Source organism: Elgaria multicarinata, chromosome 3, assembly GCF_023053635.1.
Source record: "Elgaria multicarinata webbii isolate HBS135686 ecotype San Diego chromosome 3, rElgMul1.1.pri, whole genome shotgun sequence".
NCBI classification, from domain to species: domain Eukaryota; kingdom Metazoa; phylum Chordata; class Lepidosauria; order Squamata; family Anguidae; genus Elgaria; species Elgaria multicarinata.
In genome coordinates, this window is record NC_086173.1 from 14,886,300 (window position 1) to 15,008,269 (window position 121,970).

General features: G+C 45.9%; 3 protein-coding genes and 1 long non-coding RNA gene across 6 annotated transcripts; 2 read left to right on the plus strand and 2 right to left on the minus strand.

The window, feature by feature from the left end:
- Positions 1–5,246: 5,246 nt before the first annotated feature.
- On the minus strand, positions 5,247–19,744 carry TMEM205 (transmembrane protein 205). 2 transcript variants are annotated; one of them, XM_063119370.1, is made up of 4 exons: positions 19,660–19,744; positions 15,060–15,175; positions 14,467–14,630; positions 5,247–9,195 (listed from the first exon to the last, which is right to left on the minus strand). In XM_063119370.1, exons 2-4 carry the CDS (start codon positions 15,157–15,159, stop codon positions 8,893–8,895), a joined length of 567 nt encoding a protein of 188 aa, XP_062975440.1. In that variant the 5' UTR covers positions 15,160–15,175; positions 19,660–19,744; the 3' UTR covers positions 5,247–8,892. The 2 variants fall into 2 exon arrangements, with proteins under 2 accessions (XP_062975440.1, XP_062975441.1); XM_063119371.1 differs by having other exon boundaries at positions 19,656–19,734.
- A 132-nt stretch (positions 19,745–19,876) lies between these two features.
- On the plus strand, positions 19,877–42,888 carry CCDC159 (coiled-coil domain containing 159). 2 transcript variants are annotated; one of them, XM_063119367.1, is made up of 12 exons: positions 19,877–19,966; positions 26,337–26,429; positions 30,180–30,213; positions 32,958–33,034; positions 33,135–33,216; positions 34,760–34,931; positions 36,240–36,307; positions 38,783–38,859; positions 40,031–40,119; positions 40,458–40,537; positions 41,942–42,051; positions 42,828–42,888. In XM_063119367.1, the coding sequence occupies exons 1-11, from the start codon at positions 19,931–19,933 to the stop codon at positions 42,040–42,042; spliced, it is 909 nt and encodes a 302-aa protein (XP_062975437.1). In that variant the 5' UTR covers positions 19,877–19,930; the 3' UTR covers positions 42,043–42,051; positions 42,828–42,888. The 2 variants fall into 2 exon arrangements, with proteins under 2 accessions (XP_062975437.1, XP_062975438.1); XM_063119368.1 differs by having other exon boundaries at positions 36,240–36,277.
- A 13,353-nt stretch (positions 42,889–56,241) lies between these two features.
- On the plus strand, positions 56,242–93,936 carry PLPPR2 (phospholipid phosphatase related 2). Its single transcript, XM_063123067.1, has 9 exons — positions 56,242–56,326; positions 60,606–60,711; positions 67,000–67,188; positions 80,034–80,154; positions 80,327–80,583; positions 83,567–83,743; positions 85,709–85,846; positions 89,386–89,510; positions 93,521–93,936. Exons 2-9 carry the CDS (start codon positions 60,646–60,648, stop codon positions 93,624–93,626), a joined length of 1,179 nt encoding a protein of 392 aa, XP_062979137.1. The 5' UTR covers positions 56,242–56,326; positions 60,606–60,645; the 3' UTR covers positions 93,627–93,936.
- LOC134396550 (uncharacterized) lies at positions 93,288–103,120 on the minus strand. The gene is made up of 3 exons (XR_010025281.1): positions 103,045–103,120; positions 102,507–102,699; positions 93,288–93,401 (listed from the first exon to the last, which is right to left on the minus strand). It is a non-coding gene; the product is annotated as an uncharacterized LOC134396550 (long non-coding RNA).
- Between the last annotated feature and the right edge of the window lie 18,850 nt (positions 103,121–121,970).

Consider the following 121,970-nt stretch of genomic DNA (forward strand, 5'->3'; position numbering starts at 1 on the left):
ACAACTGAAGCTAGGTTATCCCTGTCCAGATAGGGGCGTAGCTGGGCCACCAGCCGGAGTTGGTAGAAAGCACTCCGTGCCACCGAGGCCACCTGAGCCTCAAGTGACAAAGATGGTTCTAGGAGAACTCCCAAGCTATGAACCTCCTCCTTCAGGGGGAGTGCAACCCCATCCAGAACCGGTTGAACGCCCCCCATCCGATCAGAAGAACCAGCCACTAGCAGCATTTCAGTCTTGTCTGGATTGAGTTTCAGTTTAATAGCCCTCATCCGGTCCATTGTCGCAGCCAGGCACCAGTTCAACACATCCACAGCCACACCTGATGGAAGACGAAAAGGAGAAGTAGAGCTGCGTGTCCTGAGCGTACTGATGACAGCGCACTCCAAAACTCCAGATGACCGCACCCAACTAGATTTTTCTGGGCTAAAATAGAGAATACAATGTATTTTGAACACCAACTGATAACATACAAAAGAAATGCTGATTGTAAGTAACAGCAGGTTCAGCACCTGAGCTCAAATAGGGCGTAGTCTAATTAGGAACCATAATTCCTATGGCTAATTAGGAACCATAATACATAAGACACACCAAAGGTTTGTTTTCTGCTATGAGCTCAAAAAACAGTGTTTACAGCACTCGAAAAAGAAGGAAATACTTTTATTCTTAGAGACCAGGTAATTCAAAAAGAACATAAAACAGGTCCACTTATGCTTATGTACCGGCTTATTTTTATTTTTGTGGGTAGTGGGAGAATAATGATTCGTGTTGAAAGCGAAACAAAAGGAAATGTTTTCACTACTGCTAAGAAATTTGATAGAAGAAACATGGGACATTGTATAAAAACTGGGAAAGCATGATTATTATTTTTAAAATTAAATTCTTTTTAAGGAAAAAGTAGTATTCTTTCGTTGAAAAGCCCCTTAAAACTTTGTTTTAAAGGAATGAAAGTGTTGTCCACAAGATACTACTTTTATGGTTAATTTTGTTTGTTTTCTAGCTCCTGAAGGAGGCGGCAATCCCTCCGAAATGCATAGAGCATAATAAACGTATTTCTGCCTGGATCACTGGAGTTTGCCTCCTCCTTTGCCTTCCCCAGGTTTGCTACAGGGGTGCACATACCAGCAAAGGAAGCTGAGAACTTCCTCATAACCCTTTCATTATAACTGCCAGCCTCTGCTGCCAGGAAGGAAGGGTTTTGACAGAGCTGATGTTACGTTACGTGAGATTTTGAGCAGACGACAAGCAGATGGAAGCTTTCAAAGGTGGGAACAGCTTGTGCTGAGAGTGTTACTGAGGGGGGAAAGGGATTATGTACATGGGAGGAAGCACTAGATCTTGCCCAACAGGTGGCAGAAAAGACTTACTGCTTCCCTTTCCCATGAAAAGGACAGAAAACCAACGCTGAAAAGAATCAGCTCCTTCCAAAACAGGGGGTGCTGTAGAAGGAGGCACTGGTGAGGAACATGTGGCCCTTAGTTAGTTGATTTGGTAATGTACACCATTAGCTGATCTTAATCAAGGAAGACACTCTGGGCGGTTTAGCCATCTCACCTGCTCTCTGTGTGAACTAGCCCTCAGTCCAAAAGAAGAACGTATCATTATATGAGTAAGTGCTGATAACGCTGATCAAGAACCTTGTTGCCACGATCCATTTGTTTTGTACACCCAGAGAGAAAACATTTCCTTCTGGTAAAGCACCCCTTGAGTCCAAAGCCAGGTTCCATGCCTGTGAGCTAGCTACACCCATTTTTGATGACTTGTGGGGATCGTGACCCAAGCGTGTTGTCGTTTTTGAGTCTAAGGTAAGGAGGTCAAGTAGGGAGCCTACAATGCCAAACATAACCATTTGAACATATAAGACCAATTCTGGCCCACTTGCATTGGCTGTCTATACGCTTCTGAGCCCAATTAAAGGTGCTGGTTTTAACCTATAAAGCCTTACACGGCTTGGGACCGCAATAACTGATGGAACGCCTCTCCTGACATGAACCTACCCGTACACTGCACTCAACATCTAAGGTCTTCTTCCGAGTGCCTACTCCGAGGGAAACTCAGAGGATGGCAACAAGGGAGAGGGCATTCTCAGTGGTGGCCCCCCGACTGTGGAATGATCTCCCCAATGAGGCTCACCTGGCGCCAACATTGTTATCTTTTTGATGCCAGGTCAAGACTTTTCTCTTCTCCCAGGCATTTAACAACGCTAAGGTGTTGTTGTTTTTTAACAGACCCCAGAACTGTTGTTTTTAAATGGATACCGTTGTTTTTATGGTTTTGATGGTTTTAACTTTTGTTTACTTTTTAATGTTCACTGTTTTTAACTTTTGTAAACCACCCAGAGAGCTTCGGCTATGGGGTAGTATATAAATGTAATAAACAGATAAATAAAATAAATCTAACTGGAAATTCTAAGAAGATGTCCCATTTTTAAGGCTTGCCATTCAGATTGCTTTTAATCAAATTGTGGTAGCTCTAGGACCCCTAACAACAGCTAAGCCTCCATTTGGTCTTCCCATCACTGTTCATCTAAGAGCCTTTCTTTTGGATGTTTGTAGAAAACGTGGAGTCGCTCATTGCTTATTGTCATGTCCAAACCAGGTCCTGGCTGAGCTTGAGACGTTTGCTGCAGTTTTGAATTCACTAAAGCTGAGAAACTTGAGAGTAGTTTCTGCCCACAGCATTTTTCTATTTGCCAATCAACCAGTGAAATCTCCTTATTCTGAAGCCAGGTAATTATATCTACCTATGTTCTATTTCTTCTGCTTTCCTCCTAAATCTATCCATTTCCAACCCCATGGCTAACCATTGTCGCCAGCACTTGAGCTCCCCTGGTCATAGAATAGCAGAGTTGGAAGGGGCCTACAAGGCCATTGAGTCCAACCCCCTGCTCGATGCAGGAATCCCTGACAGGTGGCTGTCCAGCTGCCTCTTGAAGGCCTCTAGTGTGGAAGAGCCCACAACCTCCCTAGGTAACAGAGGGCTCCTCTAAACAAGGAATTTATTGCATGCTCATGAAGTTTTTGGTTCGATTTCATGACATCAACTATCTGGACATCTCCCACTGAAGCCTCTGGAAATACCAGGATAAAAAGAACCACTTTTAAAGTGGTAATAGCTGGAACACAGCAGTATCTTCTGCCTCAGGATGGTGCTGTCTTGCTAGAATCGGACAGAGGGATGTATTAAATTTAAACCCCTTGTTGCCTCCCTCCTCCCATGTAATTCAGCCCATAGCAATCACACCAAACAACCAGGAAGCACAAAAACCCTGGATAAACAACACAATTTCCCTTAATGTGCTCATAGTCTCCCAAAAGTCTGCTGTGCCATTTCCATAGTACCACTTTCGACTTTTTATTTTGGCAAACGCTAACTTACCCATTCTGTGTCTTTCTCTATCCTTACATTGATTAGTTTCTGGGCAAAGTACAAAGTGTTGGTCATTACCTTTAAAGCCCTAAATGGTTTGGGTCCAGGTTACCTGCGGGATCGCCTTCTCTCATACAGTCCGCCCCACACACTCCGGTCCTCTGGGGAGAACTTACTTCAGTCAGCCAAGTCTAGGCTGACATCAGTTTCCCAGAGGACCTTTTCTTCTGTCGCCCCTGGATTATGGAACGGCCTGCCGGAGGCAATTTGTAATATTAACTCTCTCTGTGATTTTAAGGCAGCTTTGAAGACTAGCCTTTTCCGGCAGGCCTACCCAGATTAATGTAAAATCAAGAATTTTAAAGATGTGTTGATTCCTGCACTAATGTTGTTCCCTGCCTCGATCCAAAGGGAGAGGCGGGTAAGAAATAAATAAATAAATAAATAAATAATTATTATATTGAGCCTGCTAAAACTAGTAGACTGGTCCAAGTGCTAGGGAGTTAGTATATTAACCAAGCTGTTTTCCTCATGGTGTGTGTGTGTGTGTGTGTGTGTGTGTGTATATATATATATATATATATATATATATATATATATATATATGTATGTGTGTGTGTGTGTGTGTGTGTGTGTGTGTGTGTATATATGCGATAAGATCAAAATAGCTGTTCCCCATAGTGTTATAGCATAGTGCATAAATCTGCTGCGTACACTTCTCTCTCTGGAAAAGATTGCCTTAGTTCTTTGTCATTACACAACTACATGCCGTGGGCATGGAAGCAAGGATGTGCAGCACCAGCAGGTGAAGTTATCATGAAACATGGCTTGCCTGAGACATTTGGTCAGAATGGAATATTCTCTCACTGGTTAATGGGGCCTACTGAGGGTCATTTGCTCAGCATCTATACACACACACACAATTCTGAGCTGGCCTGCCGCTGCCTATCCTCACTGTCTGCTACAGTGGCTTGCAGTTCAAAAGCAGCAGGCTTACATTCTTGAAAAAGACAAAACTTAGGCAAACCTAAAATGTATAAAATCCCTCCCTACACCCGATTGATGATTTCCTGGATTTATAATCTGGTTGTGATCATTATGTGTACCATCACCTCAGCTTTTTAAAAACTGAACCCTTGTCTGAATTAGTAACCTAGAATGCTTGTTCTTGGTTCTTTGTTTCAACAGAGGGCCTTCGAAGACTTGTTTAGGTTATGTTCTGGTTTGTGGGAAGAGAAAGGGTCCAATTCCATTTTCCATTCGGGTTAAGATTAACTCAGTGAGTGAAGCTACCTTGACAATGTTGCTACAAGTCTTCTAGCACCAGAAGTCCTTTAGTCTTTGTAGCACAATGAGGAGGAAGAAGCCAAGTGTGAATGATGTGTGAGCCTAGTGTGGCGCAGAGTGGTAAGCGGCAGTTACGGCAGCCGAAACTCTCCCCGTGGCCTGAGTTCGATCCCAGCGGAAGCTGGTTCTCAGGCAGCTGGCTCAGGTCGACTCAGACTTCCATCCTTCCGAGGTCGGTAAAATGAGTACCCAGCTAGCTGGGGGAAAGGTAACCGTGACTGGGGAAGGCAATGGCAAACCACCCCGCTACAAAGTCTGCCAAGAAAACATCAGCGAAAGCAAGTGCTTGCACAAGAGGAGGAATGATGTGTAACTGATGTGTCCCTTTCTTGCTAGATGTGGACAAGTTTGGCATGAAGCTGGTACTGCACAAGTATAGCCATAGAAAGTGCACTCAACTTCACATAAAACTTTCTAGCCTTTTGAGTTAGCACAGCAAACTTTGCACATGTGGAACATGGAGAGAAGCAGCAGCAAAACCAGTGGTCTTGGCATAAGAGCACCAAGTAAAAATTCCAAAGCATGCCACGAAGTTCAATTAGAGTTGGTTTAATCACATTGCCTGGCTGGTGGAAAGTCACAACATTGAGCTCCATAGCTCATGCCTATGCTGTACATGAATATGGGACAGAGCTGCCTGGCTTTCTTGCCCCTCCTGCTACTGTAAAAAATCTCATTTAGGTATCTGGAATTTGATACTCAGCCTCTCAGCAGTATATTCCACTTGGGGTGGACTGGAATTTTGGAGTCTGTCTTTGCACTTTAAAAACTCTCTCAATTAACAAATGCACAGTTGATCTAGTTCAGCCTTTGACAATGGCTGAGAGATGATGGGAATTGTAGTCCAACACATCTGGAGGGAACGAGGTTGGGAGCACCTGATCTAGATACATCCTGAAACAGGAAGGGGCCTTTTTGCAGGCCGCACAAAGAAGAGCCTAGGCTGTCTTGTTCTACCATCACTGCATGTTACGAAAGATCAGAACAGAAGCACAGGCTTGCCTGTCCCAGAGCCACAAGCCAGTCTCTCTGTTCAAGCCACATACCGCCTGATTCTGCCCGATACATTTATATCTAGAAAACTGCTGACTGTTCTTATCATTTCCAGAGAGGAAGGGAAGAAGATGGACCAAAGTATCCATGGATTGCAGCATATACACTTAGGACTCATTTATCATTAAAAACAGGACAGGAGAAGAGGACGGCAGTCTCCCATCCAGGCAAGACAAGAAATTGGAGAGCAGCTGAAGTGAAGGTGGGTCCAGGGCTGAAATTGGGACATGTATCCAGCAGACCTGGCTGCAGTTCCCGCCTCTTCCATCACCTCAGTTGTCCGGATGTAGGAAGTCACTCTCAGTCTGAGTTTCTACTCTAAAAATGGGCACGAATGGCCCACATCCAAGGCACTTGCAAAGGTGGAAAAAAGCTGCAGGAAGGACGGTTCTGTTGGACTGAATGACATAGTGATTTATTTCGAGCGGTTTCGCTAAGGTGTGTGGGCTTAAACTGCCAGTTGTGCAGCTTAAAGGCAGCAAGAGATACTTAGGGTGAAATCCTATGCAAGTTCAGGCAGAAAAAGGTTCTATAACTTTCAGTATTCCTCAGCCAACCATGCTGGCTAGGGAATGATGGGAGCTACAGGACTTTTTCCCACCTAGATTCTAAGGAGCACCCACACAAACAGCACAATCCTAGAGCCGTGTCTACTCAGAGGTAAGTCCCAATGGGACTTACTCCTAGGTAAATGGATTAGGATTCTTGCCAAGAGGCCTAAGTAGCACTGTGCCAAATTTTTTGATATATTTATTTTCGACCATTCATTGGGAGGAGGGATGAAAAAAATGGCACCTGAAAATTTTGGAAGGGGTGAACACTTTGGAGTAATTTGTCAGGGTGCTTCCCTTACTGTAAGGGGGTTGTGCGTGCTCTTTCCTTCAGTATTTTCATCCCACTGTTCTTGGGGGTCTCTCCAGCTGCTTGTGCTTCCTGGAAAGTCCCCTTATAGGACTTAGCCAGGCGTCCCTCCCTGGGGCATTTCCTGTGTGGCTGTGGGCCCAGAAACTGAGCAAGGAAGTTTTGGTTTTGTTCTGCTGTTGTTAAAAGTCCTTTTAACAACAGCAATGACATCAAGAACTCCTCGCTCAGCTTTCAGGCACTCAGCAGGCAGGAGCACTGGGAAGGCCCAAGGGAGGAAGCCCTGGTTAAGTCATCTAGGGCAGGGCTCTTCATCTGGTCCAGACCCGAGACCCACCTTGGACTCGCAACATGGGACCCACTTTCACAATTGCCCAACATGGCAGCAACAGCTTTGCCGTGACCCCCCTGGGCTGCTCTCGGGACCCACTTTTGGGTTGTGACCCACCAGTTGAAGACCATTGATCTAGGGGGCTTCCCAGGAAGCTCAAGCAGATGAAGAGGCTGCAAGGACAAAAAGGAAGAGCGGACATGATCCCTCAGCCATCTCCTTACAGCAAGGTAAGCACTGAAGCTAATCTCTTAACCTGAGAAAGTTAACCAAAATTCTCAACATCCCTGCGAAAGAAGCAGAAAAGTGACTCTGCACTGCACTAGGATTAAGCATCCGGACTGTTCTCATTAAAAACAAAGTCCCTATTAACAAAAAATAGCAAAACACTGCTACATTAATAATAATAATAATAATAATAATAATAATAATAATAATAATAATGGTTTTGCAGTTGGAATGAAAATTTACTTAAACTGGCAGTACTCCCACCAATAATAAATGGGTACGTTTGCATGGAATGTAAATAAATCAACTGAGGGGCAGGCCAGCGCGTCAAATGAAAACATGTCAGGCCTGTGGGGAGATGTTCACACTAGCTGATCTGGGTCTCCAGGCTTTCCCCATTTTGGAGGCCTGAAAAAGATTGAACCTAGGCATTTTGCAGAAGCAGTGCGGACCCTTTTCAGCTAATGGAGGAGCTCAGTTGCTACAGCAGGGATGGACAACTTGTGGTCCTTTAAATGTTTTAGCCTCAGGGTGGATAAAAATCAATGATTTTTTAAAAATAATAATAATTTTTTTTTATTTAAATTGATTTTTTTTATTTAAATTGGATTTTTTTAATAAAATGCTTTTTGAGGAAAAATCTATCTAAAGATAGTTTTCTATTTAAGATACATTATAGTCCAAAGGTGATTCGTCATGAAATAAGGATTAGTGTTTAATTATGTAGCATGAGGCTGTTTAAATTTTTTGGTAAATGAATTCCTTTAATCCATTCACAATGTCATGCTCTTCCAGAGGTTTCTGTAAGATTATTTTTCTCCTTCCAATAAAGTACAGCAGAAAAGTTGTCCAGATATGAATGATTAACCTATTAAACTGGAGATAGTTCACCTCGCAATAATTTCATAATTATCTATAATGTGTTTCTAATAGTATAACCAAATCAGTATTTTTTTTATATAACTGTAAAACTAATCTGAAAAGTTGCTATCCTAAAAATGAAACCTTCATCTGGTTGTAAATATTAAGATTATACCAGCAAGAACGAGTCTTTGGTAACTCTGAGTTGTGTAAAATATAGCAAGGAAGAGTACACCTTTTTTTGGGGGGGGGGGAAGTCACATGATTAAATCGAGTCTTTCTGAGTAGTGATTTAAATCAAATCCACCCTGTTTAGCCTACAACTCCCATCATCCCTCACCATTAGTTACACTGGCTACGGCTGAAAGGAGTTGTATGCCAAAACTTCTGGAGAGCCATAAGTTGCCCATCTGTGGGCTGGAGCAAGGATGGGGTGACGTTTTAGTTGTCCCTTCATAGCCATACTAAATTGAAGATGTAAAAACAGAAATGTTAGAAGAGTATCCAAAGCAGGATATTCCTGAGCAACAGGGAATATGGCCAAAGGGCCTTTAGGCTAGGTCTCAATGCACCATCCCTTGCTGCTTCACAGATTACCCAATCTTATTCTTCAGCGGTGATGGGGAGAAATCTGGCTCTTTCAAGTGTCGGCAGCAGCTCCCATAACTAATTCACTCCAAAAGGCATTGATTTCAAGCCACTGCCAAGCTCCTTCTCCGCGCCATCGAGCAACACAGCCCAGAATACAGGCTGCAATCAGGGCTTCAGGCGAAATCGCATCGTTTCTTAGAAAATAAATCCTGTAAGGAAAGATGGGAGCAGAGGGGAAGAGCGCCCCCTGCAGTCTACAGGCTGTCCAGGTGCAGTGCTAGGCATGCTAAATTCACACCAGTGCAGATCACAGAAGCCAGATTGCAGAGAGAGGACAGGCCATGAAACGTGAAGAACTTCTGACGCAGGTTCTGATACTTGGCATCCTTCTCCTTCAAAAGCTTGTAAGCGTCCTGCTGGCCTGACGGACCCACTTCTTTCCCGAGCCCATGCTCCCTTTCAATCTCCTGCATCTTGAACATGATCTTGGTGGTGACTGGGGAGAACCAGGAGGCATTAGTTGCAGTCAAGATGAGGCTGATGAAAAAGAGCAAAATCTGCAAAGGAGACACCAGGTATCAGGTCCATTTCTAGAATTCGGGTGCAAAAAGGCAAAATGTTCCTTTTGGGGATATTTATTTCGGGTTATGCTTGTGGGGAGGAGGGAATTTGGTATTCCAAATCAAATCTTTCCCAGGTTTCAATTAGATGCTTACTCCAACCAGTTTTAAAAGATGTAGGAAATAGCATATAACGTAGTGCACCAAGAGACAGTGCAACATGAAAACTACCGTATTTCTTCAATTCTAAGACGCACTTTTTTTCCCTAAAGTAACAGCTCTAAAAATTGGGTGCGCCTTAGATTCGATGGCGCCTTAGAATCGAAGAAATACGGTAATTACATTTGTCGAGTCTGCAGCGGGACAGGCGGGGAAAGAGGGTAGGGGGTGAAGAGCGAGAGAGAGAGAAGGGAGTGGAGAGAGAAGCGGGGGGGAGGGGCAACGTCTCGGAGCATCTCAAACGTTACCGCCGGGAGCCGGCTGGGAGGGACCCCACCTCCGGCAGGCCAGGGAGCTTCCAAAGAGCTCGGCCTCGCCTCTGTTAAGGAGATGGGAAGCGGAAGAATCACCTGAGCAGCACTGGTTGGGCTCGCCCGCCCGCCCGCCCACCCCCTCCCGTCCGTGTGAATGGTGCAGACCAGCTTTTGAATGCATGTGTGGCTATCCGTTCCCAGGCAGGGGACGATTGGTTCCTGCTTCCCATTCATGTAACCTGCCTCTATGCGTATGCGTGTGGGTGCGCGCGCGCGTGTCTGTGTCTCGCTCGCTCCCTGTTCCTCTCCCCCTCCGCTGCGTGTCTGTACCGTAAAATTGCTTTGCTGGCTGATTGGAGAAATTTATTTTTTCTTCGAATGAAAGCTTTTTTTCCCTGTTGGTGGCACTGAAATTAGTGCGCGCCTTAGATTCGATGGCGTCTTACAATCGAAGAAATACGGTAACTTCCGTCTGCCCAGCTTAAATCCAACCCAAGCAGAATATCTTGTCAGCTGCAGAATGTGCTAGAGCAACGGGGTGCATAGTGTCATCAGCACAAAAATCCTTGCCCGTGTGTCAACGGCCTCTGTGCTTGTCACACAAATAACCTCTCAGCTAATCTGAGAGATTGTGAAAGAAGGTTGTGGGAAGAAAGGAAGATTTGAGCTTTCAAGTATGTTGAAACCGTGCCATTAAGGACTTCATTGGTAAAAACCAGTTTGAATATGCTACACTAAGCTTGCAATCTTATACACACTTCCCTGAGAGTAAACCCCACTGAATTCAGCAGGGCTTATTTCTGAGCAAACACATTATTTATTTACTAACAACGTTTATATACTGCTTACATCACACCAGTCCTTTTACAACTTCACTGGCTGCCAGTTCAGGTCCGGGCCCGATTCAAAGTGCTGGTACTAACATTCAAAGTCCTAAACGGCTTGGAGGGCAGGCTGTCTGAAGGAACGCCTCCTCCCATATGTACCTGCCCAGACCCTAAGGTCATTCACAGGGGTCCTTCTCTGTGAGCCCCTGCCAAAGGAAGTGAGGCAGGTGGCTACTAGGAGGAGGGCTTTCTCTGCTGTGGCACCCCGGCTGTGGAACGAGCAACCCAGAGAGGTTCGCCTGGTGCCTACACTCTATTCCTTCTGTCACCAGCTGAAGACCTTTTTATTTTCTCAGTATTTTAACACCTAATTTAACTTAAATTTAAACTTTGCTGTTTTAATTCTGTATTTTAATCTATATCAATTTCTGCTGTGTGGTTTTATCCTCGTTGTGCTTTTTATATTGTATTTTGTATTTGTGTTTTTAGACCGTTGGTTGTTGTATTATGCTTTTCATGGTTTTAATTTCTGTGAACCGCTCAGAGAGCTTCGGCTACTGGGTGGTATAAAAATGTAATAAATAAAAATAAATAAATATTTATTTATTGCATTTTTATACTGCCCAATAGCCAAAGCTCTCTGGGCAGTTTACAAAAATTAAAACCATACAAAGTATAAAACATGGACAACAATTTAAAACACTAAAAATGAAAAACATGTAAACGTTTAAATCTACCCATTTTTAAAGGCTATATTGAAAAGATGCATCTTTCTTCCCAGCAGTACACCAACTGTGTCACCTGAACTCCACACATATTTAAATCCTCTCTTCACTCACCCAAGAACACAGAGACTACGGAGGGCTAAGAGAGGGGATATATGCCAGTCATAATGCTTGAGGGGAATGCATTTCATAGTTTGGGGGAACACAGGGCAAAGCCCTTGCATAAGTGTCTGACAAAGAGGCCTCTGCAGGTAATGGTGTCATCACAAAGGCCTCTGCTGCGGATCGGGCAGGTTGAGACAGGTGGTCCCTTAAATATTTATTTATTTATTTATTTATTTACATTTCTATACCGCCCAATAGCCGGAGCTCTCTATAAGGTAGCCAGGACCTAAGCTGTTTAGGGCTTTAAAAGTTAAGAACACCTTGCATTGAGCCCAGAAAGCAAATGGAAATCAGAGTACATTTTTTAGGACAGGTCTAATATAGTTGATACATAGGATTGCGCTGTAAGATGACAAAACATGCTATGACATATGCAGAATAGACCTCAGAGAATGCTTTTTCTATTATTATTATTTTTGGGCGGGGGGGATGTATCTTGTTTGAGGCACAAACACACATACAGCTGCTGGGTGTTGAAAATTGGCAAAGTTTTTCTAAACAAACTTTGTAAAGTGAGGCTTACAAGAAATTTAGTATTGCCCAGACTTTTTCAGCCACCATGGATCCTATTGGGTAGATCAACTGAAAAATCCTACCACCTGTGCCAGAACAAAATAGCCTGTACTTAGGTGCCTGATCAGCTGCCAATAAAATGATTCCATAACCACTCTGAACAAGTTTTTCCAGTGCTCACTCAAGTTTAAGAAACCAGGAGGGAGATTAAGGTAAAACTGACTCTGTCTTGTCTACCCTTTTGAAAACAAAGTGAAAAGTGCCATTTCTGGGAGAAGACGGTCAACTAAAAACCAGCCCTTTCGAGGTAGCACGAACTTGAATCCTTCCCAATTACTCAGCACCGATGGCATCAAGAACTGCAACACTGTCCCTTGGACTTGAACCCCTGCTTCTCTTTATTTCTGACAACTAAGGCTGATTTATGAGTAGTGCAATCATTTATTTATTTGAAGAGCTTTTATTCCACTTTCCAGTCAAAAAAGGCTCCCAGAGTGGCATACAAAGACCCATAATAATTCAGGTCTGCCCTCGTGTTTCTGCCTATGGTAGACCTTAAATCCACTTAACTAGCTCTCCTAGAGCAAAGGAATGCTGAAAGACGACTGTGGGCCAATTAATTGAAGGCATAAAAGAAGTAACACACACAGTGAGTGGGACTGGTGATAAAAACAGAAACCAGAGAAACCTAAACATATATATAGAATACCTTTCTATGGTTACATATGCCTCTGAATACCAGTCGCTGGGGAACGGAGGTGTGAGGGTGCTGCTGCACTCATGTCCTATTTGACTGTCAAGAAATACTTTTGTAAGCCGCCGTGAGAGCCTTTTTTGGCTGAATGGCGGCATAAAAATCCTTAAATAAATAAATAAATAAATAATACTTGTGGGTTTCCTGTGGAGAGCTAGTTGGCCAATCTGTGAACAGAATGTGAACCATCCAGAGAGCTTTAGCTATGGGGCGGTATAAAGGAAAGGAAAGGAACCTCTCGTGCAAGTACTTGAGTCATTGCTGACTCCTAGAGGGACGCCTGCTTTTGCCGACGTTTTCTTGGCAGACTTTGAAGCGGGGTGGTTTGCCATTGCCTTCCCCAATGGGGTGGTAGACAAATGCAAATAATAATAATGGACTTGTTCTGATCCAACATGGCTCTTCTCATTACACCTAAATATTATAGAACATATTCTATTATAGTGTAATTGTCTGTTACTTTATAATGTACTATATATTGTGTATCTGTTTACGGTATTCTTTCCGTATTTCTCTGCAGGTGAAAGCCAAAGGAGGCAGTGGAGAGGTGGTGATTCTTTAGCAAACAAGGTTTCACAGCTAGGAAAGTGCGGAAGATATAGAGAATTTATGAAGTGGGAAGGGCAGGGGAATTGCAGAGCGGTCCTATGGGTGTGTACTGAGAAATAAGCCCCATTGGACAAACTCTCAGCATTGCAGGCAAAATTTTATAAGGGTTCAAAAACACTAATCTTGGCCAGCATGACTCGTGAGCCAGCTGTTTCAAGCCTTAACATTTACCTCAGAGAGAAGGGATCCAACTGGACTCTACCCAGTTGGACATATTTGATTATCTCTCACCATTCTCCATGGATGCCTCCATGTTGGGGGCCTTGGAGTTATGGCAGTAAAGACTCAATTCCATCCAGTGGAGGCCACCAACCATCTTTTCTGATGTGGACCTGGCATGTATCATATGTGCTTGCATAGAAAGCCTTACAGTAGCTAAATTTCAAGGCTAGCCCTTCTTGACCCGAAGACATTATACAGCAAGCATGGAGAACCTTTGGATTTTTTGCGGTAAGAAAAAATGCTGGAAGAAGCAGTGGAAAAACATGGAAAGATCATGCCATCCGGACCCCATAGTAAAATCCTTGTCTGGACTCCTGCAGTCAGGAAGGAGTTTTCCAAGGGTCAGATGGACTGATCAGGAGACTGGAAACAAAGCCCTATGAGGAGAGGCTGAAAGAACTGGGCATGTTTAGCCTGGAGAAGAGGAGATTGAAGGGAGACATGATAGCACTCTTCAAATACTTGAAAGGTTGTCACACAGAGGAGGGCCAGGATCTCTTCTCGATCCTCCCAGAGTGCAGGACACGGAATAACGGGCTCAAGTTAAAGGAAGCCAGATTCCAACTGGACATCAGGAAAAACTTCCTGACTGTTAGAGCAGTACGACAATGGAATCAGTTCCCTAGGGAGGTTGTGGGCTCTCCCACACTAGAGGCCTTCAAGAGGCAGCTGGACAGCCATCTGCAAGGGGTTGGACTTGATGGCCTTATACGCCCCTTCCAACTCTACTATTCTGATTCTCTCGTGTTTTCCCACTGTTTCTTCATTATTTTTCTCAGAGTGCAGAAAATTCATTGAGGAGCAAAGTGCAGAACAGCTGCACAATGCTGGAAACGCTCCACCTGGAAGCGCCCTTGAACTTTTTAATCGTAACAAGCTCAAGAAGCTCTGAGGATGCCCATGTAAAGGAGTACTTCCTGTCCAAAGAGCGGTCCCAAACAAAAAAGCTGCAAGAGTTTACATCATCGCTTGGTACTCACCTGGATGGTTTCCGTGGTATTAAGTAGCTCCCGTGGGTGGTACGAAGCAAAGATGGCAAGGTTCAGGAAAGTGCAGCCCAGCAGGGTGTAGAAATAGAAAGGGAACAGTTTGCTTTGTACCAGGCCAAAGGTATGGCGGCTCACACTTCGGAAAAGAACAAACCCTAAGATAGAGAACAGGTAGGTGGAGTTATAGCAGACCGGCTGGGTTCTGTTCCTCTTTGAGCCACAGAAGAGAAGCAGTTTATGGAGTATGGCCCGCTTCTTGAAACTGGAACCCTCAGTGATTGGGAGCCAGGCTTTCTAACAGCCAACTGCAGTGGTGCAGGCAGAAAAGGTAGGCAACTTGATTCCCCCCAGATGTTTTGGAGTACAACTCCCATCAGCCCCAGCCAACATGTCCAATGACTAGGGATTATTGGGGCTGTAGTCTAGAAAATCTAGAAGACAACAGACTGCAAACCCTCGATTCACCACACAAAGTTCTTTCTCACCCCTCCCTGTCACTCCTCTAAATATAACCAAGTCTTTGGATAAGGGTAGGCTAAAAAAAATAAACAAGCTTTCTCCCCCACCTCCCACCACAAACACACCTGCAATAAAGGTCACCCATATCTGCATCCCCCAGGCTGTGGAGAGGATAAAAAGCTGGATGATTCGGATAAGGGCACTTGGTTCTCCTTCTGTTGACATCTTTGTACCAATGGACCTAGAAATGGGTGGAGAGAAACCGAAAGTGAGGAGGAAGTGGTTAAAGTCATCCCAGTGAACTGTTTCTATTACTACTGTCAAACATGTATCACACTGAATGCAGCAGAGAATGAAGAGGGCATATGGACCATCCTGGGAGCCCTGCAGAGAGTGCCAGAAATCCACAAGGTCATAAAGACTCAGAAAAAAACTAGAACAAGGCAGCCCAAGCAACTTCTGGAAGGGAATTCTAGGCAAGTCGCAAGCATTGCCGTGAACAGAAACAAGGAAGGAAGCTAGGAACAGTTCAGTTCAAATGGGCAGCATCTTGAAACCCTCTGCAAAATATTAACATGGTGTCTTTCTGCTAACTAATAATATGGTTATCTTTCACCTTTTTCCTCACCCCCCTACTACAAAACCTGGAGCAGTAAACTGTTACCCATTCTCCTTTGACCTACAGGATCAGCCATAAAAGCATTTGTTGTGCAACATGAAGATATTGATCTTCATACTATGACATTCCAAAATATGGGATATAGTTGTAGTAGAATAAGTGCCCCACCAAATAACAAGCACTTAAAAAGAAGAAGAAGAAAAGAGTACCACTACTGATACAGGCAAAAGTGGATGATGAATGAATCCCACTACAGGTACATAAAGGTGAGGTATTATATACCAAGACTAGCTCAGGAATCAGATTTGTTTGATGGATGCCTCCAAGTCATTTTCAGTTGCAATCCTGGAAGTAAGTCGCACTGAACTCAGTGGAACTTCCTTCTGAGTAGTCCAGGATTGCATTGTTAATAACTTTTAATAAAGGAATGATTGCATTGTTAATAACTTTTAATAAAGGAATGATTGCATTGTTGATAACTTTTAATAAAGGAATGATTGCATTGTTGATAACTTTTAATAAAGGAATGATTGCATTGTTGATAACTTTTAATAAAGGAATGATTGCATTGTTGATAACTTTTAATAAAGGAATGATTGCATTGTTGATAACTTTTAATAAAAGAATGATTGCATTGTTGATAACTTTTAATAAAGGAATGATTGCATTGTTGATAACTTTTAATAAAGGAATGATTGCATTGTTGATAACTTTTAATAAAGGAATGATTGCATTGTTGATAACTTTTAATAAAGGAATGATTGCATTGTTGATAACTTTTAATAAAGGAATGATTGCATTGTTGATAACTTTTAATAAAAAATGATTGCATTGTTAATAACTTTTAATAAAGGAACGATTGCATTGTTAATAACTTTAATAAAACAAGTTATTTTGGTTAATTATTGGAACTTTTTTCTCTTTGTTTAAGAATAGATATTACTGCTTTTTTGTATTCATAGAATCGTAGAGTTGGAAGGGGGCCTATAAGGCCATCGAGTCCAACCCCCCTGTTCAATGCAGGAAACCACCCTAATCCTACTAAGATGTGAACTATCTTGCTATTGGACATAAAAAATAATTTCATAAAATATTTTAAGGGTGCAATCCTATGCATGTTTAGACAGGGGGGGGGAGTCCTACAACTCCCAGCATCCCCACAGCCAACTCTACAGCACCCTAACAGTATCAAAATTATAAATATTACAAAAAAGTACTTGGGAACCTCGACTGCACTCCCCACATAGTTGAGATCAACAGCTGGCAGGAGGAGATAAGAGGAGGTGGGGCAGGCAGGCAGGCAGGCTCAACCCAGGCTGATTGCTATGCATGTTTACTCAAAGCAGCTGCACATCTGGAGGGTACAAGATTGGGGGAAGTTGCATTAGCTGGTTTTAGGCAAGCTCCCTTCTCCAATACGGAGACAATAAGATTGGCCTGCTTCACAAGATGGGACATGTGAAGCACAGGGCCGTCCCCGCTGGGGTGGGATGGGGCGGCTTCGCAACGGCACACCTGTCCGGAAGCCGCTCTGGGAAAGCAACTTCCAGGCGCGATGTTCCGAAGCTGCCCACCCGCCCCAGTGTCCTGGCTTCACTTCAGCCCAGCCGAAGCGAAGCCAGGACGCTGGAGTGGGGGGCGGGCGGGGGGGCTTCCCAAAACTATCCCCTCAACCCCCCCCCCCAGTCTGTGGAAAAATTGTCTTCCACGAAACCGGTCCCTGGTGCCAAAAAGGTTGGGGACTGCTGCTTTAAAGCACTAAAAAAAATAAAAAACTAAGCATTCAGTAAGCCCCACAGAGTTTGGTGTGACTCACTCCGAACTGTAAATGTGCACCCCATGCTGGCTGCCAAAAGTCTTGTTCCTGGAGATGCAGCCAATGCCAGTATCACTGGGCCACGTGCTTTTGTTCTTTCCTCTTAAGGGAGGAGAGGGCGGTGCCAAATATGCTGCTTGGCAACGTCCCCGGATTATTCCGCAATCGCTTTCCCAAGGCTGTTCAGTTCCCAGCAGAAAGGAAGCCTTTGCAAGTTGACCCCAGGAGCCAACCCCGCTGCTGGGATGGCAGCCCGAGGGGTAAGTGACGGCAGAGTCCTTGGGCAGACCCCCCGCCAACTTCTCTCCCCCTTTAGACCCCAGTCGCTTACCAGAGACAAGCCGGAGGTATTTATTTATTTATTTATTACATTTTTATACCACCCAATAGGTGAAGCTCTCTGGGTGGTTCACAAAAATTAAAACCATCATAAAACTACCAACAGGTTAAAAACACAAATACAAAATACAGTATCAAAAGCACAACCAGGATAAAACCACGCAGCAGAAATTGATATAAGATTAAAATACAGAGTTAGAACTGTAAAATTTAAATTTAAGTTAAAATTAAGTGTTAAAATACTGAGAGAATAAAAAGGTCTTCAGCTGGCGATGAAAAAGAGCACAGTGTAGGTGCCAGGCGGACCTCTCTGGGGAGCTCGTTCCACAGCCGGGGTGCCACAGCGGAGAAAGCCCTGCTCCTAGTAGCCACCTGCCTCACTTCCTTTGGCAGGGGCTCATGGAGAAGGGTCCCTGTGGATGATCTTAAGGTCCGGGGCAGGTACACATGGGAGGAGGCATTCCCAGGGCTGGTGCTACCATAGAGGCCACTCAGGTGGCCGCCTAGAGCGCCAAGCTAAGAGGGGCGCCGGGCACAGCGCAGCACTCACGAGCGTTGGCTGTGAGCCGGCTCGGTCCGAGGATTCAGCTGGGCCTGGGCGGGCAAGATGGCGCCCTGCGCTGCCCAGCAGAAACAAAGCCAGGGACGCTGGGGTGGGGCGGCTCCACATTTGGACTTCCGGAACGCGCCCGGGAGAGAGAGAGAGAGAGAGAGAGAATATATGGGTGAATGGGGTGCAGGGGGTCTTTGAGTGAATGCATGTGTTCATGTGTGTGTTTGTTTGGAGTGAGTGATGCTGTGTGTGTGTGTGTGTGCGTATGTGAGTTGGGGGGGATGATTTGGAGCTGATATTGCTATTAAATAATGCATTTCAGACCCATAGACGTTCCTTTCCAATTTGTTTGCTATAATTGTCATGACGTATTTCTTGCACATTAAAATAAATTCAGCAGTTTCAAGTTTTGTGCTTATTTTTTTCCAGGAAACATCTGTTCTTCAAAATCAAAGTTGGCATTTTTTGGTGTGTGTGTGTGTGTGTGTGTGTGTGTGAAAGTAGCTCACCTTGCTTAGGGCGCAAAATAGTCTGGCACCGGCCCTGGGCGTTCCTTCAAATAACCTGGCCCCAAACCGTTTAGGGCTTTGAATGTCAATACCAGCACTTTGAATGTTTTTATCATGTATGGTATGTTTTAATTCGTTTTAATGTGTATTTTATATCATGTTTGTTTTACACTTTGAATTGTTTTAGTTTTTGTGAACCGCCCAGGGAGCTTCGGCTATTGGGCGGTATAAAAATGCAATAAATAATAATAATAATTTGAATCGGGCCCGGACCTGGACTGGCAGCCAATGAAGTTGTAAAACGACTGGTGTGATGTGATCTCGCAGGTATCCAGGCGGTTCTGTACAGAGCACGGGAGGGCAGGAAGGAAGGAAGGAAGGAGGGGACGGGCAAAGTCCAAGCCCAAAGGCTGCAGATCTCCGGGGTTTGGGGGCGGCACGGGGCGAGGGCGTTTGCTGCCCTGGGTCGGTTCGTGGGATGCTGACACGCCGAAGCGGGGGCTGCCTTTGCCATTAGCAGCTGGGAGCAACAGCGGCCGCCTTCTTCCCTGCGCAACCCCTCCGCAACAAGTTCAGCGCGGCTTACTCCGGGGTAGGGCAGGAGGGCGGCAACGCTGCCCCTTCCGCTGCACTAGCCAGCACCGCAGCGCACGCGTTTCGAGCCTCCGAGGGGAGTCCAGCGGGGCGGCTGCTGCTGGAGGCTGGAGCCACCTTCCAGGCTCTCCCGCAGACAAAGGACGCGTAAGCAGGGAGGAGGGAGCTCGACGGCCCGTTGCCCCGCTGCCTTCCACGCCCGCAAGCCAAGAGGAGGCGCCGGGCTGTCCCCGCCGCGACCCCCGTCCCGACCCCCGTAGCCAGCAAGCAAGCAAGCAAGCACGCACGCACCCACCTCTTCCTGCGCCTCTCAGCTGCGCCTCCGCCAGCAGCTTAACAGCCAGCCAGTCCCTTTGGCTACCGCAGCAACCAAGCTCAACCCCAGCCTGACGCCCGCCCAATGGCGACGGCGTCATGAAGGGAGGCGGGCCCACGCGGGGCCCACGCCCCTTTGTTGCACGTAGACGGGCTGGGGGACGACGACGACCAGCCTCTACCTTCCTTCTGAGCCGGGTCGGGGCAGTGCCGTGGCGCCAGAGCCCCGTGGGTGAACGGGGCGCTGGAGGATGGATGCGCTGGAGGGACAGATGTTGGTCAAAAAGGTAAAGGTAAAGGGGGGGGGAAGAAATCCTTCCCTCTCCCCCTCCGGGCAGCACCTGAAAAGGGGCGCACGAACGGAGCCATGCAGGAGTCAGAGCGCTTCCCACCCCAGCCAGCCAGCCCAGAGGTTTAGGGTAAAATCCAATATAAGTTCTACTTAGAGTATAGGCGCGGATGGAGAGGCTAGCTCTGGTGCCGATAAAAATGATTAAAGTCCGTGTCTGGAATGCTCGACGTTTCGGATTAGAAATTATCCTTCTTCAGGAGCTACAATCAATTAGATTGACACAGTTTTAAAACTTATTTACAAAACCAAACTCACATGGGATACAACACCTATGGTATTCTTAGCATATTGCCTAAACAATCAAATGTAGAGGAGAGATAGATAGATAGATATAATGTAATTTGATTCATAGTTTTATAAGAACTTTTTTAAAAATTTAAAACATTCTCACAAAGTGCAGCAAATGATTTTTACTAAAGCATTAAACATGAACCACAGTCATTAACACAAAAAAAATCTTGCAAAGCCTGCATTGTAAAACCTTTGAATTTCAAAACTTTTAACAGTTTTAACTGTCCTGGGCTGGCAATAGTAATTTGCATAACACATATTGTACGATTCTTAAACACTGACCTGACGCTGAAAACCTTATTCTTATATTTTAAATATTTTCTGGAGCCTTTTTCCTTTCTGAGCATTCTGAGGCAATAAACTGCTATTGAAATGTTAAGAATGCCAAAGGTGTTGTATCCCATATGAGTTTGGTTTTGTAAATAAGTCTTAAAACTGTGTTACTCTGATTGATTGTAGCTCCTGAAGAAGGATTATTTCTAATCTGAAACATCGAGCATTCTAGACACAGACAAGAATTATTAAAGATTTAAATTATTTTTATCGGCACCAGAGCTAGCCTCTCAATCCGTGCCTGCACAGTGGTGCCTTATAGAATCATAGAATAGCAGAGTTGGAAGGGGCCTACAAGGCCATCGAGTCCAACCCCCTGCTCAATGCAGGAATTCACCCTACAGCATCCCTGACAGATGGTTGTTCAGCTGCATCTTGAAGGCCTCTAGTGTGGGAGAGCCCACAACCTCCCTAGGTAGCTGATTCCACCGTCGCACTGCTCTAACAGTCAGGAAGTTTTTCCTGATGTCCAGCCGGAATCTGGCTTCCTTTAACTTGAGCCCGTTATTCTGTGTCCTGCACTCTGGGAGGATCGAGAAGAGATCCTGGCCCTCCTCTGTGTGACAACCTTTTAAGTATTTGAAGAGTGCTATCATGTGTCCCCTCAATCTTCTCTTCTCCAGGCTAAACATGGCCAGTTCTTTCAGTCTCTCTTCATAGGGCTTTGTTTCCAGACCCCTGATCATCCTGGTTGCCCTGCCAACTACACTACTTAGAGTATACCCATTGGAATGAATGGGACTTAAGTCACGACTAACTTAAGGCCTGTTAATTTCCATGGCCCCGCTCTAAGGAGGACTTGTGCTGGATTTTACCCTTAGCACTACAACCACCCAAACGGCTCCTAATAACCATGGAAGTTGCTGGTGCGACCAGAACTCTTCCCTGTTCCTGCCTCTTTCTCTGGCTGGTTTTAGAAGCCAGCCTGAGAGATGCCCCAACTCCAGTCCTCTTCCAAATGCCAGTGTTGGATTAGTGTCTGATTTCTCATGGATAGATTCCTACGCACACCAGTGGGCTGCATACAGGGGGATTCTTGGGCAAAGGAGACCACCAGTTTAGGAGGCTTGACAGGTAGCAGAAGTTTTGAAGGGGGACACCTGCATTTTAACAAAGAAAAGCTTGAGAAATTCTGAAATAGAGGACAGTCTGGTCCAGTGGCAAGCATCTCAGTCTCTTAGACTATTCATTGAGTGGGGCAGCCTCACCTGGACTCACCTCTGCTGTGGATCCATTCAGTTGCTAAGAATGGCAAAGTCCTTTGTTCTGAGTGGAGCTACACCCATCTTAGAGCAGAGGTGGGTAACTGGTGGCCCTCCAAATGTTTTGGCCTGCAACTCCCATCAGCCATAGCCAGCATGGCCAATGGTAAGGGCTGATTGGGTGTTCTAGGTCAAAACTTCTGGAGAGCTATGAGTTCCTGTCAAAGAGTGCCATCAGACAGTGGTGTGGTGTGGGGGGTTAATCGTGGTTCCCTATGGTTGCTTCTCTGTCCCCGCTCCTGTCCCACGATACTTCCTCTTTCCACCCAGAGAAGAAAGAGGAAGTAACCAAAGGGCTGTTCAGGAGCTGTTTTTACCACACTGCTTTCCCGGCACACAGCAGGAAATGGCGGCACATTCCATTTGTTTGTTTGTTTGTTTTTAAAGTCGATTTGAAAGGGGTCCTTTTTGTAACAGAAAACAGGCAAGAAGGGTAGGAGGCGTGTGGGAAGTGGACATCGCTGTCTAAAGGATGTGTGAACATCCGTAAGTGGGTGGTAGCAAGTGTGTGATAAAACACTCATCTGATGATGCTCTTAGAATGTTAATCCTGGGCCCCTGAGACCCTGATGCAAATCCCCCTGCAACCACTCATTGGCGCCGGGTAGCCTTGGACCAGGCCTGCTCTCTGCCTTACCCTGCCCTTTGGCTTATTCTGAGCATAGACAGAATGATAAGCACTCCACTGGCTTGGAGGCGGAAGGATACTCTACACATGTGACAAATACTACAACTCCCAGCATCCCCAACCAACTTGTGCAGTGATATGATTGAGGAAAGCTCTTCTATATATTGCTATTGCTGCCTGTTTATAACTAGGTCCACACACCAGTGAGGGTTAAAGCCACTGGGAGGGGCCTATCTCTGCAGGCCTGAGCGCCCCCACCCCCAGGGATATTCCCTTCTCAGAATATCCCTTAAATAATGGCTTTCCCCATTATTTAAAGCAAGTTTCTCTAACCGTTTTACTTTTGGAGTAGATCTAGATTATTACTCACCAAGAAGCAAACCTTCTCCCACTTTCCAGGGTTCTGATGAAGGAGTGTAAAAGCACTAGGATAATTGTGAGGGACGAGGGGACTTCCTGATTGTTAGAGCAGTAGGACAATGGAACCAGTTACCTAAGGGGGTTGTGGGCTCTCCCACACTAGAGGCCTTCAAGATGCAGCTGAACAGCCACCTGTCAGGGATGCTTTAAGTTGGATTCCTGCATTGAGCATGGGGGTTGGACTCGATGGCCTTATAGGCCCCTTCCAACTCGACTATTGCATGATTCTATGAGACCGTTTAAAATTTTAATCCATGTCAAACTTTATTTTACTAATGCTGAGTGCAATTCAATAACTTTAGAGATATCTGGCTTCCTGTAGTTAGGCTCCATTTATTCTGCATTGATTCCCCCCTTCAATACCTGTACACACACACCCCGCCCCATTTCTGGCTAAGGACTTGCCCACAGTCATGGCCAAGAGTAATTTTTGGAATGGTGAATCAGTGTGACTTGTAGGAAACTATTGCCTTACACCACCATCTAGTGGCATATCTTTGTACCTCGAGACCAGATGCTTGAAACCAAGGAGCCAAGACCCTTTGCAGGGGAGGTTCAACCTCTGCAATTTCCATTCACTAACTACAGCTGTGGTCTAAACAGTATAGAAATCATCAGAGTGACTCGCTTGCATCAGCTGTGCCTATTTCCTCTGTTGGTGCCTTTTCTGCCCCTCATTTCCTCTTGGGGCAGGCCTTGCCCTGAAGGTTTATGGTGCACATCGAGCAGGAAGTCTAGTGTGAGAAGCAGAGAGTAGGGGGGGATCTGGTAGGAGAATGTCATGTATCAGCATTGAGGGATGTTAAGGGAAAGCTACATGGGTTTTCACTCCAGATGAAGGGCGTCCTCTACTCGGAAATTCTACTGGGCGAGCCCACTGAAATAAAAAGGGAGGCTGCTCTTGAATAGTTTCCATTAGGACAGGGGTGGGGAACATGTGGCCCTCCAGATGTTGTATTCCAACTCCCATCAGCCCTAGCCAGCAATGACCGGGTATGTTAGGAGTTGTAATCCAACAACATTTGTGGGGGGGGGGGTCAGGTTCCACACTCCTGCTTTAGGACTTGAGGTTGCTGGATCAGACACAGATGGGTCCATCTAATGCCGTATCCTTTTCCCGATAGCGGTCAGCCACATACTTCTGTGCTACCCATAAGCAGGACATGAAGACCATCATTCTCCTCCACTGTTTGCCCCCCAGTCCTGGCCCATACTCCAGAGCCCACACTGTCCACTCTAATGGGCTGTGGCTCTCCGAGAGCTGAGCCCAGAGATCTTTCCCAGTCCTGCACTCTGAGATTCTTTGCCTGCCTGCCTGCCTTCTTGCCTTCCAGAACAAATAGCTATGACAAGTAGCTATGGTTTTAAAGAAACAAAACACGCTGTACAATACTGAACAATGAATAAATTGTATGACTTAAAATCAATAAAAAATAAGCACAACCAGAGAACAGTGGCATAAGAAACTCTCCTATAAATAAAAGTGCCCCAGAAAGCTTGGCCAAACTCTGATCAAAGAAATATAACTAGACACAACCAGATAAGGAAACCATTTGATTATTTATTTATTTATTGCATTTCTATACCGCCCAATAGCTGAAGCTCTCTGGACGGTTTACAAATTTAAGACAATTCAAAACAAAACAACAGTAGAAAACCATAATATAAAATACAATAGAAAAGCACAACCAAGATAAAAACAGCAGCAATGCAAAAATACAAATTTAAAATACAAATTTAAAACAGCAAAGTTAAAATTAATTTATAGACGGTTAAAATACTGGGAGAATAAAAAGGTCTTCACCTGGCATCTAAAAGCATATAATGTAGGTGCCAAGCGAACCTCCTTGGGGAGCTCATTCCACAGCTGGGGTGCCACAGCAGAGAAGGCCTTCCTCCTGGTAGCCACCTGCCTCACTTCCTTTAGCCTCATATGAGAGAGGAGGGCAACCAGGATGATCAGGGGTCTGGAAACAAAGCCCTATGAAGAGAGACTGAAAGAACTGGCCATGTTTAACATGGAGAAGAGGAGATTGAGGGGAGACATGATAGCACTCTTCAAATACTTGAAAGGTTGTCACACAGAGGAGGGCCAGGATCTCTTCTCAATCCTCCCAGAGTGCAGGACACGGAATAACGGGCTCAAGTTACAGGAAGCCAGATTCTGGCTGGACATCAGGAAAAACCCTGACTGTTAGAGCAGTACAACAATGGAACCAGTTCCCTAGGGAGGTTGTGGCCTCTCCCACACTAGAGGCCTTCAAGAGGCAGCTGGACAACCATCTGTCAGGGATGCTTTAGGGTGAATTCCTGCATTGAGCAGGGGGTTAGAATCAATGGCACTTCCAACTCTACTATTCTATGATTCTATGAGTCTGCAATTTGTTTTGGTGCAACTTCATATATGCTGAAATCTTATAATGGATTGTCAGTACTGAAAACTTTGCTGTGACCAGGCATCAACTGTTGATAAATGTTTAGAGGTCTTCTTGGGTTTTTTTGTGTCTTTTACTCCTATTCCTACCAATGAGGCTTGTGTAGGAAAATTTCCTGGTGGACTCATAAAGCTGGAATGGATCAAAAGGCCATCTAACGATGCAGCTAGCTGCTGTGAGGCTGCAGGTCCACTCACCCACCCATCCTCTCCCACATCATCCTGTGAAACTAAAGCCACTCTATGGTTTTAGTTGTTGCACTCATGTCCTGCTGCTTGTTGGTTCTCTGTGGGCAGTTAGTTGGCCATTATGTGAACAGAATGCGGGACACTTGGTCTGATCCAACATGGCTCTTATGTTCTTATGCTGCAGTCATGGAGCATATATCTGTAGTTGTAAGTCGGCGGTGAGGCGCATGTGACCTTCCAGATGTTGTTGGACTCCAACTCCCATCAGTCCCAGTCAATGGTCAGAGAATATAGGAGTTGGAGTCCAACAACATCTGGAAGGCCGTGGGTTTGAAGCTAGCAAGTGAGCCAAGCTATAGGCAATCTAGTCAACTATGTGCCGCAAGGAGACTTGGAGAACATACAGCTCATCCCTCACCATCGGCTATGGTTGCTAGGCCTGATGGAAGTTGTAGGCTGAAGCATCTGGAAGGCTACAATTTGCCCACCCCTGAAATAGCTGAAGGTGGATCTAACTTATGAGAACAACGTATCTCCAGGGCCTCTAGGCAAGATTCCTTGCTGATGATTGGTCAACTCCTCAACAGGAGCACATTCCATGTATTCCCAAAGGATATGAAGGTGTTGGAGGGGCTGATGTTCTGGTTCCAACCTCCAGTCCCCAGGTTGTTTGTCTGGCTCTCTCTGCTTGGGTTCCACTGCCAAATGAAATTACCGAATTGGTGCCACCTCTGTTTCTGTCTCCCAGGGGTCAACTATGATGACAGTTGCCCAGGATGAGAAGAGTCGAGACATCTCGCCTACCTGGTGCCTGGCTCGGGCAGGCAGCACGACACCAGCAGTAAGTGTCACAAGAGGGCTGTAGCAGAACAGTGTTTGCATTCTGTGAAAGCAAGGATGGGAGAGCGTGGCCCTCCAGATGCTCTTGGACTGCAACATTCCTCACCCTTCACCGGGGCTGATGGGAGTTGCAGCCCAACAACACCTGAAGGGAGACACGTTCCCCACCCCTGCACTAAAGGAAGGTTGGGAGTAGAAATCCTGGATGCTCGGAACCTGGCTGCTTAAATACCCTGGCTGTCATGGGCAGTTCTGGTTGGATGAGGGCTAATAAACTGAAGCTGAAGCCTAATAAGAGAGAGATCCCTCTGGGTGGGCAGTTCCCACATCTGGGAATTAGGGTGTTTTCTGGACAGGGTTGTGTTCCCTCTGAAGGAGCAAGTATGTAGTTTGAGGGTCCTCCTGGATCCATCCTTGTCATTGGAGGCCCAGGTGTCTTAGATGACCCATAGCGCACATTTCCAACTTGTTGGTGTGCCAACTAGATCCGTTCCTCGATAGGGATATCTTAGCTACAGTGATCCATGCACTGGTAATCTCATACTTAGACTACATTAATGTGCTCTATGTGGGGCTCCCCTTGCCCCTGCTTCAGAAGCTGCAGCTAGTGCAGAACGCAGCAGCTAAGGTTGCTCAGTGGAGCACCTAAGTACACACGTATTACACCTGCATTAAACTAGCCAACCACCTTCCCCTATAGGCACCGAATCGACCTCTGATAACTTCTGAGGAAACCTTACTGGTCGTTCCATGACCAACAGAGGCCGGGTTCAGACAACACGCTAAACCATGCTGCTTAACTACAAAACGGTACTGGTCCATGGCCTGTTAGGAAGCGGACCGCGCAGGTGAACTACTTTCACCCACCCACCCCACCCCAGCGTACCTGGGCATGGGGCGCCATCTCGCCTACCCAACCGAAGCGAAGCCAGGATGCTGGGGTGGGGTGGGCGGCTTCGGAACGGTGCACCCAGCCGGAAGCCGCTCTGGGAGAGCGACCTCCGGGCACGCCGTTCCAAAGCCGCCCGCCCACCCCAGCGTCTTGGCTTCACTTCAGCTGGGCGCCCACGCAGCCGAAGCGAAGCCAGGATGCTGGAGTGGGGTGAGTGGGCACGGCTTCCCCAAACCATCCCCTCAAACCCCACCCCCCTCTGGTCTGTGGAAAAATTGTCTTCCACAAAACCGGTCCCTGGTGCCAAAAAGGTTGGGGGCCGCTGGTTTAGCGTGTTGTCTGAACCAGGCCAGCGTGTTGTCAAGTTACAGTATTGGCACCCACCTTTCTACGCACGGCCCGAGAGGCGGAAACTATGTAGAACTTTAGACATTTCTTGAAGACACATTTCCCTCCTCAAGCATTTGACTTCCACTTGCTCTGCTCTGTTTTGCTGTTTGGGTGATGTTTGTCCATGTAGTTATTATTGCTGTGCTGAAGCCCCACCTGGCCTTTTGCAGCTTCTTTGTTCTCCTACGAGACAGTCAATTTTCTGTCTCTTTCACAGGGATGCTGAGAATGTTGAACATCTCTCAGTGCTTCACTTACTGTAAGGAGGTGGCCCAGAGGTGGTTGGTGGTGTGTGTATTCTTTGTTTCACTGTTCTCCCCCACTCCCGGGTCTGTTCTTGCAGCCTCCTTGGCTGCTTGAGCTTTCAGAGAAGCTCCCTAAAAGACTTACCCAGGACTTCCTCCCTTGGGGCTTTCCACCTGCTGAGGGGCTGAAACCTGAGCCAAGGGAGGAAGTTCTGGGGCTTCTCAGAAAGTTCAAGCAGCCAAGGAGGCTGCAAGGACAGAACCGGATAAAAATAGTGAAATGAACGAGTGCGCTCACCACCACCACCACCACCACCACCCTCAGCCACCTCCTTACAGTAAGGGAAGCCCGGAAGCCCCGCACACAGAGATGGGTCTCCGAAACTCTCAGTCCTTCCCACCATTTTCGGGTGCAATTTCTTTTGCCCTTCCCCCTACTGAATATTTGAAAATAAACAGTACAGTGCTAGTATTTATTAACTTGCATTGTTTCTACATTTTTTTTATGTTGTATTTTTATATATAAGATACTCAGCGATCTTAAGATATCAAGCAGTATACCGGTAGTTTTAATTCATAATTGCAGTTCCTGCGAAGACCACAGGTGACAGGGAACGATGGCCCAGCCTCTTGAGTGTCCAGGTGGCCTTTTGTTCCCAAAGCTGAGATGACGTGAATTTGTTCCTTCTCTTGCCTTACCCTCCTGTAATGGAATGGGATCGGGAACTGACATCCCCACACACCCATTTAGGGAGTGTGCGAGGGGATAGCATCTTTAACAGTTGTATTCCAAAGGGAATTTCAGCCAGAGTCATTTGTATGCATGCAGCACCTGGTGAAATCCCCTCTTCATCACAACAGTTCAAGCTGCAGGAGCTATACTAGAGTGACCAGATACAAAAGAGGGCAGGGCTCCTGCAGCTTGAACTGTTGCGATGAAGAGGGGATTTCGCCAGGTGCTGCATGCATACAAATGACACCGGCTGAAATTTATTTATTTTATTTTATTTTTCACTCACTCATCCATGCTCAGATCACTGGGGGCTGTAGTCAGTAGCTCTGTCTGCATTTTGAGGTGGAACCCTCCCCTCCCTAATCATGCATTGTCTCTGGGTGTGTATGTGAGGGAGGGTCTGCAGGAGGGTTCAAATGAATCTTACACCCAATGTATGGAAGGGGCAGCAGGGCTGTGCCCGTTGGTCCTGGCCGTGCTGACTATGTACCTCCCAGGCCTGTCGCCTGACATCCCGTATTCCGAGCCGCGTCTCAAAAGGGAGTGCCTAAGCGCATCCCACTGTGTACATGACTAAGTTCTCCACCTAAGGGCTGTTTAGTCAGTATTCCTGTATGTGTATACCAGGGGTCAGCAACATGGTGCCCTGCAGATGTTTTGGACTACAGCTCCCGTCAGCCCCAGCCAGCATGGACAATGCTCAGGGATTGTAGGCTGAAACATTTGGAGTTGGCTACACTGGGTTGCCTACATGGGTGTAATCTATATGTATGAAAGGGGGAGTCGGACAGGGCCCTCCCTGACATCTGTGGGTTTCAGCAGAATGTGGGAGAGGGGAACCTATCTATGCTCAGACACATGCGCATAGACCCTCCACCCACTGGGAACCTTGAAGGCACGGAGTTCCCAATTTGGTGGAGGCCTTATCCATGTAGCAGGCTTTCCTTTCTCATGTTCCGCTGAATGTGTGGATTTCCAGGGTGTGGGGGGCAAGTGGATGTGGGGGGGGCAAGTGTGGGGGGCAAGTGGGCAGCTAACAACCGGACAGCCTTCCAGTTGGGAATCCTTGCGTGATCAGGGGCTCCCGATTGCATGGAGAGCCCCTGTGCATACAGCTGCATGTGCCCCTTTTCCGTTGCACAGATGTCAAGGTCAATGGTTGGGCCCCAGGCCAGTGGACACGATCCTCCTTGCCCCTCCATGAAACAGCTGTACACACAGAGGGGGGTTTGTTTTAACAGCCTTTGTGGCTTCTGGAATTCTCCCAAGTGAGAGAGAGGAGGATGCTTCCTCTCCTTCGCTGGCAGAGCCTCAGAGAAAATCCTCTGCTCACGTGGGATGCCAGGGCCATCTCATGCTGCCCCCACCCCCCGCCGGTCTCCATCCAGTTCAGTGGAGCCGTGGTAGGCTCGTGTCCCCGGACCTTTGTGAAGGAACTAACCCACTGGAGCAAAACCGACGGGAATTCTCTGCTCCTTTTTTGTGCATCAGGGCCAGCTGGAGATAGCGACTGTGAAGCCGCACGGTAAGTGATGTTCTCTTCTTTGTGATGTCAGTTGTCTGGTGATTGGGATAGGTGTGGGGGTCCTCCTTGTGAAGGAAGCAGGAGAAAGAGCAGCTTTGGACCAACACGTCCTGGCTCCGAGCCCCGGCCCTGCTCCAGCTGCTGTGAGAAGCAAGATTCCTGACCTTCAGTCACACTCCCCTCTGCATTTCCTGTCCTTACAAGGGATGGAGGAGTGCTGGGGCCAAGAGGTCCATTTTCAGTCTTTGCTGCGCTCAACGGGACCCTGTCCTTTCCTGATTCTGGTCCACATTGCTCCTTCACGATGCCTGTAGGGTTCTCTCCCTTACCCTTTCCCACCACCCATTGACAATCCCCAGGGTTCAGTCTTGGGTCTTCTTTTGGGGTCAGTATCCTCCCTCTTGGCTCTGTTACTCATTCTCTTGTCTCCTGTGTCGTCGTTTCTATGCTAACGGCCTTCAGTGGTGCTGTTCTTTGGCCTCGTTTTTTAGCTGAACTTTCTTCTGCTCCCTTTTGAAAGACTTCATTTTCTTGCTCCCACTTTTCTATGAGGGCTCCTCTCTGCCCACGCCCTTTCCCACTCTGGGTCTCCTTGTTATCAGTAAGCCCAAGATTTCATCCTCCATGCCCTGTTTCCACCCACCCTCCCCTGCTGCCCTTGGATCCACCATAGGGTGACCACATGAAAAGGAGAATAAGGCTCTTGCATCTTTAACAGTTGTATTCCAAAGGGAATTTCAGCCAGAGTCATTTGTATGCCTGCAGCACCTGGTGAAATTCCCTCTTCATCACAACAGTTCAAGCTGCAGGAGCTATACTAGAGTGACCAGATACAAAAGAGGGCAGGGCTCCTGCAGCTTGAACTGTTGCAATGAAGAGGGAATTTCACCAGGTGCTGCACAAATGACACCGGCTGAAATTTATTTATTTTATTTTATTTTTATTTAAAACATTTATATCCCGCCCTATATCAATAAGATCTCAGGGCGGCGTACAGGTAAAAGCATACTGTATAAAAACAATAAATATACACAGCTAAAAACAAATTAAACCATAAGCCAAGTTAAAACAATATATAATTTAAAAGCAGTAAAACTATTAAAACAGTTAAAACAATGTGCCTAGTGAATTCAGCCATTAAAAGCTTTGTTAAAAAGCCATGTTTTCACTCAGCGCCGGAATAAAATCAGCGTTGGCGCCAGTCGGGCCTCCAAGGGGAGGGCATTCCACAGTCACTTTTCTGTTCAACTGTTAAAGTTACATGAGCCCTGTCCTCCTTTCCATATGGTCACCCTAATCCACCGGAGCTCTTTACTTCCTGACATCTGCCTTTTTCTTTCCATTCCTGCTTGTTACCCCTGCTGATGGAACACACCAGCAGGGGTAACTCTGAGCCAGGTCAGCTGTTTTCCATGTCAGGATTTAACACTGGAACATGTGCAGCAATAATAAACGGTAGTGCTTTTTTTGCAGTCATTATAGCAGTAACGGAATAAAATGTAGAGGATGCAAACCCTAGTGCCTCTAGTTTTCCGAATTAAGCACTGGCCACTGACAATGTACACAAGGGCTTCACTCAGAAGCACTTCCCAGTCTCACCTGAGGGCTGGGCTTTGTCAGGAAGCTGGTATTCTGTGCCTCCTTTTTACATCCTTGGTGCCGTGTGTGCTATAAAAGAGATCCAGAAGTCAAACTTCCGCACAAAGAAAAGCTAAGTTCTCTTATTAAGCAAGTGAAGGATTTTTGCATTATGCAACCAGGATGATCAGGGGTCTGGAAACAAAGCCCTATGAAGAGAGACTGAAAGAACTGGGCATGTTTAGCCTGGAGAAGAGAAGATGGAGGGGAGACATGAGAGCACTCTTCAAATACTTAAGAGGTTGTCACACAGAGGAGGGCCAGGATCTCTTCTCGATCCTCCCAGAGTGCAGGATACGGAATAACGGGCTCAAGTTACAGGAAGCCAGATTCCAGCTGGACATCAGGAAAAACTTCTTGACTGTTAGAGCAGTACAACAATGGAATCAGTTACCTAGGAAGGTTGTGGGCTCTCCCACACTACAGTCATTCAAGAGGCAGCTGGACAACCATCTGTCAGGGATGCTTTAGGGTGGATTCCTGCATTGAGCAGGGGGTTGGACTCGATGGCCTTGTAGGCCCCTTCCAACTCTGCTATTCTATGATTCTAAGTGGACATGCCTGCACTTGTTTTGCATAATTTGTTCTGCTCTGTGAAGTTGGGCAAGGCAGGAGGGGCTACCCAGAGATCACAGAAGCCCCCCTCTGCCCATTTCTCAGACAGTGTGATGTAGACGCATACTTTAGAACCATTCTTGTGAATGTATAAATACCCTTTGATTTATTTTAGTGCTATTAGCCTTGTAATTGACTATATCATACTTTTTGTGGTCCTAGTGTTCCGGCTTGAGATAACCTAACCAACTCCACATGATCCAAAACCCTGTGCAGCCCCTGAAGCCTGAGAGATATGGTTAGGGGGCTGATGGGATGGGGCGGAGAAACCAAAAAACTTAAAAGGAAAAGTAAGGCCCTTCCTGACTCCAGTAGGCCCACATGTAGTGGACGACCCTGCACAGAAAGTCTCCTGGCTGGAAGGCAGTTGACACGGAGCTCTTGGTAACTGGGAATTGCTCCCCTGCCTGGTTCTGGGTGCCACCTCCCCTGCAACAATGCAGCCCCAGATCTGGCTTTGCTTAGGCATAACTGCTGTGTTCCTCATGCAGTGATGATCCCTGAATCCCCGATGGTCCTGAAAGACGATGTGGAGCTCATCAAAGCTCAGCTCCATGCCCAAACCCAGGTATGGATGATTGAGATACCCTGCTTGTGACCCAGCTCTATCAGATGAACAGGCAGCCGGTGTGTGCATTAACCCTGTCCATGCCATGTCTTTCTGCCAGGCTTTTCAGGCATTGAGCCACTCCATTACGTTGTTGGAGCAGGAGAGCCACCAGCAGCAGGGTAGGATCAAGGAGTTGGAAGGTGAGGAGCGGGGTAATAAGAAAACACCAGCCTAGCTGGCACTTGGCTTTAAAATTCATGTTGCTGCTGCTTGTGGTGTTGCAGGGTGAGGTCTGTCCGAGACACACATGCCCCATAGCAGGAGGGAAATCATTTAAACCCATGCAGGGAAAGGGTGGTGCTTTGCTGAGATGTTCACCTTTTGGAATTCTGTGCATTCAGAATTTTACCTAGAGCCTCACATCTTAATAAACCACATTTCTAACCTTCAGGGCAATGAACGCCCACCTGAAGTATGGTACACTTCCTCCCCTCCCCAAACCTTTCTTCAGACACACCATTGAAATGAACTGGAGGGCTGTTTTTACGCTTTTCAGCGTGGCTCCCTGTTTTACTTTGGGCTCCCAAGCCTGTCATGACTGACACTTGAACAGTTGTAGGAAATCAGCCTTACATAATGCCCATCTTAACAAATCACAGAGAATAATTACATTCCAAATTCCTGTGTGCTATTGACTCATACAGCTTAGGGAACACCTCTCCTTTGCATGCAGAAGGTCCCGGGTTCAACTCCCAGCTTCTCCAGGTACGGCGAGGAAAGAATCCTTTTCTGAATTCCCGGAGCATTGTTGCCAGTTAATGTTGACAAAACTGGGCTAGATGGACTTAGGATCTGACTCAGAATAAGGCCGCTTCCTATGTTTCAGATATACCGTATTTCTTCGATTGTAAGACGCCATCGATTGTAAGACGCACACTAATTTCAGTACCACCAACAGAAAAAAAACCCTAAGACTCACCTGCAATTCTAAGACGCACCCCATTTTTAGAGATGTTTATATGGGAAAAAAGTGCGTCGGAATCAAAGAAATAGGGTACATCACATTTTATTTATTTATTTATTTATTTAAGCATTTTTATGCTGCCATTCAGCCAAAAAAGGCTCTCATGGCGGCTTACAAAAGTATTTCTTGACAGTCCTTGCCCACAGGCTTACAATCTAAAAGACATGACACAAATGGAAAGGGGATTGGGAGGGAGGAGGAGGAGGGGAGAAAGGAAAGCAAATTCAGGCACTACAATCTTAGTTTCATCTGTATGCACTGAATAGATATTAACCATGTAAATGAACCACTTCCTTCAAGGTGTATAGATTCTGTTTTTTAAAAACAACAACACCTTTAATCTTTCACCAAGAAAGGCCAAGTTCATTTATTTTTGCATCCATTGTTCAGTTTCTAGTTGTTTTCCTAGTGTAGCCACGACATTGTCAGACTTATTTCCCCAGCCCTGAGGACTGGAAGTCTATTAATTTAAAATTGCAGGCTGAGAATCTTAGCACTCCTGTAGCATGATGGTGCAGCGTGAGTAGCAAGTCCTGCCTTAGACCAAGAGTTAGATTGGATGATTATTTCAGGGTGCACCTGATACTAAATCCCACACTTGCGCAATCAAAGATCTGCAGTATATAGCCAATTGCCTCCTAGAACTGGTGCAGCCTGTTTTGTGCTGCATTTCCACTGGTGGTCTTGGTGAGCAAACCCATCTGTCTCCTTCTGTCCAGACGAGGTCCAGTTTGCCGCCCGCTCGCCCCACGGGGAGATGCTTGATGGTCTAATGCAGAAAAGAATCCAGGAGGTTTGGAAAGCCATGTCCAAAGAGGTGGAAGGACTCCAGGGTTCCATGATCCAGAAGGAAAGCTCCATAGAGAACCTGTCTCAAGAGGTCCTCAAGAGGTGGGGGAAAAGGCAGAGGAAAGGGGTTTTGGGCAGGAGCACAGCCCTTAAGGCACGGGGCCTCCTCCACCCTGAGGGACAAATTTGGTTTCAGAGAAGCTCTTGGGGGCCACATTCCAGCAATGGGTGGGGCCAGAGGCAAAAGGTGTGAAGTCAAAAAATACCAGCATATTTTAGTTTAAAGCTCTTACCACCAGTAACTAAGCCTTCAGAGAGGTATTTCAATCTTGTGGGATTGGGATTTTGATGGCGTGGGGGCAGGAAAATCACCAAATGGGAGAAGAGCACATGGCCCAAATTGGGACCCCAAGTAAGCCACATTTGGCCCATGGGCCTTAAAGCTTCATCCCACGTACCTTCTTCCCTCGGATTATCCCCGTAGCGCTAAGCTTTCGTTGTGGTTGTTGTTGCTACTGGGCGGCAGCGATCCTTTGCGTATCAGGAAGTGAGTTTAAGGGGGGAAATGTAAAAAAAAATCATTAAAAAATCAACAGATGACCCAATCCAATTCAAATTTGGTATGCTTAAAGCTCTCCCTAATATCTATTACTGTGCCAATTTTGGTGTCTTTCTCTTTAAAGCTTACACAGATGTAAACATTTCTTTAAAATCCTGCTCCTGCGTCCCAGCGGCAGCTCAGAAGATACACTCAAAAAGTAGTGGCTAAATACAGCGAGTCTTTTGGCTTTATAGCACAATTAAGGCTGGATGCATGGGAGTACTTCACAATCAAAGCAGATTATAAGTTGGAAAACTTCTGAGACCTTTTTCACACATTTCGCAATGATTGTACCGTATAACGCGGGTGTGATAAAGCTCTAAGACTCAACACCCCTGCCTCAGGGCAGCTGCGTCGTTCCCATGGATCCTGAGTGATAGGCGTTTCCAAGGAACCCAAGTCCATTCCTGACTGAGCTGGGTCTCCCTGGGCCCTATGAGAAATCCCTCTCTGTTGCTCTCGTGGGAAGCTGAAGCAGACCTTGGGTGTTAGGCTGGAAGGCAAGGAGCGTGGCAAAAGATTTTAAGCAGACCAATGCTAGATCTACACGACTGCTTTGTAATGGTTTATAACGACAATATTGACAACTGTAGGGGCCCGGGACGCATCCCATAGACCGTTTTCAAACCACTTTCGAAGTGCTATATCCTGCTTGGTGTAGATCTGGTCCAGGGACCGGAGGGCAGGGACCGCACACCAAAGGGAGTTCCTGCCCTGCCTAAGAGTTGGTGCTACTTGCAGTGGAGAACTTCTAGTGCTGTATTCTAAAGCTCCTCTTTGCTTTCTCCTCCTCCTCTCCCTGCTGGCAGCAAGAAGTTCCTTTGGGAGGAGCTGGAAGCGGTGCAGGGTGAGCTGCGGCGCATCCATCAGAAACTGAGTATGTAGCTATTTCAGTGGTTTTCTTTGGGGTCGTTTGCTGCAGCTCCCCCCTTTCTCCTATTATTATTATTATTATTATTATTATTATTATTATTATTATTATTATTATTTTATTATTATATACCGCCCTATAGCCGAAGCTCTCTGGGCAGTTCACAAAAGCTAAAAGCAGTAAACATTAAAAGTATACAAAATTTAAAAACCATAAAAGCGACAGTATAAAAACAGCAGCATCCATTTAAAACAACAATTCTGGGGTCCATTAAAAAACAAACTTAGCGTTCAATGCCGTTCAGTGCCTGGGAGAAGAGGAAAGTCTTGACCTGGCGCCTGAAAGATAACGATGTTGGCGCCAGGCGAGCCTCATCGGGGAGATCATTCCACAGTCAGGGGGCCACCACTGAAAAGGCCCTCTCCCTTGTTGCCATCCTCCGAGCTTCCCTTGGAGTAGGCACTCGGAGGAGGACCTTAGATGTTGAGCGCAGGTTCATGTTGGGAGAGGCTCTTCTCGATCCTCCCAGAGTGCAGGACACGGAATAATGGGCTCAAGTTAAAGGAAGCCAGATTCCAGCTGGACATCAGGAAAAACTTCCTGACTGTTAGAGCAGTACGACAATGGAATCAGTTACCTAGGGTGGTTGTGGGCTCTCCCACTCTAGAGGCCTTCAAGAGGCAGCTGGACAACCATCTGTCCGTGATGCTTTAGGGTGGATTCCTGCATTGAGGAGGGAGTTGTACTCGATGGCCTTGTAGGCCCCTTCCAACTCTGCTATTCTATGATTCTATGATCAGGTATTGCTGTCTCAAGCCATGTAGGGCTTTATAGGTTAAAACCAGCACCTTGAATTGGGCTCGGAAACGTATAGGCAGCCAATGCAAGCGGACCAGAGCAGGTGTTATATGCTCAGACCTCCCTGCACCAGCTATCAATCTGGCCGCTGCATTTTGCACAAGCTGCATCTTCCAAACCATCTTCAAAGGCTGCCCCATGTAGAGGGCATTGCAGTAATCTAACTAGGAGGTTACCAGAGCATGGACAACTGAAGCCAGGTTATCCCTGTCCAGATAGGGGCGTAGCTGGGCCACCAACTGGAGTTGGTAGAAAGCACTCTGTGCCATCGAAGCCACCTCAGCCTCGAGACAGTGAATTCCCCAGCAATATTATTTTCCTCCAGAAGCCCCACCACCCTCCTCCTCCTGCGCATTCCATGAGGCTGTGGCTCTCCAAACCTTCAGCACCTGAGCTTAATTCACGTTGTTATACCCTCGGGGGAGCAGAGGGAAAAGGTGTTTGCTCCCCAAATCATGGTCCGCCTGCAATCATAGTTGCCGGCACTTAGCCCAACCCTCCCTCTTACCACTGAATATTTTATTTACCTAAAGCTCCCCTGAGCCTTTCCTTTAAAATCTTGTAAGGGGGAGATCCCAAAGCCTCTCACGAGCTGCTGTTACTAATTAGGAAGATTTCCTTTTAATTTAACATGATTGCTTTCTTGTCTCATCCTCAGAGGAGAACCATTATTCTCCCTCCTTCCGTTTGATTTCAGGCCATCGGCAGCTAACCTTCTGAGTGTGTGTTTTAATTAAAGATTCCCCTTACGAGTTCTACGTTTCATTGGTTTTGCTAGGAGAACATCAGGACTCTAGACACTGTGTCATAATCCCCTCTGTTTTCTAAACCAGGCTTCCCCAACCTGGCACCTTCCAGATGTTTTGGACTGCAAACCCCATCATCCTTGCTACAAACCCCATCATCCATGCTGGCTTGCTCTGATGGGAATTTTTGTCCAAAACATCTGGAGGGGCACCATTTTGGGAAAGACTGTTCTACCTCACCAAATTATGTTGGTGATGACATGAATTAGTGTACTGAAATCCTTGCTGGGTGCTGCAGTTTTCTCCTGTTTGCCTACAGTGTGCAAATGTTAAGTCTTCTTGCTGTTTGGTTTGCTAAGGGTGAATGGCCGGAATTTGCATTAGCCCTTGAAGAAAGTGAGACTAGTCCTGGGGCAGGTGTGGGTGGGAGGTAAAGGTTTGGAAATTGGGGAGGGCAAATTGGGCAGCTTTAGTGCCAGGTAACCAATGCCCCTCATCCCCACAGTCTAGTGCTTGACTGAACACCTGGCTGTTCAAAGCCAGCTTCCTGTGTCTATCGCCTTTCGGCTGGCAGGCCACCCTATCCCTCTGTAGCCTCCCCTCACCCAGAGACTAAAGGAGCTCCTTCTGGACACCCCTCCCCCCCTTTTCATCTACTAGGCAGCCAGCAAGAAGCCATTTCTGCATCAGGCCTCAGAAACCTCAAGGCCTCCACTGGAGATAAGCTGTATTCTCAACCTGGGGCGGTGGCAGCTGTTCTCAAGGCCTGGCTGCACGACAAGGAAGAGCTTGCATGCAGGGTGCTGGCCTCAGGCAGAGGGTTGGAATGTAGCAATAGGAAGAATCCTGACCAGGTGTGTTTGGGCTCTTACCCTAGAGGACCAGGAAGTTGACATCACTAGGAACTTGGTCAGCATTAAGAAAATGCAAGAGAATCAAATAAAGTGCACCAAGGTGAGTGTCTCCACTGCTCTTGAATTTATCCTTGGTATGGTGTAGCAGTTCACATCTTGGGCTAGTGAGTGAAGGAGTGGAGTGGAAAGGCTTGCTGAATTCCAGAAAATGAGCCAAGCTTGCCTGTGTAGCAACTATGAGCTACCCCAGGCTCACAGCAGGACAAGCCAGCTGCTCTCCCAACCAGATGACCCCTTCTAGTGTTCAGGCACACTCCTGAACATGTCCCTCTGGACCACTCCTGTAGCAGGATGGTGCAGCGTGAGTAGCAAGTCCTACCTTAGACCGAGAGTTAGATTGGATTATTATTTCAGGGTAATCCTGAGTTTCTAAGGTGTATCTTCTTTTGCTTTCACAGCAAAGAGCAAAAGAAGATCCCCACTGCTGGAATAGACCAAAGGTCCACCTACTTCAGCATCCTGCTTCCCACGCTGGCCAGCCACCTGCTTCCAAGAAACCCATTGGCAGGGCATAGAAACCAATCTCCCTCCCTGGCTGCCCAACGCCCCCACCCTCCCAACCATCCAGGAACCAGTGTTCACAGACATACCGCCTCTGAATGTGATTGTGCGCGGTCCCTGTCCTCTGGTCATTTAGTCATCATGGTTAGCAGATCTCTGCTACTTCGTTAATTTCTCTGATTCTAAGGGCAGAGGGCAGGTAACGTCTCCTGATCACTGGAAGGGGACACTGGATTGGAAGAGTAACTGGTTTATACTGCTTTGAGCCTGGGGTAGATTATAGCTGCTCCAGGCAAGCTTGGCTGGTTTTCTGGAATTCAACAGGTTCCTGCTTTGGCTTTCTGCTCCACTCCATCACTCACCCCATCCAGCCATTTATATCTGTAATGTTTCAGGGATGCTGGAGAGCTATCAAACTACCTAAGATGAATAAGGGTGAAGAAGGATTAAGAACAAAGTTTTGGGGGAAATTCCACCCCCCCAACCCAAAATCCATATCACCATAATACCTTTATTAAGCCAAATCAAAAGCTATCAAATACTGTGCAAGCTTTCCAGTTTTACACAAGTCTTCATCAGGCAAGATGGTAAACAAAACAAGAAAAGCTGGGCTGGGAGTGGGCTGGGTGGGGAATGGCTGATTCTCAAGCCATGGAGCCTGGCTGGCTGCTTCCCAGTTTAATCACTTTTGCCCCTGGCCCTTCTTGTAGTTCCTGACCCAGATGAGGGTCAGAATCCCAAGTGATGCATCAGAAGCTGTGGATAATAAGCCCACGTCTGAAGAACTGAATGACATCTGGTAAGAGCAGCCCCATGGGAGCCCTTGGAATGGGGGTGGGGCGAATACGCCCTGCCCTCTCCTTACCTTGACCCATTTGGTGGTGCTGTGAGCTGCCTTGTGGGAAGGATCTCTTGAACCCTTCTCCTTCCACTTCTGCGAACTTTGGCACGGGAAACCTTGCTCCGTCTTATAGGACGCTGGGACGTGTCACATGGCCTTCCATCTTGGGCTTTCTGTACTATGAGTGGGGAAGGCCAAGTTGGGAAAGGGCAGGGGGTCGTCCCACCCTTTGATCTCCACAGCAGGTGGGCCACAAAGGAAATCAGAAGGTCTTCTCCTCTCTCCCTCCCATGCAGGTCGGCCGTCAACACTCTACGCAATTCCATCACCAGTTGCAACACCTGGAATGACAGGAGGGGATCTTCGAGAATGAAAGGTGCGTGGTGGCAGTGGGCCTGGGAGACCCACCGCTGATTAGGAAGCGTGACAGTATGGGCCACATTGGACTGTGAGAACACGGCCCACCTTTGCGCTTTCCCAATGGGGGCATCACTCTTTTGGGCTCTGTGTAATTTACTCCTTGGACTTGAATGTTCAGCTGGTGTGAATCAACCATGCCACAGTGCAGGGTAGTCATGTGTCCTCTTTAATAGAGGATTGTCTGCCAGAGGATTGTCCTGTATTTGAAGGAATCCTCTACTTGAATGGCTGTCCTGTTCAATTCTGGTTTAAAGATAAAGAACCTCAAAACTGGAACCAGTTAAATAGGGATGTAGTGGGCTCTCCCACATTAGAGGCCTTCAAGAGGCAGGTGGACAACCATCTGTCAGGGATGCTTTAAAGTGGATTTCTGCATTGAACAGGGGGTTGGACTCGATGGCCTTATAGGACCCTTCCAACTCTACTATTCTATGATACTATGAAAATGTTTGTCTATCACAACTCCGCACCTGTACAGCAGATGAACAGGCAGATGAACAGGTCACCTGGGTCATAGTCTTCCACACTGTGGCCAGATGTACCGTATTCATATGTTAATTATAATAAGTATTGCTCAATTTTCAGCATATGTTATTTTTTATGTAGATTGGTGTCCTCTTTTTTGGTGATGCATTTCCTCTTTTTTGAATTCATAAATGGCTAGCCTGTTGGCAGGCCTTGCTTAATGGCATAAATGGCCAGCCAGTTGGCACGCCTCCTCCCATATGTGCCTGCCTGGACCTTAAGATCATCTACAGGGGCCCTTCTCCGTGAGCCCCTGCCAAAGGAAGTGAGGCAGGTGGCTACTAGGAGCGGCGCCTTCTCTGCTGTGGCACCCCGGTTGTGGAATGAGCTCCCCAGAGAGGTCCGCCTGGCGCCTACACTGTACTCTTTTCGTCGCCAACTGAAGACCTTTTTATTCTCTCAGTATTTTAACACTTAATTTTAACTTAAATTTAAATTTTACTGTTCTAACTCTGTATTTTAATCTTATATCAATTTTGCTGCGTGGTTTTATCCTGGTTGTGCTTTTTATACTGTATTTTGTATTTGTGCTTTTAACCTGTTGGTTGTTTTATTATGGTTTTAATTTTTGTGAACCACCCAGAGAACTTCGGCTATAGGGTGGTATAAAAACATAATAAATAAATAAATAAATAAATAAATAAATAAATAAATAAAATGTTTGTGTTGGGAGCACCAGGGTCTGGTGTGGGGATTCATTTCTTAATGTGTGTGTGGAGGGGGGGCCTTTACGAATGAATTTAATTTATTCATATAGAAATGAAGGAAAGAGACCACTGATCACAAATGGCTGAGGCCTTCTGGAGAAATCTCTCTCGGCTTTTCTTCCCCGCAGGCCGGGCAAACCGAAAACATCGGAAGCTGAGCTCGCCTGGCACCATTCTCTCTGACTCAGCCCTGCACCAGCACTACAGCAGCCCTGAGTACAGCTCATAGAATGAAGAGGTGAGCTCTGGAGTCATTTCCCTCCTCCCCCCCTCCCCCCATCCTCCCCAGGTGTTCCGGTCCACTAGAGCAGTGGTTCCCAAAGTGGGCGGTACTTCCCCCTTGGGGGCGGTGGGATTGCATAGGGGGGTGTTAAGAGGCAAAGGGGGGCGCTAAGAGGCAAAGGGGCAGTGCTTGAGGTGGTCTTTTCCGAGAAGCGCCTCTCCAGAAGGTCTTAAAACCCAGGGACATTTTTATGGGAGAAGGTAGTTTGGTCCCAAACCATATATATAGGGGAAGAATCCACACATGTATTAATACCATTTAAGAAGAGTCCTTTTAACGGTGAATTAAAATGTTTCAAAAGCACCAAAACGCTAACGAAGAGACATACCCTGCTTGGTGTGCCCCGCCACGCTGGCTGCAAAACAGAGGCGTTCGCTCTCTTTTCCCTCCCTCCCTTGGCAAGCCTGCAGTGGGTGCTTCAGATTTTGAATAAATATTCAACTAATTGTTACTGTTTTGAATTTTATTGTTATTATCTTCTTTAGTGGGTCGTTGAAAACTGCTATTCTGAATAATGATTTTTATAGTGTAGGGTAGGGGGAACTGGGCATGAGTTTATGGAACCAAGGGGGTGGTAACCTGAAAAAGTTTGGGAACCACTGCATTAGAGTATTCTCCACTGCCCAACAGGAATAGCATCCGAGTTGTGCAAGCCACCAGCCCCCCTCTCCCTCCCCCCACCTGATTTGGTTTCAGACAAACTAATTGCACCTCCTCTCCTCTCTTCTTAGGAACAGAAAGAGATTTGAGACCGTGGAGAGAAACTGGGCTGAACTTTTGCCTGTGCAGATGAAAAAAAAGCAAACTGCTTGGAAGAGGCTTCTTCTGGGCATCATTGAATTAAAATCCTAGGAAACTGCCTTTATTCCAAGTCAGACCCTTCATCTATCCAGCCCAGTAGTGTTGACACTGACTGGCAGCACCAGTTCTCCAGGGTTTGGGGACCCAGGGTTTCTTTCCCAGCCCTACCTGGCGATACTGTGATCAAACTTGGAACCTTGTGGGTGCAAAATGTGTTGCAGGATCACTGAGCTACAGAGTTTTCTGGCTCCCTGATGCAGATCAACTGGGGTAGCGTGGAGACCCAAGACTCTGTCTCTCCACTTTTGGGACCTGGACCCTGCCTCTCTATCCACTAGATGCTATTTCTATTGTTTTAACTGTGATGTGAACTTTAAGCATGAGTGAGCAAATACCAAAGGGAGAACTGAAGCTGCAGCAAGAGAACTTGAAATTCAAGTAATCTCTGTTCCGGGGTATCTCTTCTGCACTATTAACTTAAAATGAGATGAAATCTGCTGACTATTTTTAGCTTTTACACTACTCTGAACACTGGAAAAGCTGATCTGAATTAAGTCGTTTTCCTTCAGCAGATGAGGGCATCCTTGAAAGGGGGTCATCCTCCCACTTGCTCTGGGAGGCAGGGCTATGCAAATTAGCCTCCTGTCTAGTCCTTCCTGCCTCTTCCAATTCCAGTCAATAGGGCTTCATGGGACCTCCAACACCAATGATTTTTTAGAGCAAAAGCACATTTCCTAGATTGTTGGGAAGGGAAGTCAGCACTGTGCTCCAGCCCTGTTCACAACCCTGGGGTAGATTGGCACGATTGGGGAGGATAAGGTGCCTTGATGAGAATTCTTTGTGTATCATGAGAAATTAGAAGACCATTTCGATTTGGAAAAGGTGATATGATATTCATAAAACGTGTTTGTGGGACATCATAAAAGTGGAGGATTTTAAGAGCCTGAAAGAGAGAGTGCTTCCAGATGTGGCTTTTATTGTGCAATGATATCGTTCCTTGTTAAGGGAATTTTAGGGGGGGGGGGTATTTTATGAGCGTCATCAGAGGGGTGGATTTTCAGGTTTCCCTACCATCACTCTGGCCTCCTGCTGCTGTCCCACAATAGCGACGGTCTCTTTACACAGGGAAAGAAAGAGGAAACAGTAATGACCACGTGGGCCATTCAGGGGCCGTTTTTTTTTTTAAAAAAAATATTAATTTATTTTATAATTCACAAACCGCGTCCATACTTATTCTGTAACGTTTCCCGTTCCCTCCCTATGCTTGGTCAATTACACCAAATCCCAGCACTTAACATGCAAAGTGGAATGATCTCATTAGTTGTGAAGAGTCCAGCAAAATATTTCAAGGAGATTGTTGGTTGTCTGCTTTCTATGAGTCCCATAGATTTCTATAGGCTTCTGCCATAGTTCTTTTTTCATATAGTCTATCTATTTTTGCCAGTCTGTCCTGAAGGTATCTCTTTTCTTTATCCCTGTATGATGTGTTCTTAACTTCTGTGTCAACTTTTCGTTTATTGCTATGTCCCCGGGGGACTATTTTGCACTCTAGGCAAGGTGAGCTACTTTCACACACACCCCAAATGCCAACTTTTATTTTTAAGAACATATGTTTCCTGGAAAAAATAAGAAGCACAGAACTTGAAACTACTAAATTTATTTTGAAGCGCAAGAAATACGTCATGCCAATTATAGCAAACAAATTGGAAAGGAACGTCTATGGGTCTAAAATGCATTATTTAATAGGAATATCACCTCCAAATCATCCCCCCCAACTCACACACACGCACACACACACACACACTCAGCATCACTCACTCCAAACAAACACACGCATGAACACATGCATTCTCTCAAAGACACCATGCACCCCATTCACCCATACATTCTCTCTCTCTCTCTGTTTTCTGGGTGCGTTCCGGAAGTCCGAACGTGGAGCCGCCCCACCCCAGCGCCCCTGGCTTCGCTTCGGCTGGGCGGGCACGGGGCACCATCTCTCCCGCCCAGGCCCAGCTGAATCTTCGGGCCGGGCCAGCTCACAGCCAACACGCATGAGTGCTGCGCTGTGCCCGGTGCTCCTCTCAGCTTAGCGCTCTAGGTGGCCGCCTGAGTGGCCTCTATGGCAGCACCGGCCCTGTATGTCCCAGATTTTCTTTTTCCACAGCGATATTGTCAGCATCCGAGCTGTCTTCCAGTTTCCTGCTATTACTTGCCTCGCGGCTGTTAGCATAAACCCTATTAATATTTTTTTCTTTTAGCTCTCTATTTCATTTAACATACATATTCAATAAGGCTAGTTCTGGTGTTTCACAAACCTCTTGTTCAGTAATTATTATTATTATTTCCTGAAAAACCTTGTCCCAGAACTTTTTGACCTTCCTACATTCCCACCACATATGGATTTGTGTCCCATTAGTTTGACATCCCCTCTAGCACAAAGGTGATATGTTATTATTTTACTGGTGTCCAATACCATTTCTGTACTAATTTTAGTGTACCTTCTCTTATTTTTGTAGATATTGTTTGAAAGGGGAATCTGTCAAAAAATTTCTCCCATTCTCCTTCCTCTATTTCTTCTTTAGTGTCTCTTTCCCATAAATGTTTAACTGTTGCATTCCCCCTTATCTCCTGCTTCATTAATATTGCATAGATTCGTGTTATTGTACCCTTATTTAGGGGGCATTTTTATTAGGGGTGTGCACGGACCCCCCACTCCGCTTCACTTTCAGATCCACCATTTTTGGATCGGGCCGCTCCGCCCCGCCCCCACTCCGCCTATGCCCACTCCGCTCCGCTCGGAGCTCCGGATCCGGATCGGAGCTCCGTTCCCCCCCATAGGGGGGGTTACCGGGCCCTGCCGCCATCACCGCCCATGCGGTGACGGCGGCAGAGCCCGGTAAGGGACCAAGGGAGAGGGGGACCTTACCTGCTTCCGTCCGCGGTCCGTCGCCGTCTTCAATTGAGCCCGCGGTTCCACCAGGAAGTCTGGGCAAGCGGCCCAGACTTCCTGGTGGAACCGCGGGCTCAATTGAAGACGCTGACGGACCGCAGACGGAGGCAGGTAAGGGAGAGGAGGGCGGGGGGGGTTACCGGGCCCTGCCGCTGTCGCCGCATGGGCGACAGCGACAGCGGCAGGGCCCGATAAACCCCACTTACCTTTCCGGTGGAGCTCCGGATCGAGGCGAAGGATCCGCCTTCACCTCGATCCTCTCCGCCACGCTCCGCCGGCCCCCCAATCCTCTTCGCCTCCGCCTTAAGGGCAGGCGAAGCCCCCCGCTCCACTCCTGCTTCTCCGGTCCGATTAGAAGCAGAGCACATCCCTAATTTTTATTGTGTCACTTTCCTGCACACAGCAGAAAATGGCAGCAAATTCCATTTTAGGGTTTTTTTTTGGTTTTTTTTTTAAAAAGACGGATTAAAAGGGGTCTATTTTGCAATGGAAAAACGAGCAGAAGGAGCGGGAGGTGCATGGGAGGCAGACAACATCATCTAAAGGACGTGCAAGCATCCATAAGTGGGCAGTTGCGAGCCGGCGATCAAATGCTCATCTGATGATGCTCTATGTCTTCTACTCAGAGCCGTCCTGCATTTTCTTCCCACTTCTTCCACCATTTTTCTTACAGCAGAAAAGCATTTAAGCACCCAGGGACTTGAGCAGGTGCAGCATGGAATGAGACGCTCTAAATTAAAAATGGGGCAGTGTGGTAGAGCACGACCGGATTTGGAGAAGCAGTTAATTGTTTAGCACTTCACAAGAACTGATAGTTGAATTAATGCAGTGGTGATTAAGAAATTGAGCACACCTAGAGATTCTGTAGTAGTATCAAATAAGCAATTATAAATACTAGTTACATTGGAAAGAAATTGGTTGTAGAAGGTGAAGAGATTCTAAAACGACGGAGGGAGCTGAAATTCTTTTCAGACGATTCTTTACAGCAACACTAAAGCAATCTGGTGCCCTCCAGATGTTTTGGACAAAAACTCCCATCAGCCCCAGCCAACATGACCAATGGTCAAGGATTATGGGTGTTGTAGTACAAAAAAGGTTATGGAAGGATGGTATTGGGTATATGTGAGATATTCCATTCAAATTATTGGTGACGTAGAAAGGAAGCTGGATAATTGTATTTTCATTTTCTTGATTTATTAAACAGGATACAGTGGTTCAGATGTAAGTTAGTGAGTGTAAAAAAATAAATGTAGAAATATTGACTTAGACTGGGTTTTGGGGTGGGTGGGTGGGTGGATTCCACTGTAGTTCAGGGTTAAATCCAAAATGGCAGAATTTAAAAGGGATATTGATCCTGCTTCGCTCACTAAAAATGTTATTGGGGAATGGTCTAATAGATAACTGCTGGAAGTTCAGCGATATGACCATCTTAAAAAATAGAAATTATACCTTCTACTCCTTCATAATTCCTATCATTCCAGGATAATCCATTCTCTTTTTTTCTTTTTGCTCTTACTTGACAATTACTGGAATATTAATGCTGATGTACAACTATGTATTTCCACTTTAGGAAAAAAAAATATATAGTTAAGTATATTTTCAGGGATACTATGAATAAGTCTTATTTTAATGCAGGGATGGGGAAACTCTAATGGAGTGGGCCTAATGGAGCCTGCGTGGTCTTCATACTGGCCCATGGTGCTCTGGAAGGCCACACACCTGGCCAATGGCCATGAGACATAGCCCCATTGAGGCGTGATGGAAATTAGGGGCCCTCCGCTCCTCAGCTGAGCAGTGGGATCAACTAAAGAGTTGAAAGGTCCTGATCTTTATCCCTATTGTGGTGTGCTGGGTGGGGAGGTTAAACTCATGCACAAATTGAGGAAGGGTACTGGGAAAGGTGTCTGTCAGTCTGTCTGTATGCATGGAGTGTGTTTGATAGAGACATGCTCACTTTGGGCTCTGGCCATGACCATTGCTGTTATTTGCCTCCCTGGGACTTCCCAGGAGGCAATCTGGCCCTTGACTAAGAAATGTTCCCCACCTCTGCTCTAATGAGACATAATTTCATAATTTATTTTTTAAAATGGTACAAGAAGTACCTCAAATTTGTAACTGGGTGGCTTTAAATGTGTGGACTATGCTCCAGTTTTGATGGTTATTATCTTTTCCCTTTGCTTTGTCTATTCTGGAAATTGTAGCCAATGATGGATAACTTTATACCAACTGGTGAGCAAGTTGTTTCTGAGATTAGATGAAGAACATCAGAGGTGCAATCGTATGCATGTTCTGACAGAAAGAAGGCCTGCAACTCCTAGCAGTACCCGGCCAGCCATGCTGGGAGCTGAAGGCCTGTTTCTGTCAAAACATGCATAAGCACTCTTCAAATACTTAAAAGGTTGTCACACAGAGGAGGGCCAGGATCTCTTCTCGATCCTCCCAGAGCACAGGCTCAAGTTAAAGGAAGCCAGATTCCAGCTGGACACCAGGAAAAACTTCCTGTTAGAGCAGTACGACAATGGAATCAGTTCCCTAGGGAGGTTGTGGGCTCTCCCACACTAGAGGCCTTCAAGAGGCAGCTGGACAACCATCTGTCAGGGATGCTTTAGGGTGGATTCCTGCACTGAGCAGGGGGTTGGACTCGATGGCCTTGTAGGCCCCTTCCAACTCTGCTATTCTATGATTCTATGATCAGGAAAAACTTCCTGACTGTTAGAGCAGTACAACAATGGAATCAGTTACCTAGGGAGGTTGTGGGCTCTCCCACACTAGAGGCATTCAAGAGGCAGCTGGACAACCATCTGTCAGGGATGCTTTAGGGTGGATTCCTGCATTGAGCAGAGGGTTGGACTCGATGGCCTTGTAGGCCCCTTCCAACTCTGCTATTCTATGATTCTATGATCAGGAAAAACTTCCTGACTGTTAGAGCAGTACGACAATGGAATCAGTTACCTAGGCAGGTTGTGGGCTCTCCCACACTAGAGGCCTTCAAGAGGCAGCTGGACAACCATCTGTCAGGGATGCTTTAGGCTGGATTCCTGCATTGAGCAGGGGGTTGGACTCGATGGTCTTGTAGGCCCCTTCCAACTCTGCTATTCTATGATTCTATGATCGCACAAGAAGTGTTTAGACCAGCCTTCCCCAACCTGGTGTCTTGTACTGCAACTCCCATCATTCCCAGCCAGCATGACCACTGGCAGCACAACACATCTGGAGAGTGCCAAGTTAGGAAAGGCTGAGATAGATAAATTGGAATGTGTTTTGAGGAGGGCAGCAATGATGGCTGGAGGTTTGAAAAACAACCCTGTGAGGACAGATTGAAGGAACTGGGTGTGTTGAGCCTGGAGAAGGGGAGACTGAGGGTGAAGGGCCATGACAGCACTCTCCTCTCACTTCACAGTCCCTGTCAGTGTTCTCTTCAATGGGGTATTTGGTTTCCCCTTGGACTTAGTGCTGGCATCAGCTTATCCTGTCCTCAGCTACAGTCAATTAGCTATGCTTTGCTTCTGATGCTTGGAGCTGTTCACTGGAGCGGACTCTGCAATACCCCTAATATTCTTCCAGCCTTTTGAGTACCCCATAATATCCTAATGAAACCCAATTGACTGATTTCCCCCATCATAGGATAATCCACACTCCTAACCCTTGATGAGCTCTGGGTCGGAATCTACCTCCCACTCACCCAAATATCCTTGGAATATGGCTCTTAACCTTTAAGTCATTATTTCTGCTTCAAAGAGGGATTTTCTGCTCTACTTAAAGCCTGGTTTGATTCTTCTTCTCTTTGGTCATTTTTTTCACACTTCCATCCTCCCCTCCCCATGATTATGTTTCTGAACGTAGCAGTCATAAAGTCTATTCTGATTCTGAATATCTCTTTTGACACCACACCCTAACCTACCCTATGAAGAATTCACCCAGTTATTTGTAACATAAGCCGGGTGGATTCAAAACAGGCTGGAAATTACAGAAAGATCTTGGCAAACGTTCATGTCTTGATTAGATGAAGTTTAGAGGTTTTCCACTTGATCTATTTATTATAGCATGATTAATGTGCATTTTTTCCTCTAAACATGTTACTAATAACCTGTCCATCTCTCCTCAAGACTGTTTCTGCTGTGGAAATAGTGCATTTAGTACCATCTCCCATATTCTGTAATTATTACTGTGATTGCTGCACAACAGTTTTTCTCACCCTTTTGCCCTTCAGATACTTTGGATTTCATAAGAACGTATGAACATAAGAAGAACCCTGATGCTGGATCAGACCAAGGGTCCACCTAGTCCAGCACTCTGTTCACATAGGGGCCCAACTGCCTGCCTGTTGGAAACCCATAAGTGGGTTTCCATGAATGCAACAGCTCCCTTGTTCCCCAGCAACATAGGCATACTAATTCTGATTCTGGAGCTACCATATCACCCTCAGGTCTAGTAGCCATTGATAGCCTCCATGAACCTGTCTTAACCCCCTTTTAAAACCATCCGAAACCATCCCATCACTACATCTTGTGGTCATCAATTCCATATGTGCTGTATGAAGAAGGACTTCATTTTATCTGTCCTGAATCACCCACAAATTAGCCTCATGGGACGACCCCAGGTTCTGGTATTATGAGAAGTGTGTGTGTGTGTGTGTGTGTGTGTGTGTGTGTGTGTGTGTGTGAAGTCTTTCTATCCAGTTTCTCTATGCTGTGCATAGTTTTGTGCACTTCTATCATGTCTCCACTTACTTGCCATTTCTCTAAGCTAAATAGTCCCTAATGTTTCAGTTGCCCTTTTCTGCACATTTTCTAACTCTGCAAAGTTTCTTTTTAGGTGTGGTGACCAGAACTGTACACAGTATTCCAAGTGTGGCTGCACCATGGATTTGTATAACGGCCGTATGATCTTGGCAGGTTTTTTTTAATTTGTTTCCTAATTATCCCTAATGTAGAAGTTGCCTTTTTCACAGGAGCTCCAAATTGGGTTAATATTTCCATCAAGTTTGTCCACCACAACTCCGAGATCTCTTTCTTGATGAATCACCATTCAGATCCTGTCAGTTTATACTTGAAGTTCGGATTTTTTGCCCCAACCTGCATCAGTTCACACTTGTTTACAATGAACAGCACTTGCATTTTGATGCCCATTTTCCCAATTTGGAAAGATCCTTTTTGAGCTCTTCAACAATTCCATTTTTGTTTTAACCATCCTAAAAAAAATGGTGTCATTGGCAAACTTGACCACTTCACTGCTCACTCTTAATTCCAGTTCATTTATGAACAAGTTGGAAAGCATTGATCCAAAAATGTTTCTCCATGAGACCCGACTCTTTACATCTTTGGGAGAATTTGCTACTTCTTCCCACTCTCTGCTTTCAGTTCTTTAACCAGTTAGTGATCCATAAGCGGGCCTCTCCTTTTATTCCATGACAGCTATATTTGCTCAGGAACCTTTGGTGAGGGACTTTGAAAGTCTAGATAGACAATATCTACCAGATCACCCCTGTACACATGTTTATTGATGTTCTCAAAGGATTCTGAATGATTAGTGAAACAGGACTTACTTTTGTGTAAGCCATGTTGATTTATTATTATTATTATTATTATTGGCAGGACTTGTCCTTCTACATGCTTACCATGTTTGGTGAGGCAATAGAGGTGGCTGAGGTTAATGCATGGTTGTGGCTCCTCTTGTTGATGTTTGGCACACACAAAAAGAAGTCTTTTTCTCCCTCAGTGGGTCTTAACCCTGTTGCTGAGTAAGGCTGTGTGTCCTCTCTGCAAACGCCCTCTCAAGAGAGCTAGGTGAGTGCTGTGTTTTCTGACCTGTCTTCCCTTCCCTTTGTGTGTTTTGCTAAAACAGAGACCCCGGGTTTTGTGAGCAGTGAGTGGCATAAGGGGAATCCAGCCTCTGACTGGAGGGCTGCTCAGAGACTCACATGGCTGCCTGTAGCACAGGAGCTCATGAACTGGGGCTACTGGGGGTGTTGTGATGCAGGGAGGTGTCCCGGGGGAGTGTCTGTCATCATGAGGGGTCTGGAAACAAAGCCCTATGAAGAGAGACTGAAAGAACTGGGCATGTTTAGCCTGGAGAAGAGAAGATGGAGGAGAGACATGATAGCACTCTTCAAATACTGAAAAGGTTGTCACACAGAGGAGGGCCAGGATGTCTTCTCGATCCTCCCAGAGTGCAGGACACAGAATAATGGGCTCAAGTTAAAGGAAGCCAGATTCCAGCTGGACATCAGGAAAAAATTCCTGACTGTTAGAGCAGTACGACAGTGGAATCAGTTACCTAGGGAGGTTGTGGCCTCTCCCACACTAGAGGCCTTCAAGAGGCAGCTGGACAACCATTTGTCAGGGATGCTTTAGGGTGGATTCCTGCATTGAGCAGGGGGTTGGACTCGATGGCCTTGTAGGCCCCTTCCAACTCTGCTATTCTATGATTCTATGAGCAGTGATGTAGTGGTAAATGCTGAAGTGCAGGTGCACATGATGACAGTCCCCAGAGCCATGCCCCAAAGAGATTCCCAAAATCCAAGCAGCAAACCAGTTCCAGTGGTTTTCATCTCCATCAGAAGGAGGTTTTTATTAAACTAATGGGCCTGAGTTGCCTATTCAAGGCCAAGCTACCCCCAAACAACATGCAAGGAACAATATATCGTTGCTAGGAAAATTCATTTTCCTTCTGCTATGAAGACGGTAGTGAAGGTCAGGGGCAACATTTATTTATTTATAGAATCATGGAATAGTAGAGTTGGGAAGGGGACTATAAGGCCATCAAGTCCAACCCCCTTGCTCATTTTTAAACTGCCCATCAGCCGAGGCTTTCTGTGCAGTGCAGTTAAAACCATAAAATACAAGTATAGATAAATTGAAAACATTAAAAGTTTAAAAAGGCAATATAAAACCAGCAACATTAAAATCCAGGGAAAGCCTGTGTGAAAAGATATGTTTTCAGGAGGCATTTAAAAGATGTTACCTTTTGTGCCTCCCAAACTGCTCGAGGGAGGTTCCTCCAGAGCAGTGGTTCTCAACCTGGGGCGCTCCAGATGTGTTGGACTGCATCTCCCAGAATGCCCCAGCCAGCAGAGCTGGCTGGGGCATTCTGGGAGTTGTAGTCCAACACATCTGGAGCGCCCCAGGTTGAGAACCACTGCTCCAGAGGGTGGGCGCTGCCACAGAGAAGGCCCACCACCAAGGTTCTTCATGGCGGCATTCTCTTCATTTTGGAATGGCCAGCAGGACCTTCTCTGAAGATTGTAACTGTCATCCAGGTGTATATAAGGGAAGGCAGTCTGCTAGGTGTGCTGGTCCCAAGCTGTTTAGGGCTTTGTAGGATAACAACATCACCTTGTATGTGGCTTGGTAGCTAACAGGCAGCCAGAGCAGTTCTTTTAACACAGGTTTTATATGAGCAGAGCTAGGTGTCCCTGTGAGCACCCTCGCTGCTGTGTCCTGCACTAGCTGCAGCTTCTTAACTACACACATGGGTAGCCACACATAGTGCACGTTACCATAGTCTAATCATAAGGTTATCAGTGCATGAATAGTCTGGCTCTTCTGGGAACGTCTGGTTCTTCTGGGGGCTCTCTGTGCTAAAAGCCAGGGAACTTACACAGCTGATTCTCTCTGGTGGGAGTTTGCTGATTTCAAGGGCACTTACTCCCCATGAAGCGTGCGTAGACCCCAGGAGTGGAGTTACTCCCAAGTAAGCTCGGCTTCTTCAGGGCTGGGAGGGAGAGGAAGGTGGAGGAGTGTGCCGGGGGCCAGCGGGGACATGGCTCCCGGCCGCCGCCACTGCCACGATCGGAAAGGCAGCCCCCCTGGGAAGGAACCAGGAAAGCATCCGCTGCTCCCTTCCTTGCTCCTTCCCAGGGAATCAGACTTCACTGGGGGGGGGGGGCAAGCCCAGGTGCTTTCAGCCTGCCCAGTTACCTGGCTGGTGGCAGCAGCGGCCTTTAGGCTCCTACCTGGGCTGAGACCCTGCGCGGCTGACATCTCCCCCTCTCCCAGGCGAGCGAAGCGACCCCCTCCCATAGCGGAGACCCGAAGTGGGAGGGGGAAGCAGCCCCCCACCCCGCTGCACCCTGTCTGGCTCTTCCATTAAAATACTTAAGTTTTAATGCCATGCCAAAGGAAAAACTGGAGAAAGGGGAGAGAGCTGTCTCGGGGGTGGGGGTGGGGCGCAGCAGGGTGGAGGCTTGTGTGATGGAGCTAACAACAACAACAACAACAACAACAACAGCTTTCATACACTATGGGATAATTCAAGGGGAAACCACCACAAATGGGTAAGTGTGATGAAGCTTACCGTCCTGCAGAGATGCATTCACTACTCCCCTGATCCATCCGGTCAGCCCCCCCAAAGCTAACTCGAAGAAGCCATGATGGGCAAGGGTCAAGAGAATATATGGTGGGTTGAACAGATGCAAGCGTCTTGTCCACATCCCCAGGCTCCAAAAACTGAAATTGATCCCACAAAGCAGGATAAGGCGATGCACCGGACACCTCAAAAGACACCTCAAAATCAATAGTGGCGTTCGAGTCAGCATGAAGGTGAGCGATTTTATCCTCCAGGAGTCTTGCAAACTCCTCACAGCATGGGCATTGGGGTGGGGAGCAGATTGCAACAATGTCCCTGCTAGAAAACACACACCCTGGCACTGCGTCCCTGTGAACCGTGGCTCCATTACACCACTGGGAATTGGCTCCCTCTGTTCGCATGTGGGTGCCGTCTCCACCACAGCCCCTGATTCCAATGGCATTGGGAGGCAGGGCTGCTGGAGGACTTTCCCTCAGCCATTTGTGTTCCCCTCCTCTCTTGGGCTGAGCACATAAAAGATTTGACAGCCATTGAGCCAGCATAGTGGCAGTCTAAAATTGCTCAGACCATCCTAAATATACTACAAGCCTTTGTGTTCTTTTAACAAATAATACATATTGTGCTATATTACCGAATACCCTTTTTTGCTCTACAATAATAATGCCCTACGATATTGTCAACCATTTTTATATCAATATTTGAAATTAATAGGGCTGTGCACGGACCCACCCACCCCGAACCACTTCGTGGCCCGATCTAGAACTTTCGGATCGGGCCGATCCGCTTTGGGTCGATCCAACCCTCTGGGGGCGGATCAAGATTCCCCCCTTCTCTACTTACTTGCTTCCATGGTGGACGACAGAGGCAGGTAATTGGGGAAGGGGGGGCAAAATGAGGGCCGAATAAGCCCCCCGCCCCCTTACCTGGCTCTGCTGCCATCGCTGCATGCATTGCTGCTCCAGGTGAACCCCTCTCCCCCCTTACCTGCGTTCGGAGCTCCAGATGGAGGCGAACCGCTTCACCTCAATCCACAGCTCCCCCAACCTGATTCGGATCTGCCTTTGGCAGAGGCGGCTCAGGTCGCTCCGCTCCGGATTCGCGATCCGAATCGGAGTGAAGCACAGCCCTAGAAATTAATTAGAGGAGGAGGATATAAAATCCAGCCTCAGTAAGTTCTTGCATAGCTTCTCATGCATTACAGTCCGTCTAGGATAAAAGTTGTTCTCTGGAGAAACAGCCCTAGAGGCAGAAAACGCAACCCAAATCATGCCTACACATTCGCTTGCCAGGTCTTAGATTTTAACCTGAAGGACTAGAATCATGAGGCTATTTTGTGCCAGGTTTAGCTCCTGTAACTTGTTCCACCTGGAGGCTTGAATTGTTGCTAACAGAAAAGCCAAGCAACAAACACACACCTCCTTGCAAACCCAACACCCCAATCTGAATAATCTTCTGAACTTAACCCTTATGGTTAGATTCTGTTTCCTATTTTCATTATCTATTGATTAAATCTCCATGTTTTCTATTAAATTTGAAATACACGCTAGCTTGAAATGTGTAAATTCTGCACTCACTCAATACGTGCTCTGCAGCTTGCTTGGTTATTAGCCTTCCTGTCTGTAAAACAGAAGTACAAGAGTAGGACTTGGCTGCTAGCGGGGTAGGTAGGAGGCCATGTATATGTATAGCTACTGGGAGCTGCTATTTAAATACAGAGCAACAAGGCCGACACACTTGTGAGCAGAGGTGGATCTTTGCTTTCTGGATTTCAGCTGAGCCTTCTCCATTGTGTATCTCTCACCCTTCTGACCCAGAGGGGGACACAGGCAGCATCTCAATTAATGTTCCCTCTTGAAGAATTCTCTTTCCTCTCTCAGTCTCCCCTCCCTTTGTCTGTGTGTGTGTGTGTGTGTGTGTCGCTCCCTCTCTCTTTCCTCTCTCCCTTTCCCTGGAAGAGCTCCAGCTGCTAACGCAAAGCAACGTTTAATCCAGCAGTCCAGCTTCTAATTGGGATATTGGCACGATCAGCATGGATTCCCCTTACCGTCCTGCGGACCGTTAAAATTGCTTAAACAGAAGAGGAGGAGGAGGAGGAAGAGGAGGAGAAGAGAGCTGATGTGGGCCGAGGAAGCCATGGCTGCTGCCTAAAACACACACACACACGTACAGAAGGTGAGAGTTGCAGCGGCTGGGCTGTGGGGGCGAAGATGTTACCCAGGGATGGGTGGGCTGGTATCCTGACATCTCAAATGGGTTCTCTGTTTCAGCTCATCAGTTGCCTCTTTCTGTTACTCATACAGGCATTGTTAGAGCTTTGACAATTGCTGTGCTGTGTGTGAGTGTGTTATGTGCATGTCTGTTTTAAAGGGCTTTGTTGCTAAGTTACGCTCTTAGGGTAGTGGGCATATGTCTATGTGTGTGTATATAAACATGCACACATTGCTCACATTTGCTGCTGGTTTGCTCTTTGCAGCAAAATGGTCACTGGTTCCATTGGTCAGAGAAGGCAGAGTGGACCCCTTGCCTTAGGCTTGGCACATTGGGCTGTTGAATGGCTCTGGTTAAGGGGGCGGATGGCAGGCAGCGCCAAGGAACATCTTGCAGCTGGATTTGCACGGCACTGGCTGCAGGGCTAGGAAACTTGAGCAGGTGGCTTCAAACTGGCATCTGCTGGGAGCGACAGAGCTTTGGGGTATGCGTGTGTGTGAGTGAGTGGGGTGTGTGTGGTCAGCTCCAGTTTGTGCTGGACGAGGTGGTGATGTTCATATTAAGTGGTTGGAGGGTGGAGGACGGGAAGAAAGGCCAGGCCACACATCCTCTACAATCTTGAGAGAGAGAGAGCTGGAGAAAGAAAGTCGAACCCTGTGCATGTTGATGGTGACTGACAGTTGGGGTTAGCTGGATATGTAATAGAACTCTTGAGGGGTGGGTGTGTTGTGTTGTGTTGTGTTGTGTGTGCACTATGACACAACTCCCCCTATTTGGAACAGGGATTAGAACAGGGATATTTCTCGGTTGCTTACCACCCCATCCAAATCTTGCACCATTAAAACAAAACAAACCCAAATCTGGCTCTCTGCTCAGAATAAATTGTACAAATCAATTAATGTGTAGTTACACCATAGAAAGTTGAGTTTGCCTCCTGTATTCTGAACAGGGCATTTGGATTTTCGATTTCTTTAGCCAGGGAGGAACGTCGAAGGGAGAATAAAAGAGGAGCAGCAGAGGAGCAGGACTGGGTCCCACAGAGGCAGGGAGGGAAGGAGACACACATCGCCTGGCGGGAAAATGAGTCCTAAAGTGCAGAAGCCAGCACAAACTCTGATTTTATATGAAAACACAGTGACTAAAATCAGAATTGCAAGTTAATATTTGTACATTGTATATGTACATAAACAGGCCTCTAGAAATTCATTTAGAAATGAATTCTACTCCTGGCTTGCCCTTAGCTCTTTGAATATGAGTTCAAGGAATGTATGGTTTGTAATTAATTTTCTGGCCTGATTTGGTCAGTTGTTCTATGACATCTCAGCAAGACAAGAAACTTGCATCAAAATACATTGTTTTAAAACAAATCAAGCTGTGAAGTAAATGTGCAGCGTGATTTTCTGCATGTTTACTGAGTTGTAAAGACCACTGGTTTTGATGGACTCACTCCCAGATAAGTTTGCAAAGGACAGCAGCTGTAATAAAGTTGTCTGGAAATTGGGAAATGACATTGATGGGTGTGTGTGTGTTGGGGGGGGGTGAATATCCCCACACCAGTCTATCTACAATTGGCTTGGTCAATCACTACATAGTGTGTGGGTCTCCCCACCTCATACACACCCACCCCACACACAATATACTGGGGGACAGTATTTCTTTCATAAACCTTAGGCAGCCTTTTGCAGATACTATTTATACATTTTCATATGTAGTGTAGCAGCTGTGAGGGAACTAGAAAGAAGCTCATTTTACAATTTTATGAGGTAAAATTGTTTTGCAGCTTTCTGTACAGATGTACATGATGTTGACAAATGGGAACAGAAAAGAGGCAGACTGGTGTACGGAGGGGGGGATCTCTTCTGAGCCTTTTCGAATGCCATGCCAAATCGTTGAGCAAACCTCTTGCATTAATCTAATGAACGCATTCATTTCATTCAACTATTAGTACACCCTCTCACCAGGTGGAATAAAATGCTGGACACCTTCAGAGAAGGCCTAAGAATCCCTTCTCGTGGGATAATTTGGCCCCTTCCTTGACATCACAAAATCAGAGGTTGGCCAGCTGTATCATGCAAACAGCAACACTTTTCTGTGTTTTCATTTTATATGTCAAGGCTTACAGTGCAACCCTATACCTATTTTCTTGGAATTAAATCCCATTGTGTTTAATAGTGTTTCCACGAAGGACGATGTCCACAGGTAAGTTAAAAATATATTATTATTATTATTATTATTATTATTATTATTATTATTATTATTATATTTATTTGTAACCTGCCTTTTGCCCAATGCTGGGCCTCAAGGTGGCCTTACAAAGTTTAAAACATACATTGGTGGTGGTGGGGAAACAAAACCATAAACGTTAAAATACACAACAAAATTATAAGACATTAACATAGATGGAGGGCCAGATTATTCTCCAAAGGCCTGCTGGAACAAAAAAGTTTTAGCCTGCTTCTGAAAGCCCATCAAGGAGGGAAATGTAGAATATAATTTTGGGAGTGTGAGTAATGAAAGCAGAGAGATGGGTTTTTAAAGAAGGTGGGTAGTCCTCATTCCGCTATTTTAGCTATAATGCTGTGTTCTTGTTGTCATCCTTTTGATTATAAACTACCCTGCGATCATTTTTGTTGATGGAAATTTACGATACTATTATTTTATTTTATATTTGTTTTATATAGCTCTGGTTCAACAAAAGGCTGTTCACAACCTCCACTACAGAGTATGTGGAAACATCTGTTTAATGGGGCAGGAAGAAAAGTAAAAAAAAAAAAAGTAGCAAAGGAAGTGCAAACTCTAATCTCCTCCAAGGCAGGAGGCACGTGCCTTGGAACCACATTCAGTAGCTCCACAATTTGGGACATATTCAGAAGATGGTCTCCTCCTCCTCGTCCTCCTCCTTCTTTAAACCCACCCACCCCACCACCATTCTGACCCTCTCAGATTTCCCAAACCTGATGCCCGCCAGCTGCAACATTCTCAGCCAGCATAGGAGTTGCAGACCGACTGATCTGGAGGGCACCAGTTTGGAGGAAGCTGCATGGGGAATGCCTAGATGCTACTGGGTGTGATGGCAGCAGTAGAATTCCTTCTGTTACCATGCCGAACATAACACATGATAACTTCTCTCTAGACCGCGGGGTAATTTCCATTGTGGGAATCAGAGCAGCAAACTCTAAGCCTGCCGATAGGATCACACAGAAAAGCACACCAGAGGAGTGCAAGTGGCACAGTAGCAGTACCTGAAGAAGGATTAATTACTTTGCATGCACCTTTACAGATCATAGAATCATAGAATAGCAGAGTTGGAAGAGGCCTACAAGGCCATCGAGTCCAATCCCCTGCTCAATGCAGGAATCCACCCTAAAGCATCCCTGACAGATGGTGGTCCAGCTGCCTCTTGAAGGCCTCTAGAGTGGGAGAGCCCACAACCTCCCTAGGGAACTGGTTCCATTGTCGTACTGCTCTAATAGACGGGAAATTTTTCCTGATGTCCAGCTGGAATCTGGCTTCCTTTAACTTGAGCCCGTTATTCCGTGTCCTGCACTCTGGGAGGATCGAGAAGAGATCCTGGCCTTCCTCTGTGTGACAACCTTTCAAGTATTTGAAGAGTGCTATCATGTCTCCCCTCAAACTTCTCTTCTCCAGGCTAAACATGCCCAGTTCTTTCAGTCTCTCTTCATAGGGCTTTGTTTCCAGACCCCTGATCATCCTGGTTGCCCTCCTCTGAACACGCTCCCATTAGGGATCTGCCACAGCTCCCATTAGTTACTGGAGACACCTGTCTTCAAGAGTGATCTCCTGGCTTTACCTTTCTTCAAAGTTTCCTAAGCAATATTTTGGCACTTAGGGTCAGCTTTCCAAGGGCTCACCTTGTTAAATCAAAAACTGAAGAGAAAAGTGCCCTGGTTCCTCTGCAGACTAACTAAAATAAGTGTTTCAAAACTTAGGCTGCTAGATCAGGTCAGAATGTTGTGCAGCTGCTTTACAAATTAAGGTAGCCTTTGCTAAACACAAGCAACTTGGTAGCCTCCTCCTAGTTCTGAAAGTGTGAGATGCCCAGATGAGAAGGTTTGGAGTAGAACATTAAAATTGTGGCTTAATAGTATGAAGTTGTGGCTTTTGAAGTCTTGATGTTGTGATGATGCATCTGAAAAGGAGGGGGAAGGATTCTTGCGTGGAAACTGTCCTGCTTGCCTGGGATGCACTTGGTAAACTTGCTTTGATATCTCCTTTTTCATAGGGAAGCTTTTTCCTTTTGGAGGGATCCAGGTCCTGTTGCCATGGCTGGTGGGAAACAGGAGCTTAAGAGAAGCATCTCCATCATCCCCTGCTTTGTGTTTGTGGAGGTAAGAGCCAACTCAACAGGTGTGATCAGTCCTGACTTCAGGGATCTATAGTAAATGAAACGTTGTTTTTACTGTCATTGAACTTTTTGTTTTTGAACGATTTAAAACATAGCAGTTTTTAAAACATTTACTTACATTTTATCTTTCCATGGGAATGCATTCCTTTTGGCCACACTAAGAAAATAAATCCGTTTGTTCTATTTCCCCGTCTGCCAATTTCTCCTCCCACTTCCTCTTCTCTCCGAGACAATCCTCCACCTACAAACAATCCACCAAGTAGCCTCCCAAAAGTGAAACTGGAAGTGGCTGCAAAAAAGAGGCTTGAAAGAAAAAAACGGCTCCAACTTTGGGCACGGAAATTACATAAACATCCCCCCCAGGAATGCGATTGGCTAATTAAGATACAGGAAACCCATTTAATACGATGAAATCGGCCCCATCATACCAAATAGAATGACTTATTTCAGTTAAGTTCAAAATAAAAACCGGAGAAAAGACAACAATAAAACGTCACAAACTGAACATCATGTGGCGTAATACTACAAAACAGACACTTAAAAACGGTAAGAAACATTCTAACTTGACTAGTGTAGATGAGAAAGGAATAGTCAGTACTGGTTAGTTGCAGTCTGGAATGCATCTCTGAGTGCACTTGCCAAGGGCAACCTCAGAATTGTAAATGGTAAATGGCAGCAATGTGCTTGACTCCCCACCTCACAAGTTCTTTGAAGCAATTCAACATGTTTTTATCCAGGGCCAGCTCAAATCATTTTATTATTTATTTATTTGTTTATTTATTTAGAAGATTTATATACCGTTCCCCATTGAAAAATTTCGGAGCGGTGTACAAGATAAAATGAAAATAAAAACAGAATATAACAGTTAAAACAAAATTTAAAAGAAGCAAAAACAGAGATTCAAGGCTGCATATTAAGGAAAGGCTTCTTGGAATAAAGATGTTTTCAGGAGGCGCCGAAAGGAGTACAAGGTTGGCGCCTGCCTGACCTCCAGAGGCAGGGAGTTCCACAGGAGGGGCGCCACCACGCTGAAGGCTCTTCCCCTGGTGGATTCCAATCGGAGGATGGATCTATGTGGAACCACCAGGAGCAGGCCCTCGGATGACCTCAGTGACCGGGCAGGTTGGTAGGGGAGAAGGCGCTCTCTCAGGTATCCTGGTCCCAAGTTGTTTAGGGCTTTGTACACAAGTACAAGAACCTTAAACCTGGCCCGGTAGCCAGTGCAGCCAGTGCAGTTCCCTCAGCAGAGGAGTTATATGCTGGAAAGGGGCAGCTCCAGACAACAGCCGAGCTGCAGTATTCATTTTGCCACTGAAGCTGCCGTCCAGCAGCATTCAAAGCCTGGATGGTGTATTCTGGGGCAGGATCTACACTACTGCTTTAAAACAGTTTATAACAGTAATGACAACTGTTGAGGCCCAGGACACACTCCCTATACAGTCTTCAAAACGTTTTCAAAGTGTTATATCCTGCTTCGTGTAGATCTGGCCTGGGTCCCTTCGCACCCCAGCAAATGCTCCTGGCTTTAAAGGATTGCTTGGGATGCTTCTCCAGTTGGGCCAGCCCTGTTGTTTCACTGGAGGGGTGGTGGACGGAATGAGGCCGCCCCCTTGCTCATTGTGCACAGGCTCTTGCTCAAATGCCAAGAATGTTTTTACTCTATGGAGGTAAGAGCAGCTTTGGCAAGAGTGGATTTAGATGTGGGAAACAGTGCAGGAGGAGGGAATCTACACGTCGTACTGAAGGCGCCTGCGTGCGCCTCCAGTCCGCCCTCAAAACGATGGTGTAGAAGGAGAAAAAAGGGAGGAAGAGGCGGAGGAGGAGGCAGCTGGGGAACCGGCCGCGTCCTTGCCGCTGTCGCCACCGCCGCCGCCCACCTCCCCGCCGGCCTCCTGCTGCCAGGGAAAGAGCCACACTGGTCGGAGAGCTCGGCGGAAGAAGGCGCCCCCGCCTTCTTCCGCCGAGCTCTCCGACCCGGGTGGCTCTTTCCCCGGCAGCAGGAGGTGGGCGTGGGCGGCGGCGGCGGCTGGTTGAACAGTGTGTGTGTGTGTGAGAGAGAGAGGGGGGGGGAGCGGCAGCAGCAGCGACCGGGAGAATCCCGAGCTGATCAACAGCAGCTGGGAATCTCCCTGTTGAGAACTGAGGAGAATAGAAAAGGCATCTTTTCCCGCCTCTCAAAGGCAGGGTCTATACGTGGAGCTTCGGGGCGCTGGCCTGCGTCTGGAGTGCGCCTTCGAATCGACGTGTAGATTCCCTCGAGGAAAGGATTACCCTTTCCTGGAGTACCACTTCCTGAATTACAACCTTCCACATAGAAGGGTCAGATGCAAAAGAGGACCGGTCTCTTTCACATGTAATAGTTGTGCAGAAGAGGGAACGCCAACAGGTGCAGCTTGCATCAGGTCACACTGTGGGCTGCATCAGGGCTACATCTTGACGATGGTGCTTTTGTGCCTCGAGCCCCCAAACCCCCGCATTTGCACTCCTTCACATTATCCACATGCAAAGGAATGAGTGTGCCAGGGGTGGGTGGGTTGGCATGCGAGGAGGAGCGCCTCCTTGCATCCTAGTTTTAGTTGTTTGTTTTCCTTTACTTTGGAGAAGGCGCCATGCCCATGCACTGGGGCACCCGCGCCTCCTAGCATCCCCATTTTTAAAAATCTTTTGGGGGCTTATCCCCATGCCGGAGAAGACTGGAGGAGAACCAGTGGCTAATTTATTTATTTATTTATTTATTGCATTTTTATACCGCCCAATAGTCGAAGCTCCCTGGGTGGTTCACAAAAACTAAAACCATTCAAAGTATAAAACAAACAGTATGAAAACATGATATAAAATACATGTTAAAAAGTGATTTAAAACATACCACACATGATTAAAACATCTTTAAAACATCCTTAAAACATTCTAAAATTTCACTGGATAGGCCTGCCGGAATAGATCAGTCTTTATTGCTTTTTTAAACTCTAAAAGATTGTCAAGTTGACGAATCTCCTCCGGCAGGCCATTCCACAATCTGGGGGCAGCAGAAGAAAAGGTCCTCTGCGTAATAGTTGTTAATCTAGTTTTTGCTAGCGGAAGTAGATTCTTCCCAGAGGACCTGGGAAGAATCTACCCAGAAGAATAGGGTGGATTCTTGCACTTAGCAGGGGGTTGGACTTGATGGCCTTGTAGGCCCCTTCCAACTCTGCTATTCTATGATTCTATGACCTGAGTGTGTGGGGCGGATTGTATGGGAGAAGGCGATCCCGCAGGTAGCCTGGACGCAAACCATGTAGGGCTTTAAAGGTAATAACCAACACTTTGTACTTCGTCTGGAAACTAATCGGCAGCCAATGAAGAGATTTTAAAACTGGTGTAACTAGGCTTGCTGCCCCGCTCCCCCGCCGTGTCTGATGCAGCTCAGGAGCAAGGAACATTGCAATAGATGGCAGATGCTGTTGTCACCTCGCTCCAAGAGGGGGGAAAAGTCATGGTAAGTATCCCCGAGAGCTTCGGTGGAATGCCTCAGGACAGCTCCTCGACGGTGGCTGAATCATATAAATGACCTGCCGCCGCTGCAGATCCATCCCAGGGCAAATCCCTCGTCAAGTTTTCTTTTCTCCTCTGGTGTATGAGGAATGAACCCATTAAGAAGCTGCATGATCCAAGAAGTGCTCAGGAAGAAAATATTTTACCCGTATGGCAACCATGGTGATTTTTGTGCTGGGAACTGGCCTTAGCTTTTCCGAAAACCCTCTTCCTACATTTGTATGCTGCCCCCCACCTCTGCAATGCCATGGTGGTGAGCTTGGACAACTAAAGAGGGGAAGCCTGTGGTCCTCTTATTATTATTTATTTATTTATTTATTTATTTATTTATATAGCACCATCAATGTACATGGTGCTGTACAGAGTAAAACAGTAAATAGCAAGACCCTGCCGCATAGGCTTACAATCTAATAAAATCATAGTAAAACAATAAGGAGGGGAAGAGAATGCAAACAGGCACAGGGTAGGGTAAGCAGGCACGGGGTAGGGTAAAACTAACAGTATAAAGTCGGCACAACATCAAGTTTTAAAAGCTTTAGGAAAAAGAAAAGTTTTTAGTTGAGCTTTAAAAGCTGCGATTGAACTTGTAGTTCTCAAATGTTCTGGAAGAGCGTTCCAGGCGTAAGGGGCAGCGGAAGAAAATGGACGAAGCCGAGCAAGGGAAGGAGAGACCCTTGGGCAGGCGAGAAACATGGCATCAGAGGAGCAAAGAGCACGAGCGGGGCAATAGTGTGAGTTGAGAGAGGAGAGATAGGAAGGAGCTAGACAGTGAAAAGCTTTGTAGGTTAACAGGAGAAGTTTATATTGCATTCTGAAGTGAATTGGAAGCCAATGAAGAGATTTCAGAAGCGGAGTAACATGGTCAGAGCGGCGAGCCAAGAAGATGATCTTTGCGGCAGAGTGGTGAACAGAAACCAACGGACTGATGTGAGAAGAAGGAAGGCCAGAGAGAAGAAGGTTGCAGTAGTCCAACCGAGAAATAACCTAAGTCCTAGGCTTCTCTTCTTCAGATGTCCACACTCAATACGTGGTAAGGGATCAGCAGGGAAGTCCTCCTTGCCTAGAACGACATGGAGCCTCTTTGCATGTAACACATTCAAAGGGATGCTTGAGGATTTAATTTGGTCTGCATTTCAAAGCAAACTGACCTGATCCACACCTCCCTGGACTAATGTGCAGATCAGAACACAGTTATCCTTCTGATTTTGTCCTTTCCTTGAGTTTGGCGGTGCAGTTCTCAGTGCCAAAACGCATGTAAACATGCATATTTCAGGACAAAAATAAGTTTACAAATGCATACTTTGAGAGAAAATATGTACAAAATATTCAATTTAAATACAATTTGTGCAGATTTGAAAGAAGTGAATGAATGAATGAATACCTTTATTGAATAAATCTTCTGGCCATTTCAAAACATCACATTATCATTAAGAACAAACAGACATTACTTAAAATGTATGACTTAAAATTTTAAAACAATACACAGTTCGTATATGATATATTATATATGACTAACAGTTAATAAGACCCCTTGTATATTACAACATTTGATAAAAACTTATTAATTAATCCATTTTTTCTAATTCTTTTTTCCTTATGCTGGCTGCTTTAAGAGCGAAGAGAGCAACCCTCTGGGTCACAAAATAGTTAGAACCACGTAAGAGAAAGGACAATTTATCCTTGGCTGTCCAGTCTCTCATGCGTATTAAAAACATAGACAGATAATGTTCTCTACATTTTGAATATAAACAACATTCAAGTAAATAGTGGACTAAATCTTCTATTTCAGGGTTGCCACATATACATAGTCTATCTTTCGATGGAATACCTTGGAATCTACCCTGTAACATCATTGTGTCCATCAACTCGAATTGAAGCCGGGTAAAGGCTACTCGATGGACCCGTTTCATATCAAAGAACAAATATTTTTCTTCTTTAAAGTGGGATTTTGTTCTGGCTAGCCATTTCATGGCCCTTGATTTTGACACTGCAGCTATATCAGTCTGCCTTCTAATGTACATTTTGTACATATTTTAATGTACAGTTTTGTACATTAAAATATGTACAAAATATTCAATTTAAATACGATTTGTGCAGATTTGAAAGAAGTTTACCACAGATTAATGCGGAAACAGGAGAGAATGGACTTTTGAATGAAAACGTGCAGAACTGACACAGACCAGAGACAGACCAATCTGTCAGTCCTTAGTAACAGGGGTCTCGCGTGTTGCTTGGAGAGTTGCAAGGCTGTTGTAGAACAGGGGTGGGGGGAAGTCACTGTGTGTATGATATCATCTTCAAGTCTCTGAAAAGTCCACATCAACTCTGCACTGTCTCAAAGATCAGCCATCTCTCTCTCTCTCTCTCTCTCTCTCTCTCTCTGGGATCATTTGCAAGCCATGACTTCATGGGGAAGCGGAGGGGAGTCTGTGGAGTTATTGGGTGTTCAGGAAGCAGGGAAAGGACTGGCTGAAGCGGCGGGGGTAGCGGGAGGCAACTGTCTGCCTGACTTTGAGTCAGGCAGGCTGGGTGCCATGCCTCTCCCTCCAGCCCTGATGTGATGCACAGCTACAGCAGGCACCCAAGCGTGAAAAGAACTACACGAGGAAGCTTGCACGGAGTAGCAGGCAGAGGAGGGGATGCCAGCCAAGCTCCAGAGACCTGGCTGTCCTCCTTGCTTTGGTCTCCCATTCAGTCAGCTGGGCCGCGTCCTGCCTGATGTGCCATGTTCTACTTCCAGCTGGTGATCATGGCAGGCACTGTGGTGCTGGCCTACCACTTTGAATACACCGACACTTTCCCTGTGCATCTGCAAGGCTTCTTCTGCTACGACAGTGTCTACGCCAAGCCCTACCCTGGCCCTGAGGACACCAGCCGAGCACCTCCAGTCCTGGTCTACTCTCTCGTCACTGCTGTGCCCACCGTAACGGTAAGAGTCCAGTGGGTCCCAGTGGGGCTGGTGGGAAGAACTCAGGGCACTTCTGTCATGGCTGTCCCGCTGGTCTCAGGCCTACCACCTCTGTTGTGAATGTTCATTTAGGCCCCACATGCTTTTTCTGGGGTGTCATCGCCGGAGAGCTGCTAAGACCAAGCCAAGGGGTATGGGGGAAGCGGAAGTGCATCTGGCGATTCATTTGCCAAGTTTTTGAAGCGCCTCTGGGAAAGGGGTGGAGCTGACATTTGTATTAATGTTCTAGAGGCATTGAGAAACATTTGCTCACTGACATGCAGATATCTATGCTTTTAATGTACGTCCACAGTTTACTCACACATATTACTGAGGAATGCTCTCACACAAGTATGCTAAGAATGTGCAGTGCTCCATCACAAATTCATTTATTTCATTCTTTTATTTATTATATGTTTGTCCCACCCTTCCTCCAAGGTGTTCAGGATGCATGGTTCTTCTTCCTCCCCACTCTTATCCTCACAACAACTTCGTGAGGTAGGTGAATTAGGCAGAGAGAGAGATTGGCTTACACAGTCACCCAATGACCTGCTTTGTGGTTGAGCAGAGATTTGAATCTGGGTCTCCCCAGTTCTAGACTGATGGTCTAATCAGTACACCACACTGGCTCTTGTTTTAAATGTATCATAAATTAATATGCAGTGGAGGCTGCTGTACTGTGCAGAGATGCAAACAGAGTAGGACTGAGCCAAGTTTGTGCCAAACTTAGGACTGCCTCCATTGCAAACACGTAAGCTTCATGTTGGACTCCGTCCCCGCTGCAATTCTACTGTCCATCCTTTGCTCCAGCTGTCATCTCTTGTCAGCATCTGGATGACTGTTGCCTTGAAGGGATGAAAGTGACCCAGATTTCAGGAAGGTCTCTGGGTGCCCTTACTAACTATAATTGAGTCTGGCTTTTGGAGATCCGTTAATTGCCAGTGGGTTAGTTGCATCTACTCCAAGTGGGCAGATCTCTGAGAGACAAAGTCCAGGTAGGCTGCTACAGAGCCAAATATCTTTGCAAAAAATCCGGGACCGTTTAGGAGTCAGTTTGAACCAGGAGTCCAAAAGACTATAAAAGCAGTCTCAAATATTCAGAAGGTTGTCAGAAAGAAGAAGGGGTCGGGATGGTTCCACTTAAAGGAAATATTTTGACACACCTTCACATTTTTACCTGAAGTATAACCAAAAGTTGATACCATGATGTATGATGTCGTCTTGCGACATGGGCGCAAAAGCAAATGTGGCGCACGTGTGGTTAAGCCAGATGTAAGTTCTTATTCCAGATTCCTGTTGTGGCTTCATGGTATTGTCAGCCCTGTTAGACTTACTCCATTCCAGTCCTGACAAATTCTTCTGCAGATTCATTTCTGGGATGGAGCAGGGTGGGGTGGCAAAGTGGGAAGGAGACAGTGTCACTTCCTTGAGACAACTTATTCCATTGACCCTTTGCTTGTAGAATAAGGAGATGCTTCCTGCTGACCAGTACCTTGATTTTGATGGATATACACCCTCCATAGCTTTCTATTGACCTACATCCTCTGGTATGGGAGAGTGGGAAATAGCTGCAGGAACTTTGTGGATATGACCAGAGACCTATAATGGGTCTTCTGACCCCCAGCTCTGCAAATGATTCACATCTCTTGGCCCTCCCTTTGCAGTCCTTAGTACTTATCTTCTGTTGCCCTTGAGTCCTTACTTGTACTTTTTTCTAGGGACTTTCCCACATGGCTGTAGCATCCCAGCACTGTACCACTGTTTCCACTTCCTGTTCAAGCACAGGCTTTGTACACTGGCTCATACATTCCACTTGTTATCTTTTCAGGAGGGCGTGGAGTGAGTGTCTGATAAACATGGCTACTGTTGTGAGACAAACCCTAAACAGAAAAATGGGCTGCAGATAGAAAAATACAAAAATGAACAGAGCCCAAAAATGAACTGCATACACTGAGTACAGTTAAACACTTAAATAGGGTGACCAGGTGACCTGGAAAACCCCGGAAACTTCCGGAAAATGGAGATCAACGGGGCAACCGGCACTGGGCTCCAATTAACAGAGAAAAGGGTTGGAGGATGCGTTCACTGACTTCTGGGAATGCATCCTCCAGCCCCCACCCCCAGCGCCGATCTAGCCTTCTGCTGTGCTGGCACCATCGCTCTGGCCCAGCAAGAAGGCCAAGGACAAAGCCTAGATTGGCTGGGGGGGGGGGCGCTGGAGGATGCATTCCCGGCATAATTCTCGATAATATCTTACTTTATTGTATTTTAGATTATGTAGAACAAGTTTGTCTTAATTGTGAGATGTAGAATTAGACATGTGACCAAGGCCACGCCCCCTCAGGGACCGGTCATGTCAAGATGAGCCCGCCTTGGGGGCTGGGCGTATTGGGCTGGGCACGCCTCTTTGAGGGAAGCCATATTGTCCTCCTTTTTGGTTTCCAAAATATGGTCACCCTACTTATCAAAAGACCATGAGATGTCTGTATATGCTCCTACACATATAAATTATTATACCCAATACGAATTCTTAAAGACAAGTGCAAAAGTGCTTAAAATAGAAAGTGTTTAAAACAGAATAGTCCGTTATCTTAACACTCAAGGTTGTGTATCATAAGCATAACAAATTACATTTACACATAGCAGAATTCCTATACCACAAATGGAATAAACTCTTTGTTGGGTTCATATTTTTTTTGATCTACAAAAGAAGTTGCATTGTTGTTATATGTTCTTGTTATGACAGCAATCCGGTAAATTAGTCCTGTTTCATCCTATACGATGTTGTCAGATAAGCAATCTTATTCTTCAGATAAGCAATCTTATAATCACCGCATGCTATCATGCCATGCGGGAGTAGCCTCAAGCTAGTAGTTCCCAAAACTATTTTCTAATCCATTTAGAGATACCCTCCACAGAGAATGTTGTCCTAATCCCCGGCTTGCAAATCCAAGAGCCTCAAGCAGCGAAAACCGGGGATTAAGACATATAATAAGAATGCAACTTCTTTTGCAGATCAAAAAAAAAATATGAACCCAGGAAAGGAAGGAAAGGAACCTTTCGTGCAAGCACTGAGTCATTACTGACTCTTGGAGGGACGCCAACTTTCGCTGACGTTTTCTTGGCAGGCCTTATAGCGGGGTGGTTTGCCGTTGACTTCCCCGGCCATTATTACCTTTCCCCCAGCTAACTGGGTACTCATTTTACCAACCTCGGGAGGATGGAAGGCTGAGTCGACCCGAGCCGGCTGCCTGAAACCAGCTTCTGCTGGAATCGAACTCAGGCCGTGGGGAGAGTTTCAGCTGCAGAAACTGCTGCTTTACCGCTCTGCGCCACAAGGGGCTCTATATGAACCCAACAAGGAGTTTATTCCATTTGTGGTATTTATTTATTTAGAATATTTATATACCGCTCCCCATTGAAAAATTTAATTCTGCTATATGTAAATGTAATTTGTTATGCTTATGATATACAACCTTGAGTGTTAAGATAACTGACTATTCTGCTTTAAACACTTTCTGCTTTAAACACTTTTGCACTTGTCTTTTAGAATTCATATTGGGTATAATAATTTATATGTGCAGGAGCGTATACAGACATCTCATGGTCTTTTGTTAAGTGTCATCCTCAGGGGTCCTTCTCTGTGAGCCCCTGCCAAATGAAGTGAGGCAGGTGGCTACCAGGAGGAGGGCCTTCTCTGCTGTGGCACCCCAGCTGTGGAATGAGTTCCCTAAGGAGGTTTGCTTGGCACCTAACATTATATGCCTTTAGACGGCAGGTAGAGACCTTTTTATTCTCCCAGCATTTTAACAGTATTTTAACTTGGTGTTTTAAATTTGTAATTTTGCATTGCTGCTGTTTTTATCTGGTTGAGCTTTTATATTGTATTTTATATTATGGTTTGATACTGTTGTTTTATACTTTGAATGTTTTTAATTTTTGTGAACCGCCCAGAAAGCTCCGGCTATTGGGCGGTATAGAAATGTAATAAATAAATAAATAAATAAGTGTTTAACTGTACTCAGTGTATGCAGTTGTAAAGCTTCAGGGAACTGAATTTGCAAGGACAATAAATACTCAGGGAGATTCTCCCAAATGTCCTCACTATAGTGGGCGGATTTCCAGGTGGGGGGGATGTAAGCATTTACCAGGATATATGATGTAGAATTATTTTTTAAAAATATGGCCAGTGCCAGTGATTGTAAATTATTAATAAGGTGACTTTCACCGTTCAGTAATGGTGAGCTACAACAGGCTAGCCGCCCCGCCCCCATGGTTGCCCGGTGTCTTTACCGGGAGTTGCAAGGATTGCATAAGTTTTATAATCGCCCAGGCAAATATCCCCTACACACCAAGTCTCTTGTAGGAGTATTATATCAAAGGATCTGAGGTAGCTTCTGAAAGTGGGATCGGGTTTTTTTGTTGGCCCATCCTGAAATATTCCAAGAGACACAATTTATTGGGGTTCAGCCGGCTTTATTTTGTCAGGAGGGGCAATCAGGTGTTATCCGCTCCATCAAGGGGTATCCAGATATCTCATGGTCTTTTGTTAAGTGTTTAACTGTACTCAGTGTATGCAGTTGGGTGCTCTTTGGGCTCTGTTCATTTGCGAGACAAACCCTTACATGCGGTGGCTGACTCACACAATTACCTCCGTGGTATCTGCCCCTTTTCCTCTCCTGGCAGATTACTGTTTGCAGGCATTGTGACTGACACAACCACATGGTAGAGATGGACAGGAACCCCAGCAAACCCACACTCCCTGGAGATGTGGCTTTTGGTTGCATTGCCTGGTGGACTGCTGGAATGTCATTGCGTTGGCCATTCCACCAGGTAATGCAACAAAAGCCTCGTCTCCACATTTTCAGCATGTGGCATGGCGGCCTGCTTATACATCAATATACCGCCATGGTATACTACCATGCCATCCCGACGGGCTTCCATTGGCCCAGCACACAGTACGGAATGAGGAGGACGGCGGAAGGGTGCAGGTGTAGCAGGATGCTACTCCCACCCCATCATCATCACTGTCATCATCATCATCATAAATGTACCCTCCGCAACTGCCCACACACAGCGCCTCATTTCGCCATGGTACAAGTACATGGGCTGGCATGGGCGCTTTCATGGCAGGACTAGAGAAAATACCGCATTTTCCCCATTCTGAAATAGCATGGGATAAAAAGGGGGAAAGTGCAGGAAAACCACTGGAGGACGACAATGTCATGTAAAACATCCAGAAAATTCCATGCTTGAGGAACAACGACCACAAAAGAAAATACACGTGTAGAGCAAGAATTTCTCCTTCTCCCCACCCCCAATCCATCCATTTTGTCACCACGATTGCTGTTTCTCTCCCTCCCTTGCTCCTTCCTGGGGACCTGGGAAGAACAGGGAGGCAGCTGCCTCCATTTGACACCCCTCAAGTCATTGCTGTGCTTTCATTCGTGGCCTGAGCATTGCTCCAGTTAGTCGCCTTCTCCAGATGGCCTTGCTACTTTCTGCTTCCTTGAGACTGGGGAGGCTGGCCTGCCCAGAGGATCAGCTCCCTCTGACTGTCTGTTCCATCAGTCTGAGTATCACAATGCTGTCTTTGTTTCCCAGTGTCTGGGTTCCAAGCAGTGGGAAAAGCGAGACATACGCTATGGTGGGACATGGGGGAGGGCTTTCTCTGTTGTGGCACTCCAGCTGTGAAACGTCCTCCCCCTGGAGGCCCGACTGGCGCCGGCACCAAGTTAAGATATGCCTTTTAAGCAAAGCCTTTGATGGCTAAATTCACCACGCCTGTACATCATTTTAACTGCTTTAATTGGTCTTACTGTTTTAAAATTCTATACTGGTTTTAGCTTATTAACGGTTTAATTTGTTTTTAGCTGTGTATATTTATTGTTTTATATTGTTTATATGATTTTATCTCTATGCTGCCCTGAGATCCTTGTGATATAGGGCAAGATACAAATGTTTTAATAAATAAAAATAATGAAAAATATTAAATAAAAGGATGTTTCTTCTTGGTCTACATCTCTGTCGTTGTATGAATGTGCCACAAACAGTTACAAAGAACTCTTTGCCACGCAGGCTGGTTGTTAGCATACTGAACAGACACGCAAGCCTCAAAGGAATGCTCTGTTGCTATTTCTAGCTATGCTGTCCATATCAATAGGGTCACTTAAAGGGTAGGACAACCCTACATGTGACAGAACAGGCTTAGATCACACCGTCATGCTCAGCCTCCCCCAACCTGCTTCCCTGACTGAATCTGTCGGGCCACCTCCCAAAATTCCCAGCCAGCATGGCTGAATAATGGGAGTTTGTAGTCCAACACACCTAGACAGGAGTTGTGGTCCAACACATCTGGAGTGCAGCAGGTTGAGGAAGGCTGAGGTCACTTCTTCTCTTTCTCTCAGGCTCGCCTGCTTCTCCTTTGCTGCCAAACCCCAACTGACAGTGAGGCTGTGTTCTCTCTCCACTCCACTCCTTGGATTCTATTAAGGAGGAAGGACTTCTCTTGACCAACAGCTCCTCAGATCCAGCTGTCCAGTCTCTTGCCAGATCCCTTAATAAAAGGGGTCTTGTGGATGTTCCATTAAGTTTCAACACTTTGGCTCCAGCCACTTCTCGAAAGATGTGCAGAGCTGAAATCTCAGCCCGCCTTGGAGAAGTTGTGTCAGAGTTTTTGAAGGGCAGCACTCAGGGGCCTACCAGGCACAGGCAGGGACAGATTTCTCCAAGGCCTTAGCTAGACCTAAGGTTTATCCCGGGATTGTCCCGGGGTCATCCCTGCCTGTTCCCAGGATCCCCTGTGTGTCATTTACATGCACAGGGTTGACCCCAGGACGATTCCAGGATAAACCTTAGGTCTAGCTAAGGCCCAAGTCTCTTCCTGGACTGACTACAGCAGGTGGGATAGAAAGAGAGTGTTTGCCTCGATCGTCCCAGGTATCTTGCCAACAGCAGCTCACTCACCGGCTTCAGAGGCAGTTACAGCAGGCAGGTGTGTGTGACCCAAGGCAAGTGAGAGCAAGTCTCTCCCGAACTCACACTGTGGTCTTTGAGGCAGCCTTTCTCAGAAAGACCTTGCCTTTCTCACCCAACCTCCTTTCTGACAGCGTTACATTGCAAAAGTGGAACCCAATGCAATGAAATTGGTATAAGCCCGGTGGTGGTGGTGGGGAGGTGTACCTGTTGCTTTCAGCCTAATTTCAAAAGCTCTCTCCATGTGATCAGTTCTGTCAGGTATAAGTCTCAGCAAGGTTGTAGTTAGATTTATTTAGAACTGGGTTGGAGTGTTGGAATCTGAGCGGGCTTATCTCTGTCAGGGTTCTCGGGAAGTACAGAAGGGAGTAGTTTCGTGTCCCCCATCCCTTGGCCTTGGGGCTGTAAGACTTCTGTGGGTTTAGAAAGGGGGGGCTTGTTTAAGGAGTCACTTACAGTAGATTGTGGCTTCATCTTGTCTGTTAAGTGATTTTGAACAGCCCCATGCCTCCCTTTATAAGCTGGAGCAAAGGTGAGGAGCCTTTGCTAGGATCATCTTTCGACTCATAGCCTGAAATCCCTCCCTGTTTGAATCTATCACTGTTTGGGACTTTGAAAGCACTCTTTACATGGACTCTGTTTTATTTGGACTTAAGGACTGTGCCATGAAAAGTACTGTGAGGCTTTTTATAGACTTGAACTCACATTTTCTGTGGATTGTGTGTCTGTGGTCAGATCATCATAGTGGCAGGCTGGGATTGACCATTGGACTTTTCCTCTGCTGACTCAGGTGGCAAGAAGTTCCCAATGCTAAAACAGAAGCACGGGACTCCTTGGGTCTGAGGTTTTACCTTTCCTTTGATTGTGTTTGTTATGAAACACTCAGTTTACGGGTAGACTGGGTTGATTTTTATTGCTAGACTTTTTCTCTGTAGACTCAGGTGCCTGCACTAAAGCAGCAGCATGAGAGTTCTTGTGCCTGATATTTTTACCCACCCCTTGATCTTGTTTAGGCTTTGGCCATGCTCCCTGAGTTACCAACGTGTGGCTGCGTTTGGACTAGCTCCCTTGGGATGGTTTGTTAAGCCTTTCAAGAATGTCCCATTGTGATTGCCTTGAAGGATCAGATCAGGAATCTTTTCCTTCCATTGGTTGGATTTGGAACCTGTTTTTGGAATCGTTGAAATGGCAACTGGGAAACCAGGTTGTTATTGCAGTGAGTAGCATTTTGACTGTACTTTACCTTGGAGCTTAAAGCTTTCTGACCATCTATCAGCTTTAAGGGTTTTTGAAGTGTGTAACCATTAAGCTTTTTACTATGAGATGTCCTCAAATAAAAGAAGTCTCACTGATTTGGACGTCCTGTGTCAGTTTGCCAGCATGTGTGAATGCCGGAGGTAACGGGGACACACGACAATTTCAGACCTCGGTAAGAGCAATCTGTCCCTTCCTTGGTGGGTCACTCTATGGGAAGGAGGGAGCAAAAAGAGAGCCGCCATGGTTGGCAATGTCCCTGCCCAAATAATTAGCAGTTGGATGAAGGGGTGGAGCAAGGGAGCATGGGAAAGAACTCACACCATCACCTCATCACACCCTTTTCCCGGCTGCCACTGCATCACGCCCCCTTCCCCCTTACCTTTGCTCTATAGCGAGCCATGTACCTGGAAGAAGTAGCCGCCCGAGTCTTGCAACACTCAACTGAGAGCTCACTATTCTCACAAGAGACCTGCAGCTGCTTCTTATGGCCATGCGGCTCCCATGAGGAAAAGCAGAGGCCAGGAGGCTGCTCCAGAAAGTTCACAAATAAATAGAAGGCAGTAGTATTTAAATGACTAATATATATAAGGTGCCTGAAAGCACACAACTACCCAAATCACTAGTGAAGAGAGATGATTAACAAGAAACCCATTTATTATTATACAAAAATTACAAAAAGACTGATGTATCCCATAGTTATTAAACAATAGTGATGTTGGGGACTATAACAATAAACCAATAATTGGAATTCTATAATTGACGGTTTAACCTGATATATAATTATAGAGATATCTAGACTGAATGTGATGATTATATACCGTATTTCTTCGATTGTAAGACGCCATCGATTGTAAGATGCACACTAATTTCAGTACCACCAACAGGAAAAAAAAACCTAAGACACACCCGCGATTCTAAGACGCACCCCATTTTTAGAGATGTTTATATGGGGGGAAAAGTGTGTCTTAGAATCGAAGAAACAGGGTAAATAATATTATCTTATCTCTGTAGCGTTTGTTCCGATGAAGCTTGAGCAGCAAAAACGGGAAATATATTGCAAAATCCTGTCAACTTGCAATGCTGGAAATAACAAAATATAATAAGAACAAACCTTATTTACAATATATCTGTGAATATATGTTTATGTACTGATGTTATTGCCAGATGTGTCTAATATACTGAAGTGTGTTAGTGTGATTTTGTTGGGCTATATTATAGACTTGTATAGTCTTTAAGTAGGAATATCATTCCAATTATTGGTTTATTGTATTATAGTACCCAACATCACTATTGTTTAATAACTATGGGATACATCAGCCTTTTTGTAATTTTTGTATAATAATAAATGGGTTTCTTGTTAATCATCTCTCTTCACTAGTCTTTTGGGTAGTTGTGTGCTTTCAGGCACCTTATATATATTGCTCCAGAAAGTTCACCAGCTACTCTCCCAGTGCGGAAAATGCGACGACAGGAGAGCGTCTGGCAGAGCTCTCTAGAATACTTTCTGGAGGTGGTGGTGGGCCCTCCGGATGGAGACGGGGCAGAGTAGTGTCATTTGATGTTCCTCCTGTTCCACCACCTGATGAGGGCACCTCACCCTGCTTCATGGGTGGGCTGGCCCTGCGGTTCAACTCCCCTCATATAAGTCCTTCATATGTTTTATATTTTTATAATAACAAGGGGGGAAATGAGAATTTTTCTATTTTATTCATGTAATGGCAAAAATTGACTCTTTTGTTTAACAGCTTTCTTTCATCTAGCACCCCAGTTAGTCCATTGCCTGTAGAAAAGCTTTGTGTTTTGTTTGGTTTTTTAAAAAACCAAGCACTGGAGGATTCCTTTAGCTTCTCTGACCTCCTTATGTGTCTTGCAGTTATGGTATGCATAATGCATACTATTACAAACAAGTGACAAACTCTCTTTAAACAGTCCCAGAGATTTTCTGTCAATTGTCAGGACTGGTTGACAGCTCAGTCCTCCAGAGTTGTGGGGTGATGAGGGAGACGGGTGCTTCAGTTGGGCCCACCTGCCTATGCTCTCTACTGGCTTAGATTTACCAAACAGCAGAGGAGGCAAGAAAGAAGCTGCTATTTTGACACTCCCACCTGGAATTACACTACATCAGGACACTGTGGGGTATCAAAATGGCGGGCAGCTTGAAGGCTAACCTACATCACAGTGTTTTGTAAGATTAAAACTAGCTCTTGGAGCCTCTTGGAGGGAGTTTCCAATATTCCATCTCCAGCACCCCATTATGCTCAATGGCTGGGCTGGGGAACATGGTCCTTTTTTTTGCAGTCTCCACCGCCACCACATGCTGCCAAATTTTGGTAGTGTTCAGCCATGATGAGAAAAAAAGCTGCATTTCCCTTTTCAAACAAGGCACACCTGGTTTTTAATACAAAATCACATTCCCCAAGGTTTCAAGGAGGTTTGCATTAAAACAAGATGCATGCTCCCCACACAACTTGTTTTAAAGGGGAAATGTAGTTTTCTTCTTGCCGTTGAAATTCACTGGCAATTCAGCAGTGGTTTTGGCAATGCAGGGGATATAAAGCCCCCAGTGGGTCTGGGGGCAGAAATTGGCCCTTGGACTCTCCAAAGTCCACCCCTGCTCTCAGATAACTCAGAAAGAAAAGCCAGGATTAATATGTATGCAGATAAGAGCAGTCTTGATTTGTAGTAGCTGGAGGTAGGCTGGGTTGGGGGCAAAGAAGGAGAAGAACAAGTTTTGGTTGCCACATCTCCTGAAAGAACTGGGCATGTTTAGCCTGGAGAAGAGAAGTTTGAGGGGAGACATGATAGCACTCTTCAAATACTTGAAAGGTTGTCACACAGAGGAGGGCCAGGATCTCTTCTCAATCCTCCCAGAGTGCAGGACACGGAATAACGGGCTCAAGTTAAAGGAAGCCAGATTCCAGCTGGACATCAGGAAAAACTTCCTGTTAGAGCAGTACGATAATGGAACTAGTTACCTAGGGAGCTTGTGGGCTCTCCCACACTAGAGGCCTCCAAGAGGCAGCTGGACAGCCATCTGTCAGGTATGCTTTAGGGTGAATTCCTGCACTGAGCAGGGGCCTTTTTGATGGCCTTTTAGGCCCCTTCCAACTCTACTATTCTATGATTCTAAGATATGTTGCAGCAAACACCAATGTGTTTGCTTCTTCCCTTTGTAATTTCAAAAATGTCAAGGGGGAAAAGGAAGGGCTTGGTCCCTTGCCTTTCGATATTGGCTAAAGGTTGTATATGCCAATTCATCCCAAAGCTATCTTTACCTTTTGCAAAGGGATGTTTTTACCAGTTCATGGTATAAAGGTTTTACTGTCAAATTGTGCATATTAGGTCTATCAATGGATTTTCTACATACACAAGATTACTCTGTGGCAAAATCCATAGTAGAACAACGGATTAAAGATATAGATTTTCAATATGCTATGACAAAGGCACGCAGTTTCTGCTCTCCAATACACTCTGGTCTAATTTTTGAATTTCCCAGATATGCTAGATATCTGGACTATTTGACCATCCCCAAGTACCGACATGCTTTTACAAGGGCTAGATTTAACTGCCTTACTTCTGCAATCTTGGAAGGGCGTTATCAGGGCATCCCATATGAGGACCGCTTGTGTCCCTGTGGTGACAAAGCATTTGAAACACTAGACCATGTTTTTTTCCAATGTAGCTTCCACAGGGAGGAGAGAAATAGATTTCTTGGCCCTCTTATGAGAAAATGCCCTGGAAGGACACTAAACAGTATTTGGAATATTTTCTGGCAGGTACAAACAAGTTAACAACAGAGTTAGTGGCGAAGTTCCTCCTCTCCATACAAAGGAATCGCAAATTGATCTTATCTTAATTGTAACTTCTATCCCATGCTGCTGTTGCTTATCTTTTGTACAAGATAACCATGCTTATATATTTTAAATATGTGTATGTTTTAAATAACTCTTTTAGCCTGTTTGTATAATGAACTAATAACTGTGATTTTATGGTTTTAAATTAATGATTGTTGGTATAGTTGGTATAGTTTCTATTGGGTCTGTGACCACATAATAAAATGTATGTAACTCTGTGCTCAGGGTGAAAGAGATTTGACGCTCCTGCCCTCAGTGCTCAGAGGCCAGAATATTTCATGTGCTTGTGGTCTTCAACTGGTCCAGACCCAGGATCCACCACGGATTCCCAACCTGCAGCACGGGGCCCACTTTCCCAATTTTACTAACTATGCCTATATATTTTAAATATGTGTATGTTTTAAATAACTCTTTTAGCCTGTTGAACAAAAGACTGTGATTTTATGGTTTTAAATTAATGATTGTTGGTATTGCTTTTATTGGGTCTGTGACTGCATAATAAAAATCTGAATCTGATGTCAGACAGCCGGACAGCAAGTATTTGACTGCAAACAGGGTCCCATCTTCCAGTCCCTGCGAGATAAGTGCATTGGACCCACAAGGCTGGTACGCCTCCATATCAAAAAACAAACAAAGAACTTCCAAAAATCAATTCTTGCTGATTTGAAAATGATTTGATCAGCAATTCTTCACTGTCTGAAAAAATTGCTTCTCTCTCTCTCTCCTTCCCCCCAACCCCAGATACTTGTTGGGGAACTGGCCGCTTTCTTTCTCCAGCCAGAAAGACGTGAGGAGAAAACGATCATCTCGGGCGAGTGCTGTTATTTCAACCCCCTCCTACGTCGCATCATCCGCTTTTTGGGTAAGTGGAGGATGGCCTTGCCTTGAGAATACCCCAGGATACACCCCCACCCCCACCCCGGTGGGCTATGAGCTCCTGCAGCCTGGCTTTCACGCTGCCAACCGGCCTGTTGCTGCCCGCCCCCTAAGCCCAGGCGCCCCTGTGCTTCATCCCTTCCCGTTTTCTTCCACAGGCATCTATTCCTTTGGTCTCTTCACTACCACCATCTTTGCCAACGCTGGGCAAGTGGTGACCGGCAACCAGACCCCACACTTCCTCTCGGTGTGTCGGCCCAACTACACCGCCCTGGGCTGCCAGCCACCACCCGGCACTGTCTACGTCACGGATAAGGCGGCCTGTACTGGGAACCCTGTGCTAGTCGCTGCTGCCCGCAAAGCCTTCCCCTCCAAGGATGCAGCCCTCAGCGCCTATGCCGTGGCCTACACTGTGGTAGGGAGCACCTGTTGGGTCGAGGGGCCAGAAAAGTGGTTACGGAGCAGAACGAGGGAGGGAGCAGATGTGGCAGGGCTAAGTAGGCACAGAGTACTGAGCCCCTACCACAAGCAATGTGGTGCAGCGTCACTCCCCTTCTCCTATCACCCTGGAGCAGAGTGTGTGGATAGCAGCTAGGGCTCTTCAAACACCTCCCCTCCTCCAGGCAACCCAGAGAGAGAAAGGGAAGGAGGGAGGGAGGGAGAGAAAAGGGGACCAGGTCTGGGGTTTCACTTGCCTCACCTCACCCCATACTTATTTGGAGGTCTGGAGTGCCCTCGTGTGGACACAGAGAAAAAAATGGGGGAAGAAAGCCAGGCTTTGTTGACAAAGGCCAAGAAAACTATTGGCTTGTCACAAAGCACTGCCTGATCTCAGTCGAGAGCCTGTCCTCCTCTCAGATGGACAAATAGAGGATTAAATAATCACCTCACTTGACATGTGCAAATGTTAAGGCCTTAATCCTGGGTACTGCCACCTTCACTTCCCAGTGGTTTTGTATCCTAAAGCTGCTATGAGATCTGTAAGACCAGCCAAGGGTCTGGATACATTGGGGAAAGCCTGGGTGTTGAACCTCTTACCGCTCAAGGGCCGAATTCCATTCAGAGAAGCTCTCGGGGGCCACATTCTAATACAGAACACATAAAACACCAGCATATTTTAGCTCAAAGCTCTTCTTGCCATTAACTAAGCCATAGGAGAGACTCTTCAACATTTTAGAATGGGGCGAAGGGGATGTGCCAAAGCGGGGAAACACCCCCCCCCCCCAATGCTGGCTCCAGGTTTCTGAGGGCCCTTAGGCAGTTACCCTTCGTGGGCCCACCACCTTCTCACTGCAGTTGTCGGCAGAGGCTCTTGCTCCCCGTCCTCTTTCTCACCATTGCTTGGTTGACAGGCACAGAGCCAGTGAGCATGTAGGCCGTGGCGTCTACTGCTTCTCCTTTTCAACACCACCACCACCACCACCACCACCACCACCACTGTCCGGGCCAGAACAACAGGCAGGTGGACAAGCAGGCCAGGTTGCAGTGGTGAAGAAGAGGAGGGAGAAGAAGCCCTGCAGGTTCTTGTCCTGCTGGGGCATGCACTCTCGGAAGGTGCTCAACCATGATTAACTATGGCACCAGCCCTGTAGCTACGAAATGATTGGTGGTTGGGGGAAAGAAAGTGGGGCCTGGGGAAGGCAGGATGGGGCCATCTGGGGAACCCCAGGGGTGGGGGCAGAGGTAGCGTCCGAGCCTGAGGCTTTGCACCCCTGGCCTAGTCTCCCCTTTCTCATCAGTCTAGGTCCTTGTCCTGTCTCCCTCCCCTCCTTTAACCCTCTGAGCCTGGAATGGTGGCATGCCAGTAGCAAAAGGGCCAAGTTCAGAGAACCTCTCATAGCCTGGGACATGTGGGTTACAGAGGCGTGCATGATTTCTCTGTCCAAAAGGTATTAAACCGAAGAACAGTTTGCTTCACACTTCGGGCTTGAGAGGAATTATAAAGATATCAAAGCTAGTTAACCTTATTTCTATGGAAGCTTATGCCAGAAGACGTTTGTTCATCTTTAAGGTGCCACAAGACTCTTTGTTGTTTTTGATGTAATAGGTACATTTTGATGTAACAGCTGCCTTCTGGAAATCCTCCCCCAACCTGCTGCTCTCCAGATGTGTTTGAATGACAAGGCCCATCATTCCCAGCCAATCTGGCCCTTGGCTGTGCTGTGGGAGTTGTAGTCCAACACACATATAGAGGTCACTAGGCTGGAGAAGGCTGTCTTAAATAGTTCTAGAAAGCGGGGTATACGCTTTCATCAGTAGGGTGGAGGTGTCAGTAGCAACATTTGTATGCAGTCAGAAGCCAGTAAACCATTTGCCTGTTTTAAAGGCAACTTAAGCAGATGTTTGACCAGTGTCCTCACCTTGCCTTCCACATTGTTTCCTGGCTCAGTCCTGGCACTGGCTGGCATTGATCAGGTGGATATCGAACTTCTTACCTTGAATGCTCACCTCACTTAACGTGTACATTTCAGGGTTCCCCAAGTTTCACTTTCATGCTGTGCAAAATGGAAAGCCAAGGAAGAGGCAAGAAAAGGCAGGAAGGGCAGAGATGGGTAGGGCCGGCCCTGCCATTAGACAGACTGAGGCAACGGATGGCTGGGAGGTGTTGAAGGACAGAGCTGCAGGCCCTTCACATTACAGATGCCCCAGTTGTGCATCGTATAATACCTGCTAACCTGTTACACATGTCTTCAGGTGTGGTGGAGGATATTGTCTTGTTTATCGCTGTTGAAGTAACAACAGTGACTTCTGGGCATGCCTCCATTCTCTCAGCACCCGCTCCCTGAAGATTACAGGGTGCAGCACAGGCTGTGTGGCACACGTAGCCATGTCCTCCAACATTGCACCACTGAGGCAGCTGACTTGTTTAATGGTAGGGCCGGCCCTGGAAGTCAGAAATAGAGACTGCTGAAGTGGGGGATTGGGGGGGGGCAGCAGGAGGAAGCTATCTGAAGGAGATCTGGTGTGATGGCATGGGATGCTGCAAACTTGATGAAGCTAAGCAGGTCTAGGCCTGGTCAGTTTCTGGAAGGGTAACTACCAGGGAATCCCATGTACATTGATTCCTGCATTGAGCAGGGGGTTGGACTCAATGGCCTTGTTAGGCCCCTTCCAACTCTATGATTCTATGAAATCTATGAAATCTCTTTGGGTGATCCGTGAGAGAGAAGGTTTGTGAGAAATGTCTTCTTCCTTTACATGATACATACCTTCTTTCTTCACATTACAGATGCCCCAGTTGTGCATCGTATAATACCTGCTAACCTGTTACACATATCTAATGCCCTTCAAAGAAGATTTTTATTTATTTATTTATTTATTATATCTTTATACCGCCCAATAGCCGAAGCTGTCCACATTGCCCACCTGCTCAATGGCCTCTGTTGCTCCCCCTGCAGATGTACGTGACGCTCGTGTTCCAGCTGAAGGGCTCCCGCTTGGCCAAGCCCTCCCTCTGCCTGGCCCTCCTCTGCCCGGCTTTCTTGGTGGGCGTGGTGCGTGTTGCCGAGTACCGGAACCACTGGTCCGATGTGCTGGCTGGATTCCTCACAGGTGGGGCCATTGCTGCGTTCCTGGTAAGTGACCCTGTTTCGTGGGGTAGCCTGAAGAAGGTGCTTGACTAAGGGAGAGAGAGCACAGGCCCCTCAGATGCAAAATGTTGTTCTTCGGTGCCAGGGCGCCCGGCTGTAGGGAGAAGAATAACCTGTTCAGCCACGGGCATGGTGCTGTGGGGGGTGGGTCAGTTGGGGGGCTTGAGAGGGACTAAATTCAGGCCCCGCTCTACAAACCTGACCCTGCTCATTCCAGGGCCTGCACAGCACTTATTGGAACCTCTTTGCAACCCTGCAGAGCTAAACTCAGCATCCCACGGTCTTTCTGGTCTAGATTCATTGGAGTTAATTTGTCAACACTAAAGTGTGTTTGTCTAAATACCAGCAGGTGTGCTAGTGCATTAGGGAAGGCAAGAAAAAACTGCTCTGGGGGCCACGTAATATGACACAGCTGACCACGAGCCATTTCCCCAAGTCTTGACCAGTGTTCTTGTTCTGTTTTACTGAAATGCAGCCATGGGGGAGGGGTACTTATTCGACTGAAGCAGCGATGGGAGAGGGTTGTTTTTCACTCAGACCTAATGTACACCAAGCAGGTATTTGTCCTATGAAAGCAGTATGAAAATGGTATATAAAAGGCAGGAGCCACACCAAGCAGGATATAGTGGTATGAAAGTGGAACGTGGTCTGTGTCAATGGGCCCCAACAATTGTCAGTGCACTTCAATACCGCTATAAAGCAGTCGTGTGGCTCCTGCCTTTCTGGGCTCCACAATTCAAGAAGGACACAGACAAGCTGGAGCGTGTTCAGAGGAGGGCAACCAGGATGATCAGGGGTCTGGAAACAAAGCTCTATGAAGAGAGACTGAAAGAACTGGGCATGTTTAGCCTGGAGAAGAGAAGATTGAGGGGAGACGTGATAGCACTCTTCAAATACTTAAAAGGTTGTCACACAGAGGAGGGCCAGGATCTCTTCTCGATCCTCCCAGAGTGCAGGACACGGAATAATGGACTCAAGTTAAAGGAAGTCAGATTCCAGCTGGACATCAGGAAAAACTTCCTGACTGTTAGAGCAGTACGACAATGGAATCAGTTCCCTAGGGAGGTTGTGGGCTCTCCCACACTAGAGGCCTTCAAGAGGCAGCTGGACAAGCATCTGTCAGGGATGCTTTAGGGTGGATTCCTGCATTGAGCAGGGGGTTGGACTCGATGGCCTTGTAGGCCCCTTCCAACTCTGCTTCTATGATTCTACGATATACCGCTTTCATAGGGCAATATCTTGCTTGGCATAGATTAGGCCTCACTCTACACTGCTTTTTTCTCTGTAGTTGAAAAGATAGGAGAGATCCCTTTTATTTTCCCCTGCGGGTGGGAAAGTAATTGGGGTGGTGGGGGTGGTTTGATTAGGAATTTTTATTTATTTGTATCAAAGATTTTGAACCTGCAATTTGGAGTAAAACCTGCCAACGGTGATATGCCATTGCACACCAGTGGCTGCTGGAATGCGCGGGTGGGAGGGTGCTGCTGCGTTGATGTCCCTGCTTGTGAGTTTCCTATGGGCAGCTGGTCGGCCACTGTGTGATCAGAATGCTGGGCCTGATCTAGCACAGCTCTTTTTATGTTCTTAACAATAGAAACAATAATCAAATCAAAACCAAGCACCTGCTCTCTTCCACGGCAACTCTGCCTGATGTTCGACTGATGTTCTTCCCTCCGTGTCTGCATTTCAGTTAAAAACGCAGTGAGGGAAGGGGCTGTTCATAGGTCTCCTCCTGCGTGATGTCTAACTTCATCCTAAATCATGATGAGGACATAGGGCTTGCAGTCAGAGTACATTGAGGGGGCAGAGGTGAAGAAAGGTGTCAGGGGGTTTGATAAAGAAATTGAGCAGTTGCAAAACTATGCTGTGTGTTTCGACTGGCACAGAGCCCCGGGTTGCCAGGAAGCAGGAAGAGAGTGGTCTCATGCTGCAACCCTCTTTGTCTGGCAGGTGACTTGTGTGGTCAACAATTTCCAGAGTACTTCACCTATGACCAAGAAAGACCCCCCACCTGAGAATCCACCCAGTGCCCCAGTCATGGGCTTGCCCTGCGTTGACAGTTCCCTTGAAAAGTTAAGTGTGGCTCAGGTAAGGGGCATCCCTGACGCACCCCTGCATGGCCCCTGCTCTGTGAAGGCCTGAGATGTCTCTTCAGTCTGCGCACGCACGCACGCACGCACACACACACACACAGCCAGCTCCTCTGCACAAAGTGTCCGCTGGCTGGCCTCCTCCTCTGTTAGTGGGCCCTGGTGGGCTTACATGGCACGGATAGGGAACAGCGGCATCAGCAACTCCCCACTTTAACTTCCCACAATGCTCTGGAGGAACGCAGAGTCAGGGCATTCTGGGAAGTTAAAATGGAGGCTAGACCCAGCTGCCTAGCTCTGCTTGGAATGCTGGGCTTGATTTCCTTTTGAAAGGGGCCAGGGCAGGTGCTGGCACCTAGCCAAAGATATTAGGTCTGACTCCAGCCCTGCACACACACTGCCATTTTCGAAAGTGGCTACAGAACCTAGTTAGTTTCACCTCCTCCAAAGAAGACGTTGGGTGGGGCATTAGGGCTGGTGTTTTCGCGTTCTCTGTGTGGAGACATTGAGCTCATCAGCTCCCCCAACTAAGTTTGGACATCAGGAAAAACTTCCTGACTATTAGAGCAGTACGACAATGGAACCAGTTCCCTAGGGAGGTTGTGGGCTCTCCCACGCTAGAGGCCTTCAAGAGGCAGCTGGACAACCATCTGTCAGGGATGCTTTAGGGTGGATTCCAGGGGGTTGGACTCGATGGCCTTGTAGGCCCCTTCCAACTCTACTATTCTACGATTCTATGGAGCAGGACGGAGGGGAGGAGTGTTAGGGGAGTAAGCCTCATCAGTGGAAATTGAGGGTTACTGGGGTTCTGTGTAAAGATGCCTAAATCCAAAGCAGCAGCTACTTAAGGAAGTCCTTCTGGAAACCGGCTGAAGGCACTTGATGCAGGAACCTTGCTGAAGCTAAGTAGGCCATGGGGGATCTCCTGGGAATCCCATGTATCACCATGACTTGAGTTCTGGTGATGGAAGAAACACAGGACATTATCATAACAAATAAGACAAATAAACCAATAAACGGAATAAGAAAGAGAACTTTAGTGTCACCTATTACTTATAGGGCAGATAACATTCATCTGCTGGACAGAACAAAACCGGAGGAAGAGCTAAGGACTAATAATGGCGGAGGAGAGGAAGAGATAATCAGGAAACGCAGCAGACAATAGCAGAAATTTTGAAAGGCCATGGTAATCCATGAAATATTTGGGTGGAAGGGCTGGGTTTTAAAGGAGAATTTAAAGGGGACAGTGAGGCTATCCCAGACATGCAGAGCAGCTCAGCAAAGAGGGAGATGGAGAATGGAGAGCAGATTCATTTGTGCAGAGGGAAAGCAGGGAGCCAGCTTTTCTGTTCAGCTGAACATCACTAGATGCCTCTTGACGGCATGCTGCAGCCCTCATGTCACCGTTTCCTTCGCTGCATGGGATGGTCAAACGGAGGGCTGACCAGCTGTGCCCCCAGACAGCCACTTTGACATGGTTGCCAACAATCGCTGTTGTTACAAGGGATGCCCAAGACGTGATGAACGTCATGATTTGCACATGAATGCTAACAGCCATAGATGAAGTCTGTGAATGTCCAAAAGAGTAGAGATATACTTGTCCCCAGTTTTTGTACATAGAAAAGTGATTGCTGACAGCTACCCAAGCAAAAGTGACCTTAGTGTATCTTGGAGCTTTCAGACATTCACAAAACTTGTCTAGGATTGTCAAAATTCATATGTAAATGTTGAAAGTCTCCAGATTTTGGACTCTCTTACATTCTCAGTCACTCACACACACCACACGACACTCCTTTCTTTCTGTATCATCTTTACATTTACAACCGTTCTGTTCATTCTTCATTTTCTTCATCAGCCCTTTAGTTTACAGATTATCCATTCATATGCACAAAATTGAAGGGTTTTTTTAATTGTCCTTTCTGTGTGTGTTTTAAAATCCATCCCCTTCTGTTTCTATTGCTTGTTTCAGGGTTTGATTGTTTCTCACCCTGTTTTGTTTTCTGTCTGTTCAAAATTCTGCTTGCCTGTGTAATCCATATCATGTGGTGCTTTGATCATGTCATTCTTTTTAATTGTTTACTGGACTGGCTCCCTAATATCTTTCAGAGACACTTTTGCTTCCTACATTCGGGATATCACCCTTAGCCGTTGCATCTGGAGCATTTTGCTCTTTCTACTCTTCTGCTTAGGCCTTTGGGTTTCTGGCTCTGTCCCTCTCGCTCAGCGCTCTACCTGTACCTTTCCCACACACCTGAGTGCTCTTCCTGCTCATTCCTGGCATGGCTCCTTGCTTGCTTCTTTGAAACAAATTCTGGGCAAATGTGCATGTTAACAAATGCCTTGCTATATACTGCAGTGCAAAACATTCCACTGTGCAAAAAGTTTTTAATCATTGGCTCACAAACTGAAAACAAGAGACCTTTTTAAAGGACGAGATGCCTGAACCTGATGCCAAGAATAAAATGGTGCCAGTGCCAAAGAGAGGGCACGATGGGCTCTTTTGCGGGAGCTGAGATATTCTGTGATGATTCCTTGGGGAAATGTTGGTGTGAGGGAAGGCCAGAAAGGAAAAGTCAAGAGACAGAGATGGGAAGAGGTGATCTTTGGGGTGAGGAGGAGAAGGAGGAAGGGCCAGCCTGGTGTGGCCACAACCCTGTCAGTTCAAACCATCACGATGAGATGTGTCAGGCAGGCTGCTCACCCAAACTCTTGAGCCCCTAACTCGCCTCTAACTGCCTCCTTGGATGGGGAGGTGGCTGGCACAATGGCACTCATTCCTTGGAGTTCCCCATGGAAGGAAGCCATCTGCCCAGGAGAGACTGGCCTCTCTCTTGATGCCCTGATCTCCTTGACCTTGCAACTTGCTTATCTCAGGACCTGCTTGCTCCACTCTTTTCCTTCTCTGCTCACATATCTTTAAGCCAGGAGCGACCTTTCATCAAGCAAGAACTCATCACAGACACTTCTAAGCAGGGCTCAATTCAACATGGCTGGGTGGGTTTGATGATGGACAGTATTATTATTATTATTATTATTTATTTGTATAGCACCATCAATGTACATGGTGCTGTACAGAGTAAAACAGTAAATAGCAAGACCCTGCCGCATAGGCTTACAATCTAATAGATGGAGGTTTAGGGTTGAGCCTAGACCTGAAGGGTCTCTTTGCCCAAACCAAATACTGCAGACTGGCGGGAGGCGGCTGTCATGTGGTAGACATGAACTTACACACATGGAGATTTTATTCACCTTTTCAACACTCCAGGTTGTTAATCTCCCATCCCTGAATTTTAGATTGGTTGGTGTTCTTGAGCCCCCATTTCTTTGCTATAAGCCACCTTCTCCCCAAACCCCCACACAACAGTTCTCTGCACCCTGTTTCCTAACGAACCCCTAATTTACCTCTCCCCCTCCAAGTAGTACGTAATGAGCGAGTAGCTAATTGTTTCAATTTCTGTGTCATTCTCTCCCATCCATCCATGTTTGCCCTCCCTCCCCTGCTCCGGTGCTGCTCCCCTTGGGGTGGGGGGGATGTAGCAGGTGAGGGACCCCCCAGAAGAGCAGGAGTTTTCTACGCTACTCTCAAGAGGCCTGGAAAGGCAGCTAGCACGATCTCTGCGCTTGGCAGCGCCCGGCAGCGCAGCGGTGGCCCGCCCCTACGAGTAAGTGCCTGCTCCTGGAGGTGGGGGGAGGACTGCCTTTTGGGTCAGACTCAACCCCTTGTGAGATGCCACCCATACTTATACTTGAGGGAGAATAATATTTGTACAGGAAGTTGGCATTGGAGGTGATAAGCACGGTGGGAGTCCTGGGGTTGTGACCTGGGTAGAGGGTAGCACATGTGGAGAAGAAGAGAGACATGAGGGCTGTGGGAATGGGGGGATGTCAGGGGACACAAGAAGATGCCAAGGGATTTGATTGCTTGAGCAGAAACCTGAGGTAAAAATATTTGTTTTAAGGCAGTAGGAAGACCCGGTTTTTCTCATCCAACTCTAGACGCAGGAAGAGACATAAGGTGGGCAAGAACTTCAGGTTTGTGGGATCTACTTTTTTTTTTTTTACTAGAATCAACTGAAGTCTGGTACAAAAGCCATACACTTAGAATTAAAGAATTCTGAGCCCAGGAATTCATTACAAAGAACAGAAGTGAATGGAAGTCACAGTCCTTCCACACAGAAACCCAGCAATATAATTTTGGGCCAGTGGGGTGGGTGAGTCCTCTGGCAAGTCAGAGAGAGAGAGAGAGAGAGAGAGAGAGAGAGAGACAGAAACTGTAGCCAATCTACTTGAAATCACCCAGAGATCTACCAGTAGGTCCAGACCTACCTTCTGCCCACCTTTGGGTTAGAATGCTTGAGCCTGAGCAGAAATGCTCCACTAGAAATAGTTATTTCCAGAGCTATGGTCAAAGCACCTGTGCATTTCGATTCATAGCCTACCCTATTCCACAGATTCAGGGCAGATATTGTTGCCCCTTGTATTCATCCATAGGAAAGGGCCATAGCTCAGCAGCAGCGCACGTGCTTTGCCACGCCAAAGGTCCCAGGTTCAAACCCCGGCTTCTCCTTCCAGGTAAGGCTGGAAAAGACCCCTGCCTGAGACCTGGTAGTATTGTCTATGCTCATCAGCGCAGGTAATACTGAGGTGGATGGTTGGACTGTCTGACTCAGCAGCTTCCTGTGATCTTAAGTTGGGCCCTGTCCTGCAGCTGGCTGGACTTCCAACACATGCACACAGTACCATCAGAGCAGAGTAAATAGGCGGCTTCTAGGTGGTGAGTGCAGCAAGCGCAGCAGGATGTTCTGTTACCTTAAACAGGAATATATTTATTAAGGAAAACACTTAAGCATCAGAAGCCCATTTAAAATAGCATAGACGATTCCAGCATGATCTACTACTAGAGAGGGCAAGGAACCAGGCACAATCCACCTGGACGGATTCATGTGGTTTTCCCACATAGATTTTGCAGCTTTTGTCCAGAATGCTTCCCCCACCCACCCCACAGGGCTGGGCTGGGCTGCTTTTGTTCTGGCAATAGTAGGGTGACCCCATGAAAAGGAGGACAGGGCTCCTGTATCTTTAAAGTTGCATAGAAAAGGGAATTTCAGCAGGTGTCATTTGAATGCATGTAGCACCTGGTGAAATTTTGTCTTCATCATAACAGTTAAAGCTGCAGGAGTCCTGCCCTCTTGACCAGATACAAAAGAGAGGAGGGCTCCTGCGGTTTTAACTATTGCGATGAAGAGGGAATTTCACCAGATTCTGCATGCATACAAATGACACCTGCTGAAAATCCCTTTTTTCTACAACTGTTAAAGATACAGGAGCCCTGTCTTGCTTTTCATAGGGTCACCCTAAACTGTGACCCACTGCAACTGTTGAGCCCATCTTGTAAGAGGCCAATGTGTGACCAGACTGCAACATGGCAAATCCCAAAACTCTCAAAAAAGTAGTTACCAGTCTAGAGATGATGGGCCACAAGTTAACCCATGTTAGACCATTAACACACTCAATATATGCAAATCCATGGGAATTCTTTTTCCCCCTTTCCTTTTTTTTTTAATCACAGTGTGATGATGGAGAAATGCCTGTATGAATTTGCCCAGAACCTGATGTCAACGGGCTCCAAGTTCCATCAGCCCTAGCCATCATGACCAATGTTCAGGGATGATGGGAGTTGTAGTCCAACAATGGCTGGAGGGCCACAAGTTCCCCATTCCTGACACACTCCTAGAGAGTCCCCTTCATTTTACTCCCTCAGTTTTTTTTAAGGAGTCTTATTTTGGTTTTTGTAGATACTTTCACTGCTGTTGTCCTCTGCTGATTGTTTCCTTTGATTTTATTCTGTGGATGTTTTAATTGGTTTCAGACATTAACTTATGTTTTATTGTTCTTGCATTTTATATTTTTATCTCTATTTTGTGAACGTCCCTGAGAGCTCTGGCTCCTGGGCAGTAGAAATGTAGCTGATAAATCAAATAGATGCTATGAAAGAAATGCTCATCCTTGGGAGAAATCCTTCTATTATTATTATTATTATTATTATTATTATTATTATTATTATTATTATATTTAGTTGTATCCCACCTTTTGCAAATGCTGGGCCTCAAGTTAGCCTTACAAAGTTTAAAACGTACAATGGGGGGGGGAATAAACATTTAAAATTCACAATAAAATTATAAGACATTAACATAGATGGAGGGCCAGATTATTCTCCAAAGGCCTGCTGGAACAAACAAGTTTTAGTCTGCTTCCAAAAGCCCATCAAGGAGGGAGCCAGCATAGCTTCCCCGGGAAGAGAGTTCCAAAGCATTGGAGCAGCCACCGAGAAGGCCCTCTCCCATGTTCCCACCAAGCGCGCCTGTGAAGATGGTGGGACTGAAAGAAGGGCTTCCCCAGAAGATCTCAAAGCACAGGCAGGCTCATAAGGGAGAATACGGTCTTTCGAATAACCTGGACCCGAGCCATATAGGGCTTTTGGCCATTCCATGGAGAGCAGAAAGCCTGGCACTATTTAGGAGCAGAGCAATTAATGTTCTCAGAGGTGGGTTTGCATGGACAGTTTTTCTGTGAAACCAAACCTACCTTGGATGATGCCCACCTTGCTGCCAGTATGCACCAGCCTCCTTCCAGTTCCCTGGGCTTAAGCATGAGCATTGATTGCTTGCCTGCCTGCTCTGGCTGCATCATCCTTTCCCAGACAATTTGCAGAATGGCAGGAAGCCTCCAAGGCACAGAGGGTGGGTAGCTTGCTACAGCCTCAGCACTGGGTCCCAGCCTCTCTTCCCAGCAAGTCTGATGGGTGAAGAAGGATAGACTGAAGGCAGGCGCAGTCTGGCCTCTGGCTTTCAAATGCGCTTCATGGCCCATCTGCTACAGCTCTGACAGCACTGCAAAACAAGCCATTGCAGGTGCATCCTTCAAAGGAAAGTGACCGTTACGGTGTGTGTTTGTGTGTGTGCATAGTTCTGTGCAAAACACCTCGAATTCTGCAACTTGAAAATTCTGCAACTAGAATAAATTCTGCCAACTAAGTAAATTTGCATATTTCACATTTAGGTCGTAATCTTATGCACACTTATAGGGGCATAAGGCTTTCTGAGTAAACATGCATAGAATTGTGATGTGAGTCTTGCTTTTCTATGTTGCTGTGTTTCCTGATGTCATTCACCCCAGAATGCACATTTCTGTTGTTCTGGCCATTTTGGTGACAACTTGTGGATAGAGGGTTAAGATTTATATGACAGGACCATAAGTGAAGACTAGGAAACACTCTCTTGTGTCAAAGCAATAAGTAGAAAATCCTGCCTGTGCATTTTTTTTAAAAAAAATCCTTTCCACCTATGAGGACTAGAAACATGTTCATTTTAAAAATGCACACACACAAACAAGATCAGGAAAGTTTTAAGATTATACTGTATTCTGTCTGAGAGGTTGTATTTGATGTTATACTACTGCCATGGCTTTGCTTCTTCCTGTCCATCTGGTTCTAGTGTAACTCAACTGAAGGCTGTGCCGAGGAATCAGGTGTCCCAAACTTGATTCCTGTTACACTGGGAAAAAGGGAACAATGAAATTAAAACTGGCCTGAGCAATTTGTTCCTGTTTTTGAAGGCAGACCTGATTCTTTTCCTTTTGCCTTTCTCTCTCTCTCTCTCTCTCTCTGTTCTAGAATCACAGAGCTGTGTTCACAGAGATCACCTGATCCTCAACTGTGTCTCTTCCCCACCACCCCAGATGTCCTTATTCCCTCCCGGTCGGTCACCAGCGAGGTCTGACCCAAGGAGGCACTCCGCCATTCTTAAAGCGGGGCTGGGGTTTTGGGGTGGGTGGGCCGAAACTTCTTACTCTCTCAGATTCCCATCCTCTTCCTTGGCCTTTCCTTGGAACAGGTTTGTGGGTTGTTGTCATGCCATACTTCTGATTCTCTGATATGAGTGTGCTTGGGGAGGGGGGGGGGGCAAAGAAGCAGGGTTAAAATAAAACACCTTAAGTTTTCCATTGGGGCTGATGCCATTTAAAGGGGCTTGATCCTGCTGCTAGTTGCACATCTTCTCTGGGACTGAGCCGTCTGGGACTTTGATCAGAACTTGGTTCCCCACCCTCCTCCTTCTAGCGGTCACCTTTTGTGTCCCTTGAAGGAAATTGGGATCCATAGTGACCAACTAGGCATCCTTTCCCACAGCTGCTATTTCTTGAGGAAGAAGGTTAGGTGGCATTTCCAAGAAGTAAATTAATCTAAGTAAGAAATATCCTATTCACATTCAGGCCAAAAAAGACAGGCTTGGCTAAGGCAAGTGGTGTTGGTACTGCAGAGTTTTCAAAGCGTTTCAGCCATGGGCAGGAGCTAAGAGAGGGATCTGAGCGGCTTCTTTGTCCAGACAAAACCAATGGCTAATTTGGGTGGGGAATTCAGAGCAGTGTCCAATGACCAGAAACTAGGCAGGTAGGTTGGAACAGTCAAACCTTTTTGGTAGCTAGGAAGCATTTGGTGCTCTCTGTCAGTTCTATGGAGGTAGATGTTATGGAACATCAGGACAGGGCTGACATCAGTAGGCCCACCAAAGAAGACAGCACCAAGTCACACTTGGTTTTGCATGCAGCCTGTGCAAAAAGACCAGGGCAGGAATGCTATTTCAAGAATGCTTCTGAGGGCAGTAGCTGATCTTAGCACCTTCTGGCTGAACTAAAATCAGTGGTCCTTTTTTATGAAGCGGAGAACCCTTGCCAGAGACCTTGGGGAGCCTTTGCTGGTCAGAATGGAGAATAGTATGGTCTAGATCGATCAGGGGCCTGACTTTAACCCTTGCCCAACTTCATGTGAATTATGTGACTACTCAGAGCATTTGCACTCTGCACATGGTCCAAGCCCCTTTCTGCTGATTACTGGCATATGAAACAGGTCTTGGGAGAGCACATGAAACAAGTGCTCCTGGAATTGACCAGAATCAGCTGCAACCCTCCAGAGCAGTGCATTGAACCACTGCTGGGCCTCTGTGTTGAATGCCTCAAGCTCCTTTGGCCCTGGATCCTGAATGACCTGTTCCCAGCCCATATGTATCCCCAGTGGGCCTGGAACCATTGCATGTGAGTTTCCTAGGGTGGCTTGCAGAAGCACCTAAGCCCCCTTTCCACAGTCTCTTAGGGGCATGTTTTCACTGCAGAGACAAACCAGTTTCAAACCTATTCCATTGCCATGGCTTCCAGCTGTGAAACCTGATGAAGGTTTTAAGCAGCCTCTCAGAAATTCGGTTCCCAGCAGTTATGTGGAAGAAGCCATGATAGCAACACTAGTTTCAAGCTAGGTCAAATACACAGTGTAGTTACCTTATTGTCTCTCCCTCACCTCCTTGACTCACCACTGACCCCACCACCATTCCAGATAGTCCAGCAGCAAGCATCTTGGCAGGGGGTGACCTTCCCACACCACTCTGCCCTCAGCAGGTGACCCCACCTCCCAGGACACACTCCGGACACCTGACTCCCAGCCGAGCCAACAACGCTGCCTGGTGCTGACGGCCACGAACATCACGATGCAGCACACCCACAGAGCCCCTTTTGGATGTATCACCATGAGGGGGGGCTGCTTTGGAGAACGGTAGACTGTCTGGACTGCTGCCACTATGCTCGGAGCAAAAGAACACCCACATGTTTCCCAAACAATTTAAATAAAGTACGTTTTAACATGGCTTTCCTGCTTAAAGGGGTTATTCATTTGAGGAGGTGCTCAAAGCGTGGAAAACGAAGGGATATTAGTTTACCCAAGTATATCTAATTCTAAAACAGTCAGTTTCACATATTGCATACATAGGGCAGATTACACTTAATCTAATGTGGTTTCTCTTTTAGACACAAATGTGGAATTGGATCTGAAAATCCTCGTGTGGCCATGAACTCCTGCACTAAGCAGGGGGTTGGACTCAATGGCCTCATGGGCCCCTTCCAACTCTACTATTCTATGATTCTATGAACTCACTGAATGGCCTTGGGCAAGTTTACTTTCTGACTGCCTCATTTCTCCATTGGGATGAGAACAGCAATGGCCCACCTTCAGGACCAGCTCCAGGCTTAAGGCGTGCTGGGCAATGGCCCCTCTTCTGTTGCCAGGCCCCACTTTGGCCTAGTGGCACTGGTGCTGCTCTAAGTAGCTGCCAGCTCCTAACGTGGCACCACTCCAGGCAACGCTGAGAAATTGGAATAGTGCCTTGTAGAACCATCCACCAGCTGTCAGGTGTCTGGGCTGGTGAGTCTTTCTCGGGGCCTTACTAAAGCTCACCAGGATCTGCCCTCCCTGCTACCACCCTGCTGAATTTGCCACAGAAAAATGGAGGCAGGGGCAGAAAAATAATAATTGATGGTTTGCTGCCAAAATTCAGCCATGCACTAGTGGTGGTAGGGGGGGAGGGCCTATTTCACTTTGTTTTAAAGCAAAATAGGCCCTTCTTGCCACCACCAAGTTGTGTTGGTGAACTATCAGTTGTCGTCGTCATCATCATCATCGTCGTCTTGCCACTACAGCATTTGGATCCCATGTGGCCCACCCCTGTATTAAGACATGTAAAGCACATTGCATACTAAACAGACTTCAAAAAATTCAACCACATCATTGGTCTTGTGCTGTATTAACAACTAACAAATGTATTATGGCATAAGCGTTCATGGACTGCAGTCATTGGACTACATTTGGTGAAGTGAACTGCAGTCTACCAAAATGTATGCCATAATAAATGTGTCAAGTATTTAAACTTCCTCAAGAATCTTGGTTGTTTTTGCTGCAACTGACAAACACAAACAGCCCTCTGGAAACTTAAAAAAAAACCCTTCTCTTTACAATAAACAAGGCAAGAAACTGGCAAGAAAGTAGTGTCTCTGACATTGTCAACAACCAGGACTGAAAACCTCTGAAAATCCTTGGATTAAAAAGAACCACTTTTAAAGTGGGAATAGCCAAGGGCCGATCCACACCAAGCAGGATATAACACTTTTAAAACAGTATGAAAACGGTATATGTAATGTGTCCTGGGCCTGAACAGTTGTCATAACCCTTATAGACCGTTATAAGCAGTAGTGTAGACCCTGCCCAGGAAACAGCACGACCTTCCGCCATGAGATGGCACCGTCTCAATAGAACTCAAAGAAGGGGAAGTATTCAGTTCAACTCCCTTGTCGCCCCTCTCCTCCTGTGTATGCATGGTGTGGAGAATGTGGATAGGGAGACATTTTTCTCCCGCTCTCAAAATACTAGAACCCGGGGACATCCCATGAAGCTGGTTAGTGGGAGATTCAGGAAAGATAAAAGGAAGGACTTCTTCACACAGCGCAGAGTTAAACTATGGAATTCACTACCACAAGTTGTAGAGATGGCCACCAATTTGGATGGCTTTAAAAGAGGGTTGGATTAATTCCTGGAGGAGAAGGCTGTCAACGGCTACAAGCCCTGATGGTTAAGTGCGATCTCCAGGATCCGAGGCTGTAAGCCTGTGTGCACCAGTTGCTGGGGAACATGGGCAGGAGGAACAAAAGCCCCGGATATACAGCGAGGTTTCCCTTAATGCAGAGACGCTCTTGGTCCACCAGTTTCTTTCCTGCTTTGTCCTGCCAATTAACATGCACACACAGACTAGAAACTGCTGTATAATTCACTGGACACTGGGGCAAAAACTGGGTGTAGTGTACAATTCAGGTTGTCACTCTTTGGGCATCCTTAGACAAATCACATACTGACCACAATTCCCTGATCTATAAAATGGAAATAATTGTAATCTTTCTTCTAGAAAAGACACATAAAAGCAATTAGCAGTCAGAGAGGCACATCTAAGTTTAAAACTGGGTAACAACCCAGACTATTGCTCAAGGCTTTTGTCCTAATCACAGTACCCACCTCTAGCCCAATATTTCACCCGTGCCCTCAAATCCTTCAGCTCTTCTGATTTAAGATGGCGATTATTGATACCAATCAGCCTACATCTGGCCAATGTGGTCTACCACTTTTACTTCTCTTTGAGTCCATTTCACCTGTGGTAGACTGGTACAAATTGTTCATTTCTCATTGAGGTTTACTAAACAACACGATTGACAATTGCTTTGCAAGACAGCCATGTTCTCATCAGTCCGGAAGATCATCAGAAGAATCATGCAGCCTGATTCTAGGCGCTTTTACATAGAATCATAGAATAGCAGAGTTAGAAGGGGCCTACAAGGCCATCGAGTCCAACCACCTGCTCAATGCAGGAATCCACCCTAAAGCATACCTGACAGATGGTTGTCCAGCTGCCTCTTGAAGGTCTCTAGTGTGGGAGAACCCACAACTCCCCTAGGTAGCTGGTTCCATTATCGTACTGCTCTAACAGTCAGGAAGTTTTTCCTGATGTCCAGCTGGAATCTGGCTTCCTTTAATTTGAACAAAAAAGAACCCTAAAGGCAACCACCATAGAAACAAATTCAACACATTGAATTAAATAGTCATTCAAACAATTATTCTACTCCAAGTAATTTTTTACTAAAGTAACCACTTTACAATAGAATGCTACTACCACATGAGTAACATTTCATTACATATCCATGATATTCAACACCTGTGTAGCATTTCCTCATATAACATTTGCAATTAGTATCCAATCATAAACAATTATTACAAAACATCAGACCCATCAACATTCAAACACATTTAACACATGAATAGTCATTCATTATAACAAGACCAAAATTATTTGTTAACAAGGTTCATGCTATTCCTTGTTTCGAAATATCTTCTTCCAAAACGCTGGTCCTTGTACTCTGTAAGACATAATAATACCCAATAACCATATTTGTTTAAAGTTACTCCACGGTAACAGTTATTTACAGTCCTTTTTCTTCTTACCGGTTCACAAGATAAGGACATCACAAATTACTTTTTATTCAAATAAACTTACCGCCAACAGGCAGTGGAAAGCTGACAAAATTTTTCTTTATAAAGTTTTTCAACATGAGAACATCTTCCGGAATTTTATCTATACAGTATACAAAAGGCTAAATTAGCTATACTTCAACTAAATCCACATCGGACAATGCCGTTATATATTATTTAACATTACAGGAAGATAACACAAAACTAAGACCTTGCATACATACCAAAAACAGTCAACAGTCTTTCGCTTAATCACACTGACTATCTGTTCCTCAGCTGGCATAGAACAGAGTTTGCTCAGTTAATTAAATAATGAATCACAGACTAGATCTCTCAACAGAGGCTTCAGATCTTAAAGTGAAATCCACCACTCAAACCTAAGTTACCAAGAAAGAAGAAAAATCCTAACTGGAATTTAGACCCTGTGGGGCCACTGTATTCAACCTAAATATCCATTGAGCCTCTTTTCTAAGTAAAATATCATCATAACATTGCCAATTATACTTGTGTGCATAAACTCTCTCTATTACCAGAAACCTAAAATCATTACATCTATATGTCCTTCCTCCATAAAATGTTGCACAAGGGGTGCCTCCACAATTTGATGTTTAATCTTGGATCTATGTTCCAATATTCTTGTCCTCACTGCACGTGTCGTTTTACCAATGTAAATAAGGCCACATGGACACATGATCAAATAAATTACCCTTTTTGTGGCACAGTTCAAAAAATGATCCAAATCAAAACCCTATGGATCATCGCCGTTTTGATTTGGATCATTTTTCGAACTGTGCCACAAAAAGGGTAATTTATTTGACCATGTGTCCATGTGGCCTTATTTACATTGGTAAAATGACACGTGCAGTGAGGACAAGGATATTTAGGTTGAATACAGTGGCCCCACAGGGTCAAAATTCCAGTTAGGATTTTTCTTCTTTCTTGGTAACTTAGGTTTGAGTGGTGGATTTCACTTTAAGATCTGAAGCCTCTGTTGAGAGATCTAGTCTGTGATTCATTATTTAATTAACTGAGAAACTCTGTTCTATGCCAGCTGAGGAACAGATAGTCAGTGTGATTAAGCGAAAGACTGTTGACTGTTTTTGGTATATATGCAAGGTCTTAGGTTTGTGTTATCTTCCTGTAATGTTAAAAAATGTGTAAATAATATATAACGGCATTGTCCGATGTGGATTTAGTTGAAGTATAGCTAATTTAGCCTTTTGTATACTGTATAGATAAAATTCTGGAAGATGTTCTCATGTTGAAAAACTTTATAAAGAAAAATTTTGACAGCTTTCCACTGCCTGGTGGCGGTAAGTTTATTTGAATAAAAAGTAATTTGTGAAGTCCTTATCTTGTGAACCGGTAAGAAGAAAAAGGACTGTAAATAAGAACTGTTACCATGGAGTAACTTTAAACAAATATGGTTATTTGGTATTATTATGTCTTACAGAGTACAAGGACCAGCGTTTTGGAAGAAGATATTTCGAAACAAGGAATAACATGAACCGTGTTAACAAATAATTTTGGTCTTGTTATAATGAATGACTATTCATGTGTTAAATGTGTTTGAATGTTGATGGGTCTGATGTTTTGTAATTGTTTATGATTGGATACTAAATGCAAATGTTATATGAGGAAATGCTACACAGGTGTTGAATATCATGGATATGTAATGAAATGTTACTCATGTGGTAGTACCATTGTATTGTAAAGTGGTTACTTTAGTAAAAAATTACTTGGAGTAGAATAATTGTTTGAATGACTATTTAATTCAATGTGTTGAATTTGTTTCTATGGTGGTTGCCTTTAGGGTTCTTTTTTGTACATATTTTCACCACCATTGCCTTTTCTATTATAGCTATTCCTTTAACTTGAGCCTGTTATTCCATGTCCTGCACTCTGGGAGGATCGAGAAGAGATCCTGGCCCTCCTCTGTGTGACAACCTTTTAAGTATTTGAAGAGTGCTCTCATGTCTCCCCTCAATCTTCTCTTCTCCAGGCTAAACATGGCCAGTTCTTTCAGTCTCTCTTCATAGGGCTTTGTTTCCAGACCCCTGATCATGCCCCAAAATTCAGTGGGGCTTACCCCCAGGTTGGTGTGCAAAGGATTGCAGTGTTCCTATTAGCTCGCATTTTGGATTATAGTCCGGTGAACACAAAGCAGTCTAGCAGAAGAAGCAACAGGTTGAAACCAAAAATGAAGGAGAAGAGCCTGAATCTCCCTCCTTCAGATTTTCAGTTGTTGACAACTAAGTAGCTTAGGGTGCAATCCTATGAGTCCCATTGAACTCAGTGGGGCTGACTTCCAAGTAAACATGGGATCGGGGTGTAGTCACCTACTGATGAAAGCAATGCCTTTGTTACTTGCTTTGTTAATAAAATACATTTCCAATACATTTCCATGGGTCTACTCTGAGTAGGACTCGTTTCGTGTTTCTTTATAAACATGGCCTAAGTGTTGTGGTTTGTTGCCAATTCTATTTAACCTATGCAGTACAATGCTCCATAGGAGTTTCTGCTATATGGCAGGAGATTGAGCGTTTTGGACGTGATTGGTAACATATCACAAAACGTCCTTTTTGAGAGAAACGCAGTCCCTGTCCATTCCCATCAAAACTGGCTACGTTGAAATGATTCATTACGTCCTGGTTTCCAATGCATTTTCACGGGTCTACTCTGAGTAGGACTCATTTTGTGTTTGTTTATAAACATGACGTAAGTTTTCCGGTTCTCTGCCAATTCTTTTTAAACCCTGCAAGAAAACGTTCCACAGACGCTTCTGGCATTGGGCAGCCAATTAAGCGATTTCAACCTGTTTGGTAATATGATCCAAAAACTTACGTCATGTTTATAAAGAAACATGAAAATAGTCCCACTCAGAGTAGACCCTTCGAAATGCATTGCAAATAAGACCGTGAGAACGCATTTCAATGCAAATCAGTATATTGGCCTGTTTTGAAGGGGATGGACAGATATTGCGTTTCTCTTAAAAAAGACTTTTTGTGATATGTTACCAATGACATCAAAAACGCTCAATCTCCTGCAAGATAGTAGAGACTCCTATGGAGCGTTTTACTGCAGTTTAAGTAGAATTGGCAACAAAATACAAAAGTTACGTCTTGTTTATAAAGAAACCCGAAAACAGTCCTACTCAGAGTAGACCCATGGAAATGCATTGGAAAACAAGTCGTGAGAACGCATTTCAATGCAAATCAGTATATTGGCCTGTTTTGATGGGCATAGACATATATTGCGTTTCCCTTCAAAAGAACTTTTTGCGATCTGTTACCAATCACGTCAAAAACGCTCAATCTCCTGCCATATAGTAGTGACTGCTACGGAGAGTTTTATTGCAAAGTTCAAATAGAATTGGCAACAAAACACAAAACTTATGTCATGTTTATAAAGAAACATGAAAATAGTCCTACTCAGAGTAGACCCATGGAAATGCATTGGAAACCAGGCCGTGAGAACGCATTTCAATGGAAAACAGTACATTGGCCTGTTTTAGACGGAATTTGGATACGATCTTATCCACTAAGTTTCCAGCCCTCTGTCCGCCTACTCTAGAGTAAACCCACTACACTGAGTAGGACTTCCTTCTAGTAAACAGGCAAGACCACACTAGTTGATTGGTACAGAACTGCCAAGCATCGCTTACTCACCTTTTAGGCGGAGAGAAAGGAAATTCCTAATCCTAACTTTTCCTAAATGCTGGAAGCAGGAGCAGAAGAAGAACTCAAGCGGATTCCCTTGGTTTGCTTACCAAGCGCCGGGAGGAACCTCAACCAGAGGCAGCGATGCTTTCAACTGGGTGTGTGTCTGACTTTCGAAGCGCTCCGCAATGAAATCGAAAGCTGCATGTTCAGGCAAGTCCCCAAAACCCGGCTCCTGGCTGTGGGCGGGCAGCGAATAGGGAAATCAGCCACTACGCCGGAGGCTGATGGGAGATGTAGTTTCTAAAGCGCAGTTAAGGAATTACGGTAATGGCTGGAGAAGCTATCAATTAGATTACAGCAGCTCCCTTTCCCCTCTAGAGGGCGCCTATGTAAAAAGCCGCTGTACGTTTCACCTGGCTTCAACCGAACCGCAGGGATGGACACGGAAGTTTATTTTATTTAATTTATTTATTACACTTATATACCGCCCCCATAGCCAGGGCTCTCTGGGCGGTTTACAGAAATTCTAAAATTAAGATAAAAACCAGTAGACAAATTTTAAAATTCTAAAACACAGAATATATACACATAAAGCATTAAAAACTGTTTAAAAACTAAATATGTTCAGAGCTTCATCCAACATACCTGTTTCCCTTGAATAATCCCCATAGCATAGAGCTGTCATCATAGTTGTTGTTAGCTAAATCACACCCCAGGCGTCGGCGCTCCTAAGATCCTTTGGATACCAGGAAAAGGGTTTAAAGGTGGGGGGGAATGTAAATCATTTAAAAAATCAACAGACAACCCAATCCAATTCAAATTTGTTATGCTGAAAGCCCTCCTTAATATCTATTACTGTGCCGATTTTGATGTCTTTCTCTATAAAACTTATGCAGATGTTAGCATTTGTTTAATTTGCAGTTTAAAAATATCAAATCATTCTCCTGCGCCCCCAGTAGCTGCTCAGAGAACAACAAAAGATTCACTCTACAAAGGGGTACAAAATACGACGCTTCTTTTGGCTAAGAAGCGCAATTAAAGCAGGATGCGTGGGAGTACTTCAAAGTCAAAGCAGATTATAAACTGGAGAACTTCGGAGTCCTTTGCACGCAGTTCGCAGTGATTGCACAGTATAACGCTGGTGTGATAAATTATTATTATTATTGTTTATTTATATAGCACCATCAATGTACATGGTGCTGTACAGAGTAAAACAGTAAAACAGTAAATAGTAAGACCCTACCGCTTCTCTCAGCAAGAGAGATTCACGCGCATAGGGGGCTAGATCAATTCGGGGAGGAGGACCTAGTGTTGCCGAGCAGCTGCTGTTATTTATTTATTTATTTATTACACTTATATACTGCCCCCATAGCCAGGGTTCTCTGGGCGGTTTACAGAAATTCTAAAATTGAGATAAAAACAAGTATACAAAATTTAAAACTCTAAAACACAGAACATACACACATAAAGCAATTAAAAACCGATTAAAAACTAAACATGTAGGATGTGCCGCCATATGCCTGGGCAAAGAGGAAAGTCTTAACCTGGCGCCGGAAAAATAGCAGCGTTGGTGCCAGGCAAGCCTCATCAGGGAGATCATTCCACAGTCTGGGGGCCACCACCGAAAAGGCCCTGTCCCTTGTTGCCACACTCCGAGCCTCTCTCGGAGTAGGCACCCGGAGGAGGACCTTAGATGTTGAACATAGTGACCGGGTATATTCATGTTGGGAGAGGCGTTCTGTCAGGTATTGTGGTCCCAAGCCGTGTAAGGCTTTATAGGTCAAAACCAGCACCTTGAACTATGATAGCTAAACGGAACTTCCTTTTGGGGGGCAATGACCTTGGGATTGGGTCAAGGGCTGAGTGCTCCAGGTTCAGATGACAGGCTAGGCAACCTATGAAGGAAAAGTTTCCTTAATCCGTGAGTTGTACTTACGTTCCAACAGGCCCAATGGGTGTACTGCAGAGTACCAGTTGCTGGGAGAGGTGGGGAAAACCGTGGGGGAGAAGTGCACCTTCAGGTTTTGGAGGGATCTGGCCGGCCAGGTGTTAGACTAAATGGAACCCTTGGTCTGATGATGCAGGGTTCTTCCTGGGTTATTATAGCCAGTGTGGAGTAGTGGCTGAAGTGTTGGATTGGGAGTTGGGAGATCCAGGTTCTAGTCCCCACTCAGCCATGGAAACCCGCTGGGTGACTTTGGGCCAGTCACTGGCTCTCAGCCCAACCTACCTCACAGGGTTGTTGTTGTGAGGATCATAAAATGAAGAAGAAGAGGATTATGTATGCCGCTTTGGGTTCCTTGGAGGAAAAAAGGCGGGGTATAAATGCAATAAATACTAATAAATAATATTTAATTATTATTTTGGGATATTGTATTAGTCCACCAGTATATTTGGATAATTCTGAAGTTGGTTGCTAGTTCCGAGTTCCTTATTGACACAGAAGTTTGAAACAGAACTAAGGGTGCTTCCAGATGGGTTTTTTTATTGTGCAATAGCACTGGCTCATTCACAGAATGTTATGGGGTCCAGGTATGGAGGTGCTTCCTGACAAGGATGTTAGATGTGCAATCATCTTGCCTCACTTATCAAATTTTACGGGGGTTCAGGCAACATCATCACCCACTTGTAACCCTCTCCTGTTTCCCCACTGCTTCTTCTGTCTTTTATCTTACCACAGAAAATCCATCAAGGAAGAAAACACAGAATAACTTCACAATACCTTTTTCCAGGTCATGTTAGGAGCCCTCCATCTGGAGCCACCTTCAATCAATAAATATAATAAAGAACTAAAGTTTATATGCCCTAATATATCAAAAGAGGCTTTGGTCTACCCCAGTCATATATCTCCATGACTGGGAGACTTGACCCCATTGAAATACATAATAATTCTTTCCAGTCAAAAGCATTGGTTTGGCACAACCCTTTTTAATGCTGTGATAAAGTGTGTGAAATCAGAGTGAATGAAGAGTTAATAGTGGTAAGTGGAGCATCAGCCTCCCAGAAGTAGTCTGGGGAAAAGACCCTGGCTGTTGTTATAGGTTATGTTGTTCTTGTCAAGATAGTTAAAGATTCTATATCTAAATTGTGTTTTATGTTCAAATACATAGTACCAGTTATTTCTTAGACACTGACCTGGTTCGCACTATCACCACAGCCCACTGTGGCTTATTTAAGTCAAAACAAGTCACAGTGCCTGTGGGGTGTGAGCTTGCCTATTCAAGCCCTGGCCACTGCTTGTTAAACAACCCTCAAATAAATCATGGTGCGCTGCAGTGATCATGTGAACAGGCCCACTGTATCTATTATTAAAGGAGTCTCTATTACGACAAAAGTGCAAGGACGCCAGAAGACAATTAACAATGAGGAATTCGGGCTGTGCACACTGCATCAGCGTTGGGCCACCCCAGATCATGCAAACATTCAAGACAGAGTCCTGTACAAGACAGCATAGAATTGCAACTGGCCCAACACTTTTTTTTGGTGCAAGTTACTATCTAGCAAAAAAGATATGAAATAAGGAGAAACTTTGTTTAGACATCTGGCCACATTTGTGGCAGTATCTTGAGTTTAGCTCCCTGGCCCACACAAAAAAACTCCTGTGTGAACAACCATCTGTCAGGGATTCTTTAGGGTGGATTCCTGCATTGAGCAGAGGGTTGGACTCGATGGCCTTGTAGGCCCCTTCCAACTCTGCTATTCTATGATTCTATGAAGTGTGTCCGGCCGTTAATTGCATCCGGAGTTAAACATAAACACCTTACTGCGTTCATCTGAGTCCTTTTCCCAATCTTTCACCTCTTTTCTCCTCACCCATTGACAAAAGCCTGTTTACTTTTGACACCGTTATCATGTTATTATTTCCAGCATCAACCTGAACTTCAGAAATAAAGATGGTGTGGTGTGTCTGTGTTTTTAGGATTAAAGATGACATTGCATCCCTGGTGGTCACCCCAGCTGCCAACTGAATGTCTTCTGTGATGTTCTTGTGGTTTCTCTTGTCTTCCGATTGATAAAACACCGATTAGCTAGTAAAATATAAACGGTTGACATTGTACTGCGATGTAATTCATATCAAGGGGAGAAGTGAATACTTTTAAGCCTCAAAGGGTTCCAGAGGGGAAGAAGTGAGGTGGTTGTCAGTTGGAGTGAATAGGGACAGATGTAAATACAGGCACTCAGATTTTATGTAATTGGTGACAGAAACTACTTGTGTATCAGAGGGGGATCTACACTACTGCTTTAAAGCGCTTTAAAGCGCTTTATAACAGTTTTGACAACTGTTGGGGCCCAGGACACACTGCATATACAGTTTTCAAAATGTTTTCAAAGTGCTTTAAAGCGCTTTAAAAGCAGTTGTGTAGATCCCCGGACCCTGAGATCCGCAGGCAGCCCCATATTTCTCTGCCTCTGCTCGCCTGACTCTGTGCCCAGTGGATTGGGACACCCCCAGGGTCTTTGGTTTTACAGATTTTACTATTATATACAACTTATTGATTTAAATATAATTAATCAGAGAGCAGGCAGCATTTAATATATGTTAGCTAACTACCTTTGCAGTGGCTGGAGCAGTTTGCAGCTCAACTGCCTGTGGGCTACGCTTCGGAGATATCCTTCATGTCTCTGACCTCTGGAGCAGGAAGTGGAGGACAGACCTGCAGAGGATATGAATCCTCTCATTCCAATGTGACAGGGCTATGTCAAGCTCCACTTTATCCAGGAAGATATTGAGTCCCAAAATCCTCCTGTGCCAGATGGAGTCTCTGGCAGACCAAGACAGCCTTGTCCACTCTGTACTCTAGAATTTCATAATTCAGAGGATTCAAAGTGTTCTTCTTGGCAGACACAATTTTCTTCCCCCATCTTGGGTTTATCCGAACAGACGTTCTTAATATCAGGGGTGGCCAGATTGTCACATTGTCTGATAGGAAGCTTCTGCTGCTGCTCCTGGTAGTCCGACACAAAATGTTCTTTCTGTTTAACGTCCATGTTGTCACTCACCCGTCAGCTCAAAACTTTAGGTTTATTCAGCAAAATCCCTAGTATAGAATTTCAGGAAACAACCCATACGTAAAACTCCCCAATGACTTTACTGTCATTCCTGCTTCAATTCCCACAAGGCCTGTACCCCAGTTGCTGACCCTGTGCCCAGGGAGGTGGGGGGACCCTGGCTCTTTCATTCTCCTCCACTATTTTCTCCCCAACTTACTTTGTGAACTCAAAGATTATTAACTTAAAGACAGTTAAACAGGGAGCCGGCAGATCACTGCATTATGGTGGAACCTTTATAGTTTTATGACTTTGTATCCCAACCTAATAGAGTGGGACCTGTTGCTCTCCCTTGGAGGGGGTACTACTTCATTCTCCTCATAAGCCAGTCCTATGTGGCAATGTCCTGCACCACTTCTCCTAAAATCTTGCTGTGCCAGATGGAGAGGTGGATCCTCTGATGCACCATGAGGGAATTGTCTACTCTGTACTTGTGGCATTCAATCATAATACAGAGAGTTCAAGATGTCCCTCACATCTACACGCGCTCTTTACACTGAAGTAAACACGCAGATTCCTGTTTTAGGACACATGACGCAGCCTTCTGTTCACCACAGTGTCGGCTTTTTAACATGATAATGCGCATATTTGCAGTTGGGATTTACCGCGACTTTTAGGTCAACGTCCAAGTTTGCACCACATTATGTTTTTGTGTCATTGGGGAGTTAAATCGCATTTTGACATGTGGGTGGAGCTTTGAGGGTAGGACAATCTGATTGGTCAATTTCCCACCTTTGATTTGGACGGTGTAAAAGCCGGAACGGAACGGAACAGGCTGGAACAACCCCATTATATTAAAAAACGATACCAAAAACAGTGGCATGTGTTAGCAACACTTGGGAACAATAATTTAGGACTAAAACCATTGCAATATTATATCACTATTAACGCCATAACTCCCAAAACAACATCCGGAACAGAATGGGATGGCCGGAACGGCACCTTCTGAATGAGCGATATAAACCAAACTCACCAGTTATACATAACTCCAAGGCAGGGATGCAAGAAGCCACAAAAAGTGCAAATAAACTGCGTTCCGATACCCATTCCGAGCATAGCGCATATTGCGCAAAACGGGCCGGGACAGCAGCTTCCAAGTAAGGTATGTTAACCAAACTCACCAGACACACATTACTAGGTGGGACAGATATAGAAAGCTCCAAAAGTTGCCCTGAAACCACGTTCAGATACCCGTTCCGGGCAAAAGAGCATATTGCGCAAAACGGGCCGTAACGGCAGCTTCCCGATGAGATAAGTCAACCAAACTCACGAGACACATATGACAAGGTTACTTGTTAGGTACTCTTAGAGTCTGTAGTGCTCTCTGTGTTTAGGGTACTTAAGTTCAGGGGGAAATTTGAGGGTCAGTGTAGTGAGTGGTGTCTTTAGGGTGTGGTGTGCACGTAGTGGAAGTATATTAATCAATACTGATAATAAAGAAAGTTCAAGAGTGATTGTGTGAGAAAAAGGAAAGCGTGAATGTGAATGAGTGACCGGATTGTATGAAAGGTTTGAAAAAGGTTTTTAAATGTTGTTATTTGAAACAAAGCTTATGAACTTTTAAAAATAAATTTTGATTGTTTTGTTTTTAAACTACCACAAAAGTCCCACGTGTCTGTTTGGCATTTATCATCTTAAGTTTACACATATAACACCCACTCTGACAATCATTTACCTAAGCAGATATAACTCACAGCGCATTATTATATAAATTAAAATCCATTCTCCATTTTAAACCCCTTTCCCCACATAGTTTGGAGGAAGGTGGGTTTTATCCCTTGCCTCAGGCGTATCAAGCGGTGGTGCTTAGCTTGAGCAGGGAGTAGCCTCGGCCAGGTCTGATGTTCAGAGCCTGTGTCGCCCCATAAGAAGTGGTGGCAGACGTGAGGTCTGGTGTTCAGAGCCTGTGTTGCCCCATAATAAGTGGTGTCAGACGTGAGGTCTGGTGTTCAGAGCCTGTGTCGTGGCATAATAAAAATTCAATGACAAGAAAGAAATTATAGAGCTGGCACACACAGGTTTGGCTGGAGCCCAAACCAGGCAGAAAACTTGGTGTGATGAAGAGGCTAAAGACCAGAACTTTGGAATAGGAGTTGAAGTCATGGTCTTCTTTCCCAGGAAGAGTGGTCAGTTCGAGGCTGTTTGGGAGGGACCTTGCATTGTTCGGGATAAGACTGGAACCCATCACCCTATTAAGTCATCTGCTTATAGGGTGGATAGAAGAGTACCAAAGCCAGTAAAAGAGAAGTTTGTTCTGACCTCAGACGCTTCGGAGGTCAGAATTGGAGCGGGGCTGATGCAGACAGTGGACGATGTAGAGCATCTCTTGGCCTATTCCAGCGGAGCGTTGGCAGAGAGAGAGAGGGACTGTTCTGCTGTCCAAGAGAAGTGTCTGGCCATTGTTTGGGCTGTGGACAAGGTCAAGGTGTGCGTGTGGAGATGGTGGTTCATCATGCGAGCATATCGTCGAGCGCTGTTGTGGCTGCAACCCATGGAAAGCCACAACGAACTTTTGCAGTGGTGGTCGTGGCAGATCCAAGATTTCAACACGGAGATCCAGCATGTGGCAGGTCGGGAGAACATCATCGCGGATGGACTGTCTCGCCAGGAATCGTCCAGTTCACCAGTAAAGTGAGACTTTGTTGTGGACATTGTGATGCTCCTGGACTTTAAAATTGGAGCCAAAAGGTGGACTAATAAAAATGTGATACTTTTAGTGTTTGATTTGCCAAGAGGTTTGTATGTATATATATATATATTGTTATTGCTATTAATTTTATATATAAATGTTTAACCATTTTATTTCCCCAAACCCTATGTACAGGTCCAGGTATTAAACCAGCCCCATACTCGGGTTTTTTAAAAAACGGGGGGAATATGTGGCGTTACACCCCACAAGTCAATTCCAAATGTATGTCTGCAGTTTGTAAGTCTGTGGTTTTTAGAATGTTGGCCTGAGTGGGCGGAGTTAGAATGTCTGGGGAGGGGGGGAGTGATATATAAGGGAAGGACTGAGGGGATTGTGAGTTCTTGTTCTTGTTCTTTTCAGGAAAGCTTTTTAGGGGGACTTGTTAGGTACTCTTAGAGTCTGTAGTGCTCTCTGTGTTTATGGTACTTAAGTTCTGGGAAATTTGAGAGCCAGTGTAGTGCGTGGTGTCTTTAGAGTGTGGTGTGCACGTAGTGGAAGTATATTAATCAATACTGATAATAAAGTTCAAGAGTGATTGTGTGAGAAAAAGGAAAGCGCGTATGTGAATGAGTGACAGGATTGTATGAAAGGTTTCAAAAAGGTTTTTAAATGTTGTTATTTGAAACAAAGCTTATGAACTTTTAAAAATAAATTTTGATTGTTTTGTTTTGAAACTACCACAAAAAGCCTACGTGTCTGTTTGGCGTTTATCATCTTAAGTTTACACATATAACACCCACTCTGCCAATCATTCACCTAAGCAGATATAACTCACAGCGCATTATTATATAAATTAAAATCCATTCTCCATTTTAAACCCCTTTCTCCACGCACTTTGGAGGAAGGTGGTTTTTATCCCTTGCCTCAGGCGTATCAAGCGGTGGTGCTTGGCTTGAGCAGGGAGTAGCCTCGGCCGGGTCTGGTGTTCAGAGCCTGTGTCATGGCATAATAAGGCCAGGTCGGCATGCTCATCCAGGATCAAGTCCTGGATAGCAGTTGTTTTCCCATTAACCGACCTGGCGTTCACCAGCAGCAATTTCAACCCAGGAGGTCTGTTGCCAGGGCCATCCAAATTATTTGAATTGGGGGGGAAGTTTGGGGATAACCAACACCCTGTCATTGCACTCTCTCTTATGACAGTGCAGCTGTCTCCCCGCCCTGTATCTCCCTCTGCCCTGTATAACTGTGATGGCTGCTCCTGGACTCCCATCACCTCCTCCACTCCCAGGAAAGCAGTTATTCATGACAGACTGACAGAACCCTCACACGACTAAAAGGAAGCAGGCTGAAAGTAGGGGGAGGAGAAGAAAAGAAACAAAACAAACAAGGGGCAGGCCCTCGCCCTTGTGTACTGCCCTGAAGTGGCTTCCCCAAAGTGGCAAACCCCTTTGGAGTCCCCTTTCGGCGGCGAGCCCGCCCCCAAAGGAGCCTGCCTCTTAAGTTCCCAGTCCCCCAAAGTTGTTGCAGCTGGGGGTGAGATGTTTCCTTGCTGGGAGCCTGAGTCTGCTAGGAGGCAGTTGGAGGTTCCGCAGACGAGGCAAGACAATAGCAGCCGCTGATTGGTCCCTTGCTCTGCAGGCCTTCCTCTCCTGGCTGGATCAGATGGTCAAAAACCCAGGTAGTAGGAGCCTGCCTCTTAAGCTCCCAGTCCCCCAAAGATGTTGCAGCTGGGGGTGAGATGTTTCCTTGCTGGGAGCCTGAGTCTGCTAGGAGGTAAGTAGGCTGAGCTGGGGCAGGGCAGGACGGGGCGGGGTGGGGCGGGGCAGGGCGGGGCTGGGTGGAAAGGGGGTGGGCCGAGAGTGCAACTTCACATTTTTCAGAACACCTGTAATAAAGACATGATTAGTTGTGGTCTCTTACCTGGTCAATGTCTTGGCCTGCATAATGAAGGGTTAGGGTTAAATGCAACATATGAACCCGCCCCCTAAGCCTGCCATCAAACTGCACAGATGGACCCCTGAAGGGGAACCTCTCAAAAGCAAATTCCTTTCCGCCAGGCAGACTTTGGGCCTGCGGGATCTACGTCGCATTTCGCTCGGAGCCCAAGGCCCTCTCCTCAGAGCAAAGTGAAAGACAGTGGCTCAAGAAGACAGACACAGAATTGCGGGACAACGTTCCTCTGAGCAGATGCTCAGGCCAGGAATTGGTTTTCAGGTACAGAACTGGCGCTCACACCCAAATCGTTTCACATCCAAATCTCCTCCTGTTTTCCCCCAAGCATTGAGCTTTCGGAAGCCTGATTTCAGAGGGGAAAAGATCTGTTCGTGTCAGTAGTGTTAAAGCATGAGCTGCAAATCACCTGGCAATCTCCCAGCAGGTCTCCAACTTTCACCTGTCCGCCTTGCTTCAATCTCTCTCATGTCCAGAGAGAGAAATTCTTGGGACCGGGAGGCCTGTAGCTGGCCCAGGGGGCATCCAGAAAAGGCTTCTATTGTGTAATGACCCTGCTTGCTACATGGAATTATTATTATTATTATTATTATTATTATTATTATTATTATTATTATTAATTTATCTAGCACAATCAATTAGAAAATTTATAAAAGTGAAATATAGAGTAAGTCCTATCTGCAAATAGAATTTATAGCCGAATTATTACCAGCAGTGCAACCTACACTTGCTTACTCAAAAGTAAGTCCCATGAAGTTCTCTCCCACTTGGGGAGAGGTGTAAAGTCCAGCCCTTCTAGACTGCTGGCCAGGTGCAGCATGGGTCCGCGAGGAGCAATTCAATTCTTTTTGTGGAAGTTTGGAGCATCAGGGAAAAGAAGTTAAACATTAGAATAGAATAAGAGAGTAAAGAATGGTAGTGAAATAGAGAGTTTTCTTCTCTGATGACCTGGGGGCAACTGTAATTTGCCATAGCTGAACAGGTTTGCCCAAATTCCATTTGCATGGTTCAAGAAAAATTATGTGTTGTCTGTAACAAAGCTGCCATGACGAAATGAAACCCGAAAAGAAAAAGAATGGAGCTATGGTTCCTTGAGGATGAAGTCTTAAGGCTTCAAGGCGATGCACGTGTTCTTCAAGACAGGAAGGCACCCTGAGCCCTCTCCGGTCCAGAGCCCTCTCTGGTCCAGGGCCCCCTCCTCTATGAATGTTGCATTGCACTTCTTCCAAGACCTCAAAGGAAGGAGATACAGCATAACAGATGTGCCACGGAGAGCTCAAAAGCAAAGGAAGTGGGCGCAGGACCTCATGACAAATCTCTGCACTGTCACAAAGGCCCAGGAAATTAAATTGAACGCATAGACCAAGAAGACTTCTCAAGCGGGAAGAGGAACTCAGGAAGGCAGACACACTCCTTACTGAAACCAAAAATGAAGGGATGGGGGCAAACCAAACTTGTGGTTCAGAAGTCCATCAGCAACGGAGAAAGAAGGCAAGGAGCAAGAACCACCAATTGCAAGCCCAGATGTGGAGCCCAAGAAAAACAGGGCCAGTGGAAAGGGCTGGTAATGCCAGGGTCTCAGGGGCGGCTGGGGCGGTGGTGGAAGAGACATTGCTACGCAGATCAAATAAGCCTTCCCTGATGAACGTCAAGGGAAATGAACAGTCCACGTGAGCTGGGATGTGCGGTCTGAGGATCCAAGCCTCCCAAAAGCTTTTAGGCCTCATCTTGACAGAAAAGCTACGATACAAGCATCATTACAAGTAGGCCTCCTACTTGGCAAATGGTTTTGCCTGCATGAAGGAACACCGTCAAATGTACAATATTAACCTACCTAACCTTTCTACCCAAATTTCTAATACTTACATAGCATTATCAATATCTCAATGAAACATAAAGCAAATCCTATCTGTCAATGTAACGCTTAACTAAACTAACTAAACTAACTATGAACCTCAGCAGCTAGCATATTCAAATATATAACCAAATTAAAGCAGTACTGAAATATTTCAAAAGCGACCACCTCTGGGTTGGATCCAGATTCACACTGGAGCAACTGCGCTGAGGGAAGTGGGTTTCCATGGCCCCTCCTTCCCACGACAGTCCTCCAGGCCCCTGGAAATACTACACAGAGGCACAGAAGCCCCTGCTCAAGGAGGTGATCTGCGATCTGGGGGTGGAGGGACTTAGGCTGAGGGACTTTCCATGAGCAGCAGGCAGATCCTAGACCCATCCCTCTGTTGAGGCTCCTCAACTGTCCTAAACAGCAGTTAGATACGGAATGACATCACTGAGGTGATGACATCACTTGGAACCCAGAGCATTGTGGCCTCACTCAGAGGTGTTGTGCATTTCTTCCTCTTAAAGCTATATCCCACATCCCCAACGGAAGCAGCCTGCCTGCAGGGCAGGGCAGCATACAAACCTGGATTCAAAACCACAGGATGAGACAGTACGCAATTTCAGCTAGCTTGATGCCGGGCTGGTGGTGGCCTCCAAAAGGGTCCGCCAAGGCAGTTTGCTGCCTGAGCCAGAGCAGTAAATGGTCCCACCTGCCCTTACAAAAGCCACAGTACACAAAACCACAAACATTATTTTGGCACCTGAAGCAGAAAATCCTACAAGAGCCTCTTTCCCCTCCCTGGCAGTAAGAATGCCGAACAAGGCATGGGCTACCTTGGCTGTTCCCAGGCCTGCCATCCTTCCCATCCGGATTCTGGATTTGGGCCTGAAAGGCCAAGGGAAAGTGTGGGTGTAAGTTGTAAGCATGCACAAATTGTGACACTGCACCGCATCATCACTGATCATGGGGCACATCTGTTAGGGCATCAGCTTCCCATTTCCTGGCTGTTTGGAATTTGAGCCAACGTTAGCGTGACCATGAGCCCGTCCCGTCCCCCCATGCTGCTCCTCTAGATCCGGGCCCACGCACTGCCTGTAATGGCTTTCTTCCCCTTTCAGGAGCCGCGCGGCACCTGCACGTCCGACAAGGTATCGTGAAAGATCCCACAATGCCTTGTGGGAGAAGGGAGAAGAAAGCCCTTACTGGCAGAGGAGAGGCTTGGCGGTCCATGAATCTTCCCTTCAGGAAAACCGGGGGGTGCAAAATGACCCCCTTACCAAGAACTATGGAGGCAACACGGGGCTTGGCAAGGGGGTCATTTTTGCCCACCCCCACCCCCAATGTCTCACTTTTTGTTTTTGTTCTTATAATCCCATTAGAGCAAATGGGATTTTGAGAAAAACAACAAAACAAAAAACATTAGGAAATCAGGGGTGTCCCCCCCCCAAAATGACCCCTTTGCTAGACACTGTGTTGCCCCTACAGTGCTTAGCAATTCGAAAATACACAGTCCCTCAGGAAGCATATTCAACTTTTGAAAATAAACAATATCAAATAATTTACAACAACCATAATGATTTATAACATGCAGGTACCATCCGGCCGTGTTCTGCCACATTAGTGTATTCGATAAGCAGTAACCAAACAGCCGCAAAGGGTCATACTTTCACTGACCTCTCATGACCTGTAATTTTTTATATGTCAATTTCTCCATTATTGCTGTCTTCCACACCGATTTATACCACTCATTCAACTCTGTAAATTTGAAATCCTTCCAATGCAATGCTATTACTTTCCTGGCAGCAAAAAAAAGATATGAAATTAGCTCCTTGTGCTTCAAATTAATATTTACTTCAACAAATATGTTCAATAGAACCAATTCCGAATCCATATGCACTTCAACTTTTACAATCTGTTTTTAATCATCATCATCATCATCATCATCATTTCATTGAACAAATAAAATGCCTGGGAAAATAAGAAGGTTTTCACCTGGGTCCCAAAGCTTCATAAAGCTTTAAAGCACAATCCTTTGCGTGTTCAGATAGAACAAAAGGCTTGCACCTCCTAGCATGGCTGGCTGGAAAATGTTGAGAGTTGTGGAACCGTTCTTCCGTCTACACGTGCATAAGGTTGTGCCCTTAGAGTTTTAATACATTTTAAAGGATACTAGACTTAACTAACCATTTTTACGAAATTATAGAAAATAGAAAAAGTGGAGGAGTTATTGCTACAATCTTTTTTAGAGTTCAAAATGGAACAGAATTGTTAAAATCAAGCTGCAGATTTTGATGGTGCTATCATGCTCATAGTATCCAGTGTGCTAATGCTCGTAGTTATTTACAAACTCAATTGTAGCTTTGAGGTTTCAAATAAAGACCCACCCATGCTAAGCTGGCACACTGACCAAAGGGTTCTCATGACCAAAGGGTTCTCACCAGCTTTTGGGGTGGGGGGAGGTGGGTTAACTCTTTTGACGCGTAGGCACCAGGATTTCTAGAAAATATGGTGAATTTAAATATTACCTAGTATTTTACAGCTCCCACTTCCCCTGACAGAAGGAAACTCCAGGGTCAGCTGCTACAAAGTTTGCTTACTGGCAAAGTGCAAGGGGTTTACATTTACTGGCAAAGTGCAGGGCAATAATTATTTAGAATTGTTATATCTTTTGTAACGTCTGTTTGTTTACAGATGTACAACTGGAGCATGAAGAAGCAGTCTGGTCTGGTACCCACTCCAAAGAATGGTAGTCTTTAAAACATGGTCACTTTGCCTGGAAAGCAAACAGCATGAAGCCTTTGCAGATCTTCCAGTCTTCCTCTTGCAAGCCAGGTCCAAAGCTCACACTTTTGTCCTTTGCTGGCTATCTTCCAACTGCTCAGACTTTTACTCCTCATTACCTGCTATTATTTGCATTTATATACCGCCCCATAGCCAAAGCTCTCTGGGCGGTTTACAAAAGTTAAAAACAGTGAACTTTGAAAAGAAATATACAAAATTTAAAACCATAAAAGCATGAAATACATACAAAAACAGACAATATCCATTTAAAAACAACTATTCTGGGGTCAGTTTAAAAAACTCAGCATCTGCTGTTCAATGCCTGGGAGAAGAGAGAAGTCTTGACCTGGAGCCGAAAAGAGAACAACGTTGGCGCCAGGCGAGCCTCGTTGGGGAGATCATTCCATAATTGATCTATGAACTAATAAGATGAATAATGCTGCCAGGCTGAACAGGTTCTCTTCTTTTATGTTTTGTGGGAGTTTCCTTCTGAGTAAACTTTATATAAGAAACTTGGCTATAGGAATGGGGGTTTCCATGGATAATATCACACCATATTAAACACCACAAGGAGCCATCGTTTTAATTCCGCTCCAAGGTGGCTTTAGAAAAGCAGTGCCTCAGCCCCTCCAAAGGGCTTGAAGAATGATTGTAAATGCAACCTCCAAGTTGAGAAGCAGATGATGATTTCTACTACAACTCATTTTAGGAAGGCTTATTTTTCTGGTAAGAACCACAGAGTTGGATCTAGACCTAATCATTTTGAATGTAGACCCAGTGGGAATCTACACTACTGTTATTATAACATTATGAATCAGCAACTGTGACGCAAAGCGTCACATGACCCTCTGTATCTTCAGTTGTAAATGAGTTGTACTTACCTCCTTGATTTCGTTGTCTCTGTTCATTGTTGCTCAGTACTAGTGCTTATTTAGAAATCATGTGCCCTGTTCTAACGTTAGCTCTTCTCCGAAAATGTTGAATTGAGTGATCAGCCAATTGCTACCCTGGGGGCGTTTCCACTTCCGCTACCCGCCTTTAGTAACCTTTCTACTGAGCCTTTTGCCTCGTGGATGACTGCAGTAGTCAATCCTATCCTCCTCAGTGATGATTATTGTTTGATGGAGGGGGCATGAATGTCAGGTTTGTATTGCCCAGAGTCTATATATTAATAAACATTAGAAATGTCAAATTAGGCACCATGACACCTGACGCACGCATACACATGCATGCCAAGACTCAAGCAAATCCCACGATCTCCTGATTTTTGGCGGGGCTTTAACCTCTAACGCATCACCCCTAACCCCAATTCACACCCCTTTCGATATCTCCGTCAATTTTCACGTTAGAAACGTCAAATTAGGCTCCATGACACCTCATGAATGTATACAAATGCATGCCAAGCCTCAAGCAAATCCAAGCCTCCCCTGATTTTTGGGGAATTTTTTGAAAATCGGACACCCCATTTTCAGACATGGGATTTTCTCTGACATTTTGACAGATAAAAACTTGGAAGCAGACACCCTCACAGATGCCATCTATATCCACATTCATGGCAAGTTTCAAGCAAATCCCATCATCCCCTGATTTTTGGCGGGGCTTTAACCTTTTAATCACCCCAATTCACACCCCTTTCTATATCTCCGTCAATTTTCACATTAGAAATGTCAAATTAGGCACCATGACACTTGATGCACGTATACACATGCATGACAAGCCTCAAGCAAATCCAAGCCTCCTCTGATTTTGGGGGAATTTTTGAAAATCGGACACCCCATTTTTAGACATGGGATTTTCTCCGACATTTTGACAGATAAAAAACTTTGAAGCAGGCACCCTCACAGATGCCATCTAGATCCATATTCATGGCAAGTTTCAAGCAAATCCTATCATCCCCTAATTTTTGGCGGGGCTTTAACCTTTTAACTCACCCCAAATCAAGTCCCATGCTAGAACTACGTCAATTTTCACGTTAGAAACGTCAAATTAGGCACCATGACACCTGATGCACATATGCACATGCATGCCAACCCTCAAGCAAATCCAAGCCTCCTCTGATTTTTGGGGAATTTTTGAAAATCGGATACCCCAGTATCTCAGGGATTTAAAGCTGCAGACAGCTCAATGGGCTTTATTCATGGCCATTTCAAAGGAAATCCCAACATGCCATGAATTGGGGAGTAGATAACCCTAAACATGAATCTTCTTCCACACTTGAAAAATTTATTTGGAACTTCAAAAAGTCTAAGTGAGCGCAGGAAGGACTTATCCCCTGAGTCAAAGCAAGACACACACAAACCATCCCTGCGAGGCGGGCACAGAGGAGGAGGACTGGGAGCAAGAATGCCGGAGGCTTGTGGGCACGAACCACAAAGCCCATCATGTAGTACAGCTCCCAGGGGGAGGAGGGAGGGAAGGCAGGCAGGCAGCAGACATTTCTGGGGGCACAAGGAAGTGAGCCAAGGATTGTTTGTTTGTTTCTAGGCCAGCAGTAATGCATTGCAAACCAACCTTGCGAGGCGGGCACAAGGAAGTGCGGCAAGGATTGCTTGTTTGTTTCTAAGCCAGCAGTAACGCATTGCTGAGAGTTTTCGGTCTTTAAAATGCCCCGCCACTAGCAATTCAAATTACGAGCATGAGCAGAGGGACGGTGTAAAAGCTGGAACGGAACAGAACAGGCCGGAACAACCCCATTATGTTAAAAAAAACCATACCAAAAACAGTGGCATGTGTTAGCAACACTTGGGAACAATAATTTAGGACTAAAACCATTGCAATATTATATCACTGTTAACCCCAGAACTCCCAAAACAACATCCGGAACAGAATGGGACGGCCGGAATGGCCACTTCTGAATGAGCGATATCAACCAAACTCACCAGTTATGCATAACTCCATGGCAGGGATGCAAGAAGCCACAAAAAGTGCAAAGAAACTGCGTTCCGATACCCATTCCGCACATAGTGCATATTGTGCAAAACGGGCCGGGACAGCAGCTTCCAAGTAAGGTATGTTAACCAAACTCACCAGACACACATTACTAGGTGAGCCCGATATAATAAGCTCCAAAAATTGCCCCCAAACCACGTTCCGGTACCCGTTCCAGGCAAAAGCCCGTATTGTGCAAAATGGGCCGTAACGGCAGCTTCCCAACAAGGTAAGTCAACTAAACTCACCAGACGCATATGACAAGGTGGGACAAATATAGAAAGCTCCAAAAGTTGCCCCCAAACCACGTTCCGATACCTTTTGGTGAGTGTTATATGTGTTTGGTGAGTTTGGTTGAGTTACCACTTTGGGAAGCTGCTGTTATGGCCCATTTTGCGCAATAGGGACTTTTGCCCGGAACGGGTATCAGAACGTGGTTTCGGGGCAACTTTTGGAGGTTTCTACATCTGTCCCACCTAGTTATGTGCGTCTGTTGAGTTTGGTTGACTTATCATATCGGGAAGCTGCCATTACGGCCCGTTTTGTGCAATATGGGCTTTTGCCCGGAACGAGTATCAGAACGTGGTTTCAGGGCAACTTTTGAAGCTTTCTATATTTGTCCCACCTTGTCATATGCGTCTGGTGAGTTTGGTTGACTTACCTCGTTAGGAAGCTGCCGTTACGGCCCATTTTGCACAATACGGGCTTTTGCCCGGAACGGGAATCGGAACGTGGTTTCGGGGCAACTTTTGGAGCTTTTTATATTTGTCCCACCTTGTCATGTGTGTCTGGTGAGTTTGGTTGACTTACCTCATTGGGAAGCTGCCGTTACGGCCCGTTTTGTGCAATATGGGCTTTTGCCCGGAACGAGTATCGGAACGTGGTTTCAGGGCAACTTTTGGAGCTTTCTATATCTGTCCCACCTAATCATGTGCATCTGTTGAGTTTGGTTGACTTATCTCATTGGGAAGCTGCCGTTACGGCCCATTTTGCGCAATACACTCTTTTGCACAGAATGGGTATCTGAATGTGGTTTGGGGGCAATTTTTGGAGCTTATTATATCGGGCTCACCTAGTAATGTGTGTCTGGTGAGTTTGGTTAACATACCTCACTTGGAAGCTGCTGTCCCGGCCCGTTTTGTGCAGTATGCACTATGCGCGAAACGGGTATCAGGACGCAGTTTCTTTGCACTTTTTGTGGCTTCTTGCATCCCTGCCATGGAGTTATGCATAACTGGTGAGTTTGGTTGATATCGCTCATTCAGAAGTAGCCATTCCGGCCATCCCATTCTGTTCCGGATGTTGTTTTGGGAGTTCTGGGGTTAATAGTGATATAATATTGCAATGGTTTTAGTCCTAAATTATTGTTCCCAAGTGTTGCTAACACATGCCACTGTTTCTGGTATGGTTTTTTAATATAATGGGGTCGTTCCGGCCTGTTCCGTTCCGTTCCGGCTTTTACACCGTCCCCCTTTGATTTCCCTTTGCGCCTGCCGTTTTCAGTTTTCCTGTGACACAGGAAGAAGGGAGGGGAGGGCTGGATGCGGAGCACCAGGGGAACACGGCGCTTGGCAGGGAATGTGCCCAGGTGCGATTGAAAGGGCTCATCAATACCCCCACACACACCCCTGGTGAGCCATTGGCAAGGGGGATACGGGATGGCAGACAAAGCCCCCCCTCCTTCCCCCCCCACAAGCACAGGTGTGAAGAAAACGCAGCACAGGGGCAGCAGTGGCGCTGACAACTGTGGAGCCGTGGCATGGTCCCGACCCAGGCAGCCTCCTTTCCCCGTGAGTCTGCAGCAGGCTGGACTGTGCGCTCTCCAATGCGCAAGGCAGCAGCTTCTCCCTGCTTCCCGTGGGACCCAGCCGGTTGTGTTCTGCGGTCGGAGCAGAAGCACCCCTTCCCATAGCCAAGTGCCCCGGACTCGGGGGCTGGAAATGTGCCACCCCGAACCAAAGGGGGGGGGAAACAGGCAGGGAGAGAGAGGAGACATGTTCAGTCCCCCTCTCACATCATCTGCTGCCTCGTTCGTTTAAGCCCCCCGGTTTTGCTCTTCTACGAATCCGTGGAGCTCCACAGATAAAATCTAGAGCTTCCCTCACCTATACTCCACAGTAGGGATGTGCTCCGCTCCGATTAGGAGCGTAGAAGCAGTAGCGGATTGGCCTGCTCCGCCTTACCCAGAGGCGGAGTAGGAGCGGACCGCGGACCCCCTAGAAGCAAGGCGAAGAGAAGCGGCCATTTTTCGGAGCTCCGAGTTCAGGCGGAGCGCTCCGGTCGCCATCTTGAAAACATTTCGCCATAGGATTGCATTGCGGCAAATAATCGCGCATAACTACGTTGTTTTTGAAGCTATCATTCTGAAAATTCTTGTGCACAGAGAGTCGT

Excerpts from the sequence above, each read along its gene's own strand:
- TMEM205 (XM_063119370.1), bottom strand. The coding sequence starts at position 15,159 with ATGTCAACAGAAGGAGAACCAAGTGCCCTTATCCGAATCATCCAGCTT. Across the intron at positions 14,631-15,059 it reads ATGGGTGACCTTTATTGCAG|GGTTTGTTCTTTTCCGAAGT; the intron begins GTGTGTTTGTGG and ends TCTCTATCTTAG. Across the intron at positions 9,196-14,466 it reads ATACCACGGAAACCATCCAG|ATTTTGCTCTTTTTCATCAG; the intron begins GTGAGTACCAAG and ends TCTCCTTTGCAG.
- CCDC159 (XM_063119367.1), top strand. The coding sequence starts at position 19,931 with ATGGATGCGCTGGAGGGACAGATGTTGGTCAAAAAG. Across the intron at positions 34,932-36,239 it reads TCTCAAGAGGTCCTCAAGAG|CAAGAAGTTCCTTTGGGAGG; the intron begins GTGGGGGAAAAG and ends CCCTGCTGGCAG. Across the intron at positions 36,308-38,782 it reads GCGCATCCATCAGAAACTGA|AGGACCAGGAAGTTGACATC; the intron begins GTATGTAGCTAT and ends CTCTTACCCTAG.
- PLPPR2 (XM_063123067.1), top strand. The coding sequence starts at position 60,646 with ATGGCTGGTGGGAAACAGGAGCTTAAGAGAAGCATCTCCATCATCCCC. Across the intron at positions 83,744-85,708 it reads GGGCCATTGCTGCGTTCCTG|GTGACTTGTGTGGTCAACAA; the intron begins GTAAGTGACCCT and ends TTTGTCTGGCAG. Across the intron at positions 85,847-89,385 it reads AAAAGTTAAGTGTGGCTCAG|CAGGTGAGGGACCCCCCAGA; the intron begins GTAAGGGGCATC and ends GGGGGGATGTAG.